The sequence below is a fragment of the Sphaerodactylus townsendi genome, linkage group LG14 (genome assembly GCF_021028975.2).
Source record: "Sphaerodactylus townsendi isolate TG3544 linkage group LG14, MPM_Stown_v2.3, whole genome shotgun sequence".
NCBI classification, from domain to species: domain Eukaryota; kingdom Metazoa; phylum Chordata; class Lepidosauria; order Squamata; family Sphaerodactylidae; genus Sphaerodactylus; species Sphaerodactylus townsendi.
In genome coordinates this window covers 24,501,756-24,623,651 of record NC_059438.1, presented here as the reverse complement: position 1 = coordinate 24,623,651, position 121,896 = coordinate 24,501,756, and the positions used below count along the sequence as shown (strand labels likewise).

At 52.7% G+C, this 121,896-nt stretch overlaps 4 protein-coding genes across 8 annotated transcripts in view; 2 read left to right on the top strand and 2 right to left on the bottom strand.

Moving 5' to 3' along the window:
- Positions 1-1,739: 1,739 nt before the first annotated feature.
- On the top strand, positions 1,740-57,881 carry ACSF3 (acyl-CoA synthetase family member 3). 2 transcript variants are annotated; one of them, XM_048515144.1, is made up of 10 exons: positions 1,740-1,866; positions 4,130-4,857; positions 7,126-7,281; positions 20,807-20,961; positions 21,861-22,006; positions 25,685-25,797; positions 38,184-38,310; positions 54,287-54,421; positions 54,749-54,860; positions 57,418-57,881. In XM_048515144.1, exons 2-10 carry the CDS (start codon positions 4,162-4,164, stop codon positions 57,533-57,535), a joined length of 1,758 nt encoding a protein of 585 aa, XP_048371101.1. In that variant the 5' UTR covers positions 1,740-1,866; positions 4,130-4,161; the 3' UTR covers positions 57,536-57,881. The 2 variants fall into 2 exon arrangements, with proteins under 2 accessions (XP_048371101.1, XP_048371103.1); XM_048515146.1 differs by lacking the exon at positions 1,740-1,866 and adding an exon at positions 2,363-2,791 and having other exon boundaries at positions 3,032-4,857.
- Positions 57,882-81,194: 23,313 nt separating this feature from the next.
- On the top strand, positions 81,195-99,509 carry CDH15 (cadherin 15). The gene is made up of 14 exons (XM_048516146.1): positions 81,195-81,317; positions 86,526-86,678; positions 87,610-87,765; positions 89,080-89,224; positions 89,496-89,656; positions 93,326-93,454; positions 93,935-94,120; positions 94,875-95,128; positions 95,485-95,624; positions 95,725-95,952; positions 96,322-96,561; positions 97,203-97,339; positions 97,466-97,633; positions 98,322-99,509. The coding sequence occupies exons 1-14, from the start codon at positions 81,264-81,266 to the stop codon at positions 98,517-98,519; spliced, it is 2,349 nt and encodes a 782-aa protein (XP_048372103.1). The 5' UTR covers positions 81,195-81,263; the 3' UTR covers positions 98,520-99,509.
- Positions 99,495-108,659, bottom strand: SLC22A31 (solute carrier family 22 member 31). The gene is made up of 9 exons (XM_048515319.1): positions 108,285-108,659; positions 107,962-108,065; positions 106,944-107,098; positions 105,373-105,541; positions 103,260-103,411; positions 102,163-102,271; positions 101,720-101,937; positions 100,989-101,100; positions 99,495-100,236 (listed from the first exon to the last, which is right to left on the bottom strand). Exons 1-9 carry the CDS (start codon positions 108,657-108,659, stop codon positions 99,810-99,812), a joined length of 1,821 nt encoding a protein of 606 aa, XP_048371276.1. The 3' UTR covers positions 99,495-99,809.
- A 6,404-nt stretch (positions 108,660-115,063) lies between these two features.
- The window catches only part of ANKRD11 (ankyrin repeat domain containing 11), a 184,902-nt gene continuing 178,069 nt past the window's right edge, over positions 115,064-121,896 (bottom strand). For all 4 annotated transcript variants that reach the window (XM_048515659.1, XM_048515663.1, XM_048515662.1 and 1 more), the window contains 2 exons: positions 120,982-121,074; positions 115,064-119,047 (listed from right to left, as the gene is read on the bottom strand). In XM_048515659.1, coding sequence (XP_048371616.1) covers positions 118,862-119,047; positions 120,982-121,074 — 279 coding nt within the window. In that variant the 3' untranslated portion in view covers positions 115,064-118,861. The remainder of the gene's footprint in view (positions 119,048-120,981; positions 121,075-121,896) is intronic.

Sequence of the window (121,896 nt, the reverse complement as noted above, 5' to 3'; positions counted from 1 at the left end):
TTGAAAGACATAGATGCTTACTCCAGGCTTACTGTTGAGACAGCAACGGTTATATAACTGCTGAACTCCCTATTCCCATTCTTAGCCTCGTTTTATTTACGTTATTTATTCTTAATTTTAGCTATTTTAGTGTGGGTTTTGTCTTTGTTCCCTTCATGTTCCTCCCTCTCAGTTGATCATCCAGCACATTGCTGAAGGAATGAAATACCAATGGGAATTTTAAATGATGGGTTTTTAATTGTATTATGTATTTTAATAGATTGTTATATTTTTATGTTGTCAGCTACCCTGACCTCGGCTGAGAAAGGGCACAAAATAAATCTAATAAAATATTTAAAAAATAATAAAAATCACAAGACCTTTATATCACAAAGCTCTTGAGGGTTGCTTAATTGGCACTTTCCTTTCTAAGCCTTTAGGGTCTGTCTCTTTTCTGATCAGTTTTGCAAGCTGTTCTCAGTAGTCATGCAGAAATGAATGCTAGAGTACAAAAGCGGACTCATGGTGAAGTTGCAAGATTCTTGTAGGATGTGAGTCTAGAAAAGGACCTACAGAAGAGCATTTGTTGTGCCTTCCTTGACATTTTTAATGTGCTGTAAGGTTCCTTGGAGATTATGAAAAATCAGATTTTTGTTAAACAAAGAATACATAGTGATCTTAATGAGCTGACTTGATATGTCCAAAGCACTTAGTTAAATTTCTTTGTAATCCTTATGCAACCCAATAACCATGTAATGCAGGCCAGTAAAAATATGGCATGATCCTTTACACCACTGACAGTGTAACCTCAGCTTGTGGAATGAGTTGCAAAGAACCAAATTTAAACAACAAAATGGTTTACTTTTCTTTACAATTAACACTTTTAAAACATCAACATTTAACGTTACAATTCAAGGTCCTGTTCAGGTTGCATTTCAAGTCCTTCTATTTACAGTCTACTGATATTGCCAAGTCCAAATTCTTCTTTGCAAGTTGGCTGGCTCCTGAAGACTCCAAGGGCTTGATGAACAGGTTGCAACATGATGAAGGTCTCCAGGAGAACTCTCACCCATTACAACCACAAAAGAAACCCTGAAACAATAAACTCCAACATTTACAACACAGCAAAACAACAACTACCTTCCCAGTAGTTCCCAACAATATTGAAATTACCTTAACAAGGTGTTCAGGGCTTATAGAAATCAAGGTCCGAGTCTGGTAGCCTTGTTCTTCTGCAAAAGAGCTCTTTCAGCCTCTCTGCTGCTCCGAGTCTCCACCCCTTACTGGGTCAACCCATTCTGGGCGAACCCATTCTGGGCATGGGGGTTACAACAGCATGGTATACTGTGAGTTTTGAACCAAAAACCAAAGAGGAAAAATGTAGCACACCTCAAGCAAACAAACGGAAGGAAAAAGTGTGTCAAAAAACACGACACTCAGGCTATGCAGAATGCATGCAAACGCAAGTGAATATCATACCAAACAGTGCAACTCTTGACCAGTGCAAAAGAAAAATACAACATCCTTTAACAGGCATTAAAATGGCCAACTGGTCTCATTCAAATAAATGACAGCAGGACATGTCCATTATGGAGGGGCGGGGGTGTGACATCCAGCAAATCCTCCTTTGCCAGTTCTGCGGGGCGACTTTGCTGCGGATCTGGTCCCGGGGGACATCCTGGCCGCGCTGTGACGTCACCCACAAACATCAAAGCCCGGTGACTGCACACCGCGTCATCCCCCGAGCCCCAAACGCTCCCCCTCCTCGAGGGACCCCCGCGCGGCCCAGATGAGCCCCGGAACCTGTGTGGCGGCGCCCAGTTTCCGGGGGGAACTCCGATCGCGACGGACCAGCGGGCAAGACGGCAGTTTCCGGCGCTCCCGGAGGTGAGGGCAAAAGTGGGGGGCACGTGGTGGAGGTCGAATCCGGAGTGGGGGGAGGGCTCCCTTTCTCTCTGTTGCTCCCCCAGAGGCAAAAGGCAGGACTTGCCCCGCCCCCTCACTGATTGGGGGGGGGATTATGCCCCCTTCCCCGCCCAAGTGGGGGCTTCGCCTTAGGGGAGCTCTGAGTCGGTTCTCCCCCCTTTTCCTTCCTTCGGACCGGGAGACCCCCCCCCTCCCCCCAAAGGAGAGGGCTGGGCTGGCTGCTGGGGGTGGTGCTCATTTAGGGGCGACGTCGGAGAGGGGCGGCAGACCCCACCCCCGGGCCCCTTCTGCTTGTGCAGGGCTGGGTGCTTGACTTTACTGAACCCCAAGGATGGCTGCTCGCGCATACCTGCAAAAGGAACGTGGTGGCGACGCAGCCGAGATGCATCATCCCACCTGGTTCTTGCTAGACCTGTGCCTCTGGCCACCTGCTCTCTGAGCTTCTGGTTTGCCCCCCCCCCCCCCCGGCTCCAACTTAATGTTGTTCTTGAACATTTTATGCTGATAGAAACTAGCCCACCAAAAGTTAACATTTTATATCTCTCGTATAATTTTGAAGCAGTTGGACTTAGCAGCATGACAGGGACCATTTATTCCGAGCCCAGAGCCACGGTGCTTATCTGGCTGGATACAGCTGCAGAACTGCCTCGCGTGTGTCAATGATAACAGTGAGAAATTAGCTAAATTAAAGAAACGGAGCCTCGGGTTTATATAGTAATATGCCACTAGCCCATAAAGTGGATTAGACTCCTCTGCATCCCTGTGGTGTGTTTCGAAAGGGAATTAGGCACCCTTTCACAAGCAGAACGGCTAAAGAGTGTTGAAAAAATAACCTGTGCCAGGTGATCTTGCGCGTGTGCCCTTGGTAGGCATAATCAGACAGAAGGTACGGTGTAAATCCTTGGGGAATCCAATTCCAGTGTAACCTCACTGGAACATTTGTCCCATTATGACATGACTCCCTGCACATGGGAAAATGCACACACTCCCAATTAGCACCCCTTTTGACAGCTCTCGCGCATACCTTAACTGGCAACTGTAGCGGGGGGGGGGAGGGGCTTCAGAGTTAAGAGAAGGCTTTTGTGAACAGCATTCATCTCTTTCTGTTCCTCTTTGTCTTTTTAAGCTGGCTTCGAGAGAAGAAAGGGTGCAAAGGTGCAAGCCCTCCATTGGTGCAGGACACATTTGGTTCAAATCCCACAGAGCTTCCCGGGTTAAGTTAGCATCTTCTTTGAATCTGGCTGAAAAAGTGGATGAGGATAATGTGAACAATTTTTTTGGGTTTTTAGGTGAGAACTGGGGGAGAGAAGGTGTACAGCTCGGCACAGGTGCCCGCATACATTTTGGTGGCAGCACTGGATATTGCCAAAAAGCCAAACCTTGTTCCATGATGCAGAGACTCTCAAAATACTTTCAGTTTTAAGCAGAATTTTAATTGCAGGGCGGTTATAAACGGCTCTATAAATCCCTCCGGCTGCCTGTGAGCCCAGCCAGTCTTTCACGTTTCTTCCACTCAGGCCTTGCTTAGACTTTGAGCTTATAATATCCCACGGCTATGTCTTCCCCCAGATGAATCCACTGGAAGCTGGAAAACATTGCAAACCTTCCCCTTCGGCTATCTGTTTTGTGCCCGTGCTTTCTGCTGGGTTATTTCACTTCCTCCATTTATTGCCATGGAAAGACTGAGCCCCGTTTGTTTCCTGCCCATCAGCCTCAAAGCCTTTGTGGTTCACTATAAGTACGTAAAGAGAATTTGCTGCCTTGGGCCCGGGGCCCTTCTGTCCTGGCAGAGTGAGCAGCCATGTGAGAGCACAAAGCCCACTGACAGGGGGTGAGGGCAACAGTTCTTCTCCACTCTTGTTCTCCTGCAACTGAGATTCAAAGGTATGCTGCCTTTGAGCATGGAAGTTCCATTTGGCCATGATCTACATATCCTCCATGCCTCTCAGCCCATTTGGCTATCATGGCTAATAGCCAAACCCATCCTCGGTAGATTCATGCAACTCTTTTGGGTGGTGTCCATTTCCACATCCTGTGGCAGTCAGTTCCACAAGGCAATTGCCCTCTGAGAAAAGGAAGACTTCCTTTCATTTGCGTTGATTTGTCTACCTATCGGCTTCACAGGTGACCCAAGTTCTAGTATTGTGGGCATCTTGTGGACTGTCTCTCTGGTTCCACTTCAAGGCGGATCATTCACAGGGATCTTTGATTTCTTTTTATCTAGTGTTGCATCTGGACAAGAGACTCAGGGGTGAAATGTTGCGCCCCTTGATATTTTCTGGCAGAATCTGCAGAGTCCAGTTTCTTGCTTGCAGCCTTTCTCCTTGGGGAAGGTGCTCCTCGGGACTCAGGTGGGCTTTCTGTGTCCACAGAGGCCTGCATACCGGCAGGACAGTCTGTTATGGGCAGGTTGCCCCAATCTTCACCAGAGCCTGGGCCTTTGGGGAGAGAGTCGCCATCATTGATGAGAATGGCAAGCATACCTACAAGGACCTGTACGCACGGAGCCTCCTCTTGTCCCAGCAACTCTGCCAGAAGCTGGGATGCACCAGCGGAGACCTGAACGGTGAGCGGATTTCGTTCCTGTGCCCCAATGATGCCTCCTACGTAACTGCCCAGTGGGCTGCGTGGATGAGTGGGGGCGTAGCTGTCCCTCTCTATAGGAAGCACCCTGCTTCAGAGCTGGAGTATTTCATCAAGGACTCTCAGAGCGCTCTCCTGGTTGTTGAGGAAAGTTACCTGGAGAAGATGGCCCCCAGTGCTGATGGGCTCCGGGTGCCCATTCTGCCCCTTCCACAGTCTGGGAAGTGCTCACCAGTTGAAGAATCCCTCTTGGAAGCCAGGTGCCCCATTTCAGAGTGGAAAGACAGAGGAGCAATGATCATTTACACAAGCGGCACCACCGGGAAACCCAAAGGAGTCCTCAGCACTCACCAGAATGTGCAGGCGGTGGTGAGTTCACGCTTCACCTACTGAATTAGGGCTCACTTGGGGGGCTTGCTTTGGAAGGGCAGCAGAAGAAGTAGGGAAACAGCGGGTGCTTGGAGCAGTTCCCCTCACTCTTAAGGACAGCTCACGCTTGCCTACATCTTCAGGTTGGGGGAGGGGTTGCTTCCTAAGAACATAAGAACAAGCCAGCTGGATCAGACCAGAGTCCATCCAGTCCAGCTCTCTGCTACTCGCAGTGGCCCACCAGGTGCCTTTGGGAGCTCACATGCAGGAGGTGAAAGCAATGGCCTTCTGCGGCTGTTGCTCCCGAGCACCTGGTCTGCTAAGGCATTTGCAATCTCAGATCAAAGAGGATCAAGATTGGTAGCTATAAATCGACTTCTCCTCCATAAATCTGTCCAAGCCCCTTTGAAAGCTATCCAGGTGAGTGGCCATCACCACCTCCTGTGGCAGCATATTCCAAACACCAATCACACGTTGCGTGAAGAAGTGTTTCCTTTTATTAGTCCTAATTCTTCCCCCCAGCATTTTCAAAGAATGCCCCCTGGTTCTAGTATTGTGAGACAGAGAGAAAAATGTGTCTCTGTCAACATTTTCTACCCCATGCATAATTTTATAGACTTCAATCATATCCCCCCTCAGCCGCCTCCTCTCCAAACTAAAGAGTCCCAAACGCTGCAGCCTCTCCTCATAGGGAAGGTGCTCCAGTCCCTCAATCATCCCTGTTGCCCTTCTCTGCACTTTTTCTATCTCCTCAATATCCTTTTTGAGATGCGGCGACCAGAACTTCCTAGTAGGCCTCTGCCCCAGCATCCCTTTTTTCTCACTTCTCTGCTGGGTTATTTTTTTCTGGAGAGCAGAGGCAACAGTTGCTTCCCTTCTCCAGTCGTCTTGTGATGAAGCATCTTTAAAGGCATCTCGAAAGTCTGTTCACTTTTTCGCTGCCTGTCGCCAAGGCGGAAAAATCCATTAACTCCCTGAGCCAAACAGAGTCAGAAGGACGGGTCTGCCAACTGCCAGTGTAGTTCAGGATCTCTGCCTGCAGTGGATAAAACTGTGACTGTTGGGATGCAAAATACCTGTGTGGCACGGCTCAAAGAGCCCCCCTTTGGCTATTCGTGGTGCACAAAGTGAGCATTGCTGTTGCTTGTAAATCCTGATAATGAAATGGGTCTCTTTTCCATCAGCCACATCCACTAAATTTTGACAACAAAAACTGTCATCCACATAACTGCTTTTCTTGTGATTGTTGCCAGCTGGGGCGCGGGCGCTCTTGGCAGAGTCTGGGCTGGTAGTATTTTTCAGATCAGAGCTCGGTATGCGCAGGGAGATAATTGAGATCCAGGCTGTGTTCAAGACGAAAGTCATTTGGGGTACAACTAGCACAGAAGGTGTGTCCTACAGGCACAGGGAGGGATGGAAGGGGCGAGGGCATCTAAGGACCAAAGGACGGGGGCAGGAAATGGCTACCAATCTTGATCCTCTTTGATCTGAGATTGCAAATGCCTTAACAGACCAGGTGATTGGGAGCAACAGCCGCAGAAGGCCACTGCTTTCACATCCTGCATGTGAGCTCCCAAAGGCACCTGGTGGGCCACTGTGAGTAGCAGAGAGCTGGACTAGATGGACTCTGGTCTGATCCAGCTGGCTTGTTCTTATGTTCTTAATGAGGTCGAAATGACATGTGAGAAGAGCGAGCAGTCAGTTCCTCTCTTTTTGAAAAGTTTAAACTTGAGTCTGAACAACCATCCCCCTAACTGCTTAAGAGAGGGGACCAAAGCATCTGTATCCAGAACTCCAGAATTTCTGCAGGCTGTTTATTTTGGGTGCTTTCTCTGTGCCCCATCTATGCCGTTGCCACCGTTAAGAAAAAGGAACCAGTTGGGGTGTGGATGTATGAAAGATCTCCAACAGGTGTGGGGGGGATGAGTATTGTTGAAGGAAGCCAGGGGGTGGGGAAAGAGGAACCGTGCCACCAGGGTGCAGGGAAAGGTTGAGACAGAACAGTCGTGGGTGGGCCTGGCCTAGCCACCCAGGTGTCTGGCACACATAATGAGGACTAATATTCTGGTGCTGCTAATTTCTAACCATTTTCTCCTCCTCCTGGCTTATAGCATGTCATGGGTACCAGATCTGGGGTCCTGTACGTATTTCCCCCCCCAAACCCCCCACCCCACCCCCAAACTAATAGAGACCGAACAGCAGCCCTGTGTGCAGCGGATCCTCTGTTCCTAATACCATGTTTTTGTTTTCTCTCCAATGCCCTTCCAGATAACTGGGCTTGTTGATAAATGGCAGTGGACAAAGGATGATGTTATTCTGCATGTGCTGCCTCTGCACCACGTCCACGGGGTGGTCAACAAGCTGCTGTGCCCACTATGGGTGGGCGCCACGTGCATCATGCTCCCTGAATTCAGTGCACAGGCGGTAAGTGTGCCAGGGTTGTGGGCTGCCCGTCTCTGGGATGCTGCAGCCCTCGATGTTTTTAGCCGGTCCAGTGATGAGAGAGGTTCTCTGGTCCATCTTGCAAATCTGGCCCCCTTGTGTGAAGAGAATTTCTTCCTGGTGATCATGGAGGCAAACTTTTTTTAAAAGGTGGTTTTCTTCTTCTTTCAGACTGTCAGTGTACTTTAAGATGTGAGTCCAGTGGCACCTTTGAGATCAAAATGATTTGAGGGGTCTGAGCTTTGGGAATTGAAGCTCCTTTCTTCGGTGTGCTTTAAGTTGCTGATAAAAGTGGACAGTGTGCAGGTGGGCTGGGGAATAAAACCCCCCTGGGCTAGTAGCTGTTATGGACTCATCTGTTTCTATTCATACCTGCCGTTCATTTTTAGGAGAGAAACCTGTGTAATAAACAGAAGTAAGACATGTGGAATAGTGGAAGCCGGGCAATGGAAGGGGGGCGTTCTAGTTCTCCTGTGGAATAGGCGGCTCCTGACATCATCTGAGGTGAGGTGGGGGTGAATGTCCAGGTCAGGCTGGTGGAGGGAGCTGTGTGGTCCCACTCTTCCTTATTTGCACAGCTGCCTGGCTTTCCCAGATGTTCAGAGCAGGGCTACAGACTTTGGCCACCAGACGCTCCAGGGCTGTTGAGATGCAACGCAGCTGTCCCTGGCTACAACTGCTTCCAAGTCCACGACTTTTCAGCACCAAGGACAGCGGACGCGAAAATGTCCAGCTTTGCCCTGTGTTTTTCTCCACACTCTGGGAATGAGTAACTGTTCAGCAACTGTTCAGGCCTTTTGGGGCACCCATCTGCTTTCTACATAAGCTTCTCTTTGCCTTCTCACAACTCTTGTTGCTCTGGTGTAACTGTTCTGTGCTACACACTGGAGGCCCAAGGGCCTTGAAGTCTTTCCTGCTCTTCGTAAGACTGTCAGATTGTCCTTGCAGTTTTGCAGACCTGAGTTGCTTTCTGGCTTAAGGGTTCTCCATCCCCCTTTAGTGAGCTGAGGAGGTAGATTTGTTTTCCTTTAGGCCCTAAGAGGGGAGAGAGTGAGCCTAAAGGATGAGGTCTGGGCTAGTTTCCATCAGCTGCCCTTGCCACTAATTCCACTTTGGTGCCCTGTCCTTTGTCTGGAAGTACAAGCATGACACTAATTTCTACAGGTAGAGGTTTCAATGGCAGGAATCGACAGAGAAGCCGGCAGCGTCTTTGTCTGGATTTGTTTTCTCCACGCTTCAGAGAGGTTTGCTGGGCTTCCGTTGGCGGTCCTTCTAACAGCTGTGGCTTCTTGTGGTGACGGGGTGACCTTTAGGAAAACGTGCCGTTCCCGGCTTCTCCTGCACCCCCAAGCGGTGCCTGTGTTTGCACCAGTCGCTGCGACAGCATAAATTCCATGCCAGATGCTGAGATCGTGGCTTTGCGAGAAGAAACGGCTTTAATGTGTGCTGCCATCTCTGCAGAAGGGGCCACAGTGGAGTAGATGAAAAGCAGAGCAGCAGCAGCAGCAGCAGCAGCAGCCGTCCTTGGCAGCCTCAGTGCTTGTGATGTGAGATGGAGGTGCAGGAGATGAAAAGGCTCAAGCATTTGGCAGTGCATTTGTCCCCAGGAGCCATTACAAGCTTGGATTTTTGGGCACGGAGGAACAGGGTTTCCCGGAAGCGCAAGAAATCTGATTGCTGTTGCCTGTGTTCTCAGCCAGAGCGGCTGCTACTGGGTAGCCTACCAGGAGAAAACGCCTCTCTAAATTTGCTCCCTGTTTCTTCCACAATCTGAGAGATGGTGTGAAATGCAGGTTCCCTGCAGTCCTCTGCCATCTGGAATCTGAGAGGGAGAAAGACTCCGTGTCTGCGTAAAGTGCTGTTAGGTTGCAGCCAACGTATGGCGATCCCGTAGGGGTTTCAAGGCAAGGAATTCTCAGAGGTGGCTTCCTGATGCCTGTCTGGGTTGCAGCCTTTGGCTGCTAGCAATAGCAAATCATTGAACCCTTTCAAAATCAAGTTTCTAGCTCTCATGGTTGTGCAGAAAAGTTTGGCAGTCTTCACGCTGTTTCTGTGGAATTTCCTGAGTGATCAGTGCAGGAGAGAGGAGAGCGCCCAGTGGATCTAGGCATGATAGAGGGCTACTTCCCGCCTTTCCTCTGAAGGCCTTACCTGTCAAGCAATACCTGGGTCCTTCCTTGCTCTGAGTAACAATCATTCATGGTTTCTGCTCCACATTGATGTGGCCACCACCGGAGCTTCCTATCTTACGTACCCTTGTTTCAGAAGGACGTGGCAACTTCAGCAGAATTCAGAGAAGAGCCGGAAAGCAAATAGAGGGTCTGGAAGCCAAATTCTCTGAGCGATGGGGTGGCAAAAGAGCTGAGCATCTTCACAGCACACAGTCCAAGAGGACGTCCTTCAGTCTGAGCCCCGTTTGATATGGAAGTGCCTCAAAAGTCAGCCTTTGCGTGGTCTGCCTACAGCTGGCATCTTCCAAAGTCTCTGGATCCGCAGGCAGACGTTTACATGCACGGATGAGGGCAGCCTGAGGGACCCCAGTGTGTAACTGCATCCTGTGTCACCCTGTGAATGCTCCCCTGCTGCTCCCCTCATAGCTGGTGGTGTCAGTTGCCTTTGGACTGGGAAAGGAGGAGCCTAAGGTGTCTTTGGTCATCAGAGAGCATGACAAGCCAGGCCACCACCGTGGTATGATGGTTAAGAGCAGGTGCACTCTAATCTGGAAAACTGGGTTTGATCCCCTGCTTTGCCACTTCAGCTGTGGAGGCTTATCTGGTGAACTAGATTAGCTTGTGCACTCCAGCACATGCCAGTTGGGTGACCTTGCAGTTCTTCGCAGCTCTCGCAGCCCCACCCACCTCACAGGGTGTTTGTTGTGGGGGGGAGGGAAGGGCAAGGAGATTGTAAGCCCCTTTGAGTCTCCTTGCAGGAGAGAAAGGGGGGATATAAATCCAAACTCCTCCTCCTCCTCTTCCTCTTCCTCCTCCTCCTCTTCTTCTTCTTCTTCTTCTTCTTCTTCTTCTTCTTCTTCTTCTTCTTCTTCTTCTTCTTCTTCAAGATGTGGATTTTTGAGCAGTGCCCTCACTTGTCACCTGGACCCCAGCAGGGCTGGCCAGAAAGCATCTGCCTGGCCTTCTGTGAGCAACACTGTCTCTGCTGCTGCTTCTGGGCATCTAGAGAACCTCGTGCCTTCTGGATTTGTGTTTGCTTTCTACTGTCGCCACCTTTTCTGTTTTTTGTGACAGGCTCTTGAGGAAGCCTGAATGTGGTGCTCCAAAGGAGGTATATGCCGGTCAATCGAGCTTTCTTCTGGAGTTTAACATGAGCCACCTTTCAGCCCCAATCCATTTTCTCCAGCTGTTTGCAAAGTGTGCTTTGCTACTAAAATCAGCTCTTGGAAAAGCGGCGGAGTTTTAGCAGAGGGTTTCACCAACGGAGCCTGAGATTTTGCTTCCACCGTTTGTATTTCTGTTTCTCTGCACCTTGAGAGAGCAGTCAATTACAGGGTGATATAAAGAAACTCGAACAGCAGCTCAATTGCTTGACATGCCGATCAAAACAAAGCCGGGAACTTGCTTCCAAAGCCTCCATTGCCGGAACCAGCCTTGAGTGATCCTGGCACGGGTTCAGGAGAAACCACAACAGCGCGCCCAACCTCTCTAATCACTAACACTTCATTATACGCAATAAATACTTTATTACAGTGTTTATTAGATTACTTAATTTGCAGCATGCCATTGTAGTTGCAGATACAGGTGGTAGTCTGCTTGGGCTAGCCCTTGTGGCAGGCAGGCAGGCAGGCAGGCAGGCAGGCAGACGGTGCTTCTTCCTGTGTGTGGGTGGCAAAGTCCAGGTAGGCCAGAAGTTACCTGGATCTCATTGTGAGAAGACCAGGCTCGCTGGGGAAAACAATTACTCTGGAAAAGGTTGAAGGCCGCAGGAAAAGAGGAAGACCCAGCCGGAAATGGCTTGACTCGGTCAAGGAAGCCATGGTTGCAAGATCTGAACAAGGATGGTCAGGGGAGGAAATTTTGGAGGACATTAGTTCACAGGGGTGCCATAAGCCAGAAATGACTTGGCGGCACTTCACACACACGCACGCACACGCACGCGCGCACACACACACACACACACACACACAGAGCTCTCCCTTTGCCAATTCATGAACAGTTGGGAGTGGTCTGTGCTTCCCACTCCCTTACATGGGTCACGTTTCTCTCTTCACTGTCTTCACTGTTGTGTCTGTGCTCTGCAGTCTTGTCAGTAGGATAAAATGCATTGTTCATAATTTGGCATCTGAAATTGTATCGTTTGCCATATTTATGAAATGTATATGCATTAGTTTTCTGCACGCAGATTTCCGAATGCGCCCTCTGTTTATGTGTCAGACAAACAGGCTCTCTGCTGTACCTCGCCTAAGCACATAAGTTGTTGCCCTCTGTGATGAATAAAAGTCGGGGGGAAATAAATGGTATAGAAAACAAAGTGCAGTTTTCCCTTGGTCCGGTAGTTTTTGTTCTTCACGTTTTGCCCACATCTATAGCTGGCATCTTTGGAAAACCCACAGAAGCCGGCTGATTCTGACTGCGAAAGCCTTCGACAAGACATAAATTAAGTGAACTGTTGAGACAGAATAAAAGAGGTCTCTGGTGGCATCTGAGAGATGAACAATGTTTATTTCAATATGTGCCTTTGTGGGTCACAGCCGACTTCTTCAGGTAGACACGTGAAGGGAAAATCATACTGAGAGATCATCTGGGAAAGGTATAGGACAGGGGAGGGATCCAACTCTGGCCCCCAAACCAACCTTGCCGGTAGAGTGAAGCTGTCCCCTCTGCAGCACTGACTGAATGAATGTCAGGCACCCCTTATTCAAGAAAGGTGTGTGTGTCTCCCCTGCATGGGTGCACGTGTGGTAATTCACTTGGCAGCACCATCTGTTAGGAGTGTCTTGCTAAAGCTCCTACTAGCATCCTTTTATTGGAAGTTATTAAAGGATATTACTGCCCATTAATCATTTATTAATAAAAGGTTTATCCACGGCCCCTGCGTGCCCAGCCTTGCCTGCTGCTTGTTGCACAGCCTGGCTTGTGGTTTGTGGTGGTTTGTTGAGGTGCTTTTCTGGGCCACTTTGGGGCCCCATCCGTGAATGTGGTCTTCCCCAGCAGCAGTGGCGTAGGAGGTTAAGAGCTCATGTATCTAATCTGGAGGAACCGGGTTTGATTCCCAGCTCTGCTGCCTGAGCTGTGGAGGCTTATCTGGGGAATTCAGATTAGCCTGTACACTCCCACACACGCCAGCTGGGTGACCTTGGGCTAGTCACAGCTCTTCTCTGAGCTCTCTCAGCCCCACCCACGTCACAGGGTGTTTGTTGTGAGGGGGGAAGGGCAAGGAGATTGTAAGCCCCTTTGAGTCTCCTGCAGGAGAGAAAGGGGGGATATAAATCCAAACTCTTCTTCTCTTCTTCTTCTTCTGGCAGGTAGGGATAAGAGTCTTCCGGGGCTGCTTTAAGAAGTGATGCTAAGAATGTTATTTTATTCTGTCAAGTGAATGTGGTTAGTGCAGCATGCTGTGTAGGGAAGGGCCGCCGTTTAATTTTAGTGACAGTCCCCTGAAATGTCACTATAAAATCTGAGTATTTATAGGGTTGAGTTCCCACATTCTGCTTTTAGCTGATGTTGTTCCCCCTTTCTCCATTTTATTCTCACAACAACAACCTTGTGAGGTCACTCAGGCTGAGAGGGTGACTGACCCAAGGTGAACTTCTGCAATAATACAATAAACCTTTAGTGGCATATTATCAGTACACAAGAGAGAAAAATATAAATATATAAAAAGCTTAAAAAATAAGAATGATATACCCTGTTTCCCCGAATATAAGACATCCCCTGAAAATAAGATGTAGTAGAGGTTTTGCTGAAGTGCGAAATATAAGGCATCCCCCAAAAGTAAGACATAGCAAAGTTTTTGTTTGGAAGCATGCCTGACAAACAGAATACAGAAAAATAAGACATCCCCTGAAAATAAGACATAGCGCATCTTTGGGAGCAAAAATTAATATAAGACACTGTCTTATATTCGGGAAAACACGGTATTACACAATTAGATTATGATCGTTTATTAACAACCAATTTAAGAAACCTTGCAGTCTGTTCTAGGATGGCTCCAGAGCTGTTATTTAAAAAATAAACAGCCTTTTGCTGGTCAGTCCATTTATCTGTGCTGCTCAAATAGGGCAATAATAATGACGTTCTTGCCTCTGTATAAAGGGGGCAGTGATGCAAAACATGATCCACAGATTCTTCACAACACATCTCACAAATGCACAACCTTTCATGATGTGGTACTTTTTTAACCCTTCCCTGTCTCAAAGAAGAGGGCAGGATATTACATCTGGCTAAAGAGAGGGCCCGGCGAAGTTTAGGCTCAGAGAGGAGAAATAAATATTCAACCGTGCCGGGGCCATATGGGATACCAAGGGAACATAAGAACATAAGAACTAGCCTGCTGGATCAGACCAGAGTCCATCTAGTCCAGCTCTCTGCTACTCGCAGTGGCCCACCAGGTGCCTTTGGGAGCTCACGTGCAGGAGGTGAAAGCAAGGGCCTGCTGCTGCTCCTGAGCACCTGGTCTGCTAAGGCATTTGCAACCTCAGATCAAGGAGGATCAAGATTGGTAGCAGTAGATCGACTTCTCCTCCATAAATCTGTCCAAGCCCTTTTTTGCGGGGGGGGGGGGGGGGCTTCTGCAATTGAATGGAGAGCATATTGTACATCCTATTCCGTTCCCGTGGACTGGCAGGGCTTGGGCATTTAAGGGCTTGGCTGGAGGGACGGGGAGTCCTGAGCCCCGGCACTGGTGCTGTTTGGGTGCAACGTGGTGTCAGCCCTGGGCAAAACAGATTTGCAAGGCTGTGCAGGGCATGCTTCTAAAGCATGGAGGGAAAAACTCCTCTCTAGATACTGGTCAGGGAAAGCAGCGGTGCTCTCGCCTTGTCTGGGGACAGTTGATAGTCTTAGCGTATTCATTTTCTGAGAGTTATCATTCTTTCTGAAGTCAAAGTTGGGAAGAAATACTTGTGGGAGGAGTTGAGTTCCTGGTGGACAAAATTCACCATATCGTTTCTCTCCATCCTCGGCTTGGGAAAGTTATCAGTTTCCTTTCCTTCTTGCGAGATCTGCCATTTCCCCTCAGCATCTGTTACAGAGTAATGCTTTTTGATGTGTGAGGGGGGGAAGGCGGGGAGGGGGAGCGAGAAAAAAATGGAAAGCGGAGCCTGTCATATTTTGTTAGATCCCTGGATCCTGGGGAAAGTGTTTGCTCTGTTCAGCATGCCTGCAGCGTAGCAAGGGTTTAAAAGCGGTAGCCTGCGATGCCAAGGGAGCAGCAAACCCTGCGGATGAATAAATGATTAAAACAGAGTCATGCGGAGCACACAAACCGTTTGGGGGCATAGCAAACAGCAAGGGCCCAGGTCGCCTTTCAAGAAAGGAGTCCTCCTTTCTCAGGGGATTTCTGCCAACTGCTGAGGTTAGCCAAGTCGACAGAAGCTCAATCCTTAAAGGAGAGCCAGCGCAAGAATCACTGCGCTGCGTCGTACCATTATGGGGAAAAGTCCCTAGCACGTTCCATGCCTCGTAGAATCATAGAGTTGGAAGAGACCACCAGGGCCATCCAGTCCGACCCCCTGCCATGCAGGAACACACCATCAAAGCACTCCTGACAGATGTTCACCCAGCTTCTGTTTTAAAACCTCCAAAGGAGGAATTTCCACCACTCTCCGAGGCAGGTAATTCCACTGTTGAACAGCCCTGACAGTCAGAAAGTTCTTTAAGTTCTCAATATGTGTGCCTTCCAGGGCGCTAACACCCAAAGTGGGGGGCAGCAAGAAGTAGTTATTTTTGAACAAGGTAGCTGTGTTTTTGGCTGATTCGGCAACAAAACCTAGACCTTTTTCTTCTATGTACTCATTCAAGAGGTTGTTAATGGTAACTGCTGTCACTCCGTCCAGTTGCGGTGAGTCCCATCGGTTAATTATCTACTCCTGTGAGTCAGATACCCTAACTTAGATGGCACACCCTAGCCTGATCTTGGAAGCTAAGCGTGGTTGGCCCTGGTTCACATTTGGATGGGAGACTACCAAGGAAGTCCAGGGGCAGGCAAGGGCAAATCCCCTCTGAAACCTCTTGCCTTGAAAATGCTCCGGGGCTGCCACAAAAAGGCTGCAATGTAGCAGCATTTCCCATCGCATGGGCCAGACACCACGGGAAATCACGGGTTAATCTGAGTTTCAACTGTGATCATCCAAATATGAGCTGCTCTACTAACTACGACCAAGTTAGTAGTGGCGTAGGAGGTTAAGTGAAGCAGCAGTGGCGTAGGAGGTTAAGAGCTCGTGTATCTAATCTGGAGGAACCGGGTTTGATTCCCAGCTCTGCCGCCTGAGCTGTGGAGGCTTATCCAGGGAATTCAGAATAGCCCGTACACTCCCACACACGCCAGCTGGGTGACCTTGGGCTAGTCACAGTTCTTCAGAGCTCTCTCAGCCCCACCTCCCTCACAGGGTGTTTGTTGTGAGGGGAGAAGGGCAAGGAGATTGTAAGCCCCTTTGAGTCTCCTGCAGGAGAGAAAGGGGGGGGGGGTATTAATCCAAACTCTTCTTCTTCTTCTTCAAGTGGTGGTAGAAAGAACTGTCAAGTCTCAGCTGACTTATGGCGACTCCAGACGGCTTTCGAGCAAAAAGAGGCATGGAGGAGTGGTTTGTCTTTGCCGGCTGCTACAGAGCAACCCTGGGCTTTCTGCTCCCACGTGGCTGCTCGCTCTGCCACGCCAGAAGGGCCCCTGGCCCGAGGCAGCAAAGTTCTCTTTACGTACTTCTAGTGAGCCACAAAGGCGTTGAGGCTGAAGGGCAGGAAACAAACAGGGCTCAGTCTTTCCACGGCAATGAATGGGGGAAGTGAAATAACCCAGCAGATGCAGGCGAAACATCAGGAGAAAATGCTACTGGAACACAGCCATACAACCCGGAAACCCCCCAACACCCGAGTGATTCCGGCTGTGAAAGCCTTCGACAATACATGTATAACATGTTTCTTCATTAAAACATGCTTATCTTTATCACTTTGCAGTGGCCCCGAATGGCTCAGAGCACTCAAACCTGCCACTAGGTTTCGCGCTGGGTGCTGCGCCCAGAGTAGACGGCAAGCCCTGGGTGGCTCCAGATGCCAGTTGAAGCTGGCAATGCCCAGGCCTTCCTGCTGCAGAGGGGCACGTATGCCCAGGCTTCCAACCCCGCCCCCTGCCCCCACACAAGTTTTTAAAACCTGTGGGGATTGAAGGAAGCATTTGGGAAATTTGGGGTAAACACAATTAAAAGAGATCTTCTCATTACCTGTCTGCAGGTAAATGATTTAGGAAGAGAGAGGAAAAGAACAACTCTGCTTGGAAAGCGGAGCGGGTCAGAAGGTGCCTCATATTGGGGGAGGGAGGGGATGTGCTCTTGTGCTTTTGTTTATTTAAACCACACTCTTTAAAGCAGCAGTGGCGTAGGAGGTTATGAGCTTGTGTATCTAATCTGGAGGAACCGGGTTTGATTCCCAGCTCTGCCGCCTGAGCTGTGGAGGCTTATCTGGGGAATTCAGATTAGCCTGGGCACTCCCACACATGCCAGCTGGGTGACCTTGGGCTACTCACAGCTTCTCGGAGCTCTCTCAGCCCCACCTACCTCACAGGGTGTTTGTTGTGAGGGGGGAAGGGCAAGGAGATTGTAAGCCCCTTTGAGTCTCCTGCAGGAGAGAAAGGGGGGATATAAATCCAAACTCTTCTTCTTCTTCTTGGTGAGGGTGGAGGAACCGAGAGACCCGTGGGAAAGACCATCTGCAGCCACTTCCTTTGGGGCGCTGTCGGTTGAAGCCCCCCTGCCCCAGACTTCTTTCTGGGCATCAGAGGTGTGTGTGGGGGGTGGGGGGGTCAGAGCTCTGTGGGAAGGCTGCTGATTTGTAGGCACCTCCTGGTAGGGATCTTGGGCTCTAGGGGTGATTGGCAGAGTTGGCTGGCAAATCAGAAAGAAAGATGGGAGAATGGATGGAACGGAGGCAGAGCTGGTTCGTCTTCAGTCACTTCACACTCTGGATCCGTGTTATGCTGTTACAAGGCTTCTAGGGCTTCTAGGCAGCAATGCAGGGGGAGGGGAGTGCCTCACGGAAATTGTCTTCATAGGAATTGTTAGGCAGCACATTTGTCAGGAGGGGGGGAAGGAGGGAAGAGTTGCCATAACTGAGGAGCCGGTGGTGTCTTTTATTTATTGATGGGGCTTCTTCTCGCCTGGTGCTCAGCTCCAGAGACGAGGAGCAGCATTGGGGAGGGGAGGGGGTGTTGATCTGCCTGGATGAGATATCCGTGATGCTGCCCGGCCTCTAAACCCACTAAGGCCTTGCGAGCTCCCAGTCCACTAACCAGTTTAAGAGGTTTGACCCAGTTGACAGGAGAGGGCCTGTGCTTTGAACGTACGAAGTCCTGGATTCAGTCTCTGCCGTCACCAGCTAAAAGAAGAAGAAGAGGAAGAGTTTTGGATTTATATCCCCCCTTTCTCTCCTGTAGGAGACTCAAAGGGGCTTACAATCTCCTTGCCCTTCCCCCCTCACAACAAACACCCTGTGAGGTAGGTGGGGCTGAGAGAGCTCCGAAAAGCTGTGACTAGCCCAAGGTCACACAGCTGGCGTGTGTGGGAGTGCACAGGCTAATCTGAATTCCCCAGAGAAGCCTCCACAGCTCAAGTGGCAGAGCGGGGAATCAAACCCGGTTCCTCCAGATTAAAATGCACCTGCTCTTAACCACTGCGCCACTGCTGCTCCTAAGAGTCAGAGCTGATGCTCTGAAAACTCTCTGGAGAGCAATTGTCAAAGGCTTTCACGGCCGAAATCATTGGGGTATTCTGGGTTTTCCGGGCTGTATGGTCGTGTTCCAGTAGCATTTTTTTTGCAAGATGCAGGCAAAACATCAGGAGAAAATGCCACAACGCCTCTCTGGGGAGCCTTTGCCCGTCCAAGCAAATAATTCGGGCCTTTTTAGACCAATGGGATTAGACAGCATCATCTGTTGGCAGAGCAATTCACTTTTTGGGAAAGGTGATAAGGAATTGTTCAAAACAAATTTATTTTATCTTTAGAAATGTTATTGCACACAGTGCAAGGCCCTTCAAAATTAATCTAAGCAAGACATCAATTGCAGAAATGGGAAATAAAAACAATCGGCAGGAATTCCGCCTACAAGCCGCACAATCTTTGTGCTACCCAAACAAATATGATTATCATTGTCAAAATATTCCCTGCTCTAAATGCAAACTGTATTGCTAAAAAGTTCAGGTTTCAGACACAACTTTGGCCTGTTTTTCTTTAGCGGCCAAAGCATGTAAGGCGACCATGTGGGGCAGGTGGGCTTGCATTGGACAGAGAGACCGATCAGAGTGAATTTGAGCCCTGGTGTTCTTTTCCAGTTGCTCTGTTAAGTGAACTAATGTTGGAACTCACAAGAGGAAGACCAAAGGCAAGAGGGGAGGTTGGGAGGGGCGGGTGAGTTGTTGTGCTGCCTGCAGAGCCACATTTTCACCTGCCAGGTTAGCCTTTGTTCTTCTGCAAAGCCAACCCAGTATCTTGAAAGATGTGGAAATCCCTGTTTGTGGTTCTGTGCGGTGTATCTAAAATGAGCCTGGAGCCGGGACACAGTGATAGAGCACCTTCTTGGCATGCAGAAGGCTCCAGGTTCCGCACCCAACGTCTCCAGTGATCAGAACCAGACAGTAGGTGACATCAGGGCTGTTCGACAGTGGTATGTGCTGCCTTGGAGAGTGGTGGAGTCTCCTTCTTTGCAGGTTTTTAGACAGAGCTGGATGAACATATGTCTGGAGTGCTTTGATTGTGTGCTCCTGCATGGCAGGGGGTTGGACTTGATGGCCCTTGGAGGCAAAAAATCCAAACTTCACATACACGCTACAGGGGTCAGTGCTGTCAGTCACAGACCAGGAAAGGGATTTGGGCGTCTTAGTTGATAGTTCCATGGGAATGTCAACTCAATGCATGGCAGCTGTGAAAAAGGCAAACTCTATGCTGGGGATAATCAGGAAAAGGAGAGTTGGAAGTAATCAAAACTGCAAGGGATTGCTCATGCGCCTTATCCTAAGAAGCAGTGGTGCGACCGCACTTGGAGTCCTGTGTTCAGTTCTGGTCGCCACATCTCAAAAAGGATATCGAAGAGATATAAAAAGTGCAGAGAAGGGCAACGAGGATGATTGAAGGATTGGAGCACCTTCCTTATGAGGAGAGGCTGCAGCGTTTGGGACTCTTTAGTTTGGAGAGGAGACGTCTGAGGGGGGATATGAGTTGAAGTCCTATAAAAGATTATGCATGGGAATTAGAAAGGATGTCGTAGGACAGAGAGAAATTTTTCTCTGCTTTCTCGCAATAACTCAGAACCAGGGGCATTCATTTAAAAGAAAATGCTGGGGGGAAGAATTAGGACTAATAAAAGGAAACACTTCTTCACACAACGTGTGATTGGTGTTTGGAATATGCTGCCACAGGAGGTGGTGATGGCCACTAACCTGGATAGCTTTAAAAAGGGCTTGAAGACAGATTTATGTGGAGGAGAAGTGTCAATCCCTATGGCACTACCAATCTTGATCCCATCCTTGAGCAGTCTCAAGATTGCAAAATGCCTTAGCTTAGATCCAGGGTGCTTTCAGGGAGCAGCAGCAGCAGCAGAAGGCCATTGCTTTCACATCCTGCCTGTGAGCTCCCAAAGGCACCTGGTGGGCCACTGCGAGTAGCAGAATGCTGGACTAGATGGACTCTGGTCTGATCCAGCAGGCTAGTTCTAATGTTTTTATGTTCTTATGTCTCTTTGTGGTGTCGTGGTTAGGAGCAGGTGCACTCTAATCTGGAGAACTGGGTTTGATGAGATTCATCCCCCCTCTGCCACTTTGCCAGGCTGGCAGGAGCCCAAACAGCTTATCTGAGTGCAGAGTGCAAGATTAAGCTTGTACCCTCCAACGCACGCCAGCTGGGTGACCTTGGGCTAGTCACAGTTCTTGGGAGCTCTCTCAGCCCCACCCACTTCACAGAGTGTTTCTTTTGGGGGTGGAGAAGGAAAAGGAGATTGCAAGCCCCTTTGAGTCTCCTCACAGGAGAGAAAGGGGGGGGATATGAATACAAACTCTTCTTCCTCTTCCAACTCTATGATTCTAAAAGTCCTCCCTCTTCCTGAGCCCCTGGAGAGCTGCTGCCAGGCAGAGTAGATGGTTTGATTCAGTGGAAGGCCGTGTCCAGTGTGTGGCTGGGCCCTATTCAGTTGTGCTTCCCCCCCAAGTTGCTCCCCTTCCTCCTGCTCAGGGCCCCCAGCCGCACGCTGCTCAGCAGGGCACGAAGAGCTGCCCAAACCCCAGCTAGAGTGGGCGCTGGGCCTGTCGTGGCTGGGGTGGTCCTTGACGTGGGCCTCTGCTTCTCTTTCCCAGGTCTGGGGGCGGTTCCTGGACCCGCAAGCGCCCAGGGTCAGCGTGTTCATGGCAGTGCCAACCATTTACGCTAAGCTGACAGAATACTACGACAAGCACTTCTGCCAGCCTCACGTCCAGGATTTCATTCGTGCCGTCTGCCAGGACAACATTCGGTAGGTGGGGCCCTCCCCTGGACTCTCCCGGGGAGGGGTCATGCTTCTGGCTTCCCCCCCTCCCTGCCCACTTCTGCCTTCCTGGCCTGCATAATGGCTCTTTTGCCCACGCACCGGTGGCGTTTCTTGCGACATAGGTCAGTGGAGCCCTTTCTACAGTCCAGGGCTTCTCTGTTCAGATCCGTGCTTCTCTGTTCAGATCCGGAATATGGCGCCTGGCCCTGCTGGGTATGTTGCGTAGCAGCCACAACGCGACCAGTGGTGGGATCCAAACATTTTAGTAACAGGTTCCCATGGTGGTGGGATTCAAACAGTGGCATAGTGCCAATGGGGCTGGGCGGGGCATGACGGGGGCGTGGCCGGGCATTCCAGGGGCGGGGCATTAATAATTTATCTGTTACTGTAAAAAACTCTTACTGTAAAAAAAAAGTTCCTAATTTCCAGCTGGTATCTTTCTGTCCATAATTTAAACTCATTATAGCCAGTCCTATCGTCTACTGCCAACAGAAACAACGACTTCTCCTCTAATTGACTGCCTGTCAAATACTTAATACTTTCAAATACTTAATTTTGTTTCTAGAAATCAAAAGAAGGATACTTTCCTGAAACAAGGAACTTGGCCATATTTCTAAAACATGTTTTTAAAACAGCCCAACAGGGAGAATGATCCCGTTTTCTACCTTTGCTAACCAGCCACATAGGAAACAACAGGACTTTATGATTTTGGACCTAATGGAATTTCTAACGGAAAAGCGGATCCAATTAGTAGCCCCCTCTCGGCACACACAAATAATTAGTGGCCCACTCTCGGGAACTGGTGAGAACCTGCTGGATCCCACCTCTGAACGCGACTGTCTCCATTGCTGAGTGGCTTCCACTGCTGGTGTGTCTGTTTTCAGACTGATGGTCTCAGGGTCTGCAGCCCTACCTGTTCCCATCCTGGAGAGGTGGAGGAGCATCACCGGCCACACGCTGCTGGAGAGGTACGGGATGACAGAGGTCGGGATGGCACTTTCCAACCCACTGCACGGAGCCCGGGTCCCAGGTGAGAATTCAGCAAGGGCTTGTCAGCCCAGCAGGAGCTGGCTGAAAAGGGTGGGATGCCACTAATGGCAGCAGCAGCAGCCACAACAAAGAAGTCCAGCATTACAACTAAGTATAAATCGGGACTATTCTAAGGAGGTTGTTCTCTGTTGGAGCAGAAAGGGGCAGAGGACAGAGCTTTTTATTTATCTAGTAGGAGCAGCAGTGGCGTAGGAGGTTAAGAGCTCGTGTATCTAATCTGGAGGAACCGGGTTTGATTCCCAGCTCTGCCGCCTGAGCTGTGGAGGCTTATCTGGGGAATTCAGATTAGCCTGTGCACTCCCACACACGCCAGCTGGGTGACCTTGGGCTAGTCAAAGCTTCTCGGAGCTCTCTCAGCCCCACCCACATCACAGGGTGTTTGTTGTGAGGGGGGAAGGGCAAGGAGATTGTCAGCCCCTTTGAGTCTCCTGCAGGAGAGAAAGGGGGGATATAAATCCAAACTATTATTATTATTATTATTATTATTATTATTATTATTATTATTATTATTATTATTATTATTATCCCTCTTTTCTCCCAAATGGAGACTGAGAGCAGCTGACGCCATTCTCTCGTCTTCATTTTAGCTTCATAACAACCCTGTAAGGTAGAAGAAGAAGAGTTTGGATTTATATCCCCCCTTTCTCTCCTGTAAGAAGACTCAAAGGGGCTTACAAACTCCTTTCCCTTTCCCCGCCCCCACAACAAACACCCTGTGAGGTAGGTGGGGCTGAGAGAGCTCCGAAAAACTGTGACTCATCCAAGGTCACCCAGCTGTGTTGGAGTGCACAAGCTGATCTAATTCCCCAGATAAGCCTCCGCAGCTCAAGTGGCAGAGCAGAGAACCAAACCCGGTTCCCCAGATTAGAGTGCCCCTGCTCTTAACCATGACACCATGCCAGTGGGTTAGGCTGAGACTATGCAATTAGTCCAAGGTCACCCAGCAAGCTTCCGTGGCGGAGTGGGGATTCGAACCTGGAGCTCCCAAATCCTACTCAGACACTCCAACCACTGCACCGCTCCGATTCTCAGCATTCACATTCCCATTGGGTCCAGCAGCCAGGGCAATCTCCGAGCACTTACTCCCGGGGCAGGGCTCTTTCGAGCTGCTGGGTGTTCCGCAGGACTGCTGCCAAGAGGCTCCCGGGGGGCCAGGATGAAGCAGGAAGGAGATGCTGAGGCTGACAAGAGGCAGACAAAAGGGGATAATTAGAACAGCCAAAAATGTCAGGGCAACTGCAACCAAGGGGTGTGGATTCAGGCGGCACAAAGCCCGTTCTTGGGGAGGCTTCAGATTGACACAGCAGCCGCACATCCTCTTGCTTCTCCCTGCATGGATTTCCAGGTCTTTGGAGGGGGGGCAGCATGGGGCGGGGTTTGGGGAACCCCCCCCCATTTACCCCCTCCCTTCAGCCTGGCCAGCTAGAGGATGCCCACCTACCTGTGCCCAGGAGGCTCCCACCATTCCAGGAGGAGAAGCTGGGCTGCTCATGCAAAGGAATGTGCTTCCTAGTCCGCCCGTCCCCTGTCAGAATGGCCGGAGCATCTCTGTGGCCAGGATGCAAGCCTTCACCACGCACACGCACCATGCTTTTGGGTCCCCCACCCCCCATTGGGACCCCCACCCCCCATTTTGAGCACCAGCACAACATGTTCTTCTTTTGCTGCCTTTGCTGTCCCTCCCCCTCCCTCTCCAAGGCGCCAGGGGCCTGTCTCCTGTGGCAGGCAAGGTCCGTGGCCCCGGGGCTCTCCAGGGGGTGAGATCTGAAGGTACAGGCCAGCCTTTGGTTCGGAAGGAGGGGAGATGAAAGGTTTGCAGATACGTGTGCTTGTACATGGTTAAAACCCTGCTTAAAATGCTTCTGTTTTCTGCATCTTTCCCTCTCCGAATCCCCCTGGTGTTGTTACTGTGAAGGGAGATGAATAATTCATGGCCGGCTAATGCCTCACTGGGCCTAATCACCACTCTAATTGGAGGTTTAGATCAGAGGCGGCTAATAGCTCCTGCAGAGGGGACTCCGCCGACTGTTGACAGGAGAGTGCTGAGAGAGCCTTATCGTTGGCCTGTTTCAATTCTCCCAGGACACCACCAGGCAGAACAGCTTCCAGGTCCCCTGACACCAAAGGACACTGACCGCAGGGCCAATTAAATTTATCAGGGAAGGACTGACATCTAACTTAAACGGAGGGGGGAGCCGGAGGAGGACTAATAGGGTTGCTTCCTTCTCTGACCGCTGCCTGTCTTGGGCTGTTGGAGCCGGCTTCAGATGGGTGGGCAGCGCTCCAAACGGACGGGGAACAAGACTGCCGTTTACCCACAGTTGTGCAGTGAGATGTCGGTCCGGGACAAGAGGTTACCAAGGTGGGGGTGGTTGTTTTAAAAAACCCCACTTAGGATTTCATCCCCTCCCCTCCCCTCCCCTGCCTTCTCTCCTCCTTTCCGTATCTCTGCTGGTATCACAGGGAGCCCAATCGGAACCCTTTAGCCATGCAGACCTCGTTCTGAAATGTCACTCAAGCTGGAGGAGTTCAAGTCATTGTCTTCGCAGGAAGACTTTAATTGCAGTGTCTGCTGCTGTTCTCTATAATTAACGTTGTCAGCGTTTCTCAGCCTTTTATAGACCTCTGCTTTCTGTCAGTTTTGGCTAGGCGGGGGGGGGGGGGCCTTTCTGGGAGAAGTGTGATAAGTCCGTTCCCAGTAGGCTCTTCTGTTAGATGTGGTGTTTATTTTGGCAATATAGGAACTGAATTAAAGTATAGGGGACCTCTCTCTTTCTGTGTAGGGAGAGGATTGTGAAATCTGGGCACAGACCTTCCTTTCCCCTTGCAATAATCAAATTGCTGTTGTGGCTTCAGGTTACATGTCATAATTTGAAGACACCATATTATGAGAATCATGCATAGGCATAGGGTTCACCCAGTAAAAAGTGCAAACAGTTGTTTGTTGTTGAAGGCTTTCATGACCGGAATCACAAGGGTGTTGTGGGTTTTCCGGGTTGTATGGCCATATTCCAGTAGCATTTTCTCCTGAGGTTTTGCCACAGATGCAGGCGAAACATCAGGAGAGAATGCTACTGGAACACGGCCATAAAACCCGGAAAACCCACAGCACCCTAGTTGTTTCCTCTTTGCAATGGGTGTTGGATGAGGGGCTCTCCTTTCACTAGCCAGTCCCACCTGAACCAGGGATTTGCTGCACACCTGTTAATAGTTCCAGGCTATTTCTGTCTGGGGATGGTAGGATTCTACACCTCACCCCGAGCTAAGATAATTATGTTAAAAACATGGTAATGATATAAATTAAAAAATAAGCCGTGCAAATGCTATGCAGTTTCTTTGAATTGAGAAGAATGGTTTTGTTTTTAGCTTTCAGTTGAATTCCACCTTAGGACTTTTTAGGTGTAAGCTTTTGTGAATCAAAACTCCCTTGATCAAACTGGTCTCTGAGCTGCTACTGGATTCTAGCTCTTCTGCTGCAGTCCAATGCAGCTATCCTCTGAAACTACCTTTGGACTCTTGTTTTGTACGGAAATAAGGAAGCAGCCCCCTGAGGAAACCCAAATTCTTCCTCTTAAGGTGACTGAATTCTCCCACATTGCTGCCTGCAACCCCTTGGCAGCTCCCTTTATCAGCTTTCCTCTGACTTCCTTTTTCCCAGGATCGGTGGGGACGCCACTGCCAGGAGTGAAGGTCTGCATTGCCACCGAGAGCTCACAGCGGGACGGCTCCCCTTACACAGTCCACGCTGAAGGTGATGAGCATAGCACCCAGGTACCACAGTGGCTGGACCCAGAGGAGATCGGAGGGGAGGGGAGGGGAGGGGCGGAGGGAGGCAATCATGGAAGGTGACGTTGCTCAGGCTCCCTAGGAGGCCCATGGTTGATTTTCTGAATGGACGAGGGGGTCCATCTTGTCGATAGCAATTTGCTACAACCGGAGGAATTCCCCAGAAGCCCTGGGCAAGTACCAACCCATTCACAAGACCCACTTAGCCCTCCACTGGAAAAGTCACCCAAGAGGAGCTATGCAAATTGGCCTCTAGTCCAGCGTCTTTCGTTTTCTCTCCTTGTTTATCCACGTTTGGGCACATCCTAATTTTCCTTGCTCCTGACACTCCTCAATGCAAGCTCCCTGGCTCACGGTCCCCCTGACAGCTTGGCTGGAAAACCCCAGGAGCACAATCATAGTCCGCCAGATGAGAAAGCCGTCGCCTCTCCCGCGCGTGTTGGAAAGCTGCACTCGGCAGCCCAAGAGCTGCGTGGCGAGTGTGGAGCCGGAGGGCGGATGTAATTTGCAAAGCTGGTTTCTGGCACTGCCAAAGATCAATAATCTCCTTAGCGGGAAGTCTGCTGGCGCTCCCTGTCCCTGCTCTCACTTTGCTTCATTAGAGAGCGCCGAAACCTCTCTGCGAACCTGGGCAGCGTCTTCTGCAGCTTCCGATTTGGCTGAGCGGCTCTTGGGCTCTTCGACAGGCCAGAGAGCAGGAGGGAAAGTTGCGATAGCCGCTGGGGCTTTGCCATTGCTGCTGGCCGTTACTGTTTAAAAATGTATTAAAGTTTTACAGCCGTCAGGGTCTTTATTGCAGGTATAAAGTGGGGAATTACTGTTATGCCATCGATAACACCTTGTCTGGGTTAAACAGTGGAAAGACTTCCTACCTCCCCCCCCTCCCCCAATATCCGTTTATGTAAAAATGAAGAGCGGCCATTTATATGCAGTGCTGAATAACCCAGTCTGGTCCAATCTCCTCAGATTCCAGAAGCCAAGGTTAGTCCTGGGATGGGAGACCCCTCCCCACCAGGACGTCCCTACTCAAATCCAAATCCAAAACCTTTATTAGGCATAAAACCAGTGCCAAGAATTTCAAATACAATAAAAAGATCATTATTGCTCAACTTGCAGTACACAGAGTAAAAATATAGCAACAGCTTCAGAGATTTCAACATTAGAGTTATTTAGAAGCTTAGCAATTTTTATTTTATCAGAAAGGAGCATAAATCCTGTTGGTAATACAGTTCTCAAATCAGTTCTGATGTTGTTGTATTTTGAACAGTGAAGCAGAATATGAGAAAGTATCAGTTGTATCAGGACAAAATCGACAGCAACGCTCATTTTTTGGAATACCAGAGAAGCGACCTTGAAGATGTACTGACGTCCCTACTCATGAATATGAGACCCCCGAAGGTCTCAGAGGCAGGTAGTGGCAAACCACCTCTGCGTGCCTGTCTCTTCCTTGAGGTAACCTCTACGTCAGGAAAGTGAATTCTTATACCTCCAGATAGCAGGATTCATACTTCCCATCAGCCCCTGCCAATTGGCCATGCTGGCAGGGGCTGATGGGAATTGTAGTCCATAACATCTGGAGTGCCAAAGGTTTGTTACCACTGCCTACGGGGTTGCCTTCCGTCAGCTGTGACTTGACGGTGTTTTTGATAGAGTTATCCTAAAGATCGGTCCTTCAATCAGACTGCATTCTTTCTGGGTATCTCTCCATGGCAGCTATCCCACTTCTAAATGCCGTTGCCCTGTGATTCAGTGGTTGTAGTCTGGGGGACCCTGGTTCGAATCCCCACTCTGCCATCCAAGCTTGCTGGGCGACCTTGAGCCATTCGCTCATTCTCAGTTTAGCCTGCCTTTCAGGGTTGTTGTTGCGCAGATAAAATGGAAGCAAGGAGGAGGATGTGAGCTGTGTTGGATCCCCGCCGGGGAGGAAGACGTGAAGTTTAAATTAAGTAATTCGTAAAGTCTATTTTTACGTTAGCTCTGATTTGTCAATAAAGAAAAACGGCAAGCGAGGGATCCCTCATGAGAGAGGTCGAAAAGAACAAGGGTGGGAAGGAGGCAAAAAGGGATGAAAGGTGTCTAAGCCTCTTTCATCTTTCTGGCCCACCTTTAAATCAGGGTGTCTTTCTCAGCATCCCTTTGGAAACGCCCAGGCACCCCAGATTTTGACTGCAGTGCCCACATGCATGGGCAAAACACTGGGGAGCATTTTCTGCATGCTAGAGACATGGTGATGGGCATTCCTGAGATGGGCATTCCTGCTGGAAAGCTGGGGAGACTTTGAGCAGGTGAGGCAGTGGCAGGCACGAAGCTCAATGGCCTACTCCACCTCCCCAGCTGGCTGCTCCTCGTGGGCCACGCCCCTCTGAGCACCCCTGCCCATCAAACCTCAGAAATCACACGTGGACACCTGAGGAGCATTTGCCAAACTGGGCCCGTTGACCTCTTATGTGTGGAACCGCGGTTGGCTACAGGCTTGGCTTGGCTTGGCAGTCTGCCTTAGAGAAAGCCGCAGAAGAGCTCCTTTCAGGGAAGAGCTGCCGGGCCCCAGATGCAGGACAGGCCAAAGGAGATGCTTCTTTACACAGCGCATGACGACCATGTGGAATGTGCTACTAGAGAGTAGAGAAGAATTTTATATCTTTAGATGTTATGGACTGCAATTCCCATCAGCCCCTGCCAGCATGGTCAATTGGAAATTGTAGTCCATAACATCTGGAGTGCCAAAAGTTCGCCACCACTGGTGCAGTGACACATCCATAGGCACAGCCAGCTTTAAAAAGGGGTTGGGCAGATTCACGGAGGAGCGGCTACTAGCCAGAATACCTGAAGGGAACCCCAGTGATCAGAGACAGTCAGCCTCGAAATCCCTGTGCCAGCAAGCAGCATCGTGCGGAAGCCTTAGCCTCTTTGCCCTGTACCCAGGCCTCGGTAGGAACTGGTTGGCCACCACATGAGGCAGGTGCTGGACCCAATGGACCCCTGACTGGTCTGACCCAGCAAGGCTCTTCTGAGGCTTATCTGGGGAATTCAGATTAGCCTGTGCACTCCCACACATGCCAGCTGGGTGACCTTGGGCTAGTCACAGCTTTTCGGAGCTCTCTCAGCCCAACCCTCCTCACAGGGTGTTTGTTGTGAGGCAGGAAGGGCAAGGAGATTGTCAGTCCCTTTGAGTCTCCTGCAGGAGAGAAGGGGGGGTATAAATCCAAACTCTTCTTCTTCCCCAACTCTGCTTGGTCCACAGGGCTGCATTTCCTCCAGTTCCTACTTCATAGCAATGTAATTTCTCTGCCCTCCACCTGCTTTGGCACCGTGGCCTCTGCTGACGCCTGCAGGCTTTCACCTTGACAGTGTCTCACGTGCAGGAAAGGGTTACTCGCCTCCCAACCCCAAACCCTGGATATTTCGGCTCGCTTTGTTCACTGCAATGCATATTTCATAGGCTGTAGCTTCCCAGCTGGCAGGAGCCTGCAAACTCTTGGAGCATAGCGGGTATTGTCTGTCTATTTATTTTAATGTCCCCCACCACCACTACTCTCCCCCCCTCCCCTTAAATAGGGAAGAAAGAAACGCTCGCTTAGATGTGAGCGCTAAACTCTAGGCCTTGACAATGGAGCGCTGTCAGCAGATAAAACGGGTTTGTGTTTTCGCAGCTGTTCAGAATGCCACGATTCTAACTGAGAGATTTGGAGAGTATGCGGCGGGGGTTTTTTTTGTGCAACAGGCCTTCAGAGAGAGAGAGAGAGAGGAGAGAGAGAGAGAGAGAGAGAGAGAGAGAGAGAAGCATGCAACTTGCAAAGGGCCATAACTCAGTTGAAGAGAATGCAGAAGTCTTGCAGTCAATTGCTGTCCTCTCCAGTGAAAAGGACCTTGAAATGGCTCAGAGGGCTAAGGTGGGCCACTATAAGGCAGCTACAGGTATCCACAGGGATTGGGCTCCCCGGCTGCGTTCCAGAGCTTTCAGAAACTGGACTTGGCTTGATTTGAGTTCAGGGGTGTATAGAGACCCACAAGAGCCAAGAGCATAAGCGTCTAACAGTCAGAGCTCCCTTCATCAGATGTGGGGACCTTTCACTCTCTAAGTTTGCACCCTAGAACTCTTGTTGGTCACTAAGGAGCTTCTGAACTTGAATTTCGCCGTTCTACTGCAGAGCAGCACAGCTGTCCTCTGAAACTGGGCTCTGCTGGCATCTGGAATCCTCCTTGTCTAGATGCTGCCTTCAATTCCCAGTTCAGGCGGAGCTCTTCTGCCTTGTGACCATCAGCCAGCCGAACAGCTTCAGCCCCAACCTACGGAAAGGTTAGGGTTGCCAACTTCCAGGTGGGCCCACCATCATTAAGAGGGGTTTAGGACTTAGATTGATAGGTGTAACTGGCATGGATTTCTCCAGGATGTTATAGACTACAGTTCCCTGCCAGCATGATGCTGGCAGGGGATGATGGGAACTGTAGTCCATAACATCTGGAGGGCCGTGAGTTTGACACCTATGACCTAGACTAAAGTTAAAGAAAACTACTCTGTGCCTCTGGCTGGTCAACCTTGTGAGTGAACACGAGCATCTCTTGCTCAGAATTAAACAACAGATTCTCTAGCACTGTCTATTTGCTGATATCTCATCCTTTCAACCACATTTTCCAAAAATGTCGCATTCGACAATAATACAAGGTAAACACTGTCACTTAAAGGAAATTTTGTCTCCAGAAGCGGTTAGGATTCACATTGGCTCTAGTCAGGCCCCCGCCAGCATGGCCACAATTGGCCGCAAGGGCAGGGGCTGATGGGAATTGTGTAGTCCATAACATCTGGAGTGCCAAAGGTTCGCCACCACGGCTCTAAAGGAAAGGTACAAAGAATAATATGTTACACAAAATGATAGCTCCAAGTCACATCTATTCGGGCTAATCAAACCCCGGTTGGTTTGACCCTTGGCACTTCCTTCGGTCTGCCTTGATTACTGGCACAGAATTTGTCAATATCAGTTCTCCAGTTATTTAAAGAAATATCACGTCTGCTCACCAAGACTGTTAGGGGCAGCTTGCTCTCATCCCCAGCATACATCCTTGAAAGACACCACCGCTGTGCAAGCAACCGGGCCAGATTGAAGGAAATCCTGAGGTCAAATCAACTGGGGTTTGAGCAGCCTGAATATATGCAATACCCTGTTCACAACATGTGGCTGGCTGACTTCTGAAGCTTAGTGCTGTGATTCCCCCAGGACCTGATGCTCCCAAACTCTGTTCACACCCTGGTGATCTTGCAGAGCCCCATGGAACGCTGTGGAGGGGCCCTGTTAACTAACGCAGATTTAAGCATATTTGCCTGACCTTTGGCATAATTTGATCTGTCTCTGCTGTCTGTAGGGGGGACACAGGACCCAGCAGGTCCCTGGGATGTTAAGCCTGGTCCTGTGGAGTCCGGGCCTCTGTGTCTTTCCACACTCCCTCAGTCATTTGAGTGCAGATCCTCTCCCGGCTCCATCATGCCGAAATAGTCCTCCCAATTCCAAATGGTGAGCCTCATCCCTGGCCTCTTCAGGAGGGGCTTCTGTTGTTTTGAATCCTGCCCCTCCCCTCTAAACCTCTATGGACAGCCGCTTGCAATGTCAGCTTCACAGAAGTTCACCATCTTTTGAGGCTGAGGTGAGATGACCTCCCAAGTCCTTTGCCAGAAGGGTTCTGGAGTTCTGGGCAGCCCATAGCATTTTCTAGGTGCCCCAAGATCCAGCTCAAAGAGCTGAGTGTGGGTTGGATTAAATATTTAGCAAACTGTGAGTGTGTTGGGGGTGGTGGTGGGGTGAGGAAACATATTTCCCTTCCTGCAGGGAACTGGTTAGAGTAGCAAATCAAATTCCCTCCCCACCTCCCAATGAAATGCAGCCATTTTCTTCCTTGCTCAGCACCCAGCGGTCCCCTGCAGGAATTCGGGTGGGGGAGGTGCATCCTGTTCTGAAGTCAATGGCTGGTACGCCCGGAGGTGGCAGCTTTTTCGGTGGGATGCTTCATTTTGTGGGTGCGTTGCAGATTGTGATATCATTTGTGGACCAAAGGAACATCCTCGTGTTTGAATCCCCAGCACGACACGTTCCCTTTCTGAGTTCTCTGTTCGAGGCAATGCCTGCAAATCAGAATGCGTTCCATTTTTAAAACAGAATAGGTGGGGGGTTAAGTCATGCTCGAGAATTTCTGGGTCAACAGAACAGCCTCCAGAGCCCGGCAGCCCTTCCTCTGTGAATGTTTTTGCTCAGTGGAAATGCGCTCAGTTCCACAACGGTGCCCAAAAAGAAAATCCAAGATGTTTCTTTTGATCTACTTTTGCAGCAAATTGTTTAGCTAAATAAGTGACTGGTTTCTGAATGAGTTACAAGCTGGGCCCACTATTTAGAATCTCTTTCTCCCCACTCCCCCTTCTTTTCTCACTTCCTTCCTGCCTTCATTTTCAAATGTGAAACCTTCCAAAATGAAAAAAAAGTGAATTGCATTATTCCCATCCCCCTTTATGAAAAATTACCGTTGCAGAGCCAGATGTGAAATGTGGCGTCTGCTGATTACAGTCTGGGCTTTGGGTGACTTTTTATTTTCATTTTTTTGCTCGGAGTTTTCTCCCCAAGGAGCCAAAATCTGCCTTCTCTCCAGCAGGAGGGGACCGGCGCTGCTGCCTCGCAGTTCCCTTCTCCAGCCGGCTGCTGCAGGACACGCTGCGCATAGCAGAGATAATGCCGCCTGTGCGAGAAGGGAGCTTTTGGGGGAATTTTTAATTACAAATGGGTATGTGAGACCAGGTTGCCTAGGAGATGGGTGATGTGCCACTGTGCATTTTACTACTAGCAAATCTGCCTGAATAGATGGCGATTAAAAGTTTATTGCTACCTGATGCCTGATTGGAAACATTGTGCAAAACGGGCCCCTGACTCAGCCTGCGGGCTTGCTCCTTGCAAAGTCGTGGCAACCGGCAGGTCGCATTTTGCCAAATAGGGCCAGTGCCTCTGGACACAGATCAGAAGAGGTGTGATCTCCCAAAGGCACCTGGTGGGCCACTGCGAGTAGCAGAGTGCTGGACTAGATGGAATCTGGTCTGATCCAGCAGGCTAGTTCTTATGTTCTTATGTGGGGAAGGGTTAGGGGCTGATTCTTGGCAAGATCTGGCAAATGGTTGGTTGTACTGCTGAGCTTTCTGGTTTCTTCCCATAATCACTAACGAAGTCCTCCAAGAACCTCTCCTGACAGTTTCAGAGGGTAACCATTTTGGTTTGCAGTAGTAGAGCTACATGGGAACTACAAAACGCAGCATTAAGACTTGTATTAAAGAGCACGAAAGATACTGTCGGCTTAACCATCCCGAAAAATCTGCAATAGCAGAGCATGCTCTAAACAAAACTGGACATAACATTTTATTTGAAAACACTGAAATTCTGGACAACTCGGAAGGTTACTACGTCACACTACACAGGGAGACTTTTCTGTCCCAATATCAAAAGTACATTTGTGTGTTTTTTACAAAACACAAAATCCAGATGGGGGAGAGGCGCAGAATGGGTTCATGCCCTTTGCCCTTGATTAATTCTTGGCAAGGGGTGACTTCATGATTGTCCTCCAGTCAGGATGGGTTGTTTGTTTGTTTGATTTTATAGACCGCCCACCCCTGAAGGGCTCTGGGCAGTGTACAATAGCAGACAGTTCACAATAAAACACAAGTTATAAACACTGAACATTAAAATCCCTTAAAAACACAATAGCAGCATTATCATAAAACCCATATTAATCAATGGCGTCCCAACCGTAAGGCTGGGAGGGGACCAGCAATGCCAGAAATAAAGATGTAATACAGTGCTGGAGACGGTGTAAAGTCTCGTGTGGGGCATCAAAGGGGGGCAGGCAACCCGTGGTTTGCTTGGTTGGTGTGAGGATGTGCCTGATGCTGTGAATAACAGATGCTGTGTGGCTAGTATCACGTGGCACCGCTAGAACACCAGGATGGGGGCTGAGATGTAGGACACCCTGCTGCTGTTCCTTTGTTCTGATTAAAAATTGTTTATTCAAATTCTGATTTTTGTTGAGCAAATGGATTAATAAAGGACTCATTTATGCATGCAGCACGCATGATTTTCTCTCTAAGCACGCGCGCCCCGGCCCGCCTCGCATCGCCGCCTGCCCCCCACAAAGAAGAACCTTCGCGGCATTCCTTAAGTACTTTGATTCAGGTAATCATTTAATTGCAAATATAAACCAGCAGTGCAAACCCTTTGCATTTTTAACCAGTGCCAGGCGGAGATGATGGCGGGAGAGGGAATACGCCATGATGGAGATGCTTCTTTAAAATTTAAATTTTATTGCTTTTTCTGTGTGCTGCCGCTGGTGATCTCGGAGAGCACAGCTGGGCCCGTTTACAACACGACGCCCCACCAGGAAAAAATTAGCCGCGACTTCTGTATCTCTTTAAGCGGCCTTCGCTGTTTACCCTTTGCAGGGATTCTACGGGTCCATACGCAGTGCCTGGGCGCTCGGACTCTCTCCAGAGCAAAGGGCACAATATTCAGTGAGCTGCGCTCCCTCACCCCTGCACAGGAGGAAGCTGGAGAGCTGCTCCCCATAGTGCCGTGCGGGTCTCATGCCACACTCGCTGATTTAATTGCACAGGCGATGGGCCCTTTTGAGTTGTGCTGGGCATGGCTTTTGCCCACGGGCACTCCATCCCTGTTTCAGTTGTGCTGTAAGGGATGTGACTTCTGTGCTTCCCCCCCAGCTGCCGAGAGAACTCTCTTCTGACGGTCGATGCTGTCTCTAGGGCAGCAGGCCCCTGAAGTCAGGGTTCTTGTGGAGACCAGAGAGCTGTCACAATGTAGTATTGGAACTACTGGTTTGGACTGTGACCGGATCTGGAACTGCCCAGGAGGAGGAGAAGTTTGGATTTATAGCCCCCTGTCAGGAGACTCAAAGGTACTCACACCTCTCTTTCCCTCCCTCTCCCCTATCAACAAAACACCCTGTGAGGTGGGTGGGGCTGAGAGAGCTCCAAACAACTGTGACTAGTTTATGTTTTTAGTGTAAGGTGACCAGATGATCACCTGCTTGTAAGAAGCGCTGGGATGGGGGGGTGGAGCCTGTAGCGCCGCGAGTCTGCTAGGGATGCCCATGGCAGTCTTTCTGAGACAGCCGCTTCCTCGCTCTGTCACAGGGGCGGGAAAACGGGCACAAGCCCGATATCAGACAGGCCGCTCCTGGCGCCGCTGCGGAGGCTGCCACACTGCCTTGGCGCCCCAGAAGGCGGTGCGCGGCAGCCTCCCAAAATTGGGACAAGTTAAATAACCTGCAGGACGCGGGACAAATTGTTTGAAGGCGGGACTGTCCTGCCAAAAGCGGGACGTCTGGTCAGCCTGTTTTAGTGTGAATTTTGGACGTGCAATTGCTCGGTCTGGCAGCACAAAGGACACCTGGTGGTTATTTCACCAGCGGCACTGGCGGGTCTGTTTTCCGGTGGTTTTGTCCCTTGCTGCTGTTCTGACATTTCAAGGTCCTCCACCATCACATGGGTGAGGCCATCTTCATCATGAAATCCTTGGAAGTGAACCGTGAGGTCGACCATGCTCTCACGTGGTAGTGAACCTACAAACCTTAAAACTGCACCACAGGATCCCAGGGCACTGTTGCGGTGCTTGAAAAGTAGACTGCATAAAAACATAAGAACTAGCCTACTGGATCAGACCAGAGTCCATCTAGTCCAGCACTCTGCTACTCGCAGTGGCCCACCAGGTGCCTTTGGGAGCCCACGTGCAGGATGTGAAAGCAATGGCCTGCTGCTGCTGCTGCTCCCAAGCACCTGGTCTGCCATAAAGGCATTTGCAATCTCAGATCAAGGAGGACCAAGATTGGTAGCCATGAAATTGACTTCTCCTCCATAAATCTGTCCAAGCCCCTTTTAAAGCTATCCAGGTGAGTGGCCATCACCACCTCCTGTGGCAGCATATTCCAAACACCAATCACACGTTGCGTGAAGAAGTGTTTCCTTTTATTAGTCCTAATTCTTCCCCAGCATTTTCAATGGATTGCCCCCTGGTTCTTAGTACTGTGAGAAAGAGAGAAACATTTCTCTCTCGTCAACATTTTCTATCCCTTTGCATAATTTTATAGACTTCCAATCATATCCCCCCCTCAGACGCCTCCTCTCCAAACTAAAGAGTCCCAAACGCTGCAGCCTCTCCTCATAAGGAAGGTGCTCCAATCCTTCAATCATCCTCGTTGCCCTTCTCTGCATGATTCGGCAGCCAATGAAAGGAGCTGTGATCCAAGGCCACTGCTTTCGTGAGTCATACTAACGTGGTCCTGAGGTAAAACCCAGCCAGCAGGTACACAAGAATTACCATGTTGGGTGAGACAGAAAGTCAATTTCTTCCTTCCCAGCCCCCCCCCCCCCACACACACACAGCTGGCCACACTGATGTTCCAAAGGCCTTTTCTTTCTTGGGGTCCAGCGCCATTAATTCCAGTTCCTGTGCTGTCGTTTGCTGTGGGCACCCAGCAGAAACGTCCAGTGGTCCTAGAACCCCGTGAAGCTGTGAGCATTTGAGCAGGAAGGGGGGATATCAAAGGTTGGTTCTCACTCCTTTTGCAGGCTGCCCTGACTGCCTGCTAATAGAGAGGTAGAATTGAAGCATTGAAAATATGCATTTTATAATCACCCGGATTTATTCCTTCAGAGAGTTTATTACAACCTTTTTATTTTCATGCGTGGCAAATGTAATCTTATCTGGCTGCGCCGGCTGGCCTAGCTCAGCTTGCTGAATCCGTTTTGCGGCGGAAAGCGATCAAATGCCAGCCCTTCCAGGGCACACCGTGCCTGCATGTTAAAAGTTGCTTGAACGCATTAAAGCAGCTATAAAATATGGCACTTGGAGAATAGGATGTCTATGCAATTAGCCATCTGATGCTTTCAACAGCTGCTTGTAAGTTAGATCCGGTGTATCAACAAAAGGATACCTTGGAGATTTTGCCAAAGAAAGAGGCTCGCAAGCTGGCTACACTGGAGCCCCCCCCCACCCGCCCCAGAAAAAGGAGCAGCCTTCAAGTCTAGAGGTGTGCTGTAGGCGAGTAAGCCCTTTGAACCGTCTGGTCTGCTCTCTCCACACCTCCAGTTATCAAGCCGATGCCACTGCGCTGGCCCACATGTTCCTGGGCACGAGGGAGCACCACTACCGGCAGCGCAAGTTCAGGAATCAAAATCCTATTAAGATAATGTCACGGGCTTTCTGTTCTGCTGTTGTGAGCCAGCCGTGGGATCGTGGGATAGCACAAGAGGGGTCCGCCTGCTGCCGAGGAGCCGCGCTTGAGATAAGACGGGGCTGGGCCTGTGCCAGAGCTGGAGCTGAGGTGACGAGGAACTTGGCACCCGCCCAGCCTTCGATTCACACAAGCAGGAGTCCGCTCTCTGCAGCGGGAGTTCCCTCTTCCCCCACCTGCGTGGCACTTGGTGCTGCTGCCCCCTTTCCAAGGCCCAGTGCAGCAGCATGGAAAAAGGGAGGTGGGTCACATTGCTGCGCTCACTGCGGGATGGGAACGAGAGACCACATTCCACAGATGCAGATGCATTTACATGCATTTGATTGTCCTGCTTTGCTCTCCTGTTGGGGTTCCATGTGGCTTTTAGAACACCATTCTCTCCTCCTCCATTTTCTATAACAACAGCCCTGTGAGGTAGACTAGGGGGAAAGTTTGGGATGGGTCCAAGGTCACTCACTGAGCTTCCATGGTCAAAGTGGGGACCTGGTCCAACGCTCTATTCCCGTGCAGGTAGTATCCTTGGCATCTCCAGATAAAGAGGACTGGTTGCCTTCATCAGCCCCCTGCCAGCATGGCTGATTGGCCGTGCTGGCAGGGGCTGATGGGAATTGTAGTCCATAACATATGGAGCGCCAAAGGTTCGCCATCACTGCTCTATTCACTGCATCCCCCTGGCCCTCTCAAATAGGCAGGGCGTAGGCTGAGAAGGCATCAAGGGGACACCTGAGTGTCGGCCATCTTTCTGCCAGCCCTGCCTCTGCTGCCCCTGCGTCAGAAGTCTGGGAGTGTGGCATGGAGGGGAAGATCTGGAGCCTGGCTTAGCCAGCTGCTGATCCCACCTCTGGTCATGTTGGGCAGGGTGGGTCAGAGAGCAAGGCCTGGCTGACTTGGTGGTTCTGTGCCCGGTATTCTGTGTCCTGAGCCTTCTGCTTCTCCCAGAGAGCAGCCAGTGAAATCTGCAGGTAGAGAAAAGGATGGACTTTCACAGGTGTGCAGCGTTCTTTGGTGAGGATGCTCTTGCTCGTCACGCTGTACATTCCTGGGGCTGGCTGTTCTGGAGCTGGGTGCGAACGGCAGAGTAAGAGGCATCTCTGTTTCCACAGGTGACCCCAGGTATGGAAGGCAAAGAAGGGGAGCTGTTTGTGAAGGGTCCTACGGTGTTTCGGGAATACTGGAACAGAGCGAAGGAGACCAGAGACGCCTTTACGCCAGACGGCTGGTTCAAAACAGGTACCATATTTCAGAGTTTTTGGGAGGACCCCCGAGAAGGTTTTGTTCCAGTCTAGATGGGTCAGTGGCCCCAGGCTGCAGGGAAGCTATCTGACCCTCCTTCTTTGGCTGGAAACTGGGGCAGCTCTTTTGCTTGGGTGGAGCACGGTTGCCAGTACTGAGAGCCAGCGCGGTGTAGTGGTTAAGAGCAGGTGCATTCTACTCTGGGGAACCAGATTTGATTCCCCGCTCTGCCACTTGATCTGTGGAGGCTTATCTGACGAACCAGATTAGCTTGTGCACTTCAACACATGCCAGCCGGGTGACCTTGGGCTAGTCACAGTCCTGCAGAGCTCTCTCAGCCCCATCCACCTCACAGGGTGTTTGTTGTGAGGGGGGAAGGGAAAGGAGTTTGTAAGCCCCTTTGAGTCTCCTTACAGGAGCGAAAGGGGGGATATAAATCCAACTCTTCTTCTGAGCAATCTTAATTTACCTGCCACATTTTGTATACGCAGAGCCTTTACCTGATTGGTCTTCTTAACACCTCGGTGAAACCAGCTTAAACCACATGGAGCAGATGCTCAAGGTCGCCAGTCCACAATAAGCAGAGCTCAGCATAGAGCATTTAAGCTGGGAGTTGACCTCACATCCAGCTAGACCCTGAGTGCAGGAGTAAAATAGCCTATGCACAGCACATCTGCCCTTTCTTTCTTTCTTTCTTTCTTTCTTTCTTTCTTTCTTTCTTTCTTTCTTTCTTTCTTTCTTTCTTTCTTTCTTTCTTTCTTTCTTTCTTTCTTTCTTTCTTTCTTTCTTTCTTTCTTTCTTGCTTGCTTGCTTGCTTGCTTGCTTGCTTGCTTGCTTGCTTGCTTGTTTGTTTGTTTGTTTGTTTGATTGTTTGAAATATTGATATCTTGCCTCTCCAGAGACCTGCGTTCTTAGTTTGGAGCAGGACCTTTAACCTTTTGGTAGCAAAACAAGGTCGGCTGTCCAGTTCTTTGGAATGCAGTGACCCGCTCCATCCCCCAGCCAGGGGTTTGTGCTAGAGCAGGGTGTCCAACTCTGGCGCTGCAGATGTTCATGGACTACAATTCCCATCAGCCCTTGCTAGCATGGCTGGCATCAGCAGGGGCTGATGGGAACTGTAGTCCATGAACATCTGAAGCGCCAGAGTTGGAAACCCCTGTGCTAGAGTGCCTCCTCTTCATATTGCTTCCTACCTGATCCAAGTCATTCCGCAGGGAAGAAAGCCACCTTAACTGAGTAGCTGAGAAACAGAACTGCTGGTTCGAATCCCAGCTGGCCTTAAACTAACTTGGTGGCCTCGAGTCCACTGCTTTTTCCATTAGGAACACTGTGCGCATTGCGACCCATCCGACGATATCAGGGGCGTTTTAAAGACAACTGTGGGATAACACGTGAACGCATCTGAAGCTCTGAGGTGTGACGTACATGCGAGACAGTGTTGGGGTGAAGAGTCAAGTGCTCCAAATGGATGCGCTCTCAGTAGCCTGTTGTCTGTGCGCTCTGATTTTTTTTTAATTCAACGAAAACTGACCCTGCGTTTGGCTTTGCAGCGGCCATTGTCCTTGGGCGAGTGGCGAGAATTTGCAGCTCGACAGAAGTGAGTGATGCGGAGATGGGACCGTCCGGATTTTTAAAAATATTTTTTGGGGGGGTCAGTCCTCCTGATGAATATTTCAGATACAAAGGAATAGCTTGCATTAATTATTGTAAAGAGATGTCTTTAGGAGAAAATGATTTTGAAATCCAGTTTAATTTCATTGTAATGCACCGCAAACAGGAAGGGAGTCTGTGTGTTTAATTGGCTCTCGGGGGTACGGCCTGGAAGATGGCATGCCTTTGTCACAGACCATTAGCGATACAGGCTGCATAATGAGAAACTACAATCAGCTCACAGCTGCTGGCTCCTACGGGAGAGAATGATATTAAATGGAAATCAGTATAAATTAAACTTAACCCTTTCGCGGGCCAAATTTAACTTCCAAGCTAGAAATGCTGGGGTGGGGGGAGGGAGCAGCTTAGAATAAGGTGACCAGATTGTCACCTTTGTAAACCGGGACCCGGCCGGCCACGCGCACAGCCGCAGGAGAGCACTGCCTTCTGGGGCGCTCCTGTGACAGGGCGGGAAATGGGAGCGCCCCAGAAGGCAGTGCACTCCTGCGGCCGTGTGTGCGGGAGGCTTCCGCACTGCCTTCTGGGGCGCTCCCCAGAAGGCAGTGCAAAAATCGGGACGGTTCAAAAAACCTGCGGGACATGGGACAAATTGTTTTAAGGCGGGACTGTCCCGCCAAAAGCGGGACGTCTGGTCACCATAGCTTAGAAGTAAGTTGGAGACTTCTGTCGCTGGCCTTCTCACGTCGTCCTTAGCCTTGTTCGTCAGTGACGGGGGCGTGGAGGTGTCTGAATAATTTTCCCAGGTTTCAGCTCTGGGTTCCGTCTTCTGGATTATTTGCGCATAATGTTGTCGGCAGTGTATTTCCAAGGGCAGAGGCAAACGATTGGCTCTGGGGGGTCCGCCGGCTCCTGCCTTGATAGCTGCCCTGCACTCACACAAATCTGGAAGACGCCCCTTCTGCAGTTGCAGAACCCCAACTTTTGCACAGCTCACAATTGTGAGTTACAACATTGTTGAATTGATCACTGTAGCAGTGGGGGCCAGGAGTGGGAGCAGCAGTGGCGTAGTGGTTGAGAGCAGGTGCACTCTAATCTGGAGAACCAAGTTTGATTCCTCGCTCTGCCACTTGAGCTGGGAAGGCTTTATCTGGTGAACCAGATTAGCTTGTGCACTCCAACACATGCCAGTTGGGTGACCTTGCAGTTCTTCGCAGCTCTCGCAGCCCCACCCACCTCACAGGGTGTTTGTTGTGGGGTGGGGGGTTTGGAAATGAGTTTGTAAGCCCCTTTGAGTCTCCTACAGGAGAGAAAGTGGGGTTATAAATCCAAACGCTTTTTATTATATTTATTATTGTAAATTTTGATACCAAGGTGTCCAGGACTTGGAGGTTCTCTATTTGCACTTTGCTGTCAGATGTACAGAATGCACCCAGGTCTCACTTTGCGTGGCCCAGTGGGGCGAGTTCTCTGTTTGCATTCCAGATGAATCGCTGTGAGATGCTGCCTACTCATCAGGCTTTTATGTGGAGTAGCAAAATGGCTGTTACTAAGTGAATGCTGGAGAATGCATTTGAATGAGTTAAGCAGAGTTAATTACTGCCACAGCAAGCCCAAAGAATGCAAATGAGAGACAGGCTGTAGCTGTAGCAAGGCTGTGTATTGAGAATGCGCTTCTACCAGATCTGGGAAATGCGATCTCCCAGTCTTACTTGCCAGTATTAGAGCCTTCAGTGAGCAGGTTTCCAGGCTTCGGGGACTCCCTGACCGGGGTGGGGGTGCACACACGGATCCAGAACCCATGCACTATGAATGCTCAAAGAACCAGCATTAATTATACCCCAAAATAGGTCCTGAGGTGGTGTGAGGTAAACTGGCAGGAAATGCAAAGACAGAGAAGGTGGTTGCTTTTCCACGGGTCCTCCAGACAGACAGGAGTGGCTTGGTGAGTCATCAGGAGCCAAGAGAACGCCTGGGCTCTTCTCTGGAATGCTGGGATGGGGGGTGGGGGTGGGGGGTCTGCTGGCTGAATCACTTCAGGGCAGTGCTGGCGAACCTTTTCGAGACCGAGTGCCCGAATGGCAACCCAAAACCCACTTATTTATCGCAAAGTGCCAACACGGCAATTTAACCTGTATACTGAGATTTTAGTTTAGAAAAAATGGTTGGCTCCGAGGCGCACGTTACTCGGGAGTAAGCTTGGTGAAGCAGCCGTGCAATGCTTCGAATGGGTGAATCACGACCCTAGGAGGGTTTACTCAGAAGCAAACCGCATTGCCAGCAACCAAGCTTACTCCCAGGTAAAGGATCATCCCCAGGCTAGCCTAAATGTGTGTGTGGGGGGGGGGGGCGATTTTCCACCCCCACCCCCCACATGATAAACTCTGTGGACGTGTACCCACAGAAAGGGCTCTGAGTGCCACCTCTGGCACCTGTGCCATAGGTTCACCACCACTGCTTTAGGGTGACACAGTGGAGATTAGCTGGCCCCATTGTCCAGCCAGGCACACCTGAGGGCCAGGGGGAAAGTTCATCAGCCAACTGTCTTCCTTCCCAGCTTTGACACATAAGATGGATTCCAAAACTCTCTGAGGAGCGCCCGTTCTGCGGGGAGCAGTGTCTTGTTCTTATGCCACCCTTTGAGCCCCATCCCTCCGCAGCACCCGTTTGCAGGAGGAGGGGCCCAACTGCTTGCAACGAGGCTGCTGGCAAGATGTTCTCCAAGGGCAGGTGGGAGCAGGTGCTCGGGGGGACAGGAGCACAGTGGGAGCGAAGAGAGCTCGGGGAGAGCATAGCTCTGACTGGGGTGACTTCCAAGCCATAATTTAGCATTCCGCTGCTTGCTGATGGCACTCCTTGAAAGCAGCAGGTCAGCAAATGGAAAATAATTGCTCATTGTGAAAGCACACGGCAGTGCTAGCATGGTGCTGCTGCATCTTGCGAGAAAGGGAGAACCCAGATTTCCAGCACAGGGCAGGTTGCTGGAGCGTGCCCAGAGCTGAGGGAAATGCCCAAAGGGCCGGGGACTCAGCACGGCTATCTCTGAGCTGACCTACAACTGAATATCAACAGAAATCAGGCGGAAGTGGCAGACCATTAATTGCCCACTTTGCATGGCGTGGCGCTGCCTTTTCTGCATGCTGGCACGGCAGCCAGTGATCCTACGCCGCATGGCTAAAAACCGGCTTTGGCTGCCCTTCCTGGACTCTGGCTGGGCTGCTATGATGTCTCAGGTTCTCTGTAACACTCTGACGGTGCGGTAGAATGTTGTCAAACAGTGTTTCCCCATAAGGACAATGGCAACAACAATAATACTCAGCATTTAGAGAGCACCTTCAACACATTATTTAACTGTAATCTTTTGGGCCTTGTGATGAGGAGTAAAGCAGGATACAAATAATTAAACAGATGAAAACTTTATAACAGCCCTGCAAGGTGGGCTAGTATTATAACTCCCCATTTCAAATGAGGGACTTTGGGTCCAACAGGTTGTGCTCAGTGGCGTAGCACCAAGGGAGTGGGGGGGGGGGTACATGATGCACCGGGGGCGTGCCAGTGCGGGGGCGTAGCAGGGGCCCCGGGCGCAGTTCCCCCTCGCCCCGGCCCTGGTTGTGCTCCAAGGCTCTTGCAGGCTGTTTTTGTTGTGACAACAGACTGCAGAATGTCAGGGGCTGTTTGTGTGCTCCTGACGCATCCATGGTGTGAACACGCACAGGGCTGCCATCTGCCAAAAATGTCTCCTGTTCCCCTCCTGTTGGAAAGAATGCAGGCATACATTTCTGGCTCCTGCCTTGAGCTTGTGTCCTATGCGAACATGCACCCCTCCCCCACCCCATGCAAAGGGACATCCTGCCCCCTCCCCTTTAGAGCATGAATGGCAGGATCAGAGAGCCCCCTTCTCCCCCGAGGGAAGTCAGGCTTCCCCTTCGACTTTTGCCCACACATCCCGGCAGCCAGAACCTGGAGTATTTGGGGAGATTTATTTTCAATTACAGGTTGAGGCAGAGACATGAAATAGCGCCGGCTTGCAGAGTGGAGCATAAATCCTGTGAGCAAATCCATGTATATCAGCTCCATATAATAAGACTTTATTGATTGCTGTATTGTATCTGTCAGAATAAAACTCCCTTAATGCCTGCATCAGGGTTGAGAAGATAGAAGGCCTGGCTGGTAACGGAATCTGATTCAAGGATCAATGCACTTTGATTAATATGTCGTTAAGAAAGTAAGAGTTATTTAACTTGTTTGATGCGGGCTTTAAAACGATGACTCATTTTCTGTTGAGCTCGCCTGCTCTTGAGTGGCACAGAGGCGCAAGCGGAATCTGTTCTTTTGCACGTAACCGAATTCTGCTTTTTAAGGCAGGAGAGCTTTGGGCGGAGTCTTCCACGGCGGTCACCAACTTTGCTTTTTGCATATTTTTTGTGTGATCAAAATTAAGGCTGAAAATATTGCAGGCTTCTGTGAGCATATTGTGCAAAAGTAGAAAGAAACTTAGGGTTTTTTTTAAAAAGTATTTTGCTTAAAATAGCATCAGTGGCGTATTAGCTAAGAGCAGGTGCACTCTGATCTGGAGGAACCGGGTTTGATTCCCAGCTCTGCCGCTTGAGTTGTGGAGGCTTATCTGGGGAATTCAGATTAGCCTGTGCACTCCCACACATGCCAGCTGGGTGACCTTGGGCTAGTCACAGCTTTTCGGAGCTCTCTCAGTCCCACCTACCTCACAGAGTGCTTGTTGTGAGTGGGGGAGAGCAAGGAGATTGTCAGCCCCTTTGAGTCTCCTGCAGGAGAGAAAGGGGGGATATAAATCCAAACTCTTCTTCTTCTTCTAAAGCTGTGTGAACCCTGACCTATTATTACCTGCTCCCAGCATTTTGTTTTTCAGACCCCTCCCCACCCCCAGCTGTGCTGTAGTGGTTAAGAGTGGCAGACTCTAATCTGGGGAACTGCGTTTGATTCCCCATGCCTCCACATGGTGTCTGCTGGATGATCTTGGGCCAGTCACTGTTCTCTCAGAACTCTCTCAGCCCCACCTATCTCACAAGATAAGAGGTGGAGCGAGAGGGAACTGCGCCTGGGGCATGTGTTCATCCTGCACCCCCCAGAACGCCCCCGCCACTCCCCCATCACGTCATTGCCACGCCCCAGCAAGGTATGCGCCTGGGACGTCGCGCCCCACCCAGCCCCCTGGGCACTACGCCACTGCACAAGTTACCTGTTGTGGGGAGGGAAAGGGAAGGCAATTGTAGGCCACTGAGATCTCCCTTAAAGGTTGAGAAAGGGGGGGTGGGGTGGGTATAACAAACAACTCTTCTTCTTTGAATATATTTGTTTGAATATATCCCCACTGACAACTTATTTTGTTCTGACCGGAAGTCATTTGTGCAGAAGGAGTGTTTCAAATAATTGGCTGCACAGGTAGAACTGCAAACGCCGCTTCAGAAATGCTGAACCAACTCTGTCTCCCTCTTCCTCCTGAACTAGAGTTGGCATCCTCCAGGTACTTCCTGAAAATCTCCTGGATTTATCTCCAGGATACAGAGATTAGTTCCCCAGGAAGGTGGACTGTGTGGCAGTACCTCGCCAGTCTCAGCTTAGAGATAGTGAGTGGCCGGAATTTCCAGCACTGCAAAGCCACAAACATACCTTCCAAAAGCAGGATGGAATGTGGACATTAGCTTATCTGCATATTGTGCATAATTCACTGCTGGGTGGAATTAGTGATACTGGGATGTACAATTTGAGGGTTTTTTATTTTATTTTAATGCTGCAGCTGCATCTTCCTGGTCAAAGTCCCCTCTAATTCCCCCAAGGTTGGGGGCTTCCTGAAGCTCACAAGCCACAGGGGAGACTGGTCAGACCCTCCCCTTGAGTTTTGGCTGGTCCTGCCCTGCTCCTTCTCTGTCAGGCAGCACAGAGGGAGTTAAACAGCTGGCATACCGCAGTGCCCACGCTGGAGCTGGGAGTGGCCTTCCCTTGCCCCTTCCCAATTCCCCAGAGAGAAGCAGGTGTTTCCCACGCCGAGGAGGAGGCAGGCGTTTGTTTCCACTTGTGGGTGTTCTCACCAACACCTGAGATGGAAGCCGCTTCCGCTGGCTAACAAAGCCTATAAATAGTCATGCATTTAATTAGAATCCTGCCATGCAGTGTGCCCCCCCCCCCCAGCCCTGCATTTACATGGTCTGTTCTAGTCATACATTCAATTAATACCATTTTTTTGTTTAAAAATTATTGCTTAATTATGATCTCTGGCACACGTTGGCTCAGACTTAGCGGCAGATAAGCCCCTGTTATGGGACAGGCAGGCTTCTCTGGAGGCTCAGGGAGAGATTGCTTTCTGTGGCATTCAGGGCCATGCTGGCAGGGGCTGGCAATTGGCCATGCTGGCAGGGGCTGATGGGATTTGTAGTCCATGAACATCTGGAGAGCCGCAGGTTGCAGACCTCTGCTGAAGATGAACCAAGCCAGCGAGATCTCAACAGCTAAGCAGATTCTGACCTGGTTAGTATTTGTGTGGGAAATTAGCAAGGAATTCTAGGGCCCACGACACACACAGGCGGGCAAAGGAGAAGGAGGAGGACTTACAAACTCCTTTCCCTTCCTCCCTCACAACAAACACTCTGTGAGGTAGGTGGGGCTAAGAGAGCTCAGAAGAACTGTGACTAGCCCAAGGTCACCCAGCTGGCGTGTGTGGGAGTATACAGGTTATTCTGAATCCCCCAGATAAGCCTCCACAGCTCAGGCGGCAGAGCTGGGAATCAAACCTGGTTCCTCCAGATTAGATACACGAGCTCTTAACCTCCTACGCCACTGCTGCTCTAAGGTCACCCAGCTGGCATGTGTTGGAGTGCACAAGCTAATCTGCTTCACCAGATAAGCTTCCACAGCTCAAGTGGCAGAGTGGGGAATCAAACCTGGTTCCTCCAGATTAGGGTACACTTGCTCTTAACCACTACGCCACTGCTGCTCCTCACAACCCACTTCTGAGCATCTCTTGCCTTGAAAACCGCTACCAGGTCGCCGTAAATTGGCTGCAACTTGATAGCACTTCTCTCCACCACCAGAGACAAGACTTGGCTGGTTGGGTAGCCTGGCATCATGCCCCACTGGACTGGGCACAGCTGGGTTTGAATCCCTTTATTCTTGTACACACGTAGCAGACTTCCCTCTGTGACACACCTCTGAAGATGCCAGCCACAGACGCAGGCGAAACGTTAGGAACAAGATCCACCAGACCACGACCACGCAGCCCGGAAAACCCTCCAGAACCAGCTGAATCTGGCCGCGAATGGAATGGATTTTAAACGGATTGTTCAGCTGACGACCCACCTCCCAGCCTCACCCCCACTGCTGTCCTAATGTCTGGGGGGACGGAACTGGTCCCACTCAAGACCAGAGGGCTGTGGCGGAAGGCCACCTTTTCTTTCACAGGCTATTTGTCCAGCCAGATGATAAGATGGTATCAAAAGAAGCCAAATGACTTCCAACTTCTGATGACTTCTAATTCCTTCCTCCCGCTTGTGCTCTGTAATCCTGGGCAGATAACATCGCAGGGGACTCATAGCCCCAGGCCTGGTGCTTTCAGCAGAAACCTCCCTGCGGGCTTCACTCAAGACAATCGAGAACATATTTACTCGGCACTAATGGCATCGTGACGGAAGCAGCAGCAGCAGCAGCAGCCGCCGAGGCTGGGGGAGGAGGGAGCGGAGGCTTCTGTCTGTCTGTTTAAACAAAGGCTTGCTTCGAAATGGTTTGCCGGTCGCCCTCACCGGCCACTGTCACCACGCTCCGCTGTCCACCCCGTGGCTACCTTGCTGGATTATTTAATAACCTTCTTCACGAGAGGCTCCGGAAGGTCGCCGCGCAGGGAGGAAGACTTATTGCTCGCCTTGGCGAGATGCGTAATTGATCCCGCAGCTGTTCTGCAAAGGGCAGGAGCTGAGCAGAGGGGTTTTAACTCCAGTATCTTGGTTACTGCAATTACTTTTTGCCAAGATGCCGCCTCTCAAGCTGCAGAGAGACAGGCCCCGTTTCACCATCTGCAGGGAAGTCTATAAATACTTTAATGCTGACCATCCCGGAGGAAGGCAAAGGAAAGGACGGTGCTCCCCCTGCACCTGCTGCGGATTCTCCATTGGGCAAAGGCCGGAAGCAGCCAACGGGCAGTTCCTTGTCGTGCCACACGCAGCGCACAGAAAAGGCCTGTGGAGTCGCAGGTCTGTCTTCAGAATGGGTAGAAAGTCTGGGTCAGAAGCCAGCTCAGTTGCTGACCTTGGACAAGTCATTACCCCTCTGTTTGTCCTACTTCGCAGGGCAGGTGTTGGTCCAAAATGCTGCTCTGAACTCCTTCAAGGAAGGGCCGAGTACAGACGCCACTAATGAAGGTGATTCGGGCAAGCAAGAGAGTCCCTAGCGAAGGAGCCGCCTCATAGCCAACTGGCCGACTAGCCAACCCATTAGTCTGTCCAGGTCAGTCTTGTTTCCTCTGACTGGCAGCAGCTGTCCTTAAGAACATAAAAAGAACATAAGAACAAGCCAGCTGGATCAGACCAGAGTCCATCTAGTCCAGCACTCTGCTACTCGCAGTGGCCCACCAGGTGCCTTTGGGAGCTCACATGCAGGAGGTGAAAGCAATGGCCTTCCGCGGCTGTTGCTCCTGATTTTGCAATCTCAGATCAAAGAGGATCAAGATTGGTAGCCATAAATCGACTTCTCAAAGGTCCAGGACCCCAGGGGGCAGAGGGGGGTCTTTCACATCACCTGGGGCTTTTACCTGGAGATGTTGCAGCCTGGGACCTTCCATTCCCCTGGGATCTTCTGTTTGCAGAGCAGGTGTGCCACCACTGAGCCCGGCCTTCTCCAGGGAGAGTGTTTAATAAAATCAGGGCCACTGGAGAATGTTGGAGTTGGGAGAAAGTTCATTCATTGCCGGATTAGGTAGCAGAGCTCATCCGCTATATCAGCCTAGGACAGTGGTGGCGAGCCTATGGCACTCCAGATGTTCATGGACTACATGGCCAATTTGCCATGCTGGCAGGGGCTGATGGGAATTGTAGTCCATGAACATCTGGAATGCCATAGGTCAGTGGTGGCGAATCTTTGGCACTCCAGATGTTATGGACTACAATTCCCATCAGCCCCATGCCAGCATGGCCAATTGGCCATGTAGTCCATGAACATCTGGAGTGCCATAGGTTCGCCACCACGGCCATAGGTTCACCACCACGGGCCTGGGAGAAGCGGTTTATTCAGTTTTTGCACAATACATTTTCTCGGCTTAACGGTTGACCTCTCAGAGCGAACGCTGAATTGAGCAGGGACCCAACTCTCATTGTAGCTACGATGGGCTGTGCCTTAGCTTGGTAACGTGAGCCAGACCGCCCGAATGGCTCGGCTCCTGTTCTTTCAGCCATGTGGCAAGATCCAGTTGGTGCAGAGAGACAAGGAGAAGAGGCTGTCGGTGATCCTGCCTTTGAGCAAACCGAAGAGCTCAGAGGTGGCGTTTTTGAGGTGGCCTGGAAGAGAGTGACCTTTCATCCCCCTGAGTGTGCGGGGTGATAGCGACCATCCCTTAATCATGTTTACCTGTGGGAGGCCAGGCATGCATTCCCCAGGACTAGGAGCAGGGAGGGTGCGCTGTTCCCATCCCCCTCCACGTTTGGGGTACAACTTGCATTGGCCTGACGGACGGGATGAGGCAGCTGCAGGGGGGAAATGTGTGAGGTCTTCATTCTTAACCCATTCTAAGATACCCCCTCCTGGGGCCGTTGGGCAGGGCTCTGCCCCCGACTGTGAACAGGCTGCGCCTGCGGCGGCAGATCTTTGCTAGTTTGCCAAACTGCCCTGGTTCCTCTGGGCTGCGCAGCTTGCTGTATGAGTTGTGGGTGTGCTTTGTGAGGCTTCCTGCCCAGACGGGAAGGACGGGGCCTTTCTGTTTATCTCTTGACTGTGGGGTCACCATAAGCTAGCTGAGACTCGAAGGCCCTTTTACCCACCAAGTGGGCACGCAGGTTTGTGCCCCTTTGGAGCAGATGCTCAGGACTGGGGGCATCCTTTAGGCAGTTGCCTGATTTTTCTCCTGCCTCCCAGGCAGGTGGAGCAGGGCCACCCCCAGCCCCCCCCCCCTCCGCAGGCTCCCCGGCTTCCTCTGCTCCGTTCTGCCTCTTGGTTCTGAGCATCCCTTTCTGCAAAATGCCCTTGCCTGGGTTTCCTCTCTCTCTCATCTCTCTTCCCTTTTTCCCAGGTGTCAATGCCAAGGGAGGCTCCACCAACGCCTCCTCCTCTCATTCTTTCATCTCGGCAGGGCTTTGCCCTTTCTCTCAGCGTGATGCTGACGGCAGGCTGTGTGCCGCTGTGCACAGAATACAAACAAACTCTGGCATTCAGAGCCTGACGTGAATTCCATGGCAGGCAGGATGCTGTGTGGTGCTGGGCCCTTCTGCCATGTGAGTTGCCTGGTTAACTCCTTCCCTTCCAGTTGCTGGAAGACGGCTCCTACCCACACATCCGTCAGCCAGCGCAGTGTAGTGGTTAAGAGCAGATGGATTCTAATCTGGAGAACCAGGTTTGATATCCTGCTCTGCCACTTGAGCTGTGGAGGCTTATCTGGTGAATCAGATTAGTTTGTGCACTCCAACACATGCCAGCTGGGTGACCTTGGGCTAGTCACAGGTCTTTGGAGCTTTCTCGGTCCCACCCACCTCACAGGGTGTTTGTTGTGTTCGTGTGTGGGGGGAGGGATAGGAGATTGTGAGCCCCTTTGAGGTCTCCTTTCAGGAGAGAAAGGGGGGGGGGGTATAAATCCAAACTCTTCTTCTCTTCCTCTTGATAAGTGGATGACCTGAGTAGAGTCTTAAAATGAGGACTTGGTTCAGGGGGATCCACTCGTTTTGTTCCGATTCTCTCCTCCTCTCTTGGGAATGTGACTTCTGGGGCCGGCGAATGTGTGCGGTGCAGGGATTGGTCAGCCCTGCGATTTAATTAGCACTTAACTCGAGAAGCCCGGCCTAGCGTGATTGCTGGCCAGTGCCTGGGAGACTTCGTTCCCTGATAGATGGTCTCCTTTCGCACGCAGCTGCCTGGCCCAGGTAGTGTCATCAGAGGGGAGCTCCCTCTCCCTCTCATCCGAGCTGCCTGCCTGCGTGCTCCCGGTGCCCTCCCTTTCCCCCGGTGCACTATAAATAAATTCCCTTAGTCCATCCCAGTCCACTGTATCAATCTTGTTTAATAGACTGGAAAGCTTAATGCGCGGTGGCAGGTCGCGGGGAGCATCGGGGTGATGGATTGTGCCTTCCCGAACTCGAGCACCGTTGATGTATAATGAAATATTTATGATTTATTCCGGCTAATAAACTGGAATGAAGTATGTGATATATGTGAGCAGATGGGGAGCTATTGATGCAGCTTCCATTTGGGGAGAGCAGGGAGGTTTATGTCCGTAACACACAACAGCACACGTCGCAGACCCTCGCGCGCCGTGAACTGCGCGCCTCGCCTGGCTGTTGTGGGGACAGCGGATTCCCTTCCCCTCATTAATCTCCTCCTCCTGCCCCCCTAATTGTTTGTCATTCCACATCCCTCCGCACCTGTTCTCCACAAGCTGGGAACTTTCCTTTGTGCCAAACACCTTTTATCTGATGGCTGGAGGGGGGGCGGGTGGGGGGAGGGCTGCCAAGTTGCAGATGACTTATGTTGCCCCCATAAGGTTTTCTAGGCAGGAAGAGGACCGAGGTAGTTTTCCACGGTCTGCCTCGGTGTTAACAACCCTGCACTTCCTTGGAGGTCTTCCATCCAACCAGAGACAGCGACCCCTTGAGGTTTTCAAGGCAGGAGACAGAGGTGGTTTGCCAGAGCCTGCTTCTTTATAAGAACACTGGCCTTCCTTGGCGGCCTCCCAGCCAAGTAGGGATGTATGGCAACCCCGTCAGAATTGCTGATTTCAAGCCTGTCCCTTGGGAAGACCCTTCACCCCACTCTCTTCAGCTGCTAGGACCACCCCACCTGCTGCTTCCCCTAGGAGGTGCTCCCAGCTCCCTCCCTTCTGATTTTCAACAGGCAGCTGAAGAAAGGTAGTAGTAGTAGTAGTAGTAGTAGTAGTAGTAGTAGTAGTAGTAGTAGTAGTAGTAGTTACTGCACTAGCCATAGGCCGTCACAATCAATATATGAAACGTTAATTTAGGACAATGATGGCGAACCTATGGCACGGGTGCCAGAGGTGGCACTCAGAGCCCTCTCTGTGGGCACGCACAAACAGAGTTCATCATGTGGGGCGGGGGAAATCCCCCCCCCCCCACACACACACACATCTAGGCTGGCCTGGGCCGCTGGGCTCGATTATTAGCATTAAACCTAAGACCTAGTTTTGGGGAAGCAGTGTAGGCAACCCTGTTAAACGCTGTTAAACCCCACTGATTTTCATGTGAAGAACTAAAGCACGATCCTTTACCTGGGAGTAAGCTCAGTTGCTGGCAATGTGGCTTGCTTCTGAGTAAAGCCTCCTAGGGTCGTGATTCACCTGTTCGAAGAGTTGCATGGTTGCTTCAAAGCAAAGCCAACAACTACCACCAAGCTTACTCCTAACGCGTGCCTCAGAGCCAACCATTTTTTCTAACTAAAACCTCAGTATTCAGGTTAAATTGCCGCGTTGGCACTTTGTGATAAATAAGTGGGTTTTGGGTTGCAGTTTGGGCACTCGGTCTCAAAAAGGTTTGCCATCACTGATTTAGGACCTCACTGACCCCTCCCAATATATTTGTGCTCACCCACCACATGCCCCTCCCACCTACACAAAGAGATGTTGACACTTTGGAGTCTTCATGTGCAAATTCGAACCCTCATGTCCGTAAGAAAATCCACGAATCTTTAAACCATCACAAAAGAAGCCCTTTGTCTGCGGTGTCTGGGGCTGTTTCCCACCTTTCATGAGATAATGAGGGAATGGGAGTAAAAACTTGCTCGGCTTCCAGCCCTCTTTGAGTGTGCCACACGCACACACACACACGCGCGCGCCCGTCCTTCACGCCGTAGCTGTCCTGGGCTCCAATTAAACAGCAGAGCCTTCTACGGGGGTTGGGGGCAGCAAGGCCACCTCTGCGTCGAGAAATGTCAGCACGCTCTTGCAGAGCGTTTCCTTTCAAACGGCGGTGCTCGCAGCTGCCTGGGGTGGCCTGTGCTCTTTCAAGCTGCGTGCCCGCACATCAAGGGCTACTTGCTTTTTCGCAGTCGCAGCCACCTGACAAAGAGGCGAGGCTTTGATGAGCAGCAGTGGTGCCACCGTGGGCCCCTTTGATACAGAACTAGGGTGAGCTTTAAGGAAAGCATCCCTGGTCAGTGGTCCCTGTGCTCCAGGGAGGAGCTGCCCAGCAAAGCAGGGGGTAGCCTCTTCCAAACTGCAGAGGGGGGTGTGACAGTCATCCTGTTGCGCTGTGGACCCTGGCTTGGTGCTGGCAGTAGCGAATGCCTGGTACGTTGTGCCATGTTTGGCCTAAGGAGGCAGAGGGATGCATGCAGAGACATTCCTGGCTGACTCTTGTTCAGCATGACCTCTGCTCGCTCAGAGACATAACGCCAGTCATGCACTTATAAAATCAGTTGCTAGATTAGGGTGTGGTGGGTTTTCTGGGTTTTATCTTCATGCCAGCCAAAGATGCAGGCAAAACGTCAGGAGAAAATGCTACTGGAACACGGCCATACAACCCTGGAAAACCCACAACACCCGAGTGATTCCAGCTGTGAAAGCCTTCGACAATAAGTTGCTAGATTGTGAGTCAGGGATTGTTCCTCCAGGGTGCCGTCACCATTGGCAAAAAACTCAGACTGTGGGTACAGTCTTGCTCTTGGGGGCTGCAGGCAGTGGTGGGATCCAAAAATTTTAGTAACAGGTTCCCATGGTGGTGGGATTCAAACTGTGGCGTAGCGCCAGTGGGGCTGGGCAGGGCACGACGGGGGCGGGGCATTCCTGGGCGGGGCTGTGGCAAGGACACAGCCGCTGCGCCGGTCCTTGGGCAAGAAACGAATGCACGCAGGCGCAGGCTGCCATGCACGCCGGTGCACCTCTTGTTAGACTGCTTCAAGTTCTGCGCGCTACTGCTGAGAGGAGGGGCGTAACTAAGGCCAAAATCACGTGGCAAAATCACCAATTAGTAACCCCCTCTCGGCACACACAAATAATTAGTCACCTACTCTCGGGAACCTGTGAGAACCTGCTGGATCCCACCTCTGGCTGCAGGTCACAGACACCATGTTTCCCATGGAGGGCGGGGGAGGGGGGGGGGCGCTGTTGCTTCCAACAGTTGTCATAGTGAGAACAAAGAGGATGACTACCCCTTGGAGATCAAGGCCTGCATCACCTTTTTTTCTCTTCCAGGTGACACAGCCGTGTATAAGGAGGGCACCTACTGGATCAGAGGCCGGACCTCTGTGGACATCATCAAAAGTGGCGGCTACAAAATCAGCGCCCTCGAAGTTGAGCGCCTCCTGCTGGCTCACCCCAGCATTGCTGGTAAAGCATAGCCAATCCAAACAATCTGCTGCTTGGCGAAGTCAAACCTGCGGGGCCAGGGGCTGGGTGCTCATTTGGCATGCGCTCTTGAACTCTTTCCTAGCCTGGTCCAGCACCAGGAATTAAGTAGTGGACTAGGACCTGGACAATTCGGGTTCAAAACTCCACAGCTACCATGGAAGTTCATGGGTAATCTTGGACCTGTCACAGGTTCTTAGCCTGACCTACCTCACAAGAGTGTTGCGAGAAAATGGAGAAGGGGCTGCCTCTTTTCCTGTGGGATTCTTTGGCAGTCTTCCTCTTTCATGGTCAATCTCTCCCTCTCAGATGTGGCCGTGATTGGCGTCCCAGACGTGACGTGGGGTCAGAGAGTCAGTGCTGTGGTGAAACTCCGGGAGGGCAAGACCATGTCTCTGAAGGAACTGAAGGACTGGGCCAGGTAAGCAGGTTCAAGGTCAAAAGACCTTTATTAGGCATTAAAAACATAACATAAAACTAGGTCAGGGGTCTGCAACCTGCGGCTCTCCAGATGTTCATGGACTACAATTCCCATCAGTCCCTGCCACCATGGCCAATGGCCCCATGGTGGCAGGGCCTGATGGGAATTGTAGTCCATGAACATCTGGAGAGCCGCAGGTTGCAGACCCCTGAACTAGGTAATCCAAATACAGTTCTCTGGCTAACACCACACGACCCAGAGGATGAAGGATGATGCAACACTTCTGACCACGAGTCAGGCCTACCTAACTCTCTTCTCTCTCCTCTGATGGTCACCATCTCTTTGGGTCAGCAAGCAGAGGATAGGCATCCCCACCCCCCACTCCCTGCCTGAGATCCCTTGTTAAATGTGGGGTGCCAGAGATTGACCCTAAACAGGGGCTCCACCAACCAGGAGGAGATTAAGGAGCGACCAGTCATGAGTGAAGTCTTTAAGGAACGTGCCCCCTGTCCTGGGTGGGGTGGAGGCTGCAGACCTTCTGTTCTGGCTTCCCCTCGTTGGCTTCCATCTCCTGTTCTCCTGTCTGGTGTCCTGGAGGGAGGGAGGCAAACGTCCCCCAGTAGCCTTTGCATCACAGCAAGTCCCTGCCCTGCTTCCTTGCCGCAAGGACTGGAGGCCAGTTTGCGTTCCCAGGAGAGAAGGAATCCAGCCGGGATCTGATGCCTCTCAAAGCTCCCCTTGATCACCTCGGGAAGGATCCGTGGTCCTTGAGCTGAGTGCTGCCTCCCGGGATTCGCGCCCCCGCCGGCGCCCGTCTCCGCCACTTGCCTTGTCTCCCCTCCTTATCCTCACTGTCACCGCTTGTCTCCCACCGCCTCTTTCTTCTGCCTCCTCTCTGGCAGGAGACACATGCCCCCCTTCAGAGTCACTCACGGGGTGGCTTTTGTCTCCCAGTCCTGAGGTGGGCGGGCGGGGGACGCGAGGGTGTGCGAGAGTAGTGCTGGCTTGCTGGGGATGTCACTTCAGATGCATTCCCAGGGAAGCTGCCTGTCAGAGCTGGGCACGGCCCCCGGTTAGTTGTGTGCCAAGAGGAAGCTCACACCCGCTTTGCAAAGGGCGAGGTGACTTTGTGGTGTGCCAGGACTCCTGGGGCGACTTCAAGTGAGGCTCTGCCTGCCTGGCATTCCATCCTCCTGACCAGGGCAGGGCCCAAGACAGATTTGCCCATGCAGCTTTTTGGGGGTGGGGGGTGGGGGGGTTACAGCGGCCTGCCTGCCTGCCTGCCTGCCTGCCTGCCAGGAGCTCTTCCCAAGGAGCCGGAGTTTGCAAAGCTCCTTAGTACTTTGGTGGCCTATTTGTCATTTGCGCTCCCTGCCATATCTAATTGCAAGGATTGATGAGCACCCATTAAAAGTGATCCATCCTGTTTCTTAGAGGTGCTTTGTCTGGGTGCTGGTGGTGCAGTGTTACCCAGCCGTGCGCAGTGCTGGCTGGAAGAGCTCGGGTGCAAAAGGCCCTTCCAAGTCCCCCGTGACCCCTCCTAGGGGCCGGGGCAAGGGCGTGGTTCAGGGGAAGAGCACCTCCTTGGCATGCAGAAAGATCCGGGCTCAGTCCCTGGCATCTCAAGGTAAAAGAATTAGATAGGAGGTGAAAGCAATGGCCTTCTGCTGCTGCTGCTCCTGAGCACCTGGTCTGCTAAGGCATTTGCAATCTCAGATCAAGGAGGATCAAGATTGGTAGCCATAGATCGACTTCTCCTCCATAAATCTGTCCAAGCCCCTTTTCAAGCTATCCAGGTTAGTGGCCATCACCACCTCCTGTGGCAGCAGATTCCAAACACCAATCCCACGTTGCGTGAAGAAGTGTCTCCTTTTATTAGTCCTAATTCTTCCCCCCAGCATTTTCAATGGATGCCCCCTGGTTCTAGTATTGTGAGAAAGAGAGAGAAATGTCTCTCTGTCGACATTTTCTACCCCATGCATAATTTTATGGGCTTCAATCACATCCCCCCTCAGCCGTCTCCTCTCCAAACTAAAGAGTCCCAAACGCTGCAGCCTCTCCTCATAAGGAAGGTGCTCCAGTCCCTCACTCATCCTCGTTGCCCTTCTCTGCACTTTTTCTATCTCCTCGATATCCTTTTTGAGATGCGGCGACCAGAACTGAACACAGGACTCCAAGTGCGGTCGCACCACGGCTTTCTATAAGGGCATGACGATCCTTGCAGTTTTATTATCAGCTCTGGGAAGCCTCTGCCAGTCGGAGGAGACGAGACGAAGGGTCTGGTTCCGTGTAAGGCAGTTTCATGCCTGCGTGGGACAGCAGGACATTGGAAGAGGCTCGGTCGATTTGTGGAGCGCCTCGTGCCGTTGTAGGGGGCAAAGGCTCCCACTGGACTTTCAGATTCATTCAGGCACTTTGCAGCTGCTGCCGCCACATTTCTTGCACCAGGAAAGAGCTTTGTCCCGCTGGAGGGGGCAAGGGGGGGGGGTGTCAGCCAGGATTCTGCCGGAGGGCGGGAGTGGAGAGGAGTTAATCAGCAAGCGTTTGTGTGTCCCAGGGAGTCCATGGCATCCTATTCCATCCCCTCCGAACTGCTCCTGGTGGAGGAGATTCCACGCAACCAGATGGGCAAAGTGGACAAGAAGCAACTTCTCAAGCAGTTCTACTCCTCTTAGCCTTGGCAGCCACCCGCGGGAGTCCACCGGCACGGCCACGCTTCCCGGAAGACCCCTTATGGGCTGCAGGAGCATCGTGGGAGACGCTCAGAGGGGCTTTGCACGGACACACTTGGCTGTCCTCCTGCGCAGCGTCCTGACTGCACGCCCGTGTGATGGCCGGCCTGCAGCTCATCAGTCTCAAGGACAGACACTGGCTGGGACCAGTCTTTGTAGTACGGAAACAAATAAACTGGTTTTCCTCTCCTCTCCGAGCAGTGGCGTAGGAGGTTAAGAGCTCGTGTATCTAATCTGGAGGAACCGGGTTTGATTCCCAGCTCTGCTGCCTGAGCTGTGGAGGCTTATCTGTTTGTTGTGAGGGGGAAAGAGGGGAAGGGCAAGGAGATTGTAAGCCCCTTTGAGTCTCCTGCAGGAGAGAAAGGGGGGATATAAATCCAAACTACTACTACTACTCCTCTTCTTCTCCTCCTCCTCCTCCTCCTCCTCCTCCTCCTCCTCCTCCTCCTTCTTCTTCTCTGTTGCTGATACTTCCTTATGGTTGCAAAGTCCGGGCTCAGCAGCAGAGCTGAAATGGGGATAGATTCTGATTCTGCTCCTAGGATCACAGATGTTCCACCAGCTGGAGGAGTCACTTGTGTCCCTTTGAATAGAAGTCCTACTTCCATAAAAGAGCATCCCTGCCCTCTGGGAGCCCTCTGCGCAGACTGACACTATTTGAACGTAGAGCTGTTTGGTTTTCTTAAGGCAGTGGGAGCCAGCTGCGGTGCTTGATTAAGGATAGGTGGACTCTGGAGAACCAAGTTCGATTTGCCACTTCTCCACCTGAGCAGCTGACTCTTATCTGCTGAACTGGATTTGCTTTCCCTCTCCTCCACATGAAGCCTGCTGGGTGACCTTGGGCCAGTCACAGTTCTTTGGAACTCTCTCAGCCCCACCTGCCTCACAAGGTGTCTGTTGTGGGGAGAAGAAGTGAAATGGAGTTTGTAAGCTGCTTTGGGACCTTTAAGCAGGGTTTAAATCCAAACTCTTCTCTCCTCCTTCTACTACTGTTTTTATTCCAAATCCACCCTCTAGCTCAGGGGTTCCAACAGGGTACCTGTAGTCACCCACCGCAACACCTGCTGACACTTTTCCTGGTCCCTGCCAAGTCTTTTTAGAAAGTGGGCAGGCCAAGGTGGGGCTTCTCTGCCCTGCAAGGCTTCTGATTGGCTACTGGAAATTTGATTGGCTTTGCACATTTTTAAAAGCATTCCTTTGACAGCCCAAGGATCTTCACAGTAGGACTGAAGGTGGCTATTTTGTGCCTGTCCCCACCGTCCTGTAGCAGCCAGGTTGAGGCTGCACCCGCCCCACTGGGTCAGAAGTCCAAAGGTGCCCATGGGCTCAAAAAGATTGCGGGGCTCTGCTCTTGTGTACAGTTGTGGGTTTGCCAAAAGGCAGGTATAGGAATTAGATAGGAGGAGCTGAACATGGCATCTTTGGACATGGCATTATAGACTGGCAGCAAGTGTCAGACTGCTTCGTGGCCCTCAGATGTTCTGGGACTACAATTCCCATCATCCTGCCAGCACTTAGCCCAATTGGCTGATGGGAATTGTAGTCCATAACATCTGGAGTGCCAAAGGTTCGCCACCACTGGGACGGTGGAGAAAGGGCGTCACCAGAGGACCCTTGAACAAGGTAGACCCTTCGAACTATAGTAGAATTCTCACTTCTAAGCAAGCGGAGGCAGGTTCTGATGTCACAGCGAGGAAAGAAGAGCAATTTGGATTGTGGGTTTAGGGCACTGAAATGAAGGAAGAGTCCAGGGTACTAGTTTCTCATACGCTTTCACACCTGAATGGCCAATTACCTGTGACTGATAGAGCTACAGCCTGAAGCCTTTATACTGGCGTGCTCAATTTTCTTTGGTGAGTTACAGCATCCGTCGTTTATAAAAGTGATCCCAAAATGAAATTTCCATTTTCTGGCTAATCAATGGAGCGTATAGATTCCTTTCTTTTGCTACCTTTCACTTTTAAATCTCCGCAGTGTGTGCGGAGGATTAGTTCCTCTGGCTGCCGTATGCGACTAATAAATGGTTAATGGGCAAAAGTGCCCCCCCCCCCCCCCGGCTGAAGAAGGATTCCCTTGGTTGGTAAGAGGGGTGAGAGCTAAGGATTTTGTTCTCCTGGTTTTTATTTTATTGAACTTGATCTCCCGCCCTTTCCCGGCCTAAGGCCAGGTTCAGGGCAGCTAACAGCATTCAAAACAAAACATACAGTATATTTAATATAGATCAACAATTCAATACGTTCAGAGGTGGGATCCAGCAGGTTCTCACAGGTTCCCGAGAGTAGGTTACCAATTATTTCGTGTGTGCGAGGGTTACTAATTGGTGATTTTTGCCATTGATTTTAGCCTTAGTTCGCCCTCCTCTCAGCAGCAGTAGCAGAACTTGAAACGATCTAGCAGGAGGTGCACTGCGGTGTGCATGGCATTCTCTTGCCTGTGTGCATTCGTTTGCCCATGCCAAGGACCGGCGCTGTGTCAACCATTCGCCACAGCTCCAGCCAGGAATGTCCGCCCGCAGTACTTCCCTGCCGCCCGTCATGCCCTGCTCCAGCCCACTGGCTGCATACAGTTTGAATCCCACCACCATGGGAACCTGTTACTAAAATTTTTGAATACGTTAATATAAAATCAATACTAATAGTCTAAAATCCCATAATTTACTACAGCACCAATTTAAATTTTCATTGCCAAATTCCTGCTTAAAAAATTCACTTTGTTCTCTGGAAGTCCGTCCCTCCTACGCCCAGTTCATTTTAAAGACTATCAAAAAGGGGGTGGATAGGAAGGTGTTGCTGCCTCAACCATAGGCCTGGCGCAACATCTCTGCTTTATAGGGTCTGCGGAAGTGAGCTGGGGGCCGGAACTCAGCTGAGGGGGAGTTCTACCAGCTGGGGCCTGAGCAGAAAACGCTCTAGCCCTGGCCGAGGCTAGCCGGATGTTTGGGGGGGAGGGCAGAAACCACCAGGAGGTCACTGCCGGAAGAATGTTATGTTATCTGGGGGAAATATGGGGAGAGACAGTCCCGCCGATACGTCCAGGTGGACGCAGCCTCTTTGCCTTTGGCGACAGACCCGGTGTCTTCCATAGCAACCCTGGGATTTTCCCTAGTTAACACCGATCCCTTACACCCTATGCAACATCTAGCAAGCTGCCTGCAGTGGCTCTGGCGGCTGTGCCAACAAGACAGCCAGAGACTCCCGTGTGTCCCCGCAGACCCACCAAATAATGCCAGATGTGATCACTGGGGGGGTTGCCCTGGAGAAAAGCCTCCCGAATAGGCATGGCCTCCCCTCGCCTTTGTCTGTTGGAGAACTGAGAAAACGGTGTGTGTGTGTGTGTGTGTGTGAGAGAGAGAGAGAGAGAGAGAGAGGGGGGGGGGGTCTTCCAGGGCAACCGTCTCGCCCTCCCACACTCCAGTTTCAGTCCTGCATTCCAGGTCCTGCAGAATGATTTTGCAGCATCACGGTCTTCTTATGGATGGACCTGCCACTCCACAACACCAGGGTTGGAGAAGGGAGTCTCCTGGCCCCACCAGAGTCCTCTCCCCCTTCCTGCCTTGGCCCTCCCAGCCCCCAGTGAAAGATTCCTTCCAGCAGGGTTGACGCTGCTGATGGCCAAGCACTCCTAGCACCGGCCCTTGGCCCCTCTGCTGGCTCTCTTCTGCTTCCTGCTCACATATCCTGCTATTTTCTTTCCTGGCGGGGGGGGGGGGGATTTCTCTCCCTTTTTACAATGCAGTAAAAGAATCTCTCATTAGGGGAGTGTAATCTCTGTGCAGGGGACAACTAATAACCCACTGTAAATTGTGATCTGTCCTTTCTACGCTTTGCCACCTCCTTCTGTTTGTCTGCAGATGCTGGGGGGGGGGGGGGGGGAGGAGGAAGCCACTAGGAGGAGAGTGCAAATAAATGCCAGCCTCTCTTAACAAGCCAGGCGGGCCTCTGCCTCTGCATTCCTCCTCAGCAATCTTCCTGCAGTGGGAAGTCAAGGAAGGCCTCCATCCCAAGACCCCACGGACCTCTCTGTCTCTGCCGCTGGGCCCCTCGGATCTATGGGCCAGGACAATCTGAGGGGCCACAGTTGTGTTCCTTCCAGCCACGCCCAATTTACACCAGTACCAGAGAGCCAGCGTGGTGTAGTGGTTAAGAGCAGGTGCACTCTAATCTGGAGAACCGGGTTTGATTCCCCACTCTGCCACTTGATGGAGGCTTACCTGGGGAACCCGATTAGCCTGTGCACTCCAACACATAGCAGCTGAATGAACTTGGGCTAGTTCTTTGGAGCTCTCTCAGCCCCACCCACCTCACAGGGTGTTTGTTGTGAGGGAGGAAGGGAAAGGAGATGGTCAGCCCCTTTGAGTCACCTTACAGGAGAGAAAGGGGGGATATAAATCCAAACTCTTCTTCTACTGCCACTACTACTAAATTCAGAGAACACCTCATATTGCTTGACGTGGTCAGTCCATAGAGCTCAGGTGTCAGATGAACTCCCACCTGGATCTGAAGAAACGGCCAGCACCATCCCTTCATGGAGCTGGGATTCATTCAGGCCAAGTTAATGGCAGGTTGTGAGATACACATAAGAAAAGGGAGTGCAATAGTAAATATTAATAATAATAGAACTACCACTACTGTTGCACTCTGGCTATAACTAATATTTCAAATGCATATATCTATATACATGAATTTATTTCAAACTATTTTTGCTGCTTCTGTAACAAATAGATTCAGGGCTATCCATTATTAATTCAGGTAAGTATTTAGTTCATACTCTCCCATCAGTTCAACATCCTTAAGGTAAGTAGTCAATCAATGCGGAAACCATGTATATACATAAATATATTCAGATCCATGTTTCATCAACATTTTATATGAATCCATAATTGAAAGTATTCTGTAAATGTTCAATGATAAGTCCAAACTGTGCACAGTCCAAATTCTTTTAAACACAAAGAGGATTAGGCATTGCGCCTAATCCGCGTTTTTCGATGGCTTCATCAGCCTCACAGGTTGTAGATATAATTTATATTGGCTTCATATGGGTACTTTTCTCTCAAACTGAGTTGAAATATCCCATCACAACATGTTCTAGTCAGGTTGTGAGATACAACATTTCTCCTTAGGCGGAACGTCTTGGAAGCACAGTGGTAGGATATGGTGGAAAGGAAAAGACAGTTGAGAAAACGAAAAGAGTTGTTTTTTTGCTAAAAACATTTTTTCAAAAATAACCCTAGAAAAAGAAGAAGAGTTTGGATTTATATCCCCCCTTTCTCCCCTGCAGGAGACTCAAAGGGGCTGACAATCTCCTTGCCCTTCCCCTCTGCTCTAGGCTTACCCTGTGGGGTGGGTGGGGCTGAGAGAGCTCCGAAGCTGTGGCTAGCCCAAGGTCACCCAGCTGGTGTGTGTGGGAGTGCACGGGCTAATCTGAATTCCCCAGATAAGCCTCCACAGCTCAGGCGGCAGAGCTGGGAATCAAACCCGTTCCTCCAGATTAGATGCAGGCTCACCAGCCTCCCTCATACTGCTGCTCCATGGAGGGCGGGCAGGTGGCTCCATGAAACTGCCTCTTCGGCTCAGTAGATCTTCGGGGGTGTGGAAAACGGGTCCAAATGGCTCTTTACGTGGTAAAGGTTGCTGACCCCTGGCCTAGAAAAAGGGGCTCCGAATTTCCTGCTTAACACCACAAAGCCCCCATGATAGAAGTTACAGTAGTTAGAGAAGTTACAGAATCTGTAGCCAGATTCCCCATTAATACTGCCATATAACAGATCTTCATTACAGAGGAAGGGGGGCTCAGCATTCTCCTCCCGCCCTGCCCCCAGGAGTGGGTCCTCTTGTGCCTAGAAAGGGCCTCACCACTAGGCCGTCCCACCGTAGGGATGGCACCTTCCCCTTTGTTAAAACATCCGTGACACAGTAAATTTTTTCACTTACCATATAGATCAATATCAAATTATCATGTCGCACATTCATAACTCTTTAGCAAGCAACAATGGGGAGAGACAAGGTCAGTGGAGAATGAATAGCAACCGGTGCACTCCGCGATCCATCATCCTCGACAAGCCCCTGCTCCCTGCGCCAGGCCGCTGACAATATCATTAATAAAACTCCGCTGGCCAAGCTGCCCGGTCGATGGAGTTTACTGATGGATGAGCTTGAGGTACCAAATACAATTAAAACAGCTGGCTATCCCACTTGGCATTGGGTGAGCAATGGGAGTTCTGCCGAGGGGCACGGAAGCCACGCCGCTTTTCCTTGGGGCCTTTTTTTAAAAGAAAAAGATCTTTAAAGGCCGTTCAGTGTTTGCCGATGAACGTTTGAACTTCGGCTTACCTGGAGCCCTCCTGCTTACCTGGGTGTGGGAGGCTGTTCGCCGAGCACGCAGAGGGGGCAGCTAAGTGCTGTCTGGGGATGGGGAACTCATTTGGCTGCTGCCTCCCATTGGCTCTATGCCTGTTTTGAACAAGGTGCTGTACAAAACGCCAGCCTTGTGCCAGCTGTGCCCAGATGAGCTCAGAGGCCATGGCTGGGCGGTGATGGAAGGAGGTCATGGCTCAGTGGCAGAGCGTCTTCTTTCTGGGCACGCTGAACATCCCAGCTTCAACCCCGGCCAGCATCTCCAGTGACAGGATCTGTCTGCAAGTGCTTGAAGAAGAGCAGAAAAGTTGGTTTTAATCTCCTGCTTTTCTCACCCCATAAAGAGTCTCAGAGTTGCTTACAATTGCCCTCCCTTCCCCTCCACACAACAGACACCTTGTGAGGTAGGTGGGGGTGAGGTCATTTATGCACACGGAGCATCCATTCCCTTTGGGTTTGGTTCTGAGGCCATGCCACGTTTCCCCCTCTTCAGAACTCACCACGCCGCAGACCAAAGAAGCCTGCAGTTTCCGAGAGCAGGCCAAGTGAAGTGTTTTCCCTGCCTGTACAGGGAAAGCAAAGCACACTAGTGTGCATTAATTTTGTGGGTTTTCTGCTCCTGCCTGCCTGCCTTCCCTTGCCTGCACAGGAGCAGCTCCACCCCCTGCAGCTCCACTTCCTGCCCCCCCAGTCAGTATTTCCTGGGGATCTTAAAAAAAAAACACATCGATACTTTTGATCTATCAGTCTTGCAATAGACCCGTGGTGGCGAACCTTTGGCACTCCAGATGTTATGGACCACAATTCCCATCAGCCCCTGCCAAGCGTGGCCAATTAGGCCATGCTGGCGAAATTGTCATAGTCCTGATGGAATTGTAGTCCATAACACATCCTGGAAGTGCCATAAGAATTCTACCACCACTGCAATAGATAGTTAAAACAGCTCCAAAAAGCAGGGAGAGTTTCTAATGAGAAGCATTTTGCAGGCATCCACCCCTAAGGATCAGGTCCCCACATGTTTTGCCATGGGGCGGGGGGGGGGGGCTAATCCCGCCATCAGGAAGGAGCACTGCCAGGGAGGGGGGTGGTGGTTGCTCAGTTGCAAACACCGCGCAGAGCAAGGAGGGGCCTGCGAGGAAGAATCCGGCTCCGCCATTGATTGCACCGAGCAGATCGTTAATGTGATGGATTCACCTGCTCCGCATGGTTTGCTCTTAAATTTGTCATAGGTTGCTCTGCTATTGACTGGGCCGGGGCTGGGTGGAGCCCATTCCCCCAAACCAGTCTGGCATTGATCTGCTAGTGCTCAGCACCAGAAATTACAATAACCAAATTGAAATTGAACCGTCTCCATGCAGCAGCCTTAAGCTTGTGCTCAGTCGTTGCACCTGGGGCAATTTTTAAATTGGGTGGGGTGGGGGGATCGGCATCTCTGTCCCTAGGGCCGGGGGGGGGGTGGTCGGTCAGAACAGTGCAGTTCTCCCCCAGACTGAGGTCTCTGCTTTGCAGGAAATGCCCAAGCGATTCACACTTCTGAGACCACAGATTTAAAACAGCGCCCATGTCGGCCTTCGCAAAGGATTCCATTTATAATTGAATTAAATTACAGCAAGCTAGTCAGGCAAGTGGTTGCTGCTCTTTTCCATTTTAGGTGTTTATTTCATTTCTTCCATTTATATGCAAGCCTTCCCTTCACGGGCTCGGGGCGGCTTCTGTCATAGAAAGTAATAAAATAAATGTTCCCAAGGTTGGGTGGGGAACAGAGGAATAATCCACAGTATGGACCATTTGATCCACCTGGGTTCTTGGGATTCTGGCCACTCTGAACAGGGCAGCCTCACAGCATCACGCTGTCCTCTGGGGCATTCTCACCCAAGGATTTTCAGTATTTCCGATTTCCAGCGATGCTCCTTCCATATTCGTTGCCGTGGTAAGTAGCGTGGAGCGTCTACTGCGGCTGAATCGCACTCTGCACAGTTCTCAAGTGCCACAAATGTGCAGGCACAGGATTTTTGCACAAATCTTGCTGATGAATTGTAGTCGCAGACAAGTGGAAGTAGGAACATATTGGCGGGTGGGGCAGAGAGGATTTGCACTAATTGCAAACAGGCTGCTTGGCGTTTGGACCCCTTGACCTTTCTGACTTCCGGCTCGGCCTCCCTGCCAGACCAAGAGCCGTTTGGCAAGCAGAAGAGCCCTCCGTTGAGCTCCAGGATCGCAGGCGCTTTGCTTTCGGCTGCCCTGCCTGGGTCTGAGCGTCTAGAGCCCCACATACTGGTGGGCAGCTAAATGGCCGAGGGGGTCTGAGGATCCCCTCCCCCACCTTGGCCACACCTTGGGGGCAGGCTCCCTTCTGAATGTTGGGAAACTTTCCCCCTCCCCTGCCCCCCTGCATCCCTGCCCCTCCAGCTGCTCCTGGCTTCTCTGCTTGTGCGTGAAAGGGAAACTCGCTCCCCCGCCAGTGATGGGAACTGCCTGAGCTTTTTATGGCTGACATTATCTTTTATTGCCATATAAAATTCTAGGCTCGGGTGGCTTTATTGCTACTGCTGCTCTGGCATTCGGTGGCAGAGCTGCTGTTTTACCAGAACAGCTGGCTCGTTTCTGTGTGTGTGTGTGCACTTTGCACGGTAGAATCAGGGTGGCACCGCGATTCCACTTCATGGCAGTGATAAGCGACCCTTTTCAGACCAAATTTTTTAAATTGCAGCCCTAAACCCACTTATTTGTCATAGCGGCCAGCGACGTAATTTAACCTGGAATACTGAGGTTTTAGTTTAGAAAAAACGGTTGGCTCCGAGGCATGCGTTACTCAAGAGTAAGCTTGGTGGTAGTCGGTGGCTTTGCTTTGAAGCAACCATGCAACTCTTCCAACGGGTGAATCACGACCCTAGGAGGGTTTACTCGGAAGCAAGCCCCATTGCCAGCAGCCGAGCTTACTCCCAGGTAAAGGATCATGCTTTAGTTCTTCGCATGAAAATCAGTGGGGTTTAACAGCGCTTAACAGGATTACCTACACTGCTTCCCCAAAACTAGGTCTTAGGTTTAATGCTAATAATCGAGCCCAGTGGCCCAGGCCAGCCTAGATGTGTGTGGGGGGGGAGGGCACTTTTTCGTGCCCACAGAGAGGGCTCTGAGTGCCACCTCTGGCACACGTGCCATAGGTTCACCGCCACTGCACTATGGGAAGGGACAGTGTGCCAGCCAACAACCCGTCTTTGTGCCCAAAAGAACTGACCTGCCACTCATTTTTCACACCCTTTTAGCAAGGTTCCTCCCTATCTCATCCTCACACACACACCCTGTGAGGTAGGCTGGGCTGAGAGAGCATGAAGAAGAAGGAGGAGGAGGAGTTTGGATTTATATCCCCCCTTTCTCTCCTGCAGGAGACTCAAAGGGGCTGACAATCTCCTTGCCCTTCCCCCCTCACAACAAACACCCTGTGAGGTAGGTGGGGCTGAGAGAGCTCCGAGAAGCTGTGACTAGCCCAAGGTCACCCAGCTGGCGTGTGTGGGAGTGCACAGGCTAATCTGAATTCCCCAGATAAGCCTCCACAGGCAGAGCGGGGAATCAAACCCGGTTCCTCCAGATACACGAGCTCTTAACCTCCTCCGCCACTGCTGCTCCTGACTAAAGGTCTAAAGTCTGGCTAAAGGTCACCAGTCAGCATTGTGGCAGAGCGGGGATTTGAACCCAGATTCTGTTCTGATATTGTAGCCACTCACTGCACTAGGAAGGAGGACCGGGTGCTTCTCTGAATCCGGCAGCTCTCGTTTTCCTGGACTCACCCCTGGTCCTGCTCCTTAGCCAGGTTTCAGGCTACCCAACTGGAAAGGAAAAATTTACGCTGGTAGGATCTCTAAAACATTTTTAGTCGCCTTCCGACCTTGTGGAACTCGAGGTGGCTGACAAGGTAAATAAAAACTACAATGATAAAAGACAATAAAAGAGCACAATTTAAAAATTAGGACAGCTAATAAATACAAACAATATTAGTCAAATGCAGCCCTAAATGAAACCATTCTCAACTGTACCCGGAAGATTGACAGCGAGGGGGCCGGGGGAGGGGGGGGGGGTTTCCATCATGGTGTGCAGCTCCGGCAACTGAAAAAGCCCTCGATGGGCTGACCAGCACTCGACCCTGTTGAGAAGTTGATGAAAATGTGATGAAATTAATTAAAAACCCTCATGGGCGCCTGATATTTAGGCTCTTGCTGCACAGTGTTCTTGGGGGTTGCTTGCCACCTAATTTATCCCCCCCCCCCATTTCTTGCCACGGGCCTGGATGCAGGCATGAAATGTCTGCACAAGTGAGCCAGCCACAAGCCGGGGAAAACGCCGTCACTCGCACCCAGTCCCCGGCCGTGCTGTGCACACCCATATTTTCCCTTTGTCAAAGATGATTTGGGTGACACCGACCTCTTCGGCCTCCTGCCTCCCAACATGCCAACTCTCTGGCTCTGACTCCACTCTTCAACCTAAGTTCCCGGGTGCCAGTGGTGCGAGGTGCTAACATCTGCTTCGCTTCTGCCCTCCTGCCACTGTGCATTAGGGTCAGGCAGGAGGCGACTGATCCGGGGGCCTGGTGGTGGGGAGGGGAGGCCTCGTTCGGCCAGAGGCCGTGGGCGGAGGGAACAGCAGCAGCCCTGCAGAGGGGAAATCAGCCCCGGTGATTCTTTCATGGCAGACGGCAAAGACAAGCGCCTGTCAAATGCCAGGGAGGAGCTACCAGAAGTCACAGTCTAGCATGCAGGGAAACTGAGAAAGAGACCCAGCAGGGAGTTGGTAAGTGGTCAGTTAAACAGAGCTGTAAAGTTAGTGACCCCTCCATCCTTCTCTGTCACCTCTTGTCTGTCCTTCGACAGATATTCTTAGGTCTAATTTCCTCTTTCTTCTGGGAAGTTGTGTCCTCCCTCATTCCTTTTCTAGTGAGGGAAGAAGAAGAGAAGAGTTTTTGATTTATATCCCCCCTTTCTCTCCTGTAGGAGACTCAAAGGGGCTTACAATCTCCTTGCCCTTCCCCCCTCACAACAAACACCCTGTGAGGTAGGTGGGACTGAGAGAGCTCTGAGAAGCTGTGACTAGCCCAAGGTCACCCAGCTGGCATGTGTGGGAGTGTACAGGCTAATCTGAATTCCCCAGATAAGCCTCCACAGCTCAGGTGGCAGAGCTGGGAATCAAACCTGGTTCCTCCAGATTACATACACGAGCTCTTCCTCTTTCTTCTACCTCACACCCTACCTCACAGGGTGTCTGTTGTGAGGGGGGAAGGGCAAGGAGATTGTAAGCCCCTTTGAGTCTCCTGCAGGAGAGAAAGGGGGGATAGAAATCCAAACTCCTCCTCCTACTCCTCCTCCTCCTCCTCCTCCTCCTCCTCTTCTTCTTCTTCTTCTTCTTCTTCTTCTTCTTCTTCTTCTTCTTCTTCTTCTTCTTCTTCTTCTTCTTCTTCTTCTTCTTCTTCTTCTTCTTCTTCTTCTTCTTCTTCTTCTTCTTCTTCTTCTTCTTCTTCTTCTTCACCTCCTACGCCACTACTGCTCCAGAGGGGAGCTGAAAGCGATCCCTCTGACTCAGCTGTCCTGTTTGAAATCTAGTTTCCTAATCAGGGAGTCTGCAGCTCCTCTGCCTAATGAGGAATCTGCCAACAGAAGAGGGGCAGAGCTCTCCCTGTGGCAGGGGTGGCTACCCTGGCAAGAAATGGAATCCCCCACCCCAACACTGAAGTCTGGAGGTGCCTGCTGAGATCGTTGCTGGGCTCCAGGGCCAAGTTGGGTGGGGACAACTCCTCAAGTTCTTTGCCCCCTGCCCCTGAATTTTGAATGAGAAACTCCAGAGCTGAGAGCGTGATGCTTGCAGACTTCCCCGATCCTTGTCAGAGTGTTTCAAGGTGTAGCTCAGGGGTAGGGAACCTTTAACACTCAAAGAGCCATTTGGACCCGTTTTCCACGGGAAAAGAAAACACTTGGAGCCGCAAATAATTTTTGACATTTAAAATAAAGATAACACTGTATATATTGGGTTTTTTTACCTTTTACTCCGCTCATTCTGAGAAGCGCATGGATGCACCCGCCCTGCTGCCTGCAGGGCGGGCAAGGATGGGGCCAGTGGCTCGGCCTCGCCAGCCGCCAGGAAAGCACCCGCCCCGCTCCAACGGGGCAGGCAAGAGGGGAAGCCCGCGGCGCGGCGCGGCCGGCTGCGGGCAATTGGTGCGCCCGCCCTGCTGCCTGCAGGGTGAGCAAGGATGGGGCCAGCGGCTCGGCTCGTGGAGCCGCAGTGTAAGGGCAGAAGAGCCGCATGCGGCTCTCGAGCCGCAGGTTCCCTACACCTGGTGTAGCTAAAAAGCCAGAATCTCTGCTAGTGTTGGCAAGGCTGCTAAAATACAACTTGTCTTCTCCTCTTTTCTTAAGGGAAGGCAGATATCATTGTACGGCATCTCCTTCCAAGAACAACTGATAACTTCTGAGCACTAAGGAGAGGGGACTCCCCTGATTCTCTTCCCCCCCCCCCCAATAGCACAACCCCTTTTCAGTGTAGACCACCAGATCGGTAGGATCCCATAGGTGGAGGAGGGAGGAGGGAGTCTCGTCACAAGATCCCATCTGGTTTCGCTTGGCTCATCAGCGTGGAATCTGGGGATCTGACCATTTCATCCAGACCATCACAGGAAATGTAGCTGTCAGGTGAGGACCGGCGAGACCTAGATTCCACTGTTCAACTGGGATTGTCACGGGGTAGCTTTGGGATGGTCACTCACAGCCCGCTGTCAGCTTTAGGTGGTCCAAGACCCCTTTTAAATGCAGGCTGCAAGCCTTCGAGTCAAATGGGACTCTTGTCTAAATGGACCAAACAGGACAGACTGCACGGAGAAACTTTCAGGCTGAGCCCCATCATTTGCTGGCATTATGCTGTCCGTGGACTTTTTCCAACCCAAGGCTCAAGAAACATCAGGAGAGCTGACAGCCCCCTCGTCATGCACTCTCTGTGACAGGCAACTCCCCCCGCCCTTGACTCTCAGGACAGCTCTATGTGGGGCCCACCCCATCTTTCCCCTGCTTGCTTGGCATTGTGTCTGCTCCATGGCACATCACTCTTCGATCACGGGCGATGGGCATATGTGGACTGACAAGACAGCATCGCCACTAGCCAGCCCGGCACGGATCAGTAGCTCCTCTTGACAACATGAGATGCGGCAGCCGCCACGCAGGCCGGGCCTTCAGGGCGGGATGTGCGGCCTCAGCCGGGCCCTGAACTGTCCCCCCCCCCTTCCCCGCCTCAAACGCACATGTGTGCACGCAGGCGCAGACAGGAGGGTGGGTCATCAAGGGTGGGAAGAGGACAGAACAAAACTACACACAAACACACACACACACAGAATTCCAAAATAAAAAGCAATGCAGTTGAATTAACCTAGCTAAGTACACTTTTCCTAGGCCAGCTAGATTAGGCTGCAGGAGCCCCTCACAAACCACAACATTTGGGAAGTATAAGCTTTCGAGAGTCAAAGCCCTTCGTTGGGTAACAAAGGCTGTAGCAGGCTCTCCAGAGCACACGCAGAGTTATTTGCAGTAATGAGAGAATTCCTTAACCCAGAGGTGGGATCCAGCAGGTTCTCACAGGTTCCCGAGAGTAGGTTACTAGTTATTTGTGTGTGCCGAGAGGGGGTTACTAATGGGTGATTTTGCCAGGTGATTTTTGCCTTAGTTACGCCCCTCCTCTCAGCAGTAGCGCGCAGAACTTGAAGCAGTCTAGCAGGAGGTGCACCGGCGTGTGGCAGCCCTTCCGCGCCTCGTGCGGTATCTTCGCTTTCCCACCCATGATCGGCGCATGGCGGCTGCGTCTGCTCATGCCACAGCCCCGCCCAGGAATGCCCCACCCCTGGAATGCCTGGCCACGCCCCCGTCGTGCCCCACCCACCCCCATTGGCGCTATGCCACAGTTTTAATCCCACCACCATGGGAACCTGTTACTAAAATTTTTGGATCCCACCACTGCCTTAACCCCTCACTTACCCCCTGTGGCCTCTGCTAAAGATCCCCCAAAAGCCCTCTGCTTCCTGGAGTACCCTCTCCATTTGGCCTTGAATCCTCTGCTGCCCCCCTCCCCCCGCATCTCTTCCACAGCTTCTACTTCCTCTTTGGCCCCCTAAGAACGTCTGCAGCTCAGCCTACTCAGGCCAGGCTTAGTTTTGTGGCCTTGTTGGGCAAAGACTCAGCCCTTCCCTGCTCCAGGTGGGCTCCAGGTGGTCTGCCTCCCGCCCCCGACCAGTCTTGGCTGGCCCCTGTCAGGGCCACATGGCCACACCCCAGGGCACTCGTACTGAGTCAGACCCTGGGTCCATCAAGGTCTGCATGGCCAACCCAGACTGGCAGCTGCTCTGCGGGGTCTCCGGCAGAAAAGGGTCTTTCGCATCACCTGCTGCCCGGTCCTTCCAACTGCAGATGCCAGGAATCGAACCTGGGACCCTCTGCATGGCAAGAGGATGCTCTACTGAGCCATGGCCCCGCCCCTAAATTCATCGGAACACGGGAAGCTTCCTTGTACTGAATCTGGCCGAGGCTCCATCCAGGTCAACATTGTCCGCTCAGTCTGGCAGCCGCTTCCCAGGGGTGGGGTCTTTCGCAGCACTTCCTGCTGGTCCTTTAACCTGAAATGCCAGGGCGGAGCCTGAGACCTCCCGTGTGCAAAGTTGAGGCTTCACCAGACTGAGTGACACCCCCCCCCCCCCGGCATATGAACACATGAAGCTGCCAGCTGCTGAGTCAGAGCATCAAGCTGAGGACAGCCTACTCCAGTGAGGGCGAACCTATGGCACGGGTGCCAGAGGTGGCACTCGGAGCCCTCTCTGTGGGCACACACAGAGTTTGTCATGTGGGGGGCAGAAAATCACCCCCCCCCCCACACACACACACATCTAGGCTGGCCTGGCCACTGAGCACGACATGCGCACACCATGGTGAGCAGGGAGGACTCGGTTGGTGGGCCTGGTGCCTGTGCTCTGGGTGGCTGCTGCCCGAGGGGGGGGGGCACAGAGGAGGCAGAGATGCTAGAAAGGCACAGAATGGTGCATGCAGGACTTGCTGGAGGCTAGAGCAGGCTGGCCCCTGCTCGAGCAGGTGGGGTGGAGGAAGAGGGAGCCAACCGTTTTTTTTCTAAACTAAAACCTCAGCATCCGGGTTGGCACTTTGCGATAAATAAGTGGGGTTTGGGTTGCCATTTGCGCACTCGGTCTCGAAAAGGTTCGCCATCACTGGCCTACTCTGACAGGCAGCGGCTCTCAATATTCACAAGCAGACGGGTCTCTACATCACTGACTGCCCGTCTCCATTTAAGTGGAGATGCCGGGGATTGAACCTCCTGCACGCCAAGCAGAGCCTCTGCCACGGTGCCACGGTAATGCCCCCTCCCGCGGAATTGGGCCAAAGGCCAGCAGGTCCTGATTGGGCTCCGGTGCAGAAATTCAAATGTACAGGCTCCTAATTGAATTTCCAGCCTTCCAGCCACGGCTGTTTTTGCCCTTCGACGTTTTTGGAACGGTGGCAGGAAGTGATGCGAACCCAGTGGTGGGATTCAAATAACGTAACAACCGGTTGTTTACAAGCACCCTTTTAATAACCGGTTCTGCCGAAGTGGCGCGAACCGGCTGAGTCCCACCACTGGGTGAAAGGGTGACATTCTGCAAGCGGATGGATGGGCCGTTTAACACGTCCAGTGCCGTCTTGATTTTGAATGACAGCCTTCGAAATTAACATAACTTGGGGGAGGGGAGATGGAATGAGAGAACGGCAGCACTTTTCAACTCCTGAGTAGCCCTTCCCAAAGCCTAAACAGTCCTGTGTGCTGAGGGGGCCTCATAATCCCTGAGCCCCTTCAGAGAAGAAATCCATTGTGGGAGGGAGGGAGGGAGGGAGGGAGGGGGGCAGCGCAGGTTGCGGTAGAGAAAAAGGCCGCACCGCACCTGGCTGAACCACTGACCAACTTTCCTCGAATGCCCGTGGCCTGGACAGCAGCCACGTAGGAAAGGAGAATGGAACCGGTTGCTGTCTTACTCAGGCCTGCTTGGCTGGTGCCCGAGTGCCGCCTGCTGGCCACAGCAGAGCCTTCCTCTCAAGTGAGAAGTAACCACGGAGCAGGAGCGATGTCAGGCGCCCTCAAGTGAGCTGCATCTGACTGGTGGCAAAACCCAGCAGGGTTTCCGAGGCAAGAGCGTTCCAGAGCTGCCATCTCCTCACGGGCCAGGAGAGTTCTAAGAAGTGTGGCCAGCCCAAAGCCACCCAGCAGGAGCAGCAGTGGCGTGGGAGGTTAAGAGCTCATGTATCTAATCTGGAGGAACCGGGTTTGATTCCCCGCTCTGCCGCCTGAGCTGTGGAGGCTTATCTGCGGAATTCAGATTAGCCTGTGCACTCCCACACACGCCAGCTGGGTGACCTTGGGCGAGTCACAGCTTCTCGGAGCTCTCTCAGCCCCACCTACCTCACAGGGTGTTTGTTGTGAGGGGGGAAGGGCAAGGAGATTGTCAGCCCCTTTGAGTGTCCTGCAGGAGAGAAAGGGGGGATATAAATCCAAACTCCTCCTCCTCCTCCTCCTCTTCTTCTTCTTCATGATGCCAGGAATCAAACCCAGTTCCCCAGATTAGAGTCAAGCACTGTGCCACACTGGCTCTCGAACAACAGAGTGGTCTTTGGATCAATTTATGCAAAATGCAAAGTGATGCACATAGGGGCAAAAAATCCAAACTTCACATACACACTTCAGGGGTCAGTGCTATCAGTCACAGACCAGGAAAGGGGTTTGGGCATCTTAGTCGATAGTTCCATGGGAATGTCAACTCAATGCATGGCAGCTGTGAAAAAGGCAAACTCTATGCTGGGGATCATTAGGAAAAGAATTGAGAATAAAACTGCAAGGATTGTCATGCCCTTATATAGAAACGTGAATTGGAAAGAGCCGCAGGAGTACTGTGTCCAGTTCACAGGTAAGCCACATCTCAAAAAAAATATTGAGGAGATAGAAAAAAAGTGCAGAGAACGGGCAACGAGGATGATTGAGGGACTGGAGCACCTTCCCTATGAGGAGAGGCTGCAGCGTTTGGGACTCTTTAGTTTGGAGAGGAGGCGGCTGAGGGGGGATATGATTGAAGTCTATAAAATTATGCATGGGGTAGAAAATGTTGACAGAGAGAAATTTTTCTCTCTTTCTCACAATACTAGAACCAGGGGGCATTCATTGAAAATACTGGGGGGAAGAATTAGGACTAATCAAAGGAAACACTTCTTCATAGCGTGTAGTTGGTGTTTGAATATGCTGCCATGAGGGAGTGGTGATGGCCACTAACCTATGGATAGCTTTAAAAGGGGCTTGGACAGATTTATGGAGGGAGAAGTGGGTTTATGGCTACCAATCTTGAACTTTTGATCTGGGGATTGCAAATGCCTTAGCAGACCAGGTGCTTTCGGGGAGCAGCAGCGAAAGCAGAAGGCCATTGCTTTCACCTCCTGCAGGTGAGCTCCCCAAGGCACCTGGTGGGCCACTGCGAGTAGCAGAGAGCTGGACTAGATGGACTCTGGTCTGATCCAGCTGGCTTGTTCTTACGTTCTTAAGGCCATTGCTTTCACCTCCTGCAGGTGAGCTCCCCAAGGCACCTGGTGGGCCACTGCGAGTAGCAGAGAGCTGGACTAGATGGACTCTGGTCTGATCCAGCTGGCTTGTTCTTACGTTCTTACGTTCTTCTGTTTAGAGCACCTTTTTTTGGGTATTAGAGATACAGTGACCAAACACTGGAGGTGCGACCGTGATTGCTAGCTCAGGGCTCTGAGATTCCTGGAAACTGGGGGGTCTGGGGAAGGGAGGGGTTTGAAGAGGGCAGGGACCTCCCTGCCCACATCCCCAAATGGCCCTTTTCTCCAGGGGAACTCCAAGGAAGGCAGCTGAGCAAGGCCCTCTGGGCACCCAGAGACAGGTGGGGGTGCTCCTGGCACAGTTCTGGAACATGCTACGTGTGTTTCCAAAAAGATCCTGGCATTGCTGGTGCTTGCAGGAGACACACAGGGCCAGGCAGCCGCACCCACAATGCTGGTGCTCAGCCTGGGACAGCCCCTTCTGCCCTGCCTTCCTCCACCCTGGGACCACGAGGGGAGGCGCAGGCAAAGCCCAGGAGTCACTCATTCCACAAGATGGATGCTGAGGAGCTGTCCTTCCCCAGGGCTGGCTAGCGAGGGAGGCTGCCAGCTTGGCCTTGGGGAATCCTTGGAAGTTTGGGGGTGGACTTGGGGAGGGTGGAATTTGGGAGGGGGAAGGAGCGTGAGCAGATTATAAAGCCATAAAGCATAGGTGTCAAACTCGCAGCCCTCCAGATGTTATGGACTACAGTTCCCATCACCCCTGTCAGCATGCTGGCAGGGGGTGATGGGAACTGTAGTCCATAACATCTGGAGGGCCATGAGTTTGACACCTGTGCCGTAAAGTCTCCCCTCCAGAGCAACCATTTCTCCAGGGGACCTGATACCCGTGTTCTGGAGATCAGTTGTATTTCGGGATAAGCTCCAGCTTCCACCTGGAGGCTGGCGACCCTAATGGCTAGCCCAGATCCTGCACTTTGCAGGGAGTGGAAGGCTTGTGGGGGGAGGAAAATTCCCCATCGGGAGACAACTGCAGTGAGCTTCCTGCCCGACAGGCATCTAGTGGGCCCTTTCCTGCCGCCAGAGGGCAGCGTCTCTCTCTTTCTGGTTCTCCTGGCATATTTTACTGAAGAGCAGGAGGACCCAGCTGGTCTTCAAGGGGGAGCCCTCCAAGTCCCACCCCACCCCCACCCCCTGGAGTTCCTGAAGGACACTTTGGGCATATCTAAGACAGACACGCTGTGTTCGCCAAGAACTGGACTATTAGGTCAAACCAGAGATCCATTGCACCTTTTGAGTGACTTACCAGCCTGTGAATGCTTGGGCAGTCCTTGATTTTTGCAGCCTCAAGCACCGGCACTGATTGGATGCCCTACATCACAGGTGTCAAACTCGCGGCCCTCCAGATGTTATGGACTACAGTTCCCATCATCCCCTGCCAGCATCATGCTGGCAGAGGATGATGGGAACTGTAGTCCATAACATCTGGAGGGCCGCGAGTTTGACACCTATGCCCTACATGGCTGGGTTGGCTTGGTGGCTCACACATGAAACACTCCCAGGCATAAGCTTTACAAGAGTTCAGCTGTGTGGGCCTCAATAAACAGACAAACGTAGACACGGCAGAATAAAGAGGACAGTTTAAGGTGCAGGTGTAACAGAGCAGAATCCAACCTCCATTTTATCAAACGTTCATTTGAGCAAAGGCTTCTGAAGGTGCCGTCCTGCAAACATGGGGAGCTTCCCGCTGTTCTTCCCCTCCCCAATATTTTGAAATCTACCTTGAGTCACAGTGGAAAGATGGGCTTCAAATGAAGTTATTATTGTATTGTCGAAGGCTTTCGCGGCCGGAATCACTGGGGTGCTGTGTGGTTTCCGGGCTGTATGGCCGTGTTCTAGCAGCATTCTCTCCTGACGTTTCGCCTGCATCTGTGGCTGGCATCTTCAGAGGATCTGATGGTAGGAAGATGCCAGCCACAGATGCAGGTGAAACGTCAGGAGAGAATGCTGCTAGAACACGGCCATACAGCCCGGAAACCACACAGCACCCCAGAAGTTATTATTGTTGTTGTTGTTACTACAACAACTACCAGCATTAATGCACTTCTCTTCACTTGCAAGCCATTTTGTCTGGGACGGACAATTATGACAAAGTATTTCACAGTCCTTCTAAAATGTCTCCCTTCCCTCTACTATAGCAGCTTCTGCTTTTCAGCCCAAATATTTTTAGATTATTTACTAGGCACTTTTTGTTTTTGATCAGTTCTTCTTTCCTTGGGGGGGGGGGGGGTTTTCAAATCTTTGACAACTGCTTTTTTCCTTGTAGCAAAAAGTAATTGTTCATTAAGTTTATATTGTTTTCCTAAGTGCAGAATTTTTAAAAACTTACAACGCAGAAGACCTTAACAAAAAGTAATGAGTCAGTAGCCACTTTGGCTGTAAAAGGTGCAAGTGGCAAATAATGCCCCCTCCTGGAAAGGCATGGGTTCAGAAATGCCTGACTGCTGCGAATTCAAAGAATTTATTAAGAATTCATTAGGACTTCACAGATTGCTGTGAATTCAAAGAATTCATTAAGCACGCAGGGAAGCAACAGTACTCAAAAGAGGGAGGCATTCACATTGAGAAGGCCAGCTGCAGAGGTGAGCAGGGCCTTCTTGGAAAGGAAATAACTTCCTTTTACTTCCAAGTAAACATAACAAAAGGATCAGGCCCTTGGGCAACGTGATGGGGAATGTGGCACAATATTAAATGCTGCTTCAGTCACTGCTTGACTGCAAAAAAAAGTACCTGACCAACCATAGCCAAAAAAGCAAGGAGAGGGTTGCTTTGAATGAGTGAACACACCGTTGGAAAATCCTTCCGTGGCGCAGAAGGGTCACCATGAGGAAGCAACCAGCCCCACCCACTGGGCGTCTCTGTTCAGTGTTGCTCCAGGTTCGGGTGAGAGATACCCAATCCAGGGGCAAAGAGCAAAGTGGGCGAGGGCGGAGCTGGTTGCCAAAACAAACATAGTTTCGGCTCTGTTGGTTTTTCGCCTTATTGTGCAGCAATGTGTGTGTGTGTGTGGGGCGGGCGGGGGGGGGGGAGCAGATCTCCTCAGGCCCACTGATAAGCAGGCACTGGGTCTGGCTGGGCCGGCATGCTGCCCCTTCCGTAGACACCCTGGGAAAAAACACTCCTGCTTGCTTGTGGCGAGATTCCTGCCAGCAGCTGTTCCGAGGCATCCCAGACTGACAGGCCCGTGGGCTGCAAGCAGGGAGGGAGGAAGAGGCCATTCATGCTTGGAGGCGTTGCAAAGCACCCACCCCCCTTGCCATGTGGCACTGCCCGGTGCCCCCAACATCTCTGGCCTGCCACCCACATTTCCTCCCTCCTGCCCCCGACACAGCTGTGCTGGGCTGCGTCTGTGATGCCCGGCAAAAGATCAGAGAGGCTGGGTGCTCGGGCAGAATGCAGGCTCTGGCCGTGGCAGAGAGTCCCGTGACTGGAGTGTCGGCAGTCAGACTTTCTCCCAGTAAGGGGGGCCACGAAGGCACAGGCAGAAGACTGGCATAAAAGCAAGTCCCCACAAAGTGAATGCCTGTCAGAGGGTTTGGGGGGTTCATCTTGTGTGTCAGGTTTGGGCAGGAAGACAGTTGACCTATGAATTTTCCCCCTGGTTCTCAGGTGTGTCCGGTTGGACAAGGGAAATAGCTAAACTCCATTGTGTCAGCCTAGGGCAGTGCTGGCGAACCTTTTCGGACCGCCAGGCTCACCAATTGGCAAACCCAAAAAACCCACTTATTTATCGCCAGTGCCAAATACCTTAATTTAAGCTGAAGACTGAGGTTTTAGTATAGAACAAAAGGTTGGCTCCAAGGCGCACATTACTCGGGAGTAAGCTTGGTGAAGCAACCGTGCAACTCTTCGAATGGGTGAATCACGACCCTAGGAGGGTTTACTCAGAAGCAAGCCCCATTGCCAGCAATCAAGCTTACTCCCAGGTAAAGGATTGTGCCCAAGCTAGCCTAGATGTGTGTGGGGGGAGGGTGATTTTCCATCCCACCCCCACATGATGAACTCTGTGCATGCGTGCCCACGGAAAGGGCTCTGAGTGCCACCTCTGGCACCTGTGCCATAGGTTCGCCATCACTGGCCTAGGGTGATTCAATCAACAGACCATAATTTACCCTATTTGCGCCCATCCCAGCAATCGATCAGCATTCAAGGGAATAGGCCAGGCATTCCCTTCGGTCCTGTCAACTCATCAAGCCTCTCCAATCTGTTGGAACCCCGGGAAAGCATAAGATCCATTTCTGTGCTTCCTCAGGGTGAATTCACACGTCTGTTCATGTTGCAAACAGCTTCTGTCCCGGGCTAGTACCTCCAGCCACTGACTCCTGAATTCGGACGCCAGTCAGGTCAGTTTCCTGTCAGGTGTAAGAGGCTCTCAATTGGGTCAACAGAGGATGAATGACCAGAGGAACAGAGGGAGCAGATAGGGTTGCCAACCTCCCCATCCCGGCTGGAGATTGTTAGAATATTTGGCATTCCTAGTGATTCTTTCAGTAAGTCCTTGCAGGAATAATTCACTTGGCTGTTTTCTGTTAATGCAGGGCAGGTGAGCTGCTAGTAGGTTAACTGGAGGGTCACCTTCCTTTTTGCATATAATGGTAACGTTTTGTATATTTCTTACTCTTCCCTTTTTCGTTACTCCTTTATCTTATCCTCCTGCACTTTTCTCCTTATTCTGTGTGGTTGATGCTGTTTTGCTGTTGGTTACTATGTAAGCCTGTTTACTTGCTTGTGCATTTTTGCACACGGTTACTTTTTTCGTCTTTTTGTTGTATATATTTTGTAGCCTAATGTGTTATAACTGGAATCCTAAATAAAGGATCATTCCTTTTTAAACTCTGTTGCTTTTTTACTCTGCTAAGAACTGGGTAGTTTCAGTTCTTCTATCAGATATCTCCCGGAATTATAACTGATTCCAGGGATCAGTTTTCCAGGAGAAACTGGACACAACCGAGAATTGACTTTATAGCATTAGACCTGACTGAAGTTCATCCACTGTCCCAAACCCCGTTGCCCCTGGACTCCCCGGCCTAATCTCCAGGAATTTCACAACTCAGAGATGACAACTTTCTAGGGTGTTGTGGGTTTTCTGGGTTGTATGGGCGTGTTTCACCTGCAGGTGAAACGCCAGGAGAAAATGCTACTGGAACACGGCCATACAACCCGGGAATCTGCATCAGGAGAAAATGCTACTGGAACATGGCCATACAACCTGGAAAACGCACAACACCCTAGTGATTCCAGCTGTGAAAAGCCTTCAACAATATGACAACTTTCTGCTTTGGCTCCTTCACTGTGTCTTGGAGCTCCAGAAATGACCAGGCAAGGGTGGATTGTTGGGGGGGGACTCTCTAGGCGCTGGCTGAGCAAGCGTTAATTCTGCCCGCACTGTGCTCCTTTCCCAAGGCCCGTGGGAAGGGGAACTGGGCCGGCCTTGCAGCTTCCCAGCCGCCCCCCATCCGGCGTTCCTCTCCCAGGCCCCCTCTGCCCAGCCCCAACACATGTGCTGTCCGTCAGAGCCAGGCCTCGGGGATTTGAGTGCCGTCCAAAGTAGAGGCGCTTTAGCCTGTGCCTGACTGGGGAGGAGGGGGCAGCGGCTCAGAGCTCTGCCTGAGGCACCAGACACGGCCAGCCGGCCAGCCAGCCAACATGGGCGCCCCCTCCTCACTCGCTGCCGTCCTTCTGGCCATGCTCTGGGCACAGGTAAGGGTGGGGGTGAACTGGCACAGAGGGTGCTGGGCCCCACGGGTGATGGGAGGGGGCTTCTTTCTCCTTGCTCCAGAGTATCAGGCACTGCCCAAATCAGAGACAGGATCTTGGGGGTACAGGGACTCACAGCCCCCCTCCCCACCCCGGTTCTTCTGGAGTTTCAGTGGGGTATCTAAGAGTGGCCCAGTTACTTTGCATGCTGTTTGGAGAGATTCCGCCTGTCAGTCTTTCCTTCCTCCTCACCCCTAGCTTGTTCGTTTTGGAGGCAGGGGGGTTTCATGGCTGTGGTTCCATGGAAGAGCCTTTTCTTGGCACACAGCAGGTCCCAGGTTCAATGCCTGACATCTCCAAGTAAAGTGATCGGGCATTAGGGGGATATGGAAGACCTCCCCCTGAGGACCTGGAGGCAGCCGCCAGTCCGAGCAGACAGTTCTGGCCCTGAAGGATCGGCAGTCTGGTTCAGTATAATGCAGCTCCACCCGTGTTCATGCAGGCCTAGCTCCAAAACCAGGACTCACCCTTGACAGAGTCAAAGCAATAATGCTGCAGAAGGTGCCTCTGAGCATGTACAAAGTTCCCAGCCTCCCCCCTCCTGCATCTAGGTGGTCTTTTTTTCTTTCCTCCTCATCTCAGCTTGAGCCACAGTGATGTCAGGAGTACGGGAGCTGATCTGGGGAGCGCTGTGGTGGTTGGACAGATTTATGGAGGAGAAGTCGATCTATGGCTACCAATCTTGATCCTCCTTGATCTCAGATTGCAAATGCCTTAACAGACCAGGTGATCGGGAGCAGCAGCAGCCGCAGAAGGCCATTGCGTTCACCTCCTACATGTGAGCTCCCAAAGGCACCTGGTGGGCCACTGCGAGTAGCAGAATGCTGGACTAGATGGACTCTGGTCTGATCCAGCAGGCCAGTTCTTATGTTCTTATGAGAGAGTTCATTCTTTGTGGGATCTTTGCAGTGCGAGGCTTGCGAAGAGAGAGATTCCCGTGCATTTACCCTGCTTGTCCCAACCGCTTCCACCTGAGCCCGTGTGAATCCTGCCTCCCCCTGCAACGCCTGTGCAGACACCACAGTCTGCTTGGGGCCCTTCTTGTTGCATTAGCAGGAACATCTGATTTCTGCATGTGCACTGCACATATGGGGGTTTTTTTTGGGGGGGGGGGGGGTTATCACACCAGTGGAAATTCTGTAGGCTTTTGCATGAAACTCCCTTGAATGGTTATGTGCATTTCTGGTGGGAGCAGCATGGATAAGGGGGGGGGGGACCACAGGGTGCCCCAGTTCGCAAGGGCACTGCTGAGCCCCCAAACCCAGAGGACTAGCCCTGCTCCCAAGATACCGTTTGTTTCAGGCCCTGCAAAGGCACCCCTTGCTCTGTGTTTGCAGAGGGTTAAGTTGAACGTCTCTGTTAAGGTGGAAGAAGAAGAAGAAGAAGAAGAAGAAGAAGAAGAAGAAGAAGGAGGAGGAGGAGGAGGAGGAGGAGGAGGAGGAGGAGTTTGGATTTATATCCCCCCTTTCTCTCCTGCAGGAGACTCAAAGGGGCTTACAATCTCCTTGCCCTTCCCCCCTCACAACAAACACCCTGTGACGTGGGTGGGGCTGAGAGAGCTCCGAGAAGCTGTGACTAGCCCCAGGTCACCCAGCTGGCGTGTGTGGGAGTGCACAGGCTAACCTGAATTCCGCAGATAAGCCTCCACAGCTCAGGCGGCAGAGCTGGGAATCAAACCCGGTTCCTCCAGATTAGATACACAAGCTCTTAACCTCCTACGCCACTGCTGCTCCCTTATGACTGCCCACCCAAACAAGAACACCTGCTTTTTCCTTTAACACTTTTTCCTTTAACACCTCCTTTCCTTTCCATGGAGGAAGGCTGGGGGAGTGTGCAGGCCAGGAAAGAGTGGGTCTACCGGCCCGCTCCAAAACATGCAGCCACCAGAGGTGGAGGAGATTATGGGAAAGACTCTTTTCTGCCTGTGACCCTGCACAGACCCTGCCAGTCCAGGTAGGCAACAGAGACATGGACGCACCAAGGATCTGGTTCTGTATCAGGCAATGTCACGTGAGCCAGCGTGGCGTAGTGGTAGTGGTTAAGAGCAGATGCGCTCTAATCTGGAGAACCAGGTTTGATTCCCTGCTCTGCCACTTGAGCTGTGGAGGCTTATCTGGGGAACCAGATTAGCTTGTGCACTCCCACACATCCCAGCTGGGTGACCTTTGGCTAGTCCCAGTTCGTTGGAGCTCTCTCAGCCCCACCTACCTCACAGGGTGTTTGTTGTGAGGAGGGGAAGGGAAAGGAGTTTGTTAGCCCCTTTGAGTCTCCTATAGGAGGGAAAGGGGGGATATAAATCCAAACTACTACTCCTCTTCTTCTTCTTCTCCCCCCCCCCCCCCCCCCCGCCCCCAGACTGGCCAAGGCACCCTTTGCAAGGCCAGCCCCACAGCTGGTTGAGGGGAGCAGACCTCTCAACCAGCCCTGGTACCCAGCGGCAATGCCTGTCCTTCCCAGCTGTAGCAGAACCCCTTCCTGTGCACTCCACCCCCAGTGCCATTTGCAGACTGAAGGGACCTCTTGGTTTGTCTGGGCTGAACAAGAGGAGATCTTCTTACCAGGGACTTGTGGGAGGGAGGAAGTTGAGCATTTGTGAGTGAGTGTGAGTGTGCCCCCCACATGTCCACGTCTGGCCACCTGCTGCTGTGGAATCCAGGGCCGGGCTGGGTCCCCTTTCAGGGTGAGGGGTGCAGGCAGTTGTGTGACTGTGAGGTTGCATTCTTGCTGGCTCCAAAGGAATCTCATGCGGACAAAGGAACTCATCTCTGGCCGGGGGGGTGGGGTGGGGGGCTACAAACAGAAGCCCCCTGGATGATTCCAGCAGAGCAACCACGTTACACTTTTGGAACAAAGCAAAAACGAACTGATTGAGGGACTGGAGCACCTTCCTTATGAGGAGAGGCTTCAGCGTTTGGGACTCTTTAGTTTGGAGAGGAGGCGTCTGAGGGGGGATATGATTGAAGTCTATACAATTATGCGTGGGGTAGAAAATGTTGACAGAGAGAAATTCCTCTCTCTTTCTCACAATACCAGAACCAGGGGGCATCCATTGAAAATGCTGGGGGGAAGAATTAGGACTAATAAAAGGAAACACTTCTTCACGCAATGTGTGATTGGTGTTTGGAATATGCTGCCACAGGAGGTGGTGATGGCCATTAACCTGGATAGCTTTAAAAGGGGCTTGGACAGATTTATGGAGAAGTCGATTTATGGCTACCAATCTTGATCCTCTTTGATCTGAGATTGCAAATGCCTTAACAGACCAGGTGATCGGGAGCAACAGCCGCAGAAGGCCATTGCTTTCACATCCTGCATGTGAGCTCCCAAAGGCATTTGGTGGGCCACTGCGAGTAGCAGAGAGCTGGACTAGATGGACTCTGGTCTGATCCAGCAGGCTCGTTCTTATGTTCTCATGTTCTTATGAACTCCTAAAAGGCATTTCAGAGACTGACCACATTTATTCCCCAGAGCTCAGACTGGAATAAATGCGGTTTTCCAGGCCTTGGAGGAGGAGATTGAATGGCAGGCATCTTTTACAGGATGGGGAGAGGGGAGAGATTTGGTGGGGGGGGGGGGTGGTTCTATTTTATTTTTGAATCTTAATGAAAAACGTTTTCAACTATATTTGTCTGCTGCCTTGAGTCTTGAGGAAAGATGGGATATAAATGGGCCGATGGATAATGTTTAAGGTGGCCTCGGGCATTTGTTTTGTTTTGCGATGCTCCCTGGCCTATTGGAAAGGGCACCGCAGGGCTGTCGCGTTGCCTGCTCGCCCAGGAAGGGCTGAGGCCAGACCTGCGCATCTCAGAGAGGGCTGTGTTGGGGCTCGGCTGGGCTGCTGCAGGAGACACCGACTGTGCACAAGAGAAGAGAAAGTTGTGTAGTGGAGCAGCAAGACCTTTTTGGAAACGGAGCACCAAAGATCTCTTCCAAAGAAAGAGCTCAGGACGGTGGGGAAAGCAGCTCTGAGCGCACACTTTTTTTCCAAACAGAGATGAAAACAGGCCTGGGAAGATGGAGCAGCAGGACGCTCACCAGCCAGGCCTGGGCCCAAATCGGAGCTGGCATCTGGGTCTTGGGAGAACAAAGGGGCCAGCCATTCCAGTGCAGCTGTTGTGTGTGTGTGGGGGGGGGGGGCAGAGAAGTACATTCCAGTTCCTCGCTTGCTGTCCTTTTTATAGCCGGCAGGTTCCATTGGACTCCACACCCGGGTGGGGCTCTGGAAGGGCTGCGGGGTCTGGAGGAGACAATGGAATGCCCTGCAAAGACCCCCCACCAGACCCCGTGTGGCTCGTGCTGCTCAGGAATGCTGGGATCCTGCACTCCCAAGTCTCTGCCTCCAGGGGGCCTCCAAAATAGGAACCCAAATGGTACTTTGCTAACTGAGGCACAGTTATGGTCCCCTGCCCCGCCCCGCCCCCCTGGAAAAACCTGCCTCCTCCTTGTGCAACAGAGCAGGGACCAGCCTTTTGCCATCACTTTCTCCCAAACCTCCCCACAGCTGCTCCTGACAGAAAAGGCTCTTGTGTTACCAGAGAGGAATTTCCCACACCTGCCATGCGCCACTTTCAGCCTCCTCGGGGCCGGGAGGGGTGGGTGGGTGGGGAGCGGTGTTGATTCAGCCAGAGAAAATTGACTGCTGCAGCTTGGACTTGTGGTTGGGCCGGGGCTCCCTGGTGGAGAACAAAGGGCGAGTGGGGAGCAGAGGGCATCACGTGTGGGGCAGCCAGAGAGGGCCAAAGTAATGCCAGCGTGGGGGTGGGTCCTGGGCTTGGATTGCCAGCCCTGGGAAGTGGAGGCTATCACGTGCCTTTTCCGTAGTCAATGAGGAGTTGAGGATCCCAGGAAGTGCAAGGCCCCTCCTTGAGAGGGGGGGCACACGGGCTGGGCTGCAGCCTCTCCAGGGCTGCTCCTGGACAGCTGTAGTGAAATGACTGTGGGAAATTTCACCCAGCAGAAGGGAGAGCGGGAGAGGCGAAGGTGCCCGGCCGGCCGCTGGCTCCAGGGGCTTCCTGGCTTGAGTGCTGGGAATGCCAGGCAGCAACAGCACTGCCCAGCCAGGAAGAGCAGGCGGCTGGCATCTGCTGGCAGGGGGCAAAAGAATGGATGTCCATCGAGAGGGTGGCACTGAGACTGCTTTTCTCTTGGCAGGACATCAGCTGCTCTGCAGAGGTGGTTCCTGCTGCCCCGTTCCTGTACCTAAGGCAGCAGAAGGCTGGAACAGGAAGGGTTAAGCGGGCTTGGGTGATCCCGCCCATCAGCGTGTCTGAGAACCACAAGCGGATCCCTCACCTTTTGGTGCAGGTATGGCTCTAATGTCCAACCGTTGTGATGTCCAGCAGCAAAGATGCAAGGGCCAGGTGGGTGGGCTTCTTCTCTCCAGGGCGAAGGGTCTGTGCAGGAACCTTCATTCAACAACCCTGCCTCCTGCACCCCCCATCTCATCCCTGCATTCCGGGGTCCTGAACAGAGCCCTCCCCCCGCCCCCCGGCCCTCTTCCTGACAGTCTCCCAGATTCTGCTGCCCTCCCAGACAGAGCAGCATCAAACACATTCAAAACTTCCCCTCTGTGCCAACGCACAAGCTGCCGACCTGGCAGCTCACCAACCTCTTGGATATGGGGGCATCAGCACTGCCAGGTTCCCTCATGAGGCAGCAGTGGCCTAGTGGTTAAGAGCAGGTGCACTCTAATCTGGAGAACCGGGTTTGATTCCCTGCTCTGCCACTTGAGCTGTGGAGGCTTCTCTGGGGAACCAGATTAGCTTGTGCACTCCCACACATGCCAGCTGGGTGACCTTTGGCTAGTCACAGCTTCTCGGAGCTCTCTCAGCCCCACCCACCTCACAGGGTGTTTGTTGTGAGGGGGGAAGGGCAAGGAGATTGTAAGCCCCTTTGAGTCTCCTACAGGAAAGGGGGGATATAAATCCAAACTCTTCTTCTTCTTCTCATTCGCTGGTCATCCTGAAGGCACATCAGCCAGTTCCCATGCAGGCACACCCCTTGTTTGTGCAAGCCAGCTCTCCATCGCACACGGTCTTGTCCATCACTGGGCACCCTCCTTGGTCCCCCACCCTCCCATTCCCCAAGGTCTCACACCTTCCAGGCACACCTGAGCACATGGCAAACCTGGGGGGCATCTCTGCTGTGTCTGAGGACAAGGAGCGTAGCGCCAACCTCCCGCCAGTGGGCTGGTGAGCTGCCGGTCCCTCCTTGCAAGGATGGTCTTCCTTTGCAGATTAAATCCGACAAGCAGCAGCCCGGGGGAGTCATCTACAGCATCCGGGGCCCAGGCGTGGACGAGGAGCCGCGGGGAGTTTTCTCCATCGATAAGCTCAGCGGGAAAGTCTACCTCAACACTCTGCTGGACCGGGAGAAGAATGACCACTTTCGGGTGAGGACCCCTTTGCCCGAGGGCCCATCCGGAAGTCCCCAGTTTGCCAAGCCAGAGGGCGTGGCTCCCCAAAAGGCTGGGGCGGGGGAGGGAGGCAGACTCTGGCCTGCAAAGGGGAGGCGAGACTTGCTGGGAAGCAGTGCTGCCTTTGAGGCTGCCGTCAGTCTCCCTGGTGGGCTTTGACATCTACAGGGGATTGGTTCTCATTGCGGGAAGCAGAAGCGTACCAGGGGTAAATGGTGCCCGGAGACAAATTGACTCTAGGACGCCCCCTCAGGCTCTGCTGCCCGCCTCTGCCCCCACCACCCTAGCTCCACCCCCTGATGCCCCAGGCTCCACCCCCACTGTCCTAGAACCCACCCATGTCACCATGGACATGGGCAAGGGCTAGGGTGCCCACCTCCCCCCCCCCAACAGACTCCCTCTGCCGGCTGGGCTCCCAGCCGGCAGCCTGCAGTCTCTTCTGACCTCCCCTCCGGGCAGGCCCGAAGAGACTGCAGTCTCGGCCTCGGACACCTTCTTTTATAAGTACTGAGGCCAGGGGGTGGGGCTTGGGGAGCAGGATCCTCGTCGTTTTTGCGTGCCTCGGATGAGGTCGAGGCACGCGAAAACTGAGACAGCAGGACTTCCTGGTCATGTGGGAGGCCGATTTTGCGCCCCCCACATGACTAGAACAGTGGCGCCCAGGGACAAGGGGTACCCCTTGTCCCTAGGCAGATACGCCACTGGCGGGAAGCTGCCCCCAGGACTCTCCACAGTGCGGGAGATGGATGAAAGGACTATCTCCCCTGGCCCATCCACAGGCTGACATGACATTCCCCACCCCCACACGCATGCACACGGTGGCCAACTCCACAGGAAGGGTAGAACAAAACATAGGAGCTGGTCAGAAGAAGCCAGGCAGGTCTGTCTCCCAGAGGGCGGGATGCTTGGTGAAGGGCAGGAGGATGGGAGCTGAGGACAGGGGCAAGCAAGTCGGACTCCTCAGCCACGGTGAAGTGGCAGGGGAATTCAGAACACCACCAGACCATCTCAGGATATGGCCAGGTAGAAATGTGTGTGTGTGTGGGGGGGAGGATGGAGATGAGGGGCACCCCCTGCCCTCAAGGCCTCTGGAGGTGGCTGGGTGAGCCAAGCACGGGCATTCGTCAGCTCCAGATGCCCTCTTCGTGCCAGGCTGTTGAGGCCCCCACAAGGCAAGCCACAGTCTCTGACCAGGCCTGGCCTGGATCTCCAGTCACTCCCAAGGGGGTCCCAGCTGAGGAAGCTGAACCTTCACCCTAAATGCTCCTCCTCCTCTGCCTCCTCTTCCAGCTCCAGGCCTTTGCGCTGGACCTGGGCGGGGTGCCCCTGGAAGATCCCACCGACTTGGAAATCGTGGTCATGGACCAGAACGACAACCGGCCGCTCTTCCGGCAAGACGTGTTCTCGGCGCACGTGGTAGAGGGAGCTGCCCCAGGTGGGTGAGCCAGGCCCTCCGTGGCCTCCTGTTTGTGCCCCAGGGGGGAGCTGGGCCATGAGGCCAGAAGCCAAAACGACTCACACCATGACTCTTGGGCCCCCTTCTCCCAAGTAGGAGGGCACAGGCTTGCGGCTTCCATAGTTACCAAAGATGCTACAGTGATGTTAATGCCGGGCAAAAGCCTCCCAACTTTCCCATTCTCAGGTGTGTGGGGCCAGCTGCAAAGGTGAGTGAGGCCCCCCTGAGTCAGCAGCTTCTGTCTTCTCAGGTACCTTCGTGATGAAGGCAGAAGCGACGGACGCAGATGACCCTGAGACGGACAACGCGGCACTGAGATACTCCATCCTGGAGCCTGCCCTGCAGGACCTCTTTGAAATGGATGCGCTCTCTGGGGAAATTCGCACAGCTCAAGTCAAGCTTGACCGGGAGGTACTCGTCTCTTCCTGGGACTGGGGGGCGGGGCTTCATCCTGGGGGGGGGCATCAGGCATCACACAGTGGCCTCTTTGTGGCAAGAGGGAGTTACTGCCACTCAGATCAGTAAAACAGACGACAATGGGGACCCCAAGTAGATCTGGTGAGGGGAATATATGCCTTGTTTGAGTTTGTATACATAACTGATGTTCTTCTAATAGCATCTTTTCCTTAATGGGACGGAGACTTTTTTGTGAGAAGTGACCTCTTGTGCTGTTTCATTATACCGCAGTTCTAATCCATTTGTAAAAATGCTTTGCTTGATTATCTTTAGCAAAAAAAATACTTGATATTTATTGTTGAGGTGCCACTGTGCCTCAGCGCAATATCTGAAAAATATGAGGATTTGCATCTGGGAGATTGAAAATGTAACATTTTTGGTGTCCTGTTTCCTGTAAAACTCCAAGCCAGGCAATGTGGGATGCCAGGATTCTGTGACTCCAGATATGTACCTGGGCAGTGGTGGGATGAATACAACGGCGTTACAACAGCATTATTACTGGACATAGTTGCCAAATTCTTGCTCACTATTATGAAATAACCTCCTGGGTTCCTCTTTCTCTCTGAAGCATGCACTTTATGAAATAGCAGTCGCTGCTTTAGTTCCTCAAACTGTATTTGGATTACCTAGTTTTATGTTAGTTTTTAAAATGCCTGATGAAGGCCTTTGAACTTGAACTTGAACATCATGACGTGATGCTATAACATCATGACCAGATTTTATAACACCATAATGTGATCTTATAACACCATGACCAGAATTTATAACACCATGATGTGACATTATAACATGATGACCTGATGTTATAACACCATCATGTGATGTTATAGAATCATGGAGATTTATAACGGTGTTACAACGGCGTTACAACGGCGTTACTACTGGACATAGTTTCCAAATTCTTGCTCACCGTTATGAAATAAGATTAAAATGCTTGATGAAGGCCTTTTAACTTGAACTTGAACATCATGACATGATGCTATAACATCATGACCAGATTTTATAACACCATCATGTGATGTTATAGAATCATGGCGTGATAGGAGATTTATAACGGCGTTACAATGGCGTTACAACAGCATTACAATGGCGTTACTACTGGACATAGTTTCCAAATTCTTGCTCACTGTTATGAAATAAGATTAAAATGCTTGATGAAGGCCTTTGAACTGGAACTTGAACATCATGACGTGATGCTATAACATCATGACCAGATTTTATAACACCATGATGTGATCTGATAAAATCATGCCCTGATGTTATAATATCATGATGTGATAGTATAACATCATGTCCTGATGTTATAACACCATCATGTGATGTTATAGAATCATGCGTGATAGGAGATTTATAACGGTGTTACAACGGCGTTACAACGGTGTTACAACGGCGTTACAACGGCGTTGTAACAGCGTTTCTACTGGACATAGTTTCCAAATTCTTGCTCACCGTTATGAAATAAGATTAAAATGCTTTATGAAGGCCTTTGAACTTGAACATCATGACGCGATGCTATAACATAATGACCTGATTTTATAACACCATGATGTGATCTTATAACATCATGACCTGATGTTATAATTCATGATGTGATATTATAACATCATGACCTGATGTTATAACACCATCATGTGATTTTTAGAACCATGGTGTGATAGGAGATTTATAACGGTGTTACAATGGCGTTACAACGGCGTTACAACGGCGTTACTACTGGACATAGTTGCCAAATTCTTGCTCACTGTTATGAAAAGGATTAAAATGCTTGATGAAGGCCTTTGAACTTGAACATCATGACGTGGTGCTATAACATCATGACCAGATTTTATAACACCATCATGTGATGTTATAGAATCATGCGTGATAGGAGATTTATAACGGCGTTACAACGGCGTTACAAAGGCGTTACAACGGCGTTACTACTGGACATAGTTTCCAAATTCTTGCTCATTGTTATGAAATAAGATTAAAATGCTTGATGAAGGCCTTTGAACTTGAACTTGAACATCATGACGTGATGCTATAACATCATGACCAGATTTTATAGCACCATGATGTGATCTGATAAAATCATGACCTGATGTTATAACACCATCATGTGATGTTATAGAATCATGCGTGATAGGAGATTTATAACGGCGTTACAACGGCGTTACAAAGGCGTTACAACGGCGTTACTACTGGACATAGTTTCCAAATTCTTGCTCATTGTTATGAAATAAGATTAAAATGCTTGATGAAGGCCTTTGAACTTGAACTTGAACATCATGACGTGATGCTATAACATCATGACCAGATTTTATAGCACCATGATGTGATCTGATAAAATCATGACCTGATGTTATAACACCATAATGTGATATTATAACATCATGACCTGATGTTATAACACCATCATGTGATGTTATAGAATCATGCGTGATAGGAGATTTATAACGGCGTTGCAACGGCGTTACAACGGCGTTGTAACAGCGTTACTAGTGGACATAGTTGCCAAATTATTGCTCACTGTTATGAAATAAGATTAAAATGCTTGATGAAGGCCTTTGAACTTCATGACGTGATGCTATAACATCATGACCAGATCTTATAACACCATGATGTGATCTTATAACATCATGACCTGATGTTACAATATAATGATGTGATATTATAACATCATGACCTGATGTTTTAACACCATCATGTGATGTTATAGAATCATGACGTGATAGAAGATTTATGACGGCGTTAATAGGGCGTTACAACGGCGTTACAACAGCGTTGTAACAGCGTTACTACTGGACATCGTTGCCAAATTCTTGCTCACTGTTATGAAATAAGATTAAAATGCTTGATGAAGGCCTTTTAACTTGAACTTGAACATCATGACGTGATGCTGTAACATCATTACCTGATTTTATAACACCATCATGTGATGTTATAGCATCATGGCCAGTGGTGGGATCCCAAAATTTTAGTAACAGGTTAGCCCCGCAGGGATTTGAATGGGAAGGGCTTAACTGTGGCCACCCTTGGTTTCCCAGGTTGGAAATGACCCTAAAGGAAACAAGAGTCAGACACAATATGGACCTCAGCTTTGGTTCCTATCCGGTGCTTCCCTACTTGGGGGAGCAGTTTCAGTCTGGGAAATGATATGATGAGAGAAAGCATCGGACAACCCCCCCCCCGCCCCACATACACACCCAGCTGCTTTTCAGAGCCCAATTGGGGCGTGATGCTTCACTCATGTAATTCCAGTGTTAAGTACTGTTTTGCCCTTTATGTGCTTGGACTTGACTTTTTATGATTGGGGGTGGGGTGGGGGCAGTGGTGGGATCCCAAAATTTTAATAACAGGTTCCGATGGTAGTGGGATTCAAACAGTGGCGCCGCCGCACACACGCACCTCCAGCCCCTATTGGGCAGGGAGGTTGCTTTAGTAACCCCTTCTCAGCACTCTGGAAAAATTAGTAACCACTTCTAGAGAAGTGGTGAGAACTGGTTGGATCCCACCTCTGGGTGGGGGCACAGAAACCAGCTGTGGTTCATGGAACAGGGTGCATAATGTGGCGGGGGGGGGGAGGGCATGTAGCTCCTGCCTTCTTCCTGGGCCTCTGACCCCTGTCCGGTCCTGTCTGTGCAGGTTGTTGGCACTTACAACTTGACCCTGCAAGTGGCCGACATGTCGGGGGAGGGGCTCGCCACCACGGCCAGCGCAGTTATCCATGTGGAGGATATCAACGACAACCCCCCAGAGTTCTCCACAAAGGAGGTAGGAAGCTGGCCAGCGAGGCCCAACACAGTGGCGGAGGAAGAGCTTTGGAGTGGGGTGGGGGAAAGAAATGGGGGGGGGTCTCTGCTGCCTTTCCCCCGGCAGCTTTTTTTTGCAGTCTTGGAAGCTTTGGGGGATGGGGGCTGTGGCCGGAGGGGGATCTCTCTCAAGAGGAAGAGAAGACAGCGCTGCAAAGTCGCCGCCACCCAGTCCGTTCGACACGCTCAGCACTTCTGTGCTTCCCAAGAGACTTGCTTCAATGCTGCGGCGCTTCAGGTGTGCTGGTTGAAAGGGGCACCTGGCTTCTCAACAGCTTCTGCGTCGCCCACTGGTGGGTGAGGAAGGGAAGGCCGGGCGAAGCAGCCAACACCCAGTCAGGGCACTTTGTAGATGAAAACAACATCCCAGAGCCCCTGAGTTTCCAGCCCCCCACCCCCAGCAGCACTCAAAGCCCCCCACCCCACCCCCACCCTTTTGCAGTTCTTCATGGAGGCCCCGGAGAACAAAGTGGACGTGATCGTTGGACACCTGATGGTCCAAGACAAGGACCTGCCCGGCTCTCCCAACTGGCTGGCCAAGTTCACCATCCTGGAAGGGGACCCGGAGGGAGCTTTCGCCATCCAGACGGAACCCCTCACCAACAACGGCATCGTCTCCCTCGTGAAGGTGAGGCCTCCCCAAGAGCCCATCTCTGCTGCTAGGCTCAGCTGCAGAACGTGGGAGAAGTGATAGGTGCCCCAAGCATGCGCAGAGTGCATTCCACTCGTCATTAAGTGGCCACAGCCTCTCCTGAGTCAGACCGCAGGTCCCTCGAGCTCAGTGCTGTCGACTCAGCCTGGCAGTGGCTCTCCCAGGACTCAGGCAGGAAAGGGCCTTTCCCATCACCTCCTGCCTGCTGCTTGTTAACTAGAGACGCTCTCGGGGATTGAACCTGGGACATTCTGGGTGCCGAGCAGTTGCCCCCGCCCTGCTGAGCCAAAGCCCCTCCCCCTCTGAACTTAGAAGGAAGAGCTCCCAAGGTGGGGGCTGACTGCTGGCCCATCTCTTTTGGGCACCTTCTCCTGAGCTCTGAAATGGGTAAATGCTGGAGGGGCAACAGACACCTGCCCCCCCTTCAGCGTGGTGTTGTGGTGAAGAGCAGGTGGATTCTAATCTGGAGAACCGGGTTTGATTCCCCACACCTCCACCTGAGTGGCAGAGGCTTGTCTGGAGAACCAGATGTGTTTCCGCACTCCTACATTCTTGCTGGGTGACCTTGGGCTAGTCCCAGTTCTTTGGAATGCTCTCAGCCCCACCTGAATTCACAAGGGGTGTCTGTTGTGGGGAGAGGAAGGGAAAGGAGCTTGGAGGCCACCTGGAGTCTCCTGACAGGTATAAATCCAAACTCTTCTTCTTCTCTCGCTGCTGCTCCCCTCACCAGGCCCTGGACTACGAGCAACAGGATCATTTTGAGCTGCTCGTCTCCGTCCAGAACCGAAGTCCCCTGGAGCTGTCGGCCCCCAAGGCTGCCCGGGCTTTGGCTACCATACAAGTGCAAGTCCTGGATGCCAACGAAGCGCCCTTCTTCCGGGAGAATCCCTGGCGAGGGAGGGTGGACGAAGGCACACCCCCCGGCACGGAGATCACCGTCTACCGCGCAAGTGACCCCGACATCCACCAAGCTCAAGAGATCAGGTGAGTCAGACCTGGGAGGGTCCCAGGAGCCACCAGCCCCTGCTCAATCCCAAGATGCATTGCAGGTCGGAGTGAGTGCGCCTGCTACTCCTAGGAGAGGGTGGGAGGAATCCAAGGACCAGCAGGCATTATTGCTCCTGGGCTGGGTGGTGTCTGTCCTATGAGTGCGTCTTCCTGCCCCTGAGTAACCAAAACCGCCTGCCCCTCAACCCTCTGCAGCTGGGATGAGGGCGGCCCTTGGGGGTCCTTCAGGCCGGTCATCCAGGGGGCAACGAGTGTGCTGGTTGGAGAACAAACAGCACCCCCTCCCCCCTCCGAGGGCTGCACTGCTCAGCCTCTCTCACCTGTCTCCCCAGGTACTCCCAGGCCTCCAGCGTGGACGACTGGCTTCAGATCGACCCTGAGTCGGGTCTAGTGCGCACACGGGACACAGTACCCCCACGGGCAAGTTTCCCAGAGGGGTGGTACACCACCCAGATCCTGGCGTGCGACAACGGTGAGCAGGCTGGGCACACAATGAACTGAACAGCTGAATTTGCACTCTCAGTCCCCCTCCGCTTCCGAAGTGCAACTTTCCCTCCCTCCCTCCCTTCCAGGACGCCCCTCCCTCACGGCCACAGGGACCCTCTCCATCGAAGTGGTGGAAGTCAACAACCATGCGCCACTCCTGATCCGAGGCTCAGGGGAGCTCTGCCAGCAGGGGGGCAGCCTGGTGCTGAGCGCCACCGACCAGGATCTGGCCCCTCATGCCGAGCCCTTCCACTTCCGCCTCAGCACCAGCAGGACCCAACTGGCCCACAACTGGAGCCTGAGCCACACCAATGGTAACAGCAGCCGGGCACAGCCGGGCTTCCTGCTCACAGGCGGGGGCACCTGGGGTGGCGGGGAGGGAACAGAAATAGACCGGACAGCCCCTCCCCAAAGCCCCCCCAAACAAGGGGTGGAGGGGCAGCAAACCAGTAACTGGGGGACAGTTAAAGTAGACAGTCCTATTTTTTGGGGGGGGGTTGCTTAGGCGCCCCTGTGGGGGCAGCTGCAGGGTTGCGGGGAAGCGGGGCAAGAACCAAAGTCCAAACATCCTGGGTTGGGCCTCTCAGGATGCCCCCTGAGGCATCAACAGGGCACCAGCGAGAGAGGCCCTGTTCCCTCCCCCCACCCCCCCGCTCTCCCTGACCCTCCCGTCTCTGCCACAGCCACCCACGCCCTGCTGCAGCCCCACGGAGAAGTGGCCGAAGGGCTCCACGTCCTGCCCCTCCTGATCAGCGACTCGGGGCAGCCCCCACGGGAGCGGGAGCAGCTGGTGAATGTCACCGTGTGCCCCTGCGGTCAGGAGGGCTCCTGCCAAGCCCGTGCCGCTGCCGTGGTGGGCGCCATGACTGGCCTCGGCTTTGGAGCCCTGATGATTATCCTGAGCAGCGCTGCCCTCCTCCTGGGTAAGTGCGCTCACCTAGGACTGCTGCTGTTGTCGGGAACCAGCTTGTCTCTACGTGGCTATGCAGCCAGCCGAGACTGGCAGAGTCGGCCCTTCGCTTGCCCTGCCTGGATGCAGGACACCAGATCGCCACCCCCTGACTGGAAGGTTAAGCCAGGAGTCAGTTGTACCACCTGGCACCCATTGCCCCTTCTGTGGACGTGGCAGCTGCCCCTTGGCAGCCAGAAAGGCAAAGCGTGTGCCCTTTGCCCTCTGTCCGGCCTCCTACGGAATGACCAAGAAGCCAGCCACGGGGACAACAGTGTCCTTGGGTTGCCAGTTCTGGTCTGGGGGATTCCTGGAGATTTGAAGAGGGTGGGTCTCTGGGTAGGGGGGGCCTCCACCAGTGCAGCATGATGCCGGGGAGTCCATCCACCAAAGCAGCCCCCCTCCCTTGGGACAGAGCTCCGTCCTCTGGAGATCAGCTGTCGCTCCAGATCTCCAAGCGCCCCAGGGAGGAGCCCTTTGCAGGGTTTGGTTCCGCCTGCTCCCTCACGGCCAGTCCAGGGTCTCAATATGGGATGAGGGGGAGGCAGCCCTAGAGGAAGACGCAGCAGCAGCCGCCGGAGGCCCGACCAACCCCTCTGCCTTCTCTGCCGACAGTGCTGGCGTTGCTGGTGGCTGGCTTGGAGCGCTCCCGCCGCCAGGCCTTCCGCAAGAGCCTGCTGGGGGGCTCGCAGGATGACTTACGGGACAATGTCCTCAACTACGACGAACAGGGTGGAGGAGAAGAGGACCAGGTGAGGCAGGAGGAGCTGATCTCCACCGCAAGGAGGTCCCCTCAAGGCGCCTGCTGAAACGTTGGTTTGGGGGCCTGCGCCCCTTCCGGCCAAGACCCACTTCCGAAAGGCCCCTTCTTGTTGCAGGATGCCTACGACATCAACCAGCTGCGCAACCCCGACCTGCTGTTCCCCCCTCCCTCCCCCCGGGTCAAGCCCCCACTCCGGAAGGACCATCCCTACGGTTACAGCTTCCCTCAGTACCCGCGCCGAGTGCCCGCCTGCCCTTCGGACATAGAAGATTTCATCAACGAGGTAAGACAGCCGGACTGGCGTTGGGGCAGAGTGGCCGTCAAACCCCCTCCCCCCCAATCCAAGACCTTGAAGGTGGAAGGCCGGGCTCTGCTCCCCCCACCCCCAGCAATATATCCTGAATCTATGGGCAGACTGTGTATGGTGGAAGCCAGCTCCCTTTGGCCCCTGGCCCAGGCCACGAGGCAGTTCCGCTCACTCAAGAGAGCGCCAAGGTCCAGTCCAACTGGTTTTCCTTCTCCATTGGGAATGGGAGGGGGGAGGAGGGGCTCGTAAGGAAATCTCTCCCCACCTGCTGCTCTCTGGAGTCTTTACAAGAAATTGTATCAGCTTTAAGTGGTATAAACTCCCCTCCACACACACACACGCGCGCAAGCGTACAAGTTTCTCAGTTTGTCATGGAATTTCACCCAATATTATCCACACATTTTCTCACTAGAGACTTGCTTATTAAGAGAAAATAATTTACAGTCTCCAGCAAAATGGGCTGAGTTCCTGGCCTCAGCAAGAAATCAGGCAAATGTACACAGATGCCCCAAATACCTGCAGCTGATATCCTGAACAGAGACCAGGGCTATGAGGTTCCCTGGGAGGTGGTGGTGGTGGTGGGGGGTGTAGGTGGGCATTCAGGCAAGACCTGCCTTGCTGCTCCCTGGCTCCACTGCAGTGCACCCCCGTCTCCTGCCCACAGGGTCTGGAAGCCGCAGACGCCGACCCTGCCGTGCCTCCCTACGACACAGCTCTCATCTATGACTACGAGGGGGACGGCTCAGCCGGAGGGTCCCTCAGCTCCATTCTCTCCAGCATGGCAGATGAAGATCAGGATTACGACTACCTCAACGAGTGGGGGCCACGCTTCCGGCGCTTGGCAGAGCTGTATGGCCAATAAGGAGAAGCCATGTGGGGTGGGAGGGGGGAAGAGACAGTTCGGAAAGTGCCAAGACACTTGGTGGGCATCCCGGCAGCCACGGAAAGGCCCCGAGACTTCAACAACAACCCAAAATAGTCTGCAGCAAGCCTCGTTCCTGGGGGGCCTGGCGAGGTGTGAAACCAGCCCCTCTTCCCAGTGCATCAACAGAAAGGTCACCATGGGGCACAGCCTCAGAGGTCTCTTAGCTAGTGGCACACCTGGAGCAGAGTTCCTTGGGAGTCAGGAGCAGCGCCCATGGGGCAGACCCGATGCTCTCAGGAGGCCAAAAGCCAATTAGGATGTTGCAAGGAGAGTAGATAGGCCTGAAAAGGGGGGGGAGGGGGAGACACCTCCCTTTCAGACGGGGGAGAGCAAGAGAATGAAGCGACAGGGCAGTTAGCAAAGGCCAAGCAGTTGAAAGCAGCCAAACAGGGGCAAACAGCAGGGAGACGATGAAAAAGTGGTTGCACTAAGAGGTAAAGCTTTACATTAAAAAAAGGGGGGGGGGACAGGAACCAGACTGGGAAACAGGCAAGGCACATACGGGGGAGGGGTAGGATAAGACTCCAGCCATGAGCTGCTTTGTGAAGAGGGAGCGCCTCCTTTCTGCCCACACCAGATCAGTGTGGGCAAGGCTGAAGTTGCCAGGTCTCCAGGAAACCCCGGCCAAAGGAATACGTGGCCCTACTTTAGTGTGCCTGCCCCTGCCTGGCTCCCCCCTGCCCCCCACCTGGCCGCAGCAGCCTAAGATCCGGTTCTCCTGGCAGAGAGTGGGTCAGTGCAGTTGGGCCTCTCAATACCTACCATTACAGAGGATGCAGCCCCCCCCCCCCCCCCGTGTGGCCTCTACTGGAAGACTTGGGGGGGGGGGGGGTGGAAACATAGCCAAGAAATTACTACGGCACCTTCGGCCTCAGAGAAGTGATGGTGGCAGCTGAAAATAAAAACGTGAGAGCTGGGTGAGCCAGACACAAAGGCCCAGCAGGTTTATTAGCTCACCTGACGATGCCAAAAGCACAAGTTGGCGGGAGGGCCTCTGCCCCTACACAGCTATGCTGGCTTCTTCAAGTGGGAGGGTGGGTGGGGGGCACTTATAGCTCACCAGGGGGCCGAGGCAGACTGCCTTCCTGCTAGGAGCACTCCGGAGAAGGGGCTGACGTGGGCCCCCAGGGTGCCTGTAACTGTTCTCTGCCCCAAACAACTCCAGTTCCGCCCACTCGTGCCCACAGCTTGGGGAGCCACGCAGTCGTGGGGAGGAGGGGCCTCTGTTCACTGCATCTCCCCAGCTGTGCTGTTGGGGTGTCTGGGATCTGGAAGGAGCTTCATCCGGAGCTGGGAGTCGCAGTCCCGGTGGGCCCCCAGCATCTTCTTGGTGGCCGTGATGAGTTGCGCGTAGCTGGCAGAATCGTAGACCCCGTCCCCAGACCGGGAGGAGAGCAGGGGCACATGGTCCTTGCGGCCTCGGCGGGGACGGAAGAGGGGGGGGCGGCGCTGGCTCTCCCCTTCCCGCATGGAGTCTGGCAGGGGCCGGCCACTGGTCTCGGGGAGCAGCATGATGCTCAAGGCCGACAGGATGGCAAAGGAGGCAAAGACCACGTGGTGCAGGAAGAAGCTGTGGCTGTTGTGGAGGTCCATGATGGGGGTGGCAGCTGAGCCCACGGTGCTGGCAGCCAGGATGAGGCCCAGCCCAGCACCCCTGCAGGGAGGAGAGGAAACCAGGCCCACAACTGTGACTGAGGGTCCTCTTCTTGCTGGGAAGCTGAGGCCACCTCTGGCCCCTCTTCCCGGCCCGGCAACCTCACCGTTCCCTTTGGCCGCTGGCAGGCAGAGCAGCAGACCCCTTAATGAGGGACTCACATTTGCCCCAGGAAGCAGAGGTGGGATCCAGCAGGTTCTCACAGGTTCCCGAGAGCAGGTTACTAATTATTTGTGTGTGCCGAGAGGGGGTTACTAATGGGTGATTTTGCCACGTGATTTTTGCCTTAGTTACGCCCCTCCTCCACTCCTCAGCAGTAGCGCGCAGAACTTGAAGCAGTCTAGCAGGAGGTGCACCGGGCGCATGCGCGGCAGCCTGCGCGCTCGCGTGCATTCCTCAAGCTTCTCGCCTAAGTGATCGGCAGCGCAGCTGCCGCTGCCCTTGCCACAGCCCTCGGCCCCCTGGGTGCCCCCTTCGGCCCCCCAGAATGCCTGGCCACGCCCCCATCATGCCCCATTGGCGCTACGCCACAGTTTGAATCCCACCACCATGGGAACCTGTTACTAAAATGTTTGGATCCCACCACTGCCAGGAAGCCTGGATTTGGTGGGGAGGGCATTCCCAGGGCCGAGGTGAGGGACTCCCCTCCCCAGCATAAGGCCGGGGGCTCCTTGCTCGTGCCTGTGCTCCTGCCCAGCCGGTGCTGACTCACCTGCACATAAGCCCACCCCCGCCCGTGACCGCTTCCTCACCTGATCACGGTGGGCAAGACTTCGCTGGCAAGGAAGATGCTGAGGGCAGCCACCGCTTCTGACGTGAGAATGCCCACGAGGGAGAGGGTCAGGACCAGCCAGGACATCAGGTCTAGAGAAAAGGGGGGCGGGCAGCACTCAGTGGTCTGACCAGCCCCTAGGAGCCAGTGTGGCGTAGAGGTTAAGAGCAGGTGCACTCTAATCTGGAGAACCGGGTTTGATTCCCCATTTTGCCACTTGAGATGTGGAGGCTGATCTGGTGAACCAGATTAGCTTGTGCACTCCCACACACGCCAGCTGGGTAACTTTGGGCTAGTCACAGTTCTTTGGAACTCTCTCAGCCCCACCCACCTCACAGGGTGTTTGTTGTGGAGGGGGAAGGGAAAGGAGATTGTAAGCCCCTTTGGGTTTCCTTACAGGAGAGAAAGGGGGGGGTGTTAAATCAACTCCTCTTCTTCTCATGCCCCACATGTCCTTCTGAGCAACCCAGGTAGAAGCAGGCCAGACTGTGACTGGCGACTCAAGGCATCAAGCCAAGCCACGCCTGCAGACCCAGGACCTGCCAAAACAGGCAGTTTGGGAGGGAAGACAGACAGCTGCTTTGCCCATCAGAAGGGCCATGGGGGTGAGAAGCCCACCGTCCCAGCTGGCCCGCCCCGCAGCCCCCGGTGCCCCAGATGCTTCCATCGGCTCCAAAGCAGTCACATGACTTCCCCTGCCCCTCCCCTTACACGGCGGCGTGAGGGCCAGCAGAAGCAGCGAGGAGACGCCCAGCAGGATGGTGCTGAGCAGGAGGACAGGCCGTCGCCCAAAGTGGTCCACCGTCAGGCAGAGGAAGAGGAGGGCCACGGCCTCCCCCCCAGTCACCAAGAAGTAGGGGAAATAGAAAGGCGGCGGGTAGGAAGTCAGGTTGCGGACAAAGCAGTGGCGGATCCCGCTTCCGATGAAGCTGACAAGAGAGAGAGAGGAAGGAGAGGCTGTCAGACATTTTGCACATCGAAATAACCACGGCAATCAAGTTGCAGGGAGGGCCAAGAAGAGAAGACGCCAGTGCTTCCTCCACCCCCCCACCTCTGTTACATGACTACAGGTCCAGCGACCGCAGCCCTGCCCACCTCCCTGGGTCTAATCCCCCCCCACACACAGGTCCCCACATGCGTGGTCTGGTCCGTACGCCGTGAAGCCAAGGATGACGCAGTTCTTCCAGATGACGCGGGTGCAGAAGATCTCGCAGGAGCTGTGGAACTGGGGCTGGGGCAGCTCTTCGGACAGACCCTCCGGCTCTGGGGAGAGAAATGGACATCCATCCTTTGTGCACGCAAAGGTGCCGGCAACCCCTTAGGGCAGTGATTCCCAACCAGGGTTCTGGGGTGCCATGAGCACGTCCCAGAGGTACCATGACAATGCTACCGCCTGCCCCCCCCACACTGGAATCAAATAAATTTTGAAGGGGGGGGGGGTTGGAAGCCTCATGGGCTCCCTTTAAACAACATTGAAAAACAGCATTGTTTTATTTGCCTAAATTTGGCGTGAATTGGGGGGGTAATTTAAAGGGAGCTCTCCCTTTAAATCTCCCCAATTCATGCCGAATTTAGGCAAACAACACGGCTGTCAACACTGCTTCCCCCCCTCCCCCTGCTTGCCACTCTCCCCCACCTACAGGCCAAAAACAATAAAAACCCTAAAAAGTGCAAAAAAAATCAAACAAACTTCAAGGATACCCTGAGATATGAAGAGCGAGGTCAAGGGTACCACGACGTTGAAAAGGTTGGGGAACACTGCCTTAGGGGTTTCAAGGCAGCAGATTTCGTAGTGCGACCCATCTCCAGATAAGCAGGGATCTCATAATTCCTATCAAAAGTTTTTCCTACCAGCATGGCCAATTGGCCATGCTGGCAGGGGCTGATGGGAATTGTAGTCCATAACATCTGGAGTGCCAAAGGTTCGCCACCACTGCAATAGATGAACAGAGGGGTTTACCACCGGCTGCCTCTGCATAGCAACCCCCCGGGCTTCCCTGGTGGTCCCCCATCCAAGAACTAACCAGGGCCGCCCCTGCTTGGCTTTCGGGATCTGGCTACAGGCCGGCTCAGCCTCTTGCCACTGGCTACTCTGTGACTCGCTCGACGTTCCAGCTCCAATGCTCTTCAGCTGCCAAAGGAGTCCAGAGCCTCACTTAGGGCCAAGAGGTCTAGGGACACCCAGCCAGCCATTTCCACTCAGAAGCAGAAGGGCAAGTGTTCTCTGCCTTCACCAGGAATTTCACTCTACCTTCACCAGCAAAGAGGTGCTCTGGAGTGTAGAAGTCCTCCTCCAGGCGCACACCGTTGCTCTCCGCGAGGCTGCGCAGAATCCTCTGGCTTTTCTCCAGCTGGTGGGTGGCCAGGAGCCAGCGGGCTGACTCGGGGAACAGGGAAGGACACCTGCACAAGAGAGAGGGGGTTCCAGGTGCCGAGGGGTTTAAGGGAGAGGCCCAGTGGCCAGGGAGGGTTCATGCACGACACAAGCCAGGTGCTTAAAGGGCAACATCCAGTTCCTTTCCTGCTCCAGCTGACTTTGCAGAAATGGCTCCAAAGAGGAGAAAACACCAACTTTAAGGCTACAGAACGGGAGCCAATAATGCCACTCTGCATCCCCCCTAGATGCAAAAGACCACGTGGCTGACGGCACAGAACGAGCGTGGCAAGAGGAAAACCCTCTGGCATCTCCTATTAAAAAGGTTTCCAGGCAGGGCTAGGTCTTTCCTCATGCCTGCTACCATCTGCTAGAGATATGAGGACTGGACAGGGCAGGGGCTGGGGGTCTTCTGGCTGTAGAGCTGGTGCCACCCAACCAAGAGTGGAGAGCCAGTGTGGTGTGGTGGTTAAGAGCAGGTGCATTCTAATCTGGAGAACCAGGTTTGATTCCCCACTCTGCCACTTAAACTTTTGCGCACGCAAGTGTATGTTTTAGCTGCGGAGGCTCATGGAAATGGAAGAAGAAGAGTTTGGATTTATATCCCCCCTTTCTCTTCCGTAAGGAGACTCAAAGGGGCTTACAAACTCCTTTCCCTTTCCCCGCCCCCACAACAAACACCCTGTGAGGTGGGTGGGGCTGAGAGAGCTCCGAAGAACTGTGACTAGCCCAAGGTCACCCAGCTGGCATGTGTTGGAGTGCACAGGCTAATCTGAATTTCCCAGATAAGTCTCCACAGCTCAGCTCAGCAGGGACTCAAACCCGGTTCTCCAGATTAGAGGGCACCTGCTCTTAACCACGACACCTTGCTAGAGTGCCTAGGTCTGACACAGCCTCTTCAATGACTGAGAAAGCCTTTGAAGGGAAGTGCTTCCCAGTGGGACCACCTCCCCCGCCCCCCCTCCCACTGCTGCTGGCTACTTGGCAGGCTTTGCTTGCAACAGACTTTGCTGGCAGAGCAAGGGCCAGACGGCGTCCCCCCATGACTCCTGCCACCCTCCCAGGAGGCTACTGGAGCGTGCTTGATGGGTGCTGAGCAAACATTCACTGTGGTGAAGCTCTTCTGTTCCAGGAAAAGGACTCAAGCCAGCCCCACGCTCACTTTCCGCTGCCTCCTGGGCACTTGCACAATGCCAGACGTGGAGAGGAAGGTGCGGTTATTGCAACACAGCTGGGACATTGTGAACTTGGACTGCAAAGGTTGCAAAGTGCCAGACATGTGCAAGTCCCCACCATAGGATGCTGTTGGAAGAGAAGGACTTTATGCTGTTACGCTGTTTCCTGCCTCATCCTACAGAGGGGCTTTTTACTATAGATAGCCAGTGGCTAGATAGGGACCTAGGAATTGACACCTTTACTCTATCATGCTGGTGCTATCCCTTTGATGTTAGACTGATACTCTCAGGGACTTCCTTCCTTCCAGCTTCTTCCTCGACCTCTCTCCATTTCTTTCAGCTATGCCTAGAGGATGGACGCTCCGTGCATCCATCCCCATCTAGCTAGAATAGGATAGCTTAGTGAACCTCTCTACCTACCTTTCTATCCAGAATGGAGTTCACTAATAAATACTCTTTTTATTAGATTAGAAACTACAACTGACTCCGACTTTCTTTTGTGTAAGCTTGCCGCACATTGGGATCCATCACACACACGCACACCAGGTCAGGCTTCTGCTGTGTATAAGCCTCCGTGCACTCTGCTAACCATGAATAGGGATAATCTCCAACTACCAGGAGCACTTATCCCAACAGATGCAACCACTAGTCCTGGACCCCACTGCCCCCGGCCACCCCAGCAAGCACTTGCTCCTTACCACAAACATCCCAGATGCCTCAAAAGTGCAGGGGGGCAGTTAAGTTCTCCCCCCACCTGAATGCCAAGATGTCCCTCCCTCCTCGGAGCATCGACAAGGGTTGGCAGGAATGCTTACCCCCAGCAGAGAGCCTGCATGGCCAGCCCCACCGTCACGGCCCCCTGCAGGATTCGCCACTCTCGGCAGGCCACGGCCAGCCCTGGCAGGAGCAACTCCCCACAGACCCAGCAGAAACTGCCCCCCATGGTCACGATCAGTCGGTGGGGAGGGTCGCACAGCTCCAGCCCTGGGGAGGAAGAAGAAGAAGAAGAAAAGTTTGGATTTATACTCCCCTTTCTCTCCTGCAAGGAGACTCAAAGGGGCTTACAATCTCCTTTCCCTCCCCACCCCAACAAACACCCTGTGAGGTGGGCTGGGCTGAGAGAACTCCAAAGAACTGTGACTAGCACAAGGTCACCCAACTGGCATGTGTTGGAGTGCACAAGCTAATCTGGTTCACCAGATAAGCCTCTACAGTTCAAGTGGAAGAGCAGGGAATCAAACCCGGTCCTCCAAATTAGAGTGCACCTGCTCTTAACTACTACACCACTGCTGCTCCCAAGCACAAGGGGAGGCAAAAATAGAGGAAAGCAGGAGGGGGCAGGTCATTTCAGGTGAGAACCCCCGTCAAGTCTGTTGTGGCCACAACTTGAGTCCAGAAGAACCTCGGAAAACAGACACATTTTCCGAGGCATCGGCCTGCAGGGGCCCAAGTTCCCTTGGTCAGGTGGTCTGATGGAGGGAGCTCAGACTGTTGCAAGCCGAGGACGCCCAGGTGACCCGCTGCTGGTCTCGGAGGCACTCCTGGACTTGAATCGAGTGGTTCTACTGCAGACCAGCACAGTTCTCCGGGGAAACCATTTGTCAGAGCGTAAGCACCTACCTTCTGCTGGCAACCCTGAAACTACCCAGGTGCCCTTTCGAGCACAGGAAAACTTCTTGGTCCAGGCTGCGAGGCCAGCTCCTCTGCCAGCCAAATGCCACTTTACCCAGGCTACCAGGTCACGTGTTCCCCGCCTGCATTCCCTTGAACCAATCCCAAAGGAGGGAGGAAGAGCAAACACGGTGCTCGTGAAGCATGCAGCCCCTTGCACACCTGAGCCTGTGCACACTGCCTGGTGGGGGGGAGGGGGGGCTTGCCTGGATTGACTTCCCCTGCAAAGGAGGAGGATCTGGTTCCTCTGGGTCTGTGCACGACTGTGGTCCGGCAGACATTCAGACGATGGCAGGGGGCGGGGAGGCCAGTGGCTGGCTGAGGACATGAAAAGGCCTGGGCCAGCTCTGCTTTCGATACCATCATCTTCCATTGATCTGATGTGGACAATAATCCCACCCCCACCCCCACCCCCGGCCAGGGTCTGTGGCTTCCCTCCTCCTGGAAGCCAACCATCCCATTCCTCTCAGGGGTGCCAGACTAATGCACAACATTTGAGATGTATGCAGTGAGGTGCTAATTTTGGTTCCAGGGCGAGATGACATTCTCCTCTGGGTCACCAGGCACGCAAGGGGGGGCACTGCCCCTTCTCATGCCTTGCTCAGCAGGTGTCTCCTGCCGGTGAGAGGCTGATGGATCCCCTCCCAGATGCCAACTGCCTGCCCCCCCAGTGCCCAGCTGAGATGGAGCCCTGGGGGAGAGGAGGGCCACTCACTAGCCACGTAGAGAGAGAGGAAGGCACCTGCCAGCACTGCCCCAAAAAGCAGCCGTAGGAGTGCCAGCATGACGTAGTTCACGGCCAGCGCCACGCCAGCGCCCAGAGGGACGGACAGCATCAGTGGCCAGATGAAGGCCACCCGACGACCAAACCTGGAGAGGGGAAAGCGGGGGAGGGGCCGTGGAAGAAGTAAGCAAAGGAACAAGGTTGGCAAGTCCTGCTGGCTGAAGAGTCACTCAAATATCCAGCCCACCTTGTGTGTGCCCAGGGGGAGGAGGGAAGGGGCCGGCGCCTGGACTGGGGCTTCTTTCAGGCTGCCGTTTGCAGCACCCTGGGCCATCCTCATGGCTGTCAAAAGGCCCTGTCGCTTGCCCGAGGGCGCAGCGCTATCAGATCGGCACCTGCAGCCAGAATGTCCTGTTTGCAGAGGCCAAGGAGCCTGGGCTAGCTCTGCAGAGAGAAAAGTCGCCACCCACCCCGGCTTGGCAGTGCAGTGCCTCCTGGCAGTTCACCGAGTACCCTTCACTTTCCCTTCCACTGAGCAAGAACCCTCCCATCCCTTGCTGCCCTTCATTTCCAGAGCACCCAGCCCCTGTTGCCAAGTGGCAGGTGATGGTCCCCGGCCTGCCCCCAGCCCTGCTTCAGCCCCAGCCCTGCTTTCCGTGGGCCCATCCCACCCTCCCAGAGGCAGCCAAGTACAGTTGGAGCAACTCTAGCTGGAGCTGAGCCCAGCCTCGGACTCCTGGAGAATTTGGCACTCAAGTCACCAGTCCTGATGGGGAAAAGAGGGGCTACCTGGAAGGAAGGAAGGAAGGAAGGAAGGAAGGAAGGAAGGAAGGAAGGAAGGAAGGAAGGAAGGAAGGAAGGAGGGAAGGAAGGAAGGAAGGAAGGAAGGAAGGAAGGAAGGAAGGAAGGAAGGAAGGAAGGAAGACCACTTGCCCAAGCAGGGCCCAGGGAGGGAGATGTTGGCCGGGGGGGGGGGGTTAGGGTTAGGGTTAGAGGTGCTGCTACCTACCTGTCGGAAGCGGCCCCAAAGCCCAGGAAGCCGAGGATCCAGCCCAGCAGGTGGGTGGTCTGTTCCAGCGGCACCAGCCAGCGCTTCGAGCAGACGAGGTCCCACTGCAAGAGAACAGGCCGGGCGCTGAGCCCCCGGAGGGGGGAGGGGGCGATCCATCCGAGGAGCTACCTGCAGCCGCCCCCTCCCTCCTTCCCTCCCTCCCTCCCCGGGGGCCGTCGGGGCCCGCTGTTCTCCATCGCCCGGCACGCCACCCCTGCGAGGTGGGCCGGGCTGGGCGGCGGCTGGCCCCTGGCTGCCCGCGCGCGGCCCAGGCGGGGCACCTGGGTGACGAGGGTGGTGCGCAGGCCGGCGTCGGGCAGGGCGTAGTGCCACCCTTGGGTGCAGGGGACGGTGCCGTTGGGCTGGGGCGGGGGCTGCGGGGCGCCCCCGGCCGGCGGGTAGCGGTAGAGCAGGCAGGGGCTGCCGGGGGGCCGCGAGGCGTTGAGCAGGAGGGCGCCCGAGGCGTTGCGCAGCGCCGGCGGCAGCAGGGCCGGGTCGGGCCGGCAGCGGTGCGGGGGGGTCGCGCCCAGGAGCAGCCCCGCCGCCACGGCCAGCCCCAGCCCCAGCGCCGCCGCCCCCCACGCCGCCGCCAGCCGCCGCCGCCCCCGGCCGAACCCCCCCGCCGCCCCCAGCAGCCGCTCCCCCGCCGCCGCCATCCGCCCCAAGCCCAGGCTCAGGTGAGGCGGGGCGCTTCAGGGCGGCGGCGGCGGCGGCAGGCCCGCCCCGTCCAGGTGAGCGCTTCCGCGGCGCCCGCCTCGCGAGGAGGCAGGGAGCGAGCGCGTGTCCCCTCGACGGCGTGGCTCCAGCCGGACGAGCCCGCCTCCAGCCCCTCAGCTGCGGGGGGCGGCGGCGGCAATAAGCCCTCCCGGAGAGAGCCGCGCTGGCCGGCCGGACCTGCTGGCCTTTGGCCAGTGGTGCGTCTCTCACGACTCAGTCGTAAAAGGGTCAACTGTTTGAATGGGACCAAGTTGCTGGCGTCCCTGTGGACGGCCGGATCTATCGATTCGCTACTGGTCAGTCGGCAGCTAATTCCCTTCCCCCCCCCCCGGGGTGGTCCTGCCCCCTTGAGGACCCCCTGGCTGGCTGCACCCCGCCGGTCTGGCTCTCGAGCCCCCGCCCCCGCCCCCGCTTGGCACCTGGATGCTGACAGGGGGTGCCTCGGCTGCCCTCTTCGGAACCAACGAGGCCAGAGTGGAAGGCCCCTGGTCAGGCATTTGGCCCGAGGAAAAGAGTTGCTGTTCGTCACCCCCTGCAACAGCCTCTGGTGGTCTGGGTGGCTGAGGTGCTGGTGGGGAGCGCTTCCCTTTGCTGCTGATTGAAGAACTGTCAGGGGCTGTGGGAAAGAAACCCTGCGCAAAGGACTCCAAGAGCACCTGGTCGGCAACAAGATGCTGTCCCCGCTGTGACAGCTTGGGGGGGGGGGGGGCAGGATCCGTCAATCAGCGGAGAGCTTCTTTGAATGGGCCTGCCAGTCCCTGCCTGCGCAAGAGCAGGGCTGACTCTGGGCAGCCACTGGTGGCACGGGAGCGAAGGGGTGCCAACCCACTGGGGCTTCAATGCCAGCTCTGCCCAAGGTCCCAGCCTGAGGAGCAGGCCTTCTAGGTGGCCGACTTCGGCTGCTTCCCTCTTCCTTGGGGCTCGCAGACTCTGCCCTGTTTTCCAGAGGGAGGGGGCGGCAGTGCTGCTGAGTGGTCTTGCGAAATCCCAATCCTCTCCAGCCACAAATGTTATTTCTTTCTGCTGAAGAGGAAGTGAATGCTGCAAGAGCGGGGTGGAGGTTACTGCTGCCAACTCCTTGGAGGAAGGAGAGGAGAGAGGCCCAAGGCTCTGCCTTCCCTCCTGCTTCTGCCGCCTGGTCCCAGCCTCTCGAGAGCACTGCAGGCCAACACCTTTCCTCCCAAACAGCATCCTCTTCACAGGGGCCCCTGGTGCAGCGGGCCCCTCCCTCCTGGTCTACCTATTGCGGAAGTGCCTGCTGCCCTGAAAGTAGACCCCAATGGAGGTGGGTGGAGCCTCTGGTGGGCCTGAAGAGAATCCAAAACACAAGAATGACAGCTGCCCAGAGCCCAGCTGTGGTTGAGAAGGGCCAGAGCAAACAAACACAGTTATCAGGACAAGTCAAATTGAAACCAAAAACCCAGTGAGGGTTCAAACTCCCCAGAACTCTCTCTCAGACTTAAGGTCCCTTTTGATCTCAGGAGACAGTTGGGAGATTATTGTGTTTCAGACCGCATTTGATTCATTTTCGGGTGGTCCTGAATTGTGATTTTAAATGTTGGGTTTTTAAAAATGTATTTTATGCATTCTATTTTATATATTTTATCAGTATTGTAAGATGCCATAAGTTGCATTGGTAGAAAGACAGCTAAAAATGTTCTAAACAAATATGATAACGTTTAAAAAGATAGAAAACTGTAAAACATATTTTATTTATTTAGTAGACTTTTTTTTTAGTCACTGCACACCCAGAGGGTGCCACGGCAATTTACAGCACTTGAACAACATCTTTAAACACCAACCAAATCAGATAACACATCAAACATTAAGAGACAACTGCAGGCCCCACTGTTCAAGTTCTGAGCTTGCCTGTACCCCCTGAGCGATCAGCTTTATTGCTGGCAATGGCACCCCCTTACTGAAATACAAAAAGCACCCCAAGACCATCCAGCTTTGGTTTGGGTGAAAGGACAAAGAATGGAAGACATGGACCGAATTTCCCTTCCCAGGTGGGAAGTCATACCAGGCATCAAAGTGAAGTTTTCATTCCTCAGACGCGTGCCGGGTCAGACCTGTATCACCCCCACCGCAAGAATCATGCTTTCCAGTCTTCCATCTTTTAAAATTATTTACCACCTAGCCTGATGAAGAGTTCTGGTGAGCTCGGAAGCTTGTGTAACCCCCATGCTCAGAATGGGGTGACCCAGAAAGGGGTGGAGACTCAAAGCAGCAAGAGGCTGCAGACCTCATGTAGTTTGGAGGAGACAAGGCTACCAGACTCGGACCTTGATTTGTATAAGCCCTTAACACCTTGTTAAGGTAACTGCAATGTTGTTGGGAACTACTGGGAAGGTAGTAGTTTATTTTTGCTATGTTGTAAATGTTGGAGTTTATTGTTTCAGGGTTTCTTTTTGTGGTTGTAATGGGTGAGAGTTCTCCTGGAAACCTTCATCATGTTGAATCCTGTTCACCAAGCCCTCAGAGTCTTCAGGAGCCAACCCACTTGCAGGAAGAAATGGACTTGGCATTACAAGATTGTAACTAGAAGGACTTGAAATGAAACCTGAATAGGACCTTGAAGTGTAACGTTAAATGTTGATGTTTGATGTTATATGTTAAGAAAGTAAACCATTTTGTTTTTAACATTTGTTGTTGCAAACTCATTCCAAGTTCTGCCCCACAGAACCCACAGATAGAGGTTACACTTGCACAGTACTTTGTGTCCGTTTGGTTGGTCCTGTAAAAAAAAGACTACACAGATTTGGTATTTTTCTAGGATTTTGAAGGGACGAATAAGAGGTGGTGCAACTTTTCCTTCCAGCTGCTGGCTTCGCCTTGCTTCTAGTGAATCTCTTGCGACACCTAGTGGCGGAGGCTTGTCCTGCATGTGATGACACACATTAAGGGCCCCAGACTGTATGCTGTTGGACCCAAAATCATGCCACCCGCTTCTGGTTTTGTTTGCAATCGCTAAGTGTGCAGATGAGAGTTCTTATTCCACCCACAAGCTTGCACTGAAAGGATGGGGAAAGATGCTTGGGCCTTATCCCACGCAAGCAACCGGCAAGGTAAACACAGCTCATTCATGAAGACGGGCAGTGATTTTAGTGCCGGCAAAACTTTGAACTCACAAGGAGGAACTTACCTGGCAGGCCGAGATTCAAGCTGGACAACTCACTGCCAGCAGGGCTTGAAGTGTGTGTGTGTGTGTGTGTGTGTGTGTGGTGGGGGGGGGGGAGTGGGCTTACATTTCAGCCTGATTAGCTGCCTCCTGTCGATGGTTGAAACAAAAGCCTTTTATTTAAGACCAACCAAAATCACAACATGTTGAAGTTGGCAAAGGATCCCCTACAGAAGGCAGATAAGATAAGCTCCTCTTCTAAAAGACTTGTGTGTGTCGCCCCCCCCCCCCCAAATAACATCCAGCCCAAAGAAGAGCTCTGGAGAACTCAAAACCTTGCACAGTATGTTCTGCTGTGTTGGTTGGTCTTAGTAAAAGACATGGACAATGCGGCTTGAGTTGGTCAATTTTGCTGAGAGGCTTCTAGGCAGAGGCGTACCAGGGGTAAATGGCGCCCGGAGAAAAATGGCGCCCAGGATGCTCCCAGAATCTGCCCCCCACCACCACCCGGCTCCGTCCCCTGATGCCCCCAGGCTCCACCCCCCACTGCCCTCGACCCCATCCAGGGTGGGGTTGAGGGCGCTTGGAGGCAGCAGGAAGTCCTGTTGTCTTGTCGTTCTTGCGTGCATCCGACGGGGGCAAGGCACACGAAAACGGCGAGACAGCAGGACTTCCTGGTCACGTGGGGGGCCAATTTTGTGCCCCCCATGTAACCAGAAGAGTGGTGCCCGGTGACAAGGGGTACCCCTTGTCCCTAGGCAGATACACCACTGCTTCTAGGCTAGCTGCTTTCTTTGGCCTGCCAGTATTTGCCATGCCTGGGACAGCTACTGCGCCCCAGGCCCTCCCCCTCCCAGGCTTTCTCAGGGCCACCTCAGACATGCCCTTGGTGCTGCAGCAGGGAAGTAGCTGCCATTGAGGTCCAAAGCACATAGCAGGCATGTAGTCAGGCACAGCATCAAATCCTGGTCGCTCCAGCTGCAAGATCTCAGAATGCCTATAAGGAGAAGGACTTTTCTCTGCCCGGGACCCTGGACTGCCACGGCCAGTAGGGTTGAATGTATTGATGCTCTGACTCAAAGGACGGATTTCTGTGGAGTGGTCCTGCCTTCTTCCCTGGCCACTTTGGGGCAGGGGTTGTCTCCCCCTAGATCAGGGGCAGGGAACCTGCGGCTCTCCAGATGTTCAGGAACTACAATTCCCATCAGCCTCTGTCAGCATGGCCAATTGGTAGGGGCTGATGGGAATTGTAGTTCCTGAACATCTGGAGAGCCGCAGGTTCCCTACCCCTGCCCTAGATTCTGTACAACACATCATACCCTCTGATCAGGAAACCCTCTTTAGCAAATGCAATAGCCATTGTGATTGCCCCCCCCCCTTCCCTGGCAATGGTATCTGATGGAAACTATCTCAGTGAAATGCCCCCCACTCCGGAACTGATTGCCTTGGCATGTGCAAGAGGTCTTCTATTGCCATAAAACAGCCTCAGCTGAAGAATAATTAGGGGATCATTAGGAAAGGAGTTGATAATAAAACTGCAAGGATTGTCATGCCCTTATAGAAAGCCGTGGTGCGACCGCACTTGGAGTACTGTGTCCAGTTCTGGTCGCCACATCTCAAAAAGGATATCGAAGAGATAGAAAAAGTGCAGAGAAGGGCAACGAGGATGATTGAAGGATTGGAGCACCTTCCCTATGAGGAGAGGCTGCAGCCGCTTTGGGGACCTCCTTTAGCTTGGAGAGGAGACGCCTGGAGGGGGGGATATGGATTGAAGCTCTATAAAAATTATGCGCGGGGTAGAAAAATGTTGACAGGAGAAATTTTTCTCTCTTTCTCACAATACTAGAACCAGGGGCATCCATTGAAAATGCTGGGGGGAAGAATTGGGACTAATAAAAGGAAACACTTCTTCGCACAACGTGTGATTGGTGTTTGGAATATGCTGCCACAGGAGGTGGTGATGGCCACTCACCTGGATAGCTTTAAAAGGGGCTTGGACAGATTTATGGAGGAGAAGTCGATCTGTGGCTACCAATCTTGATCCTCCTTGATCTCAGATTGCAAATGCCTTAGTAGACCAGGTGCTCAGGAGCAGCAGCAGCAGCAGCAGCAGCAGCAGAAGGCCATTGCTTTCTCATCCTGCCTGTGAGCTTCCAAAGGCACCTGGTGGGCCACTGCGAGTAGCAGAGTGCTGGACTAGATGGACTCTGGTCTGATCCAGCAGGCTTGTTCTTATGTTCTTAAGAATGTGGGAGCCTCGGACGGTCCGTCGTTCACCCTTGGCTGCTTGGCCATCCATTCTGCTGGAGAAAAATAACTTTCCCCCTTTTTAGAGTGAAAGATAAAGGAGAGGCAGCAGGCCCCACGGTGTCACGCCGAGGAATCCAGCCACGTTCCTCGCACCCTGGAGGGTCACAGAAAACCATTTGTGTTGGCCGAGGCTCCAAGGCCCCGTGAAGGAAACTGTGCTCCACAGAGGTCTGCAGCGGATGTCTTGGCAGGACAGCCGCTCTGGCTCAAGCCGATGTCCATTTTATGCACTTCCTGGACCCCGGAGCTCCTTCGCTTCTTCCGGAGTGACACAGGCAGGAACTGGCTTACCTGCTGTTGAGAAAAGGGGAGGGCTTGTGGGTTCTGAGTTCAAATCCATACCTGGACACTACTCCCATCCCTAGCTCTCTGCTTTTAAGAAGAGCCCGGCATGAGAAGCAGGAGAAGGGAATGGGCAGTCTGGGGTGAATATGCGTGAAGGAGTCATTCCCTGCAGCCAGTGGTGGGATCCAAAAATTTTAGTAACAGGTTCCCATGGTGGTGGGATTCAAACTGTGGCGTAGCGCCAATGGGGCTGGGCGGGGCACAACGGGGGCGTAGGTTGGCATTCCGGGGGCGGGGCATTCCTGGGCGGGGCTGTGGCAAGGACGCAGCCACTGCGCCGGTCCTTGGGCGGGGAACGAATGCACACAGGCGCAGGCTGCCACGCACGCCGGTGCACCTCCTGCTAGACTGCTTCGAGTTCTGCTCACTACTGCTGAGAGGAGGGGCGTAACTAAGGCAAAAATCACGTGGCAAAATCCCCAATTAGTAACCCCCTCTCAGCACATACAAATACTTAGTAACCTACTCTCGGGAACCTGTGAGAACCTGCTGGATCCCACCTCTGCCTGCAGCTCCCCTTGTGAAGCAGCCCAAGTTAAAGAGTCCAGAATCACCTCCACATCTCTCTTTTTTTTTTTTATAAAAAAGAATTTATTTACGAACATTATTTCTTGAGGGACAACAGCATCTCTGCGCTTCTCTCTGTACATGCAACCGTAGAAAATAACATCTGTATTCGCTTTGCCTCTTTCTGCAGGAAGTTGCACAGCTAAAGGACAGTCGTGTGGCGGCAGAGCAGTGGCGGCGGCAGGACCAGCACTGCCAAACAATATGTACACAAACTACATTGTAAAAAAAAAAAATTACATTGGTACATTACAGACAACGCACCCCGCTGCTGTTTTCACCCACATTCTACGCAAGTTGCACTAGTACAAACGGAAGGGAGCGAATTGACCTGCCAGAATTATCTACATGGATATATACATACTGTCTAGTAGTAGAAGCATGCCAGGAGGGGCGCTTGCCCCGGGCCCGAGTCAGCAGAGCGCGCCTGCCCTATGGAGGGATTTCTGACGTCTTTCCACCAGCTGTGGCTATCAAAGGGGAGGGGGGCGGTGAGAAAGCAGAACCAGGGCAAACGGGCTGAGCTCCCCTTTCTGGTCTTCCAGCTCCTCCCCGTCCCCCGCCCCTTTTAGCGGCACAGGGCTTTGAGGCTGATTTGTGCAAACCTAAACCATGTTTCCTTGGGTAGAATGTTCACTCTAAATGCTTCAGAGCGCGGGAAGTCAGTAGCCCAAAATGCTCACGTACCAAATGTCCCCCTGGTCTTTGCAGGCACATCTCTGCTAACCGCGCCAACCGGTTTGCTCGAGAGAGGTGCCGATCGGCCCACAAGCAAGGAAACCGAGAGGGACATGGAGATGATTTGCACAAAGCATGGGCGCATCAAGGCACCCAACAGCAAGGGAAAGGCACGGACCTGACTTGCCACGAGCTCTGTGAAGTTCAGAGGTGGCCGAAGCCTCAGATCGGCGGGAAACCTCTCATGTGGACAAAGTGAAGCCAGAATCGCAAGTGTTTTCCACAATGGCTGACAGGCTGGTTTTCTGCAGCAGAGGAGAGTACAATAGTCAGTTTTGCACAAGTTAACAGTTGCCAGAGCAAATTCTTGTGGATTCTGTCGGCAAAAGTGCACATTTCCCCTTCGAAATGTCTATGGAGATTTTCTCCAGTTCAACATTGCACCACAAAGGCAATCTCTGCTCCTGCAGGATAATGCTGGACATCTAGGCCTCCACTCGCCCCTCACCCCCATCCTAGTTCTCTAGATAAGCAGTCCAAAAGGCCAGCTCAGTGTCTTCAATGGGGCTGGAGAGGACCAAGGGAGCGTCTCGCTTGGGGTGCATTTGGAGAAACTCTTACAAGGGGTATCAGACTGGTTGGGAGGAGGGCCTCACCAGGCACCATGGAGAACAACTTTCAACTGGCATGCCTGCTTTGTATGCCTGGCACAGCTCAACATCTGGGTGCTCACCAACACCGACCCAGGACCAAGAGCTGCCTGTGGTCCCGCAACCCAAATCAGGGCCCCACAGGCTGAACGACGGGGAAATGGACCAAGGCTTGCCTGGTTCAGATGATGCGGTGAAATGAGCCCTCCCAGAGGCATCTGAAACCAAGGGCAGAAGCTAGAGCCCGATGCAGCAAGCTTTTGGCTGGGTCTTTCTGGGTGTGCAGGTGGACGCCAGGCCAAGTGGATTAAACTTCCGCCACTTCATTACTGCTGGCACACAAACATGCACGCACGCACGGGTCACGGTGCTTCTGCCTTATCCTATGGCTGAAGTACCCAAGTTACAGGAGCAAACAAATGATGTTCTTCACCCCACTTTGGAAACGAAACCACAGTCCGCAGGATTACTGCTGAACTGGGCTAAGAACTCCTCCCCTGTGGCTCACCTGCCCGCGCTCCGCTTCCCCCCAGAGGACGTGGTCCTTGGCTTGTCCCTCACCACCATCTCTCCCAGTGAAAAGGTGGGCTTTCTGCAACTGTCCACTGCACCAGAAGGCAAGCCTGAGACCCTCAACTCAACCGAGCTCACACAGAAAGAAGCCATCTTCTGGCACCCGTCTGAAGGAGACAGACACCTGCTGCACCCCGGGGTCCTTAGGAAAGCTTCAGCCAGGGCCGTCTCTCCTGCACACGACACCACGACTCTAGCCTGCAGAATGCCAACAGATCTCGGACACAGTTGATCGATCTGGCTGCCTCTGGTCATCAGCACTGAACTTCACTACGTAGAAACGGGAGCAGATAATCCACGGTACCCTGAGAAACAAAGGGCTCAGCCCGCTCTCCTGCAAGAGGGAGAGATCCTGGGGCTGCCGCACTTGCCCTGCCTGGGCTGAGACTTGCTGCATCCCAGGGCACACCTGGGAAGGTCCTTAAGGCTTTGGCTAAAGAGATGGCTGCAGTTGCTCCCCTCCCCACCTTTCCTTTTGGGAGGGGGGGCTGTGACTGCTCCAGAGCATCACGGAGAACGAGGTCTCTTGTAATTGCAGCATGTGAGGAGGGACCTTCCTGTTCGCACGGGGGTCCTACGCTTGAGCAAGTTCTCCCTTCTGCTCCGAAGGAACCCTGTTCCAACTGGGTGCGCCGCTTCAGGCTTCCTGAAGAATGCCCAGACCCTGCTGAACTCAAGAAGGGGTGGGAAGGAATTGTGGGGAAACACTCTCTTGGGCACAGGTCACCTGCTGTGCGGGGGGGCAGGGGGGGCAGGCTAAACTCTGCCATGCACCTCTGTAGGCCCCTGGCCTGGCAATTTGGGGGGGGGGGGGGAGGCTGCCTAGGGTGAACTATACATACAAAGATAATTTTCATTAATTTATTTATTTCTTTACACATGACTGAAAGTGATGTTACAGTACATAAGTTATTTACAACTGTGCAGTAATGTGTTGCAAAATAAATTATCTAGAAGGCAGCAAAAGTACATTGTTAATGTATATAAAAACTGTACAGCTTTTTATGGGATACAATTTCTCTTTATATGAGTATTGGCTCTTGTAGTGTTTTATTTTTATTTTTTCAAGTTATGTTCTCAGAAAGAGAAACGAAATGCCCAAGATTAAAGGAAAAATATATATATTTATATATATTTATATATATATATATATATAAACCGTATGGATTTTACTCCATTTAAAAACCGAGTGGCCAAGTCCGTGCTCTGCGCCACTTTATTGAACAGGGCCCGGCGGCTGCTGTCTCCCCACAGATTGACTGCTACCTGGAACACATCGTGGGTCTCAAGGCCGGTGGCTGGGCCCTGCCTGCCTGCATCCCCACTGGGCCCAGCCGGGTGGCTTCCTGGTTAACTGATTTTACCATAGTCTGGATGGAACAAGAGAAATGAAGGAACCCCCATCCCACCCCCACCCCCGCCCTGTGGCTTCACCCTGCAGCTGCTCCAAGGGGACAGCCACCCGCAACCCAACGGAAAAGTCAAAGCGCCTGTTGCTGCTGCCCTCGTGAGTGCGACCGGCACCGGCCGGCTCCCCGCCAAGGCGGCTGGTGTGGCATCGGGAGAGTGTCCCAGAATCGCTCCTGCTCCCGTCGGCCTCTCGTCCTCCCTCCCTCCCGTCCAGTCCACGCTGCCATCCGCAGGCGGCCGTCCTTCCGCGGCAGCGACTCGGTGGGGGAGGAGCAGCGCCGGTCCTTCTCCTGCTCCCTCCTGCCTGGCGGGAGATGCGTCGTCGTGAAGAAAGTGCCGCCTGGGTTCTCGTGGGTTCTCTGCTTCCTCCTCTTCTGACTAGGGATTCATCAGCAAGCGGTTGGGGTGTGTGTGAGCGCCTGCACCCGTCCTCGGGGGCACCCACCTATGCCAGTTTGCAGGGAGAATGTCTCCAGGTGCGGTACTGTCATGCCGGCAAGAGCACAAAGTCATCGTTCACGTCCACCATCGGCACGTAGAAGGAGGGCACCTCGTTCACGCAGAGAGACTTGTGCCCTGCAGGGTCCAACTCTTGCACTTTCAGCTGCCACTCCATCCGCTGCACGGCGTTCAAGGCTGCCGCTTCGTGCTGCTGCCGCATCAACAGGCATGTCTAGACGACGAGAGAAAGCAGAGCACAGTGAATGGGGTGGGGTGGGGGTGGGCAAACACAGTTTTGCCACCTCAAGGTAAAACCACAGAGCATCGGTCTTCTAGAGGGGACACAGGCACTGCCAGGCAGGGCTTGCTGTACATACAAACTCCAAGCAGAGCAAACGTTGAAGAGTCAAGGCTCACACAAGAAGTTTTGATAAAAAATGGGCAGGCAGGAACCTCTCACTCTTTTCCTAATACAACACCAGGGCTTATAAAAGCTACAGACAGCAACCGGACCTGCCCCCTTCCTCTCAGCACAGGAGGGAGGGCATCTTCTGGGGCAGGACTCGCATCAAGACAGACGGCCTGGGGCTTCAAAATGGCTACCCTGATGCAGAGTTTCATCAATTTAAGCATCTTTTGTTTGACTCTTCTGACTTTCAAACAGTTTCGACTGTATATAGAGCAGCAGTGGCGTAGGAGGTTAAGAGCTCGTGTATCTAATCTGGAGGAACCGGCTTTGATTCCCTGCTCTGCCTACCTGAGCTGTGGAGGCTTATCTGGGGAATTCAGATTAGCCTGTGCACTCCCACACACGCCAGCTGGGTGACCTTGGGCTAGTCACAGTTTCTCGGAGCTCTCTCAGCCCCACCTACCTCACAGGGTGTTTGTTGTGAGGGGGGAAGGGCAAGGAGATTGTAAGCCCCTTTGAGTCTCCTGCAGGAGAGAAAGGGGGATATAAATCCAAACTCTTCTTCTTCTTTATCACCAGTGGGAGATTTAGGTACATTACATGGCATAAGTTTATTGATTTTATTGAATATTGATTAATATTGTTATGTTGGTATGATTGACTGGGAACTGCCCCGTGCCCAGCAAGGGAGAGGCAGCATAAAAGCCTCCTAAAAGGAAAAATGCATAAAATACCTGCCCACACTAGAGAGAGCCATGCCTTGGAAACCTCAGAAAGGCAGTCACAAGCACAGAGGCCACGCAAGCTTTTTGCGCAGCTGACAAGAGGCTCCTTGCCTAGCCGAAGTCAGGGCCTGGCCGGTGTGCCAGCACAGGACCCAGCCCCAAGCAAAGCAAATGCTTCAGAGGTGCCTAGATCGCTCGTTGTCAGAAAGGTCAATATTTTCCATCACTCACACCTGAGCTTGCCAAGAAAACCTGTGTACTGAAAGGGAGGGAGCCCACAAGGGGCCGGGTGGGGAGGATGGCAAGCAGGGTGAGGCAGCTGCAGCTGGCTTTTCTCCCAGAGCTCAGGCGCACATGGGTGGGGCACCTCCCCCCCCTTCCCCACTGGCTCAGCCCAGGAAGGACGGCGATGGAACAGGGGCTGATCAAAGGAGAGCACCAGGGTGGGTGGGTGGGTGGGGCAGGAGGCAGAGGCACCTCCAGAGAGACGGAAGAGGCCTCTTTAGAGCTCCTTCGGGTGATATCCTTTCCTGTGTGGGAAAGGGGGCTTCATGAGCACATCCATGTCCTCAGGGAAGTGCTTCTGGTGCACAATGTGGAGGCACGGCCCCTTCCCTGGACAAGGAAGGTCTGGCCGGATGGGACCCTTCACAAAGATGGGACCCAAGGGGCATCTGGGCTGCAGCCACCTTGCTCTGCTGGGGAATAAACGTCATTCCAGTGACATCCCAAACAGGGTCTCCTGCCTTCAATGAGCATAGTGGGTGGGTGCTTCAATTCCCCCCCTCCCCAGAAGGCACCCTTCCTAAACACCAGGCTCTCCCAGCCAGCTTGACATAGAGCAGTGGTGGCGAACCTATGGCACTCCAGATGTTCATGGACTACAATTCCCATCAGCCCCTGATGGGAATTGTAGTCCTTGAACACCAGGAGTGCCATAGGTTCGCCACCATGGACATAGAGCAAAACTAATCTGGGGTGCCATAGACCCCAAGTATGGCCATGCACCCCCCGGGCGCCTTCTTTTCTCACCTTCATGCGCTCATATTTATCATCCACATCTTGCAGCCAGGAAATGAACTGGCGAGCGTTGAAACGATCTCTGACAGATTTGTTCTCATCTCCCTGAAACACACGGGGGAGGGGGGGGGAGACCACCTTGAATGCTCAGTTCTCCTCTCCCCCAGCACAGCGAAGTGTTGAGTGTGCAGGGCCCGCCCCTGCCCCTGCCCCCAGCCACTCTATGCCTGGAACCTGACACAGAGCCCCGCCCGCCCACCTGCCCCCCTCCCTCAGCAGGGGTCTCCTTCTCCCTGCCCGTTGCAAGGGCCCCCACTCCTGGCTCTCCTAAGCTAGACAGCCCCCAAATCCTGAGCTTCTGGCTTCCTTCCCTCTTTTGTGTGCTGGGCACGGCTGGACTGTAAATCAGATGTACAGATCAATAGAAGGGATGGCTAATCAATCCCTCCCTCCCTTTCTCCCTCCTGCCCGGGGCACAGGCACTGACACCTGCAATGCAGCGCTTGGCTTTCCACCGAGATGACAGCTTTACGGCAAGGCTTTACCGGAGCCCTTGCCACACAGCCGGTCGGCCAGCCACACAGCCAGCAGGAGACGCTGATGTCACGGGCCGGCTTGTCTGCAGCCGCTCGGGAACTCTCCTCTTGCAGCAAAGCAACAGCACGCGCTGCAGCGCCAGCACACGCCTCTTCAGACTCAGACTCAGCTGGGGCTAAGCTACACGGAGGGGAAAAGCCACCTCGATCGGCTTTCTGGGGCTCCTCCTCTTCTGAATGAGAACCCCAAAGCAGCGCTACCAGCCTTGCCATTCACCTGGCGCCTCAGTCAAGGGGGTGGCTGCGCTCTTCTCCCACCACTTCCTTACCCCACACGGGCAACCCCCCCCCCCTCAGCCCAGATCAAGGGCGATGTCTCTGGCATCAGGCC

Excerpts from the sequence above, each read along its gene's own strand:
- ACSF3 (XM_048515144.1), top strand. The coding sequence starts at position 4,162 with ATGTTGCGCCCCTTGATATTTTCTGGCAGAATCTGCAGAGTCCAGTTT. Across the intron at positions 7,282-20,806 it reads CTGAATTCAGTGCACAGGCG|GTCTGGGGGCGGTTCCTGGA; the intron begins GTAAGTGTGCCA and ends TCTCTTTCCCAG. Across the intron at positions 54,422-54,748 it reads GGCTCACCCCAGCATTGCTG|ATGTGGCCGTGATTGGCGTC; the intron begins GTAAAGCATAGC and ends TCTCCCTCTCAG.
- CDH15 (XM_048516146.1), top strand. The coding sequence starts at position 81,264 with ATGGGCGCCCCCTCCTCACTCGCTGCCGTCCTTCTGGCCATGCTCTGG. Across the intron at positions 95,129-95,484 it reads CACCAAGCTCAAGAGATCAG|GTACTCCCAGGCCTCCAGCG; the intron begins GTGAGTCAGACC and ends CTGTCTCCCCAG. Across the intron at positions 95,953-96,321 it reads GAGCCTGAGCCACACCAATG|CCACCCACGCCCTGCTGCAG; the intron begins GTAACAGCAGCC and ends TCTCTGCCACAG.
- SLC22A31 (XM_048515319.1), bottom strand. The coding sequence starts at position 108,659 with ATGGCGGCGGCGGGGGAGCGGCTGCTGGGGGCGGCGGGGGGGTTCGGC. Across the intron at positions 108,066-108,284 it reads GCACCACCCTCGTCACCCAG|TGGGACCTCGTCTGCTCGAA; the intron begins GTGCCCCGCCTG and ends GTTCTCTTGCAG. Across the intron at positions 103,412-105,372 it reads ATGCAGGCTCTCTGCTGGGG|GTGTCCTTCCCTGTTCCCCG; the intron begins GTAAGCATTCCT and ends TCTCTTGTGCAG.